The sequence below is a fragment of the Chelonia mydas genome, chromosome 10, assembly GCF_015237465.2.
Source record: "Chelonia mydas isolate rCheMyd1 chromosome 10, rCheMyd1.pri.v2, whole genome shotgun sequence".
Taxonomy (NCBI): Eukaryota; Metazoa; Chordata; order Testudines; family Cheloniidae; genus Chelonia; species Chelonia mydas.
Genome location: NC_051250.2, coordinates 15,224,432 through 15,346,327, shown reverse-complemented (window position 1 = coordinate 15,346,327; position 121,896 = coordinate 15,224,432). Strand labels below are relative to the sequence as shown.

Sequence of the window (121,896 nt, the reverse complement as noted above, 5' to 3'; positions counted from 1 at the left end):
GGCGCCAGGTGCCTGAGAGACTGCACCAAAGGCCACCCAATCCCTTCAGCCCGACCGTGCTCTGGGGGACAGGGACAGTGTCCCCCAGTTTGTCCCTACAGCACTGAGCACCTGCAGTAGAAGGGATAATATTGATATCTGCCCAGTGAACGAAGCCCCCCCTCATTACAAAATCCGCGAGCTGCTTTGTCTCTGACCCACCCTGACTGACTGACACGACGCTGACCCCAAAGGTCTCCATGCAGACGCCCCCTCTTCCTTCCTTCCCCTCAGGAGGCTGAGCCCCGCCTCGCACCCCCTGCTGCGGACCCAGCCTGGCCGCACGCGCGCAGCGGCCCGCGGCCGAACAGGTGGGTGCCGCGCGCGCGGGCGCGCGGGCGGCTCCTTTAAGGGCGGGTTTCCTGCGGCGGCCAGAGAGTCACCGCTGATCGCTGGCGAAGGAGGAGGGGGGAGAGTCGCGTCACGTGAGCTCAGTCTTGTGACTGGCCCGAGCGCTGGGAGCCGCCGCGGCAGCGGGCACGTTGCTGCTGCTGCTGGTCTGCCTGGCTGGGGGCGCCTGGGCTCCGTTCCCCCCGCCGATGCGCTGGGTGCGGGGGCGGCTGGCTTGGCGGAGAGCCCCTCGCTAGCGGCTCGCTTCCCCCCTCCGGCCGGGGGGCGGCACAGGGAAAGTTGGGCGTCGGGGCGCCGCCTCCTCTCCCCCCGCGGGGTCTCTGCGCTGCTCCCCCCGCCGCGCCCCAGCATGGATAACAAGCCTCTTCTGCAGGAGCGGCCCCCCGCCTACACCCCGGCCTCGCAGGGGGGCGACTTCGGACAGAGCAACTACGGGGCCATCCCCCCTCCTCAGCCGGGCTTCCAGCCTCCTCCGCCCTACCCCTACCCCAGCGCTGCCGCCGCCGCCCCTGCAGGTGGGTCGCTGTCCGGGCGAGGCCCGGAGCTGGGCGGTGGTGCCTGTTTTAAGTGTTAAGCGGCGTGCCCCTGGCTCCGGCCCGGGAAGGGTGGGGATGTGAGACGCAAAACAAACTTTGCGGAACTCTGCGAGGCGCAGTGTGCAAGCCCGGCCGCGGTGGGCTTGGTGTGTCGCCCCACTCCGGCGGGGTGTGTAGGGGGGGGTCTTTCTGGCGGCTGTTGCCGTGTGCGAGTGAAAAACTAACGTGGAAAGGGGAAATGTGTTACTAAAGGTTTGCAAGCAAATCCTCCCTCTTCCCTCCCTCTCCCCGCCAATGAAACGAGTCATGATAAGCCCGGGAATTGCCGTGCAGAAGGCAAGTCTGCAGAAGCCTCTCTCTCGTTGGCTGGACTTGCAAGTCGAACAAGCTCTTCTGTTGAAATCGAGTTAAATATCGTACATTGGCCATGCCAATAGAAGGGCTGGTTGCTAGAGACACTAGCTCTCTTGGAAAAAGTTTTGTGGCATGTCATACCAAAACCTAGCTGCTTGTGTATGAAACCATGGCATTGGGCTGCAGCAGGAGAAATTCACAGTCGCTTTGCTAAACGGTTGTGTGCCACTTCCCAGTAAAAACCGTATGTTTGCCCTCAGTGACTTGGTTAATACTCAAGCTGGAGTAGAAAACAAGTTGGTCAGGAGTGCCAGATGTTATAAAAGCTGCTCTCTTCTTCCCACTTAAGACTGATTGTAGGGCACAATGTGTGTTCTTTTTTATTTACCTAGCTGTATTTGTGTTCTGCTGTCATTAACTGCAGAGATACTGTACTGCCATTATTTTGAAGAGGGATGGAATTATCAGGATTTCGTACAAAGATGCACACATTAACACTTGGCATTTGACTTCCTCTTCCCAAAGCTACAATTTACCATGTACACATTCCCTCTGTTCCTCTGATTAAATGTGGTGTTTTCTAATGTAAATCTCCCTGGAACTGAGTGTAACCCCTTCTGTTGACTATGAAATTAGCATGACTTGGATCAAGTTAAAGAAACAAAACTAGACTACAGTATTGGCAATTTCTCAGTGGAAATTCTCCCTATCCCCACCCCTCAACATTTTGAGGAAAAACTAGTGCGTCAAGTAGGTACTTAACCCCAGGTCCTGTAAAGACTCAAGCATATACTTCATGCATTGTGAGTAGTCCCAAGTGACTTCAATGGGTCTATTCACAGTGCATAAAGTTAAGTACGTGCCTTCAGGCCTGGGCCCATAGATATTTGATTACCATTTACTCAGTCACAGCACGCTCACCCACAAAAAATCCAAGAATTATTTTTGATTTTTTCTTTGTTAGTACACTTAATGAATTTCTTGTGATTCCGTAAATTAAATATGTTTTTGCCCTTATTCATTAAGAAACTCCCCAGAACATCACTACTTGGCTGGTGTAAGGCACCTCATCGTCTGATGTCATAATAGCCCAGTTTCTCTATATGGCAGGATATGTCATTGCATAGTCTCTTGCTAAACAACAAGCTTGTAATTGTTGTCGTTGCATTTCTGAGGCTTGTGTAGTAATGATTTGTAAAATAGTTTATGCTTTCTAAATATAGTTGTTAGAACACGCACAAGCTTGCTGGCTAGGTTGGGTCTTCCAAGCAATTTCATTTATCAGTTTTCAAGACTTCTCATCCATTTCCTTACCTCTACCTCTTTCTCTCCACTCCTTCTGTTGTATATTAGTCACAGTTTAACTAATGTGGAAGTTTTCAGGCTGGCAGCCAGAGAAACACTGCATCCTGTCTCCACCAGTTTGGATGCCTAAAACTAAAAATTGTGACCTTTTTGTTCAGTTAAACTGTTTTTTCATCCTCTTCTCCAGTAACATTAAAACAAAATCTTTGAAGTTAATTATTAGCCTTATGTACATTTTAGATTGTGAAATTGTATTAGGTATTCAGGCCTATGAAACAGTTTTGCAAAGACGTGCTAATTAGCATGTCCTCTTCAGAAGGATTTGTTTTAACTCTATCTCTGATTCAAGTTCTGGTATGTGTCCTCCCAAGTCCTGAGGAATACACCTTTGGGGTCACAGTCTTGTCTCATACAGTGAATTTTTTAAAGTGTCTTATTCAGATTACAGTTGTGTTGCTTTGTTTATGTTAAGCAGATCTTGGGCCATATCTAGAGACTTCTGTTGACATAGCTATGTTGGCCCCGGGATTGGGGGGTGGGAAAGAAGAGATGCTGTGCTGGTATAAACCCTTAGTGTAGGAGTGGGCAAACTTTTTGGCACGAGGGCCACATCGGGGTTGTGAAACTGTATGGAGGGCAGGGTAGGGAAGTCTGTGCCTCCCCAAACAGCCTGGCCCCTATCCACCCCCTCCCACTTCCTGACCCCTTACTGCCTCCCTCAAACCTCTGATCCATCCAACCCCGCTCCCTGTCCCCTGACTGCCCCAACCCCCCCCCCCCCCCCCCCCCAACAGGCCTCCCTGGGACTCGCACGCCTATCCAACTGCCCCCTTACCATGCTGCTCAGAGCAGCAGGAGCTTGCAGCCGCCCCGCCTGGCCGGAGCCAGCCATGGTGCCGCGCTGCCTGGCAGGAATGGCAGGCCAGACCACAGGTGGCATAGCGAGCTGAGGCTGTGGGGGGGGAACGACAGCAAGGGAGGGGCCAGGAGCTCAGGGGCCAGGCAGGACGGTCCTGGGGGCTGTAGTTTGCCCACCTCTGCCTTGTGTATGCATGGTAAAACCAGCAAAATTGTGCTTTTGCTTATATAGTTTGTTTTGTTGGGGAGGGGGTTAGTGGCTGGAATAAGCTATAAAGCACAGTTTTGCTGGTATAAGATATGTACACACCAAGAGCTCTTTGCTGGTACAGTAGAACTATAATGGTAAAGTGCTTCTACTGTAGAATTGACCCTATGATACCAAGTGTCTTTCTGTTGTGGAAAATGAAATCTACTTTCCCAAGTTACCATTGTCTAAGGAATCATTGTGTCCTTTACCTGTGTTTTTAAAAAAAAAAAAAAAAACACTTTATGACCAAAGGTTCACTTGCATTTCTCTTTGTTCTAGGATATGCTGCACCACCACCACAGCATAACTATCCTAATATGTACACCATCATTCAACAGCCAGCTACCACCACCTCCGTTGTAGTGGTTGGAGGTTGCCCTGCCTGCAGGTACAGTTCTCTCCAGTTGTTTTTCAGCGTTTTAAAATAAATTACAGATCTCTGGCCTTGAAACCACAAACATCTTGGTTTTAAATATCAAAATGAAATTAGTTGAATATTATATATAAAGTAGTGGTGGGATGTTGTCACTCATCCCATTCAGCCGTAACACTGGAATGAAACTTACTGTGTTTGGTGATGACCATAGTCCCTTTTGTCACCTACCATTGCCATAGAAAGGACTCCTACATGATATCCACATGTGGGATCGTAGTCAGCTCTGATTTTCCTTCTCTAGGTTGATGAAGAAAACCTGGGATTTTTCCTTCCTTTTTACTTACTTAAACTATGGCTGAAGTAATGGGCAGTGCTCTCTTAGCAGGGGTGGTTTCTTGTTTGTATTGGTACAATATTGATGATTCTAAGAGTGTGGAAGTCCGCTTGCTGCGGAAGAGTTGTCAGATTAAAAACATAGGGGGCTTGCAGCAAGGTGTTAATCCAAGATAGAGCGTGGGAGTCAGAGAAGATTAATTGCAAGTTCCTCCACTAATTAATAAGACCAAACGCCCTTTTATTATTATTAATTATTAAACCACTGTTACTCACTGAAGAGAAGTTAGGATGCTCTAAAGAAAAGGATAGAGAATACTGGACATATGCCACCATATACATTCATTATGCTTCCTCTCCTGGAATACCGCATTCTGTTCTGGTCAGCCCAGCTCCAAAAGAATATGAGAGGGGGCATATTCACAACAGGTGATGAGATCAGATCATTTCTGAGGTAAATCCTGGGCTTTCTTTATGATCAGTCTTAACACTTGCAGCTGTGGGGTGCTGAGCTCCTTCAACTTCCACTGAAGTGTGTGAGAGCTGTACTTACAGGATCTTGCCCAGGAGCAGCACCTTGCAGGATTGGGCCTTTATTCAGAGATCTGTGCTTAGGAGATGGACCCATCAGAATAGCACAAGTGGTATCAAGCACTGTTGTGCTAGAGTAATGCTCTAATGAGTCTCAACACAGTAATGAGATGATATGAATGAAGCATCCTCTGGCCTTTGTGGAGCGGAATTGTACTGTGAGGAGTCAGCCTGCCTTCTAAGTCTGACCTCTTCCTAGAAAGGTGGGTCCAAAAGATGGAGGCTCTTAGAATGCTGTGTAAGGGCTGATGCTGTTGAACTGCATCAGTTTAGGGTGAAATTGTAGCAGCTAGATAAATTCAGGCTAGATATTAAATGTTCATTTTTAACAGTGAAGGTAACTAACCATTGGACTGCTTAGTTGGGAACGTGGTGGATTCTTTGTTACTCCAAGTTGTTAAATCAAGATGGGAGGTCTTTTTAAAAAATGTTTTAACTTAACCAGAAAATAAAGCTTGATAGAATGTCACTTAGTAATTCCTCTGTCCTTTTCTGTATAGGAAGTCAGACAAGAATGATCATAATGGTCCCCTCATGCCTTAAAAGCTGTAAATCTGAAAGGGAATTTAACATGAAAATAGTGAATCTTCTGCACTAGATTAAAAATCTGTAAGAGGCCACTGACGTTTATACAATTCTTGTTTCTCTTTCTGTTAGTAACTCGCTCAGCATGGTATGGAGGAGTCCTTGAAAGCTTCAGATCTGAAAATGTAACCTCTAGTGGAAAATCCCTTTCTAGGCAGTGAAACTTACTTGAACACCATCCTTGTGCTGAGCATTGCTCAGACTTTTGGAGGTGTTCACTGTTTGGTCCAGATGTGTGGTATACTGGTTGGTGGTGCAAATTTGATAAAATGAAGCAGTCTGAGCCTTGCAGAAATCAGTGTTAAGTTTTCGCTTAAATAGAGTCCCTCTTCTAAAGTGCCTACTTGCCTCTCTGATGGACACATCCAGTGTTCAGCATGCTGCTTTTCCACTGACTGTTCTCTACAGAGGATAGGAGCAAGAAATTTTAGCTTAGTCTCCTCTGAGGTAGGATCCTGAGAGTCCCTTTCCCTCAACTCCTCAGGCTCTGTTTCAGCCCACAAAAATGACTGGGTTGAGAGGGAGAATATATTTACTCCAAGATACAATGATTACTCTACAGGGCTCTTTTTAGCTTCTGTAAGAGGCATACTCAATTGTAGGAAGTGAACCGTAGGGACCAGTAGCTGTATCCACAGATAGGCTGATGCCATGTCAGCACCTTCTTGGCTTTTTTTTAATGAAGTGCTTGAACTGCTATAGTGTACCTGGCACCAGAAGTGGTAAAAGCTGTGTAAGTGTCTGAAGGGGCAGTAGAATACAAAACCTTGACTACTCGTGCTTTGACTAGCTGTGGGACTGATAGTCTTGTATTGGGATCTCTCTTCAGAAAAGAGGATGGTTGTGTGCAGGGAGAAGGAATGGAAGCTCAGTCCATTCTGGGAAGCATGGAACTCCCATGTCTCCCATGAGACATAAGGGATGCTCTCTTGTCTGAATCATCTCTGCCTCTAGCTAATTTGGGAGAAGAGTTTTTAATCCTTTACTTTTCAAGGACTGTGCAGCAATGTTATTCCTAGTTCCTAGGCCTGAAAAATGTATTCATAGATGTTGTCTAAGCCAGTGGTTCTCAACTTTTCCAGACTACTGTACACCTTTCAGGAGGCTGATTTGTCTTGTGTACCCCAAATTTCACCTCCCTTAAACTACTAGCTTACAAAACAAGACCTAAAAATACAGAAGTGTCACAGCACACTTACTGAAAAATTGCTTGCTTTCTCATTTTTACCATATAATTGTAAAATCATGACACCCCCCCCCCCCCCGGTTGAGAAACACTGAGATAGCATATAGAGCAGTATAAACAAGTAATTGTCTGTCTGTATGAAATTTTAGTTTGTACGGACTTTACTAGTGCTTTTCATGTAGCCTGTTGTAAAACTAGGCAAATACCTAGATGAGTTGACATACCCCCTGGAAGACCTCTGCGTACTCCCAGGGGTATGCATACCCCTTTTTGAGAACCACTGGTCTAAGTTGATATGTCTTGGTCTTTCCTTGGTCCTTGAAGATGTTTGGCCCAGTTGCATCTTTTCGGTATCCTAAAGATGGCATAAATCAACAACAACCAAGTACTGTAGCATATGATGGGTTGGAGAAAGAACCACAAGATCATGATGCTAAGATGAACTTTGCTTTAATACCCTTGGCTGTATTGTTTGACTCAGACTCTAGACAGGAGAAACTGCCACTGATTTTGTTATGTTTAGTACTTTTAGATTTTTTCCCTATAATAGCTGAGAATCAGAGTGTAAAACTGGTGTTAGAGGAGTGTAAATGTGCTCTGATTAATCTAGTTAGGATGTGGCTTTGGATATTTCACACACTTTTGATAGTGACTTTCTTAGGAAATCTCATAGTGGGCACACTAATCTTTGTGGGGTTTCCTAGATACTGAACTGTGTGTATTGTGATACACTTGGTACACTGACTCTGCTTGTACTAGCACTACAAATTGGGTTATTGAGGCTCTAGAGACTAGCTTTAAATGCCCTCATTTTGCAAATTTAAGACCCACACTTATGCATTTTAGCTGATTGTAACTTGTCTGAATGGGAGGGGATGTTGTATCCCGTGTGTGTACATAAATTGCACTGTATAGGATGTGGGTAACTAATATAAAATGGTTTAAGGCAATTTTTTAAAAATAAACCATAAATTGTATATATAAAACCCAAACTCCACAAAGCTAGCTTTCCTTTCATGACACTAAGTTGTGTTGCCAGAAAGGTCCTGCCATGTTAAGAGACAGACAAAATTATTAATGTTTGTGGATTTGTCTTGCTTGCCGCTGGTGGGAGGGGGAACATAATTTATGATGAGGGTTCTCACTATCATGAGATGATGAATTAGCCTCTTCAGGCATAGCTGTGGGATATAACTTTTTCATCATGGTGTGGGTGTATGTGTAAATGCTGCTTATCCAAACAAAAGTTGCCCCTACCCAGAACGCTTGCACTGTCAGAAGCCAGACTTCTTCAGCAAGATCAGATACATACAGTACTTGTCTGCCGTCTGGATATATTTTGAGATCATATTCTACTTATTGCCACAAGTCTTACTATCCTGAATGATTATCATAGCATGATGCATTAGCTGCAGGAAGGAAGGACTAAAGGCTGAAATTGTGAAACATGGGTATCTAAAACTAGGCACCTCTCAATAAAAGTGCCCAGGTCTTAGAGGTGATCAACATAAGTAGTGTACCCAAGTGGCCATAATGTGGTGTGTTATACTTTTTAAAATCTGAAATACTGCCACCTTGTGATGGGGATACAGATGCTATTTCCAAACAGTGAGTTTGTACGTTTCATCTCTCTCCCTGGCATGGTAGGACATTCCTTAGTTAAATCTTCAGCAGGATCCAGTGCTTGTGAAGCAATGCAGAACCATTAGCTGCTCAGCACTGACACTGCAATGCTTATGCACGTTTCCTAATGCAATGATGGTAGTGCCTAGAGACCACCTTCCCCTTGTGTTAGGCACTGTGTAGGCATAACTGTCTCTCTTCTCCTGTCCCTCCCCACCACAACCCCAATATCTAGAACATTAATGAATACTGAGCAGCATGTGTCGTTCTTGGGAATCTGTCAATTAAATCATTTACTGCTTGCAATTGAAATAATGTTCAAGGGATACTGTCAGTCTGGTCCTGCCTTTAAACCATTTTATATCCCCAAGAACAGCTTGAACCCTTAAAGCTGCAAACTTCACAAATCTAGCTTCTTGCCATGCAGTCACTCATTTGCCCTAACTAAGAAATGCCTGTCTACATTGCTCCTTGGACAGTGTGCTTCACAGCATGGGTAGGCAGACAAGCAGTAGCTCTGTTTTGAACTAGCGCACAAAAAATAGCATTGTGGCAGTGGCAGCTTGGGCTAGCTGCCAGAGCACAAACCCACCTGATCTCCCTGGGTGTATGCTCAAGCAGCTAGCCTGGGCTGCCACCCATGTTCCTGCGATCACACTGCAATTTTTAGCGCACTAGCTCAAGCAGAGCTAGTGCGTGTCTGTCTACTTGAAGGTAGAGGTACCTTCCCAGCTGCAGTATAGACGTAGCCTTAAATACTCTTCAGTTTCTCTACTTTCTTGGTGCTGCAATGTTTGGTTGGGACAAACTGAAGGGAATTTATTTCTTTTTAAAACAAATGTTAAGAAAACCAATGCAAGTAATTTTCTTGGCCTAACGTTTGCAAATGCTTGTGTTTTTTAAATCTGGGCCAGTAGGGGATTCTCTTGGTGGCGTAGAGCTGGGGTTGCCAGCTGTAAACTGCCACCTTACATTCCTGGGTACAGTGACGGTGAAAGATGTGTGGCTAGAGTACTGCTGTACTGTGGTAATCACTCACTACCCAGTGAAATGGCCACTTGGGAGCTGTTGCAATTGGGCAAAAATTTGTGCAGCCTTGAGGGCTGCTTTAGGATTGGGGGATGAGGTAAAGTGGTATTCAAACTGTATTAATCCTCTTTTTCTCTTCTCCCCGACTCCCTGGCCTGTATAGGTTTGTCTGGACTGAAGGATATTGTCCCTTAGGTTTTGGCCTACATTTGTTGCCCCTTTCACCCAAGTGCCTCCTTCCTGAGAGAAAGAATAATGAAATTGTGAATAAACTCAAGATTCCAGGCTTTTCTGCACGTTTAACATCAGAAAGGACCCACTTTTGTGGCAAATCTAAGGAAACTCTATGAATGAAGACTGTAAATGCGTCCCTTTTTCCCCTCAGCAAAAATGCATTTATTTAGACTTAACACAGACTTTCAAAAAAGTGAAAATAGCTATTAAGTAGAAAAATAGGAGCATAAATCTTTTCTCACATCAGTCCTTTGCTCCATTTTGTGGCAAATGTGAATTTCACGTATGCAGTGACTATGACGTTGGCAATAATCATGTTATTGCACCTTGTAGGAAGTGAAGTCCCTTTGGAATTCTATTTAAGATTGATGCTGTAACCAGGAACCCAGTAGGAATAGGAGCTGGTGACAGAAGTTGCTGCAAAAACAAGATCCAAATGTGGTTGAAAACTAAGTAGCTCACTACACTGTATTGCACAGCATGCAGTAAAAATGTGCTGTGTTGTGTACACAAATTGCAGAGACAGAATTCATCCCTGTTAAGGGTTAGCAGTGGTGCTCTGCTGTAGTTTGATGGCTGGAGAGGTTAGGACAAGGAACGCGCTAAAGCGTTATGTAAGCTCAAGTAAAAAACCTTGATATGGCAAATCTAGCGGTTGCCTTAAACCTGTCATTTGGAGTTGCTGTTCGTGACGCAGTTGTCCACCTGGATATTTAAAGTCTTTCTCAATCCTCTAAGAAAACTGCACCAAACACATGCCACTGGTAGAAGCAAGCCTGCTTCCTGAGTGTAGAAAAGAATACAAGGGGGATGCTAGCGCTCAGTAGGTTCACAAAAGACAGCTGAGCACAGATATTTCCGTATTTCCTGCTAGGATATTCATCCTCCTAGGACTGTCTGGTTTGAGAGAAATAAATTTAAACAATTGGATCTCTTGCTAATAAAAATGATTTTCAGACATCTGTCTTGTTAATTGCATGAGTGCATCACTTAATAGGCATTTTATAAAATGCCTCAGAAATTTAGGTCCCAGTGTGGATGAATTCTTCCTTTGTTCAGTCTGAGCTGATGGAGAAGTTGCTGCAATACATTTTATCCAGGTGTCTAATTGGTGCAGTGTGCACAGGCTTTACCAGTGTGGTAATGGGAGCTTGTGGTAAGGAAGAACAGAGCTTTTCACCCACTGGATACGCCTATGAATCTTGCTCAGGACAAAAGTGACCAAAGATCATCCAAGTTTGATGGCTGTACACAGGCTAGGTGAAATTAATAGCTAAATCTCAGGCCTGTTCCTAGCAGGCAGGTATCCATCTTGCAAAGATTGTGCTGTCTAATTGGCCCACTTATTGGCAGTCTCTGTTATGAGGCCAAGGAGTTACAGGGGTGGGGATTGACATTATAGGGGTGGCCTATCTAGAAGGGGGCTCAGCTGTGTCAAAAATCACAATTTTGTTTTCAGTACTCAGGATATTCCCTAAAGTATGGGGAAGCCTAGGTAGCACTATCTGTTACAAACTCAGATATTTTGACTGATTAAAATATTCAGCCTAAAAGTGCCAAGTGTGTGTTAAATTGTAGTAACTTTTTTGTGTACTTGGTATCTTTGATCACGGCAGCTCTGGCTCTTACAATGTGTTTAAGATGTTAATGTTCAGAGGCTTTTCTTTCAAGCTAACATTTATCAAAAGGTTAATCATTCTCCTCAACAAGCCTTTGAAACTAAATTACTTCTCTGAACTGAATGAGCAGCTATAGTGTAGCTTAAATGTGAGACTCTGCTGTAGTATAAATCTTCCCTTTTTAGACCCTAGGAATGGTGTCGTTTTTTAAACCACATTAAAGCTGCTTATGCTGTCAGACAAAAATTACTTTTGGCTGGATTAATAAATCTTCAGATTGAGTACAGTAACTCTCTGTAACTTATCTAAGATGAAGAATAATTTACTGACTAAGGAAGGGACTAAAATAGTGGTGTTCTGTAACTCCTTTTAAAAGTAGCTTCCCCTTCTAAACGTAGTAACAGGCTAAGAAAAGACACAGTTTGCCTAGGCATGTTCCATCTCTGATTAGGAGATGACCTGAACTAATGAATGCCATGTCAAGTGTCCATGTAGTCAGGATATCACTACAGATAAGCTTCTGTTGTGGGAATTGATCCTGAAATAATAAGTGTTATGAGGAAGTCCTCGCAGCATGGTGTGCTCCAGTATGTTCCCCATGTGGTAAAGTGCCACATGCAACTGGCTTAATTTATAATCCATGTTTCTTCTTTGTCCCTGGCACTTATGTCTTGCTCTCTCACTGATTGGTTTGTCCCTGTGTCTGGCATGGATCAGTGAATGTTTCATTAATGGTAAAAGGTTGTGCTGGGCATTTTGCGCTGCCAAAAAATGCCCTCCAAATAACTCTCATGTAGGGGAGAAGGGAGCTTAAAACAACTTCTACTTACTGCATCAAGGACATCTGCTTAGTAGCAGAATTGGACTATAGGAGCTGATTCTTAAGAAGATTAATTGTAATAGCTTAGACTGCAGCCATCAACTCTGAAGTTTGTAGCTGTTTAGGGCTAACCAGAAATACCCTGATTAGTCCCGCTTATGTATTGGTTTAATCGTAGTGTCTGGTTTTTAAGGCTAGCTCAGAATTAGGCTGCTTATTCCCTTTATAATTAAAGGTAATGGCCCACAGGTCACAGAGGGGGTGGATGCATGAGTGAGGGGGATAGAGGGAGAATACATTTATAATTAGCAAAGTGTAGGGAACCAGGAAACTGAGGTTTCCTGTAATGAAACAGGAAATGCATATATACGGGATGGGGACAGTGAATGTGTGTGAAATCAAAAGATGGCATTAGTGTCATGCTAAGAATGCACAGTCAGGAAATGTCAGAACCTTAAACATAGTGTATATTAGATACTTAAATTATATTGTATAAATTTTCAAAAGTAATTTTATTTATTGACTCCTATAATGGAGCTCAACATTTTGTTCTCCAGAGGATGCATGCTTGTCCCCTAAAATTGAAGCACCCCAATGCAACAGTCTTTCTAGAAAATGTAGGGGCATATCATAGGCCATAAAGTTAGTGTGTGTGATAAGTTGCACAGTTAACCAGCAGGGAAATAATGAACAGTTGTCTGACTTCCAGAAGTCCTGAGCCAGCTGCTGTTGACTTCAGGGTTGGTGAGTGCTTAGTACTTCTATAAATCTGGTCAGATCCATGTGTAAGTACACAAATGTCTCTAACTTCAAGCACCTAGGCTTGCAGTGTTTGGCCCTCTGTTTCTGTGTTCCCTCTTTCACCTTCCCTGTAACTAAGCTTTATCCAAATAGCTGTGGGTTGCCTGTCTTAATATTTGACACATTAGCTGACTCTCCTCCCAAAAGATGTTCCTTCCAGCTTTGTGTATGTGACAATTACAACACTCTTTACTAGTTGTAATTAAGGAACTGGAACAGAATTGGATTACAGTAGTGGGAGTCAAAGGGGACTGGACCCACGGCAAAGATGTCACAGTGAAAGGGCTAACATTGTACACAGACCTTTCCTCCTGTTACGTGTCAGGAGATGGATGCTAAACTCCACTCCTCCTTCCAAGAAACATGCTGTTGAGTTCCTAATCCCTAGTCATAGCCCATTAAGCAATAAGCACATACAGTTTCTCTCAGCTGTGTCCTGTCTCATAGACACTGTTTCTTAAAGCTGACTGCTAATGGCCGTGCTAGTGTAGTCCTGATATTGGCATCTTTACTACAGCACTCCAACCTACTCACAGCCAGTCTGGCCAACGCTCAGATGTGTCAGTGTGTTGCTATTGCTAATGCTGTTGGGACTACAATGGTGGGAAATCTTAAGTCTTGTGTAGACAAGGCCCTTTATGTTTTAAAATAAACAAAAACAACCCTGCTGTGAAGTGCAGGAGGCTGCATTCTGCTGCTCTTGAGTAACACCTTCCATGACTTCAATTAGGCTGCAGCAGGCCAGTTCTATAGCACTGTGCAAGTGCAGCAGTTGCATTTGTTAATTACTCCATTTTAAACTTCCTGCTTACAATAAAAGGTCAGTCTGTCCCTTTTACTGTGCCTCTCCCCCCCCCCCCCCCATCTTGGGCGAAACCACAAAGTCTGAAGGGTTCTTTAGAGGGACTCTTTTTTTTTTTTTTTTTAGAGATGTCTGTTGTCCACCTGGAACGCACTCTTGGTGTGGATGTGCACTGGATGACTTTTTGCCCAGCAGTGTCTGTTGGGGTTGTGCCTATGCCCTAGGTATCTTCTTATCCTCCCTCTTCTCCCCACCCCCTGCTCCCCAATGGAATGAAGGGCAAAGAACAGGCCCAACCATTCCTCTGTTCCTCTGGGATTCTGTATTGGCGAAGGAGTTGGACTCAGTAGTAGTGGGGAAGAAGGCTGGGTAGTGGAATCTAAGAGCCACACTTGCTCTAAGGGAAGCCACTGTATTTACTTCCAGTGGTTGTTCACGGGGATTCCGCCCTTGCTGACTTAACAAGCAGTTGTCTGTTTGCTTGGAGGTGGATAGTAGGAGTTCTTATTTACACAACGGCTGCAGGACAGCCTTACCAAAATGGCCATCTGATCTAGAAGCCTCTACCAAAGAACAGTGTCTTGTAAGTATGTAGACTGAGCTCCACAAGCTGTCCTACTAATTTCAGAAATAGGGATATTCTCAAATTGACTACAGAGGCTGCCTGAGCTCTGATGAATGAGCTCTAACATGGCTAGGTGGCTCTAACTTGGCTAGCTCATAACATTCTTTTGATGATCTCTGTGAGAATATTGCCTGACCTTTTAACCCTATCAGCAAAGACCACAGAGGCTCGAGGTGTACTCCTGGATGATTGTGCTGTTGGTGTAGTAAGGGCACTGTCCTATTACCTTTAACTGTATGAAGTTTGGCTTCCTCTGGAGTTGAATGAGGCTTGGGGAAGAAAAACTGGGAGATGAAAAAATTGGTTAATATGGAACTTGAGGCAATAACTTAGATCAGGCCTGACAGTGAACCACTCCTTATGAAACACAGTAAAAGGGGAGCTCTCCACCTCCCCACCCCAAGGGTCTGAATCTTTATTTTTTTTAAACCTTCTAGCTGCTATAATGGCTACTAAAAAGGCAGCCTTCGTTAATGGGTGGGATAGGGAACAAGTTGCTAAGGGCTCAAAGGGCCTTTCAACCCTGTTAACACTGTACTGAGGTTCCAAGAAAGAAGGGGCTCCCAAACTGGAGAGGGGGTGGGGAAGCAAGGGACATGAATGAGTCCCTTAAAGAATCTAGCCACCGTAGGGTGAAAAAATAGTGTGGCCTGGGGTAGGTTAGTAATGTGCAGATATCCCTGCTAGATGGACCCTATAGAACTAATAAAGCCAAGATCGTTGCATAGACCAATATTGCTGCAGTTGGTGTCGAGAGACAAATGGTGCTGAGATGCCCAAACAAAAAACAGGTTTCTTTTAGCTTTGTAAGTTGGTTTCGTTGCGGCTTTCCTGCTTTAGAGCAGAAGGTTCTGAACTTCAGCTGCACAGCTTCTTTTGGTAGACTGCAGCCAGCCAGCATCCAGGCTGTCGGATGCAACAATGCTGAGACTGGGTCTAGGATCTGACTGTTCTCTGAGGTTGTTGGACAGAGTAGGCAAAGTGATCGGGGGGCTGTGTTGAGAGTTTAGCAGCCAGGACTCCCAGGGATTGCCAAGAAGTCAGAGGTTGGGAGCCTAGGCTTGCTGGAGGCCGTGGCTCACTGGGACTGGAGGGAGGATTGAGCCTTAGCTGTGTCTGTCTGTCTTTGCACCAAAGCAAGCTTCCATGCAGTGCTTCTGAGTCTGCTTGGAAAAAGAGGGGCTGATGGAGCAATGGTCAGGGATTTGCCCTTCACCTGAACAAAAAAGCACACAGCATGCCCGTTGAGGGGCATGTTGTAAATCTAGCTTCTGCCATAAAGGTGTGAGTCCTGCTACTCTGGGGTAAGGGCCGGGGCAGGATTCTAAACCTACTGACGAACTATGGAAAATAATAAAAAAAAGGAAAAATTAAAACCCAACTGGAAAACTAAATTGCTGACCCTGAGGGCAGGCTTACACCTAAAGGCCGCAGTAGCACAGCTGTAGCGCTTCAGGAAGCCGTTACCTGTGCTGACGGGAGGACTTCTGTTGGCACAGGTACTCCACCTCCACGAGAGGCAGCAGCTATGTCGACGGGACGGGAGAAGCTCTCCTGTTGGTGTAGTGCTGTCTATGCAGGGGGTGAGGTCGGTATAACTACGTTGTGGATTTTTTTCACACCTCTGAGATTTAGCTCTACAGATGTAAGTTTGCAGTGCAGACCTGGCTTGAGTTACAGAGAAGCGGGCAGATGCTGCAATGGTTTGGTCTCATTGCCATGGGCAGGAAGAAGGAACTGAGGGATTGCTGTACCTGCACTGCACTTTGTGCCCTTGGTTTAGGGCAGCCTTAGGCACTGAGGGTGCAGGTGTAGCCCCACCAGATGCTGCAGGCTAACAGATTGGCGTGGCACATGTGCCCCAAGGGTGAATCTGTGTGGGCTGCCACTTGAGGGACCACCTTTCCTTCTCACTCTGTTCCCAGGGAGGAAGTGCACTTAGGGGTGTGATGCTAGGAATGCCCCAAATAATTACTGCTAGCATTACCTCTACTGTGGAAACTTTTTTACTGTGACTAAGTCAGTCAACTCTTATGTCATGAGTGCTTTCCAGGTGCTGATGTTGAATAACTTAAATGTTCTTTTTTCAGAGTAGCAGCCATGTTAGTCTGTATCCGCAAAAAGAAAAGGAGTATTTGTGGCACCTTAGAGACTAACAAATTTATTTGAGCATAAGCTTTCGTGAGATACACCCTGATTCAGTGGAAAAACACTAAAGGCATCCGATGAAGTGAGCTGTAGCTCACGAAAGCTTATGCTCAAATAAATTTTAGTCTCTGAGGTGCCACAAGTCCTCCTTTTTTAAATGTTCTTGACATTTTAGGTGTTAGGCACATTGTGCTGCCTAAATGCCCCTGGGTTGTAATGCAGTTTGTGGTTGTGAGGTGAGGGGGATAGCTTTTTCCTAAGCTATTCAAGAAACTAAACTTCACTAGACCCTGTAGGCAACAGAAGAATTGCTTGTGGACTCTGCATTTTTTTTAGCTCCCCCTCCTCTTTCATTCCATTAGTTTAACTTATACAATAGGTGCTTGTGATTGCCCTTCATCATTAGTGAAACCACACAGTTCAGCACACTGGCTCCTTGCCTGTCAAATAATGCTTTGACACTACATCAAGGCCACTCCTTTGGCTTTCTTTGTGCAAGGGAGTCCAAGAGGACACACCTTGTTAAATCAAGTAAGTGCAGTTGCTAAACCTAGGTTATAATTTCAACCTATTTAGTGAAACTGTCCAATTTACTGTTTCCTAAATCTGAAAGTTGAAAGTTCAAGGCTCTAGCTGAGATTTTCAGAAGTGATGTTTTTTTTTTTTTTTTTTTTTTTTTGGATGCTCAGAGAGAACACTCTGTATTAAAGCCAGGCACTAGAACTGAAAATCCTTATTCTCATTCTCTCTGCTGCTGACATCAGTAGAAAACTAGCTATAGAAAGAAAAGCACTAAACCAAAGACTGACTATAAACCAAAAAAGCACATCCAGTGTGGGAGAAAGTGCAACTTTAATGTGGCCCACCCAAGGGACATGCATCTGGGCTGGGTGGAAAACAGTAACAGAAAGGTCCCACCCAGGCATTCCTATGGCAAGTTGATCATGGGGATAGGAACAGGAAGCCCATTCTGAGCATCTGGATTTTTCTAATAGGTCAGCAGCAGAAACCATTGTTGTTAATCCATGCGTCTTTGAGACTTATTCCTGTAATTCATAAAGCCTGCACGTGGGTCTCTAAGATAATAGCCCTGTGTGTATTTGGGCTTTTTAATCAGCATCTCCCAAGCTGAAATGCTGCTGATGAAAAACCTAATTGATCGCACATGCAAAACTATGAATCTTTTCTTCCGTGGTAATACGTCTGTCTCTGTGTCGTCCCACAGTGGTGGTAAAGCTACATGCCAGCATTCACACCCTTTTTTTTTTTTTTTTTTGGTGGTCAGAACCCTATGTGATGTCCATAGTCTTTTTGCATATGACTTGTAATCCTCTTCTTTCTGTAGAGTGTGTGTTGTTCCACATCCTCTTCCCAGAGCAGATCTGTGACCATTTTAGGGAGTGTGCAGACAGTTACAGGAAGCAGACATACCAAAAGCTTTACAGTAGCATGAAGCAATAGCTTATTTGAATGTGGCTGGCTTCACTGCTGACTGTACTAGCAGCTATGGAGTACTGGCAGGATCATGTTGCTGTTGGGATGGGGCGATCGCTGTGTGCTCCTGCGTGCTCTCTTTCAGGGCCCAGTGAAAGACTGATCTGTGTTATGTATTGCAGGGAGACAGGACCTCTTTCTAGCTTGACTTTTCATTCAAGAAATGATGCTTGAAATCTGCCTATCTTCATTGCACTCTGGCTATTTCTGGCCTGGCTAGATAATACTAATTACATTCCTTAGTAAAATGCTCTGGGATTGATTGGATAAAATTTCCAAACATCATTTGTCCCTATTTTAAAGAGAAACTGAAGCACAGAGCCTGTGTCCAAGGTCACACTGAGTGAGTGGCAGATCTGGAAATGGAAACCAGATTTCCTGGAGGCAGGGCAGCATTCATGAGGTTGATTCCTACCAAAGAGCTATAGTAGAGGCTATTCCATAGTGCCCTTCAGGGGCAACGGAAGGCTTTGGTGTCTGGCAGTATAGATCTGAATGTCACCAGCCATGAGGGGAAATGTGTGTTGGTTTTTTTTTTTGTTTTTTTTTTTGGTTCGTTTGTTTTTTGTGTGGTGTGGCCTGAGCATTCTTGATTGCTTTCAGAGCTTCCAAACTGTGATGAGGACATCTTTATTAAACTCTGCTTTGTCTAGTGGGGATTCCATATCTCTTCTGTGAAGTAGGATGAGCTTTCATGGTGGGATAATACAGAGATTGGAGGTTGGACATAGGCAAGCTGAATTAAGTGGTTCCTAATTTGACTTGGTGTATTCTATTGTTGATTAGAACAGTCTCTTCGTTTCCTTCAGAGGTAATAAAGGCTTGTGAGAGCTCCTTCAGCCTAGCTGTCTATGTATGACTTGTGCTCTACTTTCCGGTCTTCATACTTAATCTCTGCGTCTGATCTATGGCGTGCATCTGGGAGTGGGTTAGCTCGCCACTGGATTGCAAAGCTTTAGTGGTTGTAGTGTTTAGACTGTCAAGTGTGGTGTGGTACTTTCCATAGCATCTTGCAAACTCACTTGGTCTCTGAGCTTTTGGGGATGTGCCGTCCCGGTTGGTCTAGTTTCCAAATGGGAGCAATGAACACTAATTTCTGTTGTAAAAGTTGGTTGTCTGTTTGGGACGGGGACAGATACTTGCCCGTCTCCCACTCCAAGCAGTCTAGGACCAGGATGAAGATGAATTGCAGCTGTGTGAATGGGGCTGGAGCAGGGATGGGCAAACGTTTTGGCCTGAGGGCCACATCTGGGTATGGAAATGGTATGGCAGGCCATGGACGCTCATGAAATTGAGAGTGAGGGCTGTGGCTTGGGGTGCGGGCTCTGGAGTGGGGCTGCAGATGAGGGGTTTGGGGTGCAGGAGGGTGTTCTCGCCGGGGGTTGGAGTGTGGGAGGAGGTGCAGGCTCCAGGCGGCACTTACCTCAAGCAGGTCTTGGAAGAAGCAGTATGTCTCCCCTCTGCCTTCTACCTGGAGGCATGACCAGGAACCTCTGCAAGCTGCCCCATCCACAGGCGCTGCCTCCACAGCTCCTGGATACAGTGGCATGTCCCTCGGGCTCCTACATGGAGGCGTGCTGTTGGCCAGGTGGCTCTGTGTGCTGCCCCATCTGCAGGCACCGCCCCTGCAGCTCCCATTGGCCATGGTTCCTGGCCAATGGGAGCTGCAGGGGCGGTGCTTGGGGTGGGAGCAGCATGCTACGCGCAGGACTGGAGGGGGGGATATGTCACTGCTTCCAGGAACCACGTGAAGCCATGGTACACGAAGAGCTGGGTAAGCCTCAGACCCTGCTCCCTGGCTGGAGCGCCAGAGTGGGGCAAACCCCAGAGCCCGCTCCCCAGCAGGAGCTCGAGGGCCAGATTAAAATGTCTGGCAGGTCGTAATTTGCCCACCCCTGGGCTGGAGACTACCTGAACTAACCCTATGGTTTGTGGAGTGGGTATGAGGGCTTGAGCCTGTATCGTTAATTAACCAAACAAGTATTCAGTTTTCTAGGATGATCGTTTAAGTTCTAGTTCTAGGTTGAACAGCAATACTTTAAACTATGATTGGAAGATGGAAGAGCCATTAGGTGCCTGTACAACATGGTGGATTAATGCTTAACCTTTGTCTGAAGATTGTCTTTCCTCTTTGCATTGGAAGCTGGAGGAATATGCTGTCATGGTGTAGCTGACTCTTAGGCTTGAAGTGTGCTAGGATGGGCCAAAGGAAGACTAACAATACCCAGTAACAACCCAATCCCTGTTTTTCCCCTTTGGAATTTTGCTGCAGTTTGGAAAAGTGTAAATGCATTGGAAGGAAGCTTGGACACTAATTCCTCTTTGTGCCATTGGAAAATCTTCCCCTAAAGGAATTATGTACAATACAACTGTTAATTTAAGAAAAATGACTTCAGTACTGCTTCTAACTGTGATATCTCCTTGTCATTTGACTTTCCTCCAGGCTGGAAGATCACATGTCTTAAATGGCAAATTTAGATTTGTGTTTTTGCAAAACCAAAACAAATCTTGAAAAACATCCTTGTCAATCAGCTGACTACTTAGGAACTAAATACTGAAACCTCATGTGGTCATGTGCAATTTACTAAGAATATTTTCACTCGGACTGAATTGCCAGGACTGTAGGATTTGAAGAGTGGCAAGGTATAAAAATATTTAATAAAAATTTCAACAAAGTGCTTGTGTCCAGTGGCAGGATCAATTAAAAATAACTTTGATTTAAAATTTGAAAAACATTTTAAATTAGAATTGCACATTGCCAAATTGGATGTTGAGTACTCATTTCTTTAGTTTCCTGTGAGGTGGGAGGGTCCCAGAGTTCAGGCTGCAGTCCAAGCCAGAACATCTACACTGCAGTTAAACAGGCCTGAGCCTGAGTCAACTGGTACAGGCCAGCTGTGCAGTTTTAATTGCAGTGTAGACATTCCTAAGGGCACATCTGTACAGCGTCAGCTATGAAAGTTAAATTAAATCACTTAAGCCTCCTTGATAATCCCACCTTTCAGTACCTAAACAGGGGTTCAGGAGCCCAATTCTGTGCCACTATTTTTGCATATTTTATCCTGTGTATTTGGAATTGAGAAGTTCACAATAACTAATATTGAATGGTTAATATTTCATTAACACTGAAGCAACTTGCTTTTGAGGTGACAGATTTTATGCCACTAAATTTTTTTTAACAAAAGTACAATTTGTCCCTGATGTTAAACATATGTATATTTATAGCTAAGCAGGTAAATAGTCCAATTTGAAATCAGTGGAACTATTCCTGTGAGTAAAGTTACATATCTGCTTGAGGCCTCAGTGAGTCAGTAGTAAAGTTAAGAATGTATTCAAGAAGTGTTTATCGTGTCAGAACTTTTAACTAGCTACATTTTTGTTTTATGTAGAATAGTCTGGTAAATTAAAATAAGGTCCTACTAATGGTACTGGTATCTTTTTTTTTAAATTATAATGTAGATTAAAATTTATAATGAACTAAAGTTGCGATAGCACGCTTTCAAATTAACTTTACAAAGCCTCAACTTGAGTTAAAATTTAAAAAAAATATTTTAAATCACTTCACTGTTACATATGCTAAACTGATATGTTTAAGGCTTTATTTACATATGTGAACCATAAGCCTCCCTAAAACAAAGAGGGAAAGAGCATCTGACTAAGCTTTCTGATACTGTGCAATTTCATTTTTGTTTGGGAAGAGCTTTTTAGGGATGACAGCTGGACTGCTCACACTGGCCTGAAACTTCTGCATAAATTATCGTCTTGGATGTTTTTATAGCTGGTCACATAGGGTGGTGGACACTGGTGCCTTGTTAGCTATCAAAGCAACAGTTTAAAGCCAAACTCCTAATGAAACTCTGCACTGAACAAATAAACACCTGGCACAAGCTGCTTTAAAATCAACATGTTACAGCAGAATTGTTTTGATAGTATCTGCTCTAAATGAATTGTGCGCTTAGTCACATGCTGCTTTTTAATAATGCCCCTAATTATGCAAAGATTTAAGCATGTGCATAACTTTAGGCCCCACTACTCATGTGTATGTAAGTCTTTGCAGGACTGGGGCCTATACTTGTTTCTCATTTTAGTTGCCCTGCATTGATTATGATTGTTCCTGAGCAACAACTTGACCTCTTCTCGAGTATAACTGTTTACACTTTCTCTGGCTTTGTTATGGCAATGTCTAATCCATATCTTTAAATCAGTTCAGTTTAAGAGTCTGGCATGCAGGCAAGCTTCCCACCCACATTCCCACTCTACCCCACTAATGTCACTTACCTCGAATTAGCCCTCATTGATCAATTGCACTACTCTTCTTTGGGGAGGATAGAAGGTTGTGTGGCTAAGGTATTGGACTGGGACTGGCGAGATGGAAGCTCAATTCTGTGGATCTGTCATGAATTTACTGTTTGACCTGGAGCAAGTTACTTAAGGGGAGATTTTTTTCAAAGGCGCAAATGGCGGTTAAGAACATAACTACCATTTTGTGACTGAAATCTCCCCCTTAATCTCTGCCTCAGTTCCTGATCTGTAAAATAGAGATATCTGCCTTTTCCCACCCCTTGTCTGTGTATTATGAGCCCTCTGGGCAGAACTCTATATGCGTACACGGTCTGCCACAGTGAGCCCTCCCCCCCCCCCCCCCCCCCCCCCGTTAGGACATTTCTGATCAACACACGGGTCTGTTCTAGTCTTGCTTCTGAGATACGCAGCAGTAAGTGGAAAACATGTAAGAAGTACACCCTATCCTGGAAATTTGTGTGCTGCAATGCCTATGAGAATTTTCACCTAGTGATGGTTAGACTGAGGGATAGATGACAATACTTGACTCTAACAAAATCCAGATGTATGGATTTGATTGCCTCCATGCTGTTTGTCACTTACTCAAAGCTCTGTAGAGGAGAAATCGTGCCCCTTTTTATAGTTCGTAGCACTGTAGGGCCTGATCAGGTTGGCTGTTTGAGAGATGCTCCAGTAGTTTTAAAAGGAATTATTCTGGGGGAGTTCTAGGGCCTGTGTTACACAGGTCTGACTAGATGATCACAATGGTCCCTTCTGGCCTTGGAGTCCAGGAGTCTGTGGTTGGTTTATGGGCTCTGTTGCAATGTAAATATATTTAATTACACGCAAAGTATATTCAAAGAGTATTAAGGTTGCAAAGTCACGCGCTCATAAATTAGGAAATGCCAGAACTGAGGCTGCCTGTGCAAACTTAATCTGGTCTCCTTTTGTGCTCCTGCATTATGATAGATTTGTTAATTAGATGACAACTGTTTTTTCCACAGGACCCCTGCTTTATTCAGTGCAGAGGATGGACAGTGTTGAAATAATGAGCAGCTAATCAATTTTTTTTTCCCCCTCATTCAGTAGATGGCCCCATGCCTTGTTTACTGCACTGTACTCAAACCTGGCTCGGAAGACTGAATTATTAATTTCTTCATGGATTTTTTTCCATGGTGCTCGCCCCTATGTTATCCGAGTACTTCACGAACTATTTTCACAAATCTCTGTTAGATGAGGGGGTTTTATCCCCATTTTATAGATTACGGTCAAACATTTCCGGTAATTTTGGGTGAGACACCTAGAATTTGTGTGGTCATCTCCCCCCCCCCCCCCCCCCCCCCCCCCCCAAGTGTACTTAACATTATAGAGCCAGGGTTCTCAACCTTTCTTTCTGAGGCCCTCCCAACATGCTGTTAAACTCCATGGCCCACCTGTGCCCAAACTGTTTTTCTGCATATAAAAGCCAGGGCCAGCATTAGGGGGTAGCAAGCAGGGCAATTTCCCAGGGGCCCTGCAAAGTTAAGTTGATCAAGGTTTGGCTTCAGCCCCAGGTGGCAGGGCTTTGGTTTTCTGACCTGGGCCCCAGCGAGTCTAATACTGGCCATGCTTGGCAGACCCCCTGAAACCTGCTTGTGGCCCCTCAGGAGGGCCCAGACCCCTGGTTGAGAACCACTTTTATAGAGTCAGGCACAGCTCTCATTGACTTGCAGCTGTGAGTGCTCAGCGTTTCTACAATTCAGACTGTAGGCTCTGAAGGCCAGCACTGTGAAAAGTTTGGCTTAAGTGACTTGCCCAGCATCACACAGGAATGCAATGGTAGAGAGAATCCAGGTCAGCATGCAACTTTAACCATCAGAATATTCTCTCTTCTCTTCTGTGATCACCTGCCTCCTTCACTGCACACCTTCCAACTTCCTCAGTAAATGAGGCAGGGAGTCTATGGACAACCACCTCCTTTATACAACTGATACATCCCCAGAGCAATGTTTCCTGTGCACTGAAGGAGGCTGGGGTCCTGTGGAAAAAAGTGCGTTGTAATTAGACTATTACAAGGCATACTGATAGGAAGCGCAAAATACAGTTACACAAACAGAAAATGCCAGCATTAAGGTTAACTTTAAATGCTTGATTTTTTTTTAATCTTACAGTTCTTTGTATACACAACTACATTCAACTCCCTAGCTCTGAAGCAAACTGAAAAAAAACAAATTCCATTGTATTGCACCATTTTGACACGCATGGTTCATCACCAGGGTTGAAGCTTTAGATCCACCTCACAGACCTCTGCCAATTGAGCAAATGGAGTAACAGATAACAGTAGTAGCTTGTCATCTCTTTGTGGAACAGCCCTGGAGGGGGATAAGATACCTTGCCAGTGGCTTTTACAGATATTCGCTAACAGCAGAGGAATGGTAAGACTTGGGAATCTTGGCATCCATGGGGAGTGTGTTTGTAGTGGGCATAGACTCTTCTGTCCGTTTCTCCAAAGCTTGATCCCTTTTGTCCTGTCCCATCTTTTCCCCTCCTCTGGCTCCTTGTCCCAGTGTCCTTACCCATCCAGTCCAGTTTTCCCCCTGCATCCATGCTCCTTATCTGTTCTTTCCCCACCCCGTTTTCCTTCTTGGCTCTCAGTTCCACTCTCCTCTCCTTCCGTTCCCAGTCTACCATTTCCCTCCTTGGCTCCAAGCCGTGTCAGCCTCCAGTTCTCATCTCCCCCAGGTTCCTTGTCCCAGTCGTCTTCTACTTCTTCCCTCCCCCGGTCTAGCAATTGCGGGCATCCTGAAGGGCAAGGAAACAGGTGCTTAGGTCTAGGCTGGAGCATGCCCAGTGTGGACAGAATATTTGGGGACTGTCGCTGCAAAAGTCTAGCAAGTTTCTACTAAGCACGTGAAAACTGCAGGTTTTTTCCTTTTTTTTTTTTTTTTTTTCCCCTCCAAAAGTTGGTAACTTGGTCAAAATTGGGCAAATTTTCAAAAGGCTGGCAACAGGCATATCCTTAGCACAAAGGCAATCCAGTGCCAAATGTCAGGTTCCTGCTCCAAAACATGAGAATGCTATAGCTTCTCAAAGAAAAGGTCCTCCAGAATTTAACATGGGAAAACTTATTTTTCCTTGTTCACAGGAACAGCTGAACCATTTTGGCTGAAATTTCCCAGAACAATTCAACCTCAAGCAGACACCTGGCATATAAAATTTCAGCCCAGAGAGTTAATTTGGCCAATTTATAAGCAACTGAAAACACTTCTTATAAACTGCGGGAAAACTTTAACAGGAAGAGCTGCCAGCTGTGCCTACAGTGTCAGCAGGCATTTTGTGACTTAACTCTTTCTTTTTCTTTCCTCCTACAGAGTTGGTGTATTGGAGGACACCTTCACCTGTCTTGGCGTCTTGTGTGCCATCGTATTCTTTCCCATTGGAATTCTGTTTTGTCTTGCTCTGAGGCAACGAAGATGTCCTAACTGTGGGGCAACTTTTGGTTAAGGGATCAACCTGAACAGGCTTATGGAGGCCACATCTATTGTAGTACTTGTTTCTAATGTAAATGTCATGTACAATCACTTTATTTGATTATGCTTCAGACCTGTTTTGTAAAGTGTGATGAAATTATAGTCTTGCATGTGATAAACTTAATCAGTTTTATGAGCATGTGCATTGCAAAACATGAAAACCCCCCTTGTTTCCATGTTGAATGGCATCTTTAAACTTAAATAAAACTGCTTCTCTTTTTGCAATCTTCACAATTTGTGGCAAGGCTGAATCTTGTATCAACATATTCTTTCATGTCAACTGGTTCTCTGTATGCACACTTTCACCATGTACCTTTTGTTTAGTGATTAACCTTTTTTAATGTCCTTGGTGTTAATAGGCAGATTAAAAACCATTAACTTTGTATGCATACAAAATCATACTAGCTGCAGTGTTGTGAAATTCCAGAGGTTTAAAGTAAGAGAAATCTAGAAAGTAGCGATTCTAATCATAGAAGTGATCTATTGTTCTGGAGACTATTGGGGCAGCTTGGGACTGAGGACCAGCGCTGGTCAACATTTTTTCAAATTTTGAAAAGGGTGGAGGGAAAGACTAATACTCATGTCAACTTCTTGCATTTTTTGACCAACTATAAAGCTGGTCCAAACTTCTTGAAGTCTCAAATCATGTTTTTGGATTTTTGTTTGGACTAGCTCTGACCATATGCTCCACAGGATACAGAAGTACTAGAAACTTATTTCAGGAAGGGAAGATATGTAGAGAGATACTAACCTGCACAAGTTGGAAAATTCTGGGGAAGTTCAAGACCCTATTTAAAAATATGCTGTTGTATTTTCTCACTTCAAAGACCTGAAGTCTCTCGGAATACTTTACAAGAAGTAGAAAAAAGATGAGACCACAAAATAGCAACTGAAGGACTACAAAAAAGATCTGTTAGATGTGAGTAACAGAACGGATATTCACAAATATGGAGGTAGAGATAATACAGCAGTAAATAGATCCATTAAGAATGGTATGAAACTAATGGCACTACTTTTTAGAAATACATAATCTAACCTGTCTAAATCACTAAGAAGATATTGTCAAAGTTTGGTATGGTACTTTTCCACAGAGACTCATGTTGATGAAATATACCCTAAAGCATTAAAGCTAATGAACTTGCTTGTACTACGGAAATCCCCCTCCCGACATACACAGGATGAGGTGCAGTACCAGAAGACATGAAGCAAGTGTAGCAATGACTATATATATAATTTACATTTTCTAAACAGGAAAAGGGGTAACTTACCTCTTCCTTATTGCAATAGAATGCACAAAAGAAAATTGGACATGACAATGCAACCATGAAGATGTAAAAACTTGTCTGGCATGATCTGATCTATTTTAAACTCTGAAAAATGGTGGTTTGAGCCAATATCAAATGCTTTCAAGTTACAATCTTGCAATTCGCATTGGCTTGCTAAGTGAGACTGGCAGCTGGACTGAAATAGCTGGGGTAGTAAATGTAAGGTAAAGTTTAAAAAGCATCAGGTTATTTCATAACCTCATTGATATGACTGATTAAAATAAAAACTCTCGAAGTGCTTGATCCAATGTCCCTTGAAGTCCAATGGAAATGCTCCAACTAATTTCAGTAGTCATCTGAAGTTCAGTGGTGAGGAGTAAAAACAGACAGAAATAATACCAAGGAAACAAGACAGATTAGAAACATGAGTGGAAAGTAATAAATCAGATTAAATTTAAACTTGTATTTATCTCCTTTTAGGGTATGGAAGAATAATCAAACAATTAAGGGGAAGATAAAACCTGTAAAGAAATGCTGCTTTTTGCTATGATATTAAGTAGCATTGCAATTTTTGGGCTGCAGAGGCACATCATGGAGTCCCTCTGACAGCACTTTAATATTAAAAGTGTGAGTTCCTCATAGCTGAATATGCAGAGACTCATTTTAATCTTTCCTGAATGTCAGATGTACTTTGGCTGAGAAATGGGGGAAGAATTACAACTATAAAAAATAAACACATTAAGAATCTCTAATAGAGGTACTTACACAATGAGGTCTCATGTAGAGTAATGGGCTAAAATTAAACATCCCTCAACAGTTTGACAGAATAGACTGACCTCTTTCAGGTGCAGGTAGAGGACACAGCAACTCTGGACGCTAAGCTAATGGGCTCTCACAGCCCAGCAAAGAACTAGAGCTACACCAAAATCTTCTAGACCCTTGTCTCAGGGCACAAATTTATTTGAACACAACTCAAAGTAATGTACAAGAAAGCTACTTCTCTGACCAAACCAGCTGCAGGGTCTCTGAGGCTTTCCCCTTGCACCTCTCTGCCATGGAAAAAGGAGGATTCGCCCTTTGCTTTAAACCTCTGCTGAATCATCTGACAGGCACACCGTAACCCTTTCCTGGTTGTTTCTTCCTGTCAGACACTGAACACCAGAGTTCACAATATTCTTGAAAGTAACTACAGAAAAATCTTGCATTAGTGGGAAAGGAGGTAATGGACCAGATATTAATAGGAGTCTTCTACAGTGATGTATTTTCCAAGGCAGCGGTGCTAATGTCTGAGTGTACTTCATCAAGCTGACTATATGATAGAGCAACTAAAGCTACCCCTATTGTGTTGCTACTTGATAAATATGTAAGCTATTTTAAAAAGGGTAGTGGCTAATCAGTATTGTATTTTATTTGGTGTCTGAAATCAGTAAGCCCTGCAGGAGGCACATTCTCTTGCTTATTAACATACTGTCATTGTTCAGGCCCATGAAATATACTGTTGCATCCATAACTTTTTAAGACCACCAACTGAGTATTAAAACAGATCAGTGAAGATTACTTCCATTAAATTGTTTGTTTTTTTTCCTTTTCTTATAGAATTTAACCATTTCTGAGAAACTGACACTGGGAATAGACATGTTCACTATTTACAAAACTATACTTTATAAAAAGTACTCTGTACTCCATGAATTCCAAAGTGTTTCATAATTAACTAGAATCTGGTGGCAGTGATTATGCAAGATCAAACAGTGTGTTAATGCTAGCAGAGATGGCCTTTGCCAATATTCTGAGAGGCAGAGTGGGAGCATTGGTCAGGACATCCACGTTAGTCCCTTCTTTTTTAAAAATTACAGAAGCTATAACTACCGATGGACAGCCACCAGAGATGATGCAGGGCCATCTTTGTACAAAAATACATTCAGTGTTTGGCAAGAGCTTGATTCTTGCCTTCTAGGTCACCTAGCAACCTTCTAGGTCACAGGTGAGTGTCACAGATAAAAGGATAAGGCTGCTTATTAACAAAGCTTTAAAAGGTTCATGTGGGCCAATGGTTTTTCAAGTGCTATGACATAAGTGGATTACCATATGCTTAGGAAGTCAGAATCTATGGTCTAATATTGCAGAATTTGGTGCAGTACAGCATCTTTACATCTGCTGAAATATTTGCCAGTTGGCTACTATCCAACACGGTAATTAACTTGAACAGACTGACCACTGATCCAGTTCAGTATGGCAGTTTGTGTTCTTCGTTTTACCTTTCTGCCTGTTCCCCTCAGACTTTTCAAATGATCATTACCTATTTGTTTCACAGTTAGATGGCTTTTTATACAAATCTCTTTCCAGATCACTGTATCTGACCTTTTCAAAGTAGAGCTGTTATAACTATAAAGGGAAAGGTAACCACCTTTCTGTATACAGTGCTATAAAATCCCTCCTGGCCAGAGGCAACATCCTGTTACCTGTAAAGGGTTAAGAAGCTCAGCTAACCTGGCTGGCACCTGACCCAAAGGATCAATAAGAGAACAAGATACTTTCAAAACCTGGGGGGAAGGGAGAAGGCTTTTGTTTGTGCTCTTTGTTTATGTGTGTGTTCTCTCTTGGGATTGAAAGTGGCCAGAGAGAAATCCATCTTCTCCAACCCATCCTAATCCAAGTCTCCAATATTGCAACCAGTAGAGGTAAGCCAGGCAAGGCGGATGAGTTTATCTTTTGTTTTATGTGAATTTTCCCTGTGTTAAGAGGGAGGTTTATTCCTGTTTTCTGTAACTTTAAGGTTTTGCCCAGAAGGGGATCCTCTGTGTTTTGAATCTGAATACTTGTAAAGTATTTTCCATCCTAATTTTACAGAGGTGATTCTTTTACCTTTTCTTTAATTACAATTCTTTTAAAAACCTGATTGATTTTTCATTGTTCTTAAGATCCAAGGGTTTGGGTCTGTGTTCACCTGTACAAATTGGTGAGGATTATTATCAAGCCTTCTCCAGGAAAGGGGGTGTAGGCCTTGGGGGGATATTTTGGGGAAAGACATCTCCAAGTGGTCTCTCTCCCTGTTCTTTGTTTAAAACGCTTGGTGGTGGCAGTATACTGTTCAAGGACAAGGCAAAGTTTGTTCCTTGGGGAAGTTTTTAACCTAAGATGGTAAGAATAAGCTTAGGGGGTCTTTCATGCTAGTCCCCACATCTGTACCCTAGAGTTCAGAGTGGGGAAGGAACCTTGACGAGCCAATATCCATGAGTACATATTCACAATCTTACATTTCTATAGGGCTTTTAATGCTTAAGGATTGCAAAGCACTTTACAAACTAGATACAAGAATTACTTTACCTAACTCTGAAATTTTGGCTATTTACAGCATACAGAAACAATATATACCAATTTCTCCAAGGGGGTGACTAAACATGGTAGCCAAGTGATACAACAAGACTAACATAGGAACACAAAGCAAAATGTAGTAAGTTTGAATTGGACCAGTACTCTCATGCAGATTTCCCTACTCTTGCAAAACATACAATGGGATTTTAATGACCAAAAATAGTCAAATCTATGTTTTACTTATCTGGGAAATGGCACCTTGACAGTATGGTGCTGCTTAGAACTGTGGTGGATCACTGGGTCAAAAGAGTTACAGTGAAACAGACCACTCAGTAGGTGGCTACTGACCTTTCAGCACCAGGGTTTTTCCTTGGTCATTATTTACCAGAAATGAGAAGGCCCAACTCTGCCTCTTTTAGGAGATTAGACTTTGGAGCAGTAGGGTGAAAGGCACAGATGAGGATTTAGGGGTTCAAAGTATCAGTATCATCATGATTAGAACTCAGTTTTCTGTGGTCAGACCACCAAGCCTGTAGCATTATTAAATATAGCCATATAATAATACCCCTTTAAATACAATGTTCAGAACAATCCTGCAGTTGCAGGGGAATGGACAAGATAACTAAATTTCTTCCATTTTGAATTTCTGTGACTTGAAGGTGCACTGTCTATTTAGGTGTAGGCAACAAAATGTTTACTTATATTACTAGGATAGTACCATACTGCAAATGGGTGTTTTTTTTCACACTTTAAATAGTTATTTCATGAGAACAATAATACTCCTTTTTCAGAGTAGAACATTACTGAACTAAAAGTCAGACTCTGTATAATTTTAGTAGCTTTATACTGATACTTCAGATAAATAATTTGCATTTTAACATCAAGCAAAGCATACTACATTTGTGTAAGCTCTTAGAGGATAAATATTTATTTTTTTTATAACCTAAGGCATCTATCTTAAACAAAACAATGCAATACATAATCATTTTATACAGTCAAACTTCTACTCTTATTATTAAGGCAACAGTTGCATTGTTCCTTTTATATAAAAGAAAAAACTGCATTTTTTTAATATCTACTAAACCATATATGCAGACTTAAACACACTTATCTGTGGTATTTTCCATAAGACAGATAGAGAGCATTTTGATAAAATATTAAGTATGCAGGTAATTACAGTATTCAAACTTCCCCCAGTCTTTTACAACTTTCTTCCTAAAAAAGCATGTAGTGTAAAATCAAGCCAAAGTTCTCAAACATTTTAACCCAGAGCAATTATCTCATTTAGAATGCAGATGGATTGTTTTAAAATCAGAAATCCACTTCAATATTCTCCTAATGTACACTAGTTACATTTAAATAAACAACCTTTGTAAATCATATTGCTAAACATAGTGTTTACAGGGAGTAAAAATATTTTCATGAATGATATTCATCGAATTATTGGTGCTGATCTGTCATTTGTTACTGTTGGTCGGAGTTTCACAGTGGTAAAAGGATTTTCTCCGCTGTGAAAAGAAATATGAAATTACTACAGCTGTGAGGTATATGAGTAGCATGACTAAAAAGTAACTCTCATAAGCTACCATTCAGTAAAACACTTAAGTATGTACTTGTGCTTATGTGTTTTACTGAACAGGGATGGATTTAAGTATATGCTTGAGTACTTGGTTGAATGGAGGCTATCGTATGCATGCACTTGTTTCAGGGAGTTATTTGGATTTTTTCCCCAAGGTTGAATTTTTAGAAAACATTTCTTTCTATTCAAAATACACTAGGAATTAAATGCTGCAGTAAAATGGTATTGTGCAACAATTTAAGACTAAAATTTACATTTCCTTCTCTGCACTGACCCTTACGTGAAGAATAAAATGAGTGTTTCAACTCCAAGACACTTTACAATTATTTTTAACTTAACTAGAATGAAAAATATTTTTATGGGTTCAATTTGAGGGCTCTTAACAGAGCAAACTCTTTTTCATCTGTGTAGCCCAAGAAGCTTTCACTTTCCATATTTGGGACTTTCTTAAAACTGGTTGAAGCAGGAGTGATGTTCTCATTGTTTTTTCTTTCCAATCTTTTGTTTCCTCTGTTTAACCCCAAACTAGGAGCTTGACCCTGCTACCTTTCATGTAAGGGGAAAAATCCCATTTGCTTCACTGGGGCTAATTCCCCACAGAAGGACCAACCCCCTGTGCTGGGGGGGCGGGGGGTAATATGGCTACACTGCAAAGATTCTCAGGGTATGTCTACACTACCATTAAAAACCTGTGGCTGGCCTGTGCCAGCTGATGCAGGCTTGTGCTAAGGTGCTGTTTAATTGCAGTGCAGATGTTCAGACTTGTGCTGGAGCCCGGGCTCGAGGACCCTGTTATGTGGGAGGACCCCACAGTGTTTTTAATTGCAGTGTAGACTTGCCCTCCGAAGGGATCATCAGCCAGCTCCTAAGTGAAAGCCTGATTTGTAATGTGTGCAATGCTATTTTACTGCTGCCCAGGAGGGGAAACTGCAAAATGGACATCTATTTTCCTTTTAAGATAACAACCAACTACTACTGCATTAGCCTGTTATTTTAACATTTGTTTTATTTAATTAAATTATAAGCTGAACAAAACATACCTTAGGAAAGGTGGTTTTATAATGCCATTTATAACCGGTTTCTGCAAAGGAAAAGAGAGGCTATTATCTGTGTTATACAATTTACCACATCAATTCTGAAAATTGTTTAGAAAGATAAGCTACCTGCTTGCAGTTGTTTGATAGTCAATAATTTTATATTTAAACAAATTAAGTATTCCCAACATTCACCATTCCACATTATTTGGCTGCACAATGAAATACTCAGCCAACAGAAAGGGACAATAGCAGTTCAAATGCAGAGGGGTATGGAGAAGAAAAAACAGTAAGACCAATGCTTGAATATCAAACTTAGAACATTAAATAAAAAAGTCAAATACATAATGGAGACCCGCAGAGATCTTCACCCTATTACCTTTCTATTGTTTTCAAATGTAAGGTCTGCATGGGTTACCTGCATATTATAGATCAAATCAGGAGTTATAAAAACACATTGGAACAAAAACAATTAACCAAGTAAAAGAAGAACCTAAAATAGGTTGGGAGAAATCTACTGATCTGACAGGTTAAGAATCCCAAGATGCTATATCTACCTATTGCAGCATATTACAATTCATTCCTCTAAATTTATGAGCCTCATTACTTGCAGCAGTCATTAACATAACACAATTTGTAAAATGCTAGTGATTTCAATAGGACACCAATGCATGAATGGCTGGTCTGGACATGCTCAGTTGTAAGAATGCAAATGCATATTTTAAATGTTATTTCTATAAACAGGATGTAATCGATATATCTGCTTGATACATTGTGAAATCATGTAAAACATAAAGACATCACCCAATTTAATTGCAGGTTTGAAATTAAAAACAGTAGGGCACCGATTCTGATCTGTTTTATACTAGTTGCACTCTAGTCTATCTGCATTTACTTCAGTGTAGCTACTGCAGAGTTACAATGGATTGAGTTCAAAATCAGACCCTTCCATTACACTTTTGCACTGAAAAAAAATATAATTTTTACATGGATCTGTGCTTTCTCCACTATCTGTAGTAGTGTGATACAATAAAAAGGAATAGCCATATCTTTACCATTTCATTACTATTCATGGTCACATATTTAAATATGAGACAAAAATATTACTGTATGGCTAAAATTATTATCTGGTACTGTACATTACTTTTCCTCCCGAAATCCATATTCAGTTGTGAAGTTCAGATAATTACCCAAAAGATGGCAGTGTTGCACTGCCATAATGTTACTACAATAGTCAGTTTTACAGCTGAGATAAGGAAAGCTATCATAGCAGTGACATTTCAGACACAAATCTGCTATGTTTTCTTGAGGCCATTAAACTCGTTCCCCTTTATACTGCCTATTAGGGAGAAAAATTATACTAAATCAACTGTATAAGTCAATGCATAAATCAGTTCAATAAATTTATACTGTAGAATAAACAATCATGTTGCTTTTAACAGTTGTCAACAGAAGAATGAAAGCAGTTCAAAGATGATGAAAAACTGCCGTTACTAATATGAAAAATTACTGTTTTATATTTGAATATACACACACACTTGAATAAAATTATAGGAATACAGGATTGTCAACCAGTCCTCATTTGGTTTACACTAAGCATTTCCTTTGCATGGCTATTCTAGGTGTTTAATTTTTTAAGTATACAACAGTTAGAAAGAAAATTGGTTTGGTAAACAAGGGTCTATAAAACCTTAAACAGTTGTATCAACATAGTTAAATCTAGATGTATGGGTTCTGATTTCACCAGTATGGGTGAAAAGGTATTTAGGGATCCATACTCATTTAGGCCCCAATTCAGCAAGGTACTTAGGCATGTAACTAACTTTATGTGCATGAGCAGTCCCATTGAAGTCAATGCGATTGCTCACACCCTTGAAGTGTTTAAATACCTTGGTGTATCATAGCCTGAATCATGGGTTGCTTGTTATGAAACAAACACGCCATGCCTCCCCTCCCATCAAAATGAAGTATTTTTAAAACCTGAACTGCTATACTAATCCTTTTAAATGTAATTGTTCTGTAAGGAATCTTTCTGCCCCATGAAGTGAAATATCAGAGGGGTAGCCGTGTTAGTCTGCATCCACAAAAACAATGAGAAGTCTGGTGGCACCTTAAAGACTAACAGATTTATTTGGGCATAAGCTTTCGTGGGTAAAAAAACCCACTTCTTCAGATGCATGCAGTGAAAATTACAGATGCAGGCATAAATATACTGACACATGAGGAGAAGGGAGTTACCTTACAACTGGAGAACCAGTGCTGACAAGGCCAATTCAGTCAGGGTGGATGTGGTCCATTCCCAATAACTGAATAGGAGGTGTCAATACCAAGAGAGGGAAAATTGCTTTTGTAGTGAGCTAGCCACTCCCAGTCCCTATTCAAGCCCAAATTAATGGTGTTAAATTTGCAAATGAATTGTAGCTCTGCAGTTTCTCTTTGAAGTCTGTTTTTGAATTTTTTTTGTTGTTGAAGTATGGCTACTTTTAAATCTGTTATAGAATGTCCAGGGAGATGGAAGTGTTCTCCTACTGGCTTTTGTATGTTACCATTCCTGATGTCTGATTTGTGTCCATTTATTTTTTTACATAGAGACTGTCCGTTTTAGCCAATATACATGGCAGAGGGGCATTGCTGGCACATGATGGCATATATCACATTAGCAGATGTTCGGTGAACGAGCCCCTGATGGTTTGGCTTGTGGTTGGGTCCTCTGATGGTGTCACTAGAGTAGATTTGGAGACAGAGTAGGCAACGGGTTTGTTACAGGGATTGGTTCTTGGGTTAGTGTTTCTGTGGTGTGGTGTGTAGTTGCTGGTGAGTAGTTGCTTCAGGTTGGGGGGCTGTCTGTAAGCGAGGACTGGCTTGCCTCCCAAGGTCTGTGAGAGTTTTCATGAAGTGAAAGTAACTTTCATTGCCTCAGCTTTCAACCAAGAACACAGAAGCAAAATCCCAATACTTAAGCCACTAAGCTATCCACTCTTTGTAAGTCAAAATACTTCAATGAGTTAAACTGTGCTTCAGTATAAATTGCATACCGTTGTATATTGTTCCATTTGAACACTAACTGAATATTGCGGAACATTCTAGATCAGCCTGGTGTTACATGGAACCAGTTTCTATGGCTTCACAGGGAAAGGGGTTTAAAAAAAAAACTGCCACAGAAGTGGGAGGGACAGGCAGTAAGTGCTCTCCTTTTCCCTGAATATGTGCAAGCTCCTCAGTGTGAGCTCCACTTGGTCTGAGTTTTGTGGGTTCTTTTAAGGGAAAGAGTTGGAGTAGGCAAGGGGTATAGAGCAGGCATGACTCTCCACAGCTGGCTTCCCTTCTAATGTAAGTGGCGGTGATTTCTCTCTACAACTCTATCCCTTCTGGAGTAGAAAAGGTTGGGGGCAGCAATTGGGCATTGCAGAAATGTTGCTGCCAGGCCTTAGGGGCACCCCAGATAGAAGTGATGAAGCCCACATCCTCAGGAACTGTGGAACTCACTTTTCCCTATGTACATTTAGTATCCACAGAGCTTGCCTGTAGTGCCCCTCTCTCCTTTCTAAGAGGCTATAAACCCATCTTTTCCTCTGAGGGGAGCATGCAGCTCTAACTACCCAAGGGGAACATGCCAGAATTTTACAGGTGATTTTTCTCTTCCTCTGGGTTTTTCCATGCAATGACAGCACGGGGGACACTATCATTATGTTTATTAATTTTTTTTAAAAAATCACCTAAAATGAATGGTCTCTAAAAGTCACCAGAGGTAAATTAACCATATGAAAAACTACACAGCACAATGCTGCTGAGACAACTTTACTGATGCAATAATTTAACAGAACTACAGTAAGTCACCTCTTTCCCTGTCATGGCAAAGAACTCACTGTACTGCTTGCTTAGCAACTTCCCCTGGGCTAATAAATCTTTAAACTATTGCAAACGTGATTATCGTCAAAGGACACGTTGATCTAGCAGGACTCACCAGTTAGCCACAGAATAAATGAACCAATATATAATTCTGACATTATATAATTGTTAAGGCTCATTTATTCTTTATCCAAAAATGAAAACTGCAAATGTTTCATAATGTCGATGCTTTGTTCACATCATCATTTTGGAAGTTCCTAGATACTTTGTCAAATCTTTTTTTAAAACTTTCCCAGTATTTTTTTTAACACAGTACTGTACCATATTTGCTCTTTTTTGGGTCTCTGGTGCTTCCTGATTGCATATTTCCAGTTCCAAATGAGGTGTGTGTTGGTTGATCAATTCATAATTCTGAGGTTCTACTGTAGTTGATTTACAAATTCACCCAAAGCTAGAATATAAATCTTATTTTTTTGGAAATCCATTTTATGGAGCGTAAGAAGTTTTATTCTCACGGGAGCAAGTTACCCTAGAAACCCTGCATGGTAGTAAGGTCATACAGTTCTATGCAACAGAACTAATTACTTATCATTGTAAGTAAGTAAAACCACTTATTGAAGTTTGGCTTCAAACGTAGCTTAGAAAATGGTTTGCTCAGAGCACTCAATGAACAATCTGGATGTACTCTTTTAGTAAGAAGGCGTCAAGTATGTATGGGCCATAGAATTTATGAATGACTTTTCCGCCTTGAAATATATAGCAGCTAGTCACATCTTCCGTTCCAAATAAAGAAAACATCTGGCAGGTCAGCAACAACCAGCAGTGCAAGTATGCCGGTATGCTCTGGTACACCGTACCAGCAAGCTATTTATAGCTGGTATGGAGTACTGGAAAGACACAGCAGCAGCCCCGCTGGAGAAGAGGGCTGGGGGACAGGGCTGGGAGTTCTGCTCCTTTCCCCGCTGGGAGGGGCAGCAGTGGGGAAAGGAGTAGAACGCCGGCAGCTGCTCCGGCGGCTATACCGCCCGCCCCCAGCCTCGCCTCCCCAGCACTGTCCTCTGGTGGGGCTGCTGCTGAGCCTGTAGTACACAGATGGAGACACAGCTCCGTGGAAGGGCAGGGGGTGGGGTTAGGGGTTCTGCTCCTTTCCCCGCTGTGGTTCCTGGGAGAGCCCTGCCCCGGAGTCTCCAGTGCAGCAGCAGGACAGGTAACATGGGATGGATCATGGGGAGGGGACGGGGAAAGCATGGGGGCCCTGGGCTGGGGGTGGGCCGGTGATCACACAGAGGGTCACATGGGGAGGTCACACGCCCTCCTTAGTTGGTGACCCCACCCCGTACCAGTAAGAAATGGATTTTACTTGCACCACTGGCAACAACAGCTGTTTACCACATCTAATAATAAATCCAAAAGCAAACAAAGTAATAGCATAACTGTCTACAGAGTTTAACAACAAATGCACTATGGCTGTTGGAAGAACATTTACATGTACAATGTTCAGAGCTGTAGCCATGCTCCAGTGTATAAATTGTTGTTATGCTCGTTGAAGCAGTGGCATGGGAACAATTTATAGTGGGAATACTGAAAGCCACTGAAGAAAACTAAACCCTGTATATGATGGAAACCACTTCGAACCTGGGGGGTGCTGTAGCACCGCCATCACTGCTGCATTGAAGGAATGATCATGCACCCCCAAAAAAGCAATGTTCAACCCTAAAGGAATATGTAAGCCAGGAGAAAGAAGTAATATTTTGATTTTTTTTTTAAATAACTAATTCTGTTTCCCAGTCTGAAAATATTTTTGAAATGTAAACATTAAGATTACACTTAAATGCCTTGTGAGAAGTGACATATAAGCAAACAGATAATATGTTCAATTACTGTTTTCTATTTAAGGTTGTAGTTCTGGTGGATAGACCAGGATCTGTCCCCTATTTTATACGCACATAACAAATTAACATTTGAAAATTAATAAATACATAGGTAGGAGAGTCATGCACAAGTGGATATATATCGCATTTTAAAATATTTTATATATAGGCTTTAAAATTCCCTTTTATTAATTGCATATCATAGGCCAGTATTTTAATGTCAAGATCAGTTTCAGTATGTGTACTGTAATGAGGCACCATTTGTTTTACATTTTTCCCTTTATAAATCCATAAATACCATAAAAAGGTGCTTATTCCAAGCTCTAGGCATCTTTGATACATAAAACACAAACCACATCAGAAAAACAAAACCAGCAGCAAATGCCACCATGTACTGGCAATAATCAGTTAGCCCTTTAACAGCAATTTAAAAAAAAAAATCCGTACTCTCAAAAAAAGCACTATTTTAGACCAAAGACTCCGCTGCTGCTACCGTGACTACACTGCTATCTCGCTGAGAGCTAGCGCAAGAATGCATACGCAACCGGGGGAATCACTCCCCAGCTCATAGCATAGCCTTTGCAAGAGTCAGACATTTACTTTTCATGGGAAGTATTGAATTATTTATCAAACATTCTCATTTGGTAGGAAATCTTTTGAGTTTCTGCATCTGCAAGTGATATATATTTTGGCTTGTCACTACAAGTAATTCTTCTTGTGCATGTATGGATATTCTTTTGGAACTCCAAAACAAGACAACAGAGGATCAAAGGGAAGCTCACTGCATTGGAAACTATATGCAGTAAGAGAGGACATTTCCAGGAGACCTAGCTAGCTGAACTTCTGGCAGATCTTTAGATTCTTTAAAGGAATCAGTCATATACTGTAGGTCATGTGTTTTATTTAAAAAAAAATTATCAAAATTTGGATTAGCATGTTATGACAATTAATTCTTCAAAGAAATATTGTTTCTTCCTCAAGGAGAATTCAGATAAATTTTTCCCCTTCTGGGCATGTCAAACTTCATTATTTCATATGTAAATGCTCCCTCCTTTATTTTATTTTTAAAGGAAATAACCCAACTTTCAGATACGTCATCATAACTTGTATTTATAACTGGTTAACGTGTTTTATTTAAATCTTTTTGCCTGAGTTCATATCTTCAAAATAACGCTATAACATTTACTTATTGTTTATTAAATCATTATTAAAACTAGCATTTACTAGTTCCTAAATCTCCAGAAATATTGCTCATTCTCTACGTTTTTGAGATACACATGGACAGAGAACCACAAATATACATATGCAGACACAAATATATAGGCTAATCTATTTTGTCCAATCTAAAAAGGTGCCTACCACCATTATATCTAAGGACTTGCACATATCTAATTATATTAACAGATTAATTAAAAAAGGAGAGAGAGAGAGAGACCTCTTTGATAAAGATTATAGTTTTCTGATGCCACCTGAAAGTCACTGCTCTCAAGTACTATCATATACATATTATTGATCACTAACTGAATATTTTAATATTAATCAAAAAGATGTAACAAACTTTCAGTTTCTGCTTTTCACTTTCCCAGCAGGATGTTCTGAGACTTCCATATTTCACATTGCCACAGTATGAGATTTACAAGGGCTTTCTCATTACTACTATATATGCCAACAGATCACTTAGCAAGCACAAACATGACACCTACAGTGCTAATTAAATTTACTATAGTTATAAAATATTTAATTCAGTCCTACTAGTTTTTTGTTTATTTCTGGTGCAGTAACTACATGTGAATTCTGTTTAGTTAGTCGTCTGTGACAGAATGGTATGCAATATGGAATTTAAAGAAACTCACTCTGGAATTATACACTTATCAAGTCTGGCATCTTACTGTGGTACAGCATCTCAGTTTTAGCAGAGTTTCAACTACTGCCTTATGGACTGTTATATTAAAGCAGATTTTTTCCCCCCAAAGCATGTATTCTGTTTCAGGAATTTTGGAAACAATCTGCGCAAAATCATTTATCAGAGTTAGGTATACAGCAATCAACATGCATCATTTGTATTCAGATTTAACGGCTAAACTACCAGGCTTACAAATGAATAGGTAAAAAATGCAGTCCATTCAGTCGTGCGTGTTTGCAGGGTATGGGACTTAATGTGTGTGTCTAAATACTCCCCCTGGCCAGTGTAGGATTATTTTATAGACTATGAGCTATATTCTGCTGTCAGTTATACCCACCCAATACCATTTACTTATATGGGGTGGCACAGATTTTTCTGAAGGCAGAATGCGGCTCATTACTCTCAATTGCTTGGACTATTATAATTTTAAAATGGCGTAAGTGATGAGTTTTCCATCACCTTCCCTGAGATTTTATTCAAGTGTTTAATATCTTCCAGTGCTGGGAAGTTTTCTCAACATTCAGCCTCAATTTCACTTCCAAAAAATCATCATATTATTCCTAGGTATGCGCCTAAACAATTCCTCTCCCTTCTTAACGTTAGCTGAAAGACAAGGACTGAAATGGAAAAAAAGTGGTGTTTCCTAAAAAGGCTTGATCCAGTGTCAACAGAACTCAAAAGAAAGCCTCCAACTGACTTCAGTGGCCATTGGATCAGGCCCCCAAGGACACACATTAACTTTGGCATTGTTATTTTTAGGCTTGTCTGCAATTGATTAGCAATTAAAATAAGATGTCAGTTTTTAATGTTTATTACATTGTTATTTTTTGAATGTATTAAAAACAATGGGTCTGTCTGTCTGTCTAATCTATCTATCCTTTTTACACATGCTAAGAAGCATCTCCACTTTCTGAAGTGAAATAACAACACAGAATTGTTTACATTAAATGCTTATTTTGTATTAGCGAGAATCTAAATAAAGAGTAACCAATTCGATAAAATGACAGGGATGCATGACAAAGAGAAACTGGGTATTTCTGTTTTAGAGAAAAGTAGATGAACTTGTAAATGTAGATTAGAGGAGGTATTGTATAACAACAGTGAGAAGTAAAAATTACTTGAGGTGGTTAAAGGTAGTTTAATAAGTAGTAGCCTAAGCTTCCAAAGGAAAATGTTTAAATTAGACTTCAGGAAAAATAATTCTTACAGTTTGGCAAAAAAAAAAAACTGGGGACAGTTTGGCAAAAAAAAAAAAAAATTTTGTTGAGAGCAAATTGCTGAGACTTTGACACCAGGGGTGTGTGATGGGGGCAGAAGTTGTTAATGTAAGCTGTGGGCTCAATCAGCCTCACCCGGCTACACCTGCAGTGTGCGTGTGGTGTGGGGGGAAATTAAAAAGGCTGAACCTGGCAGATCTCTGGCTTTCTCAACAAGAGAAGCCTGGCTGGAGTCAGGGAGCTGAGTGGGACTGCTGACAGACAGAGCCTCCGTTAAGGAAGGTAGGGCTGCTGCTGGGAGTCCAAGGCTCTTGGGATGGAAAGTGGAAGGAAGGAAGGAAGTCTGCCCAGGATTCTTGGTACTGGTGAAGAGGCCTGCAGGGAGCAGGAAGACTCCTGCTGGGATAGGGATTGCCCTGTCAGGGGGGTGGAGCAAACTCTCCTGCAGCAGAACCAGTTGGATGACAGAAAGTTCTAACAAGCTCTGCAGTGAGCCTGTGGAAGAGATTTGGAGAGGGAGAAGCTGATACACTTTGATCCTGGGAAGAAGCTATGGCAAAGGCTCTCAACAGGGGAAGAAGGTAGGAAGTGGTCTAGGGATGGAGCAACGGGTCTGTGTAGTCAGACTGTGACTGTTTATTAAAAGGCACAGGACTGGAACCCAGGGGAGAAGGAGGGAGGGAGGGAGTGGGACTGTTGTCCCCACTACTAGCCTACTGAAGAAGGTGCACAGGTCAGGACTACTGAAACTTCTGGATACCAGTGGTCAGGGCTAGTGAGTCCAGAGTTGGACTGAAGGCCCAGTGTAAGGCCGATGGACTATTGCTTGTTGGACTATTGGTTTATCCCATAAGGCGTGGAAATGTCTGTGATCTGGCTGGAGGGCTGAGTTGCAAGAAGTACCCCACCAAGGGCCTGCAATGGCTGTCAGCAGGGGGCGCTAAAGGAGGAGTGCTTGCTACATCCCGCCCGGACAAAAAGGGTTTGCTGGCTGATGAGGCACGTGCATACATGGTGTTCAAGAGTGAACAAGAGTAAACAGTACAGTGAGCCTGTGAGGAGTTCAGTCAGATGGCCAGACAAATGATAAGGATGGAAAAGAACAGTTGGACCCATATAATTGATTAAATGTAGTGCCATTTTACTCACAGGAGTTGTGCTTTCTGGTCTGGCCACAGTAGTACCTTTGGAAGAATCTACTCTCATATCTGAAGTTGTGCCTGTTTGCAATGATCCCAGATAATCTGGTGGGGGGAGGACAACACCACCTTTATCTGCTATATTTATAGAACTGATACTTCTGATTGGTGCAGCGCTAAAAGGAAAAAAAAAAAAGCACATAATAGCTTAATTAAAACAACAACTGATACTGGTTTGGGCCCCAGTCCAGCAAAGAACATAAAAACATGTGCCTAGTTTTTAACACGAGTCATTCCATTAACTTCGGTGGGACTACTTGCGCTTAAAGTGTTTTAATAGATATGGGTCTTTGGTGAAAGAAGATGGTGTGTAATCAAGGCATATGAGAAAGAACATATAATGTTCGAAAATATTTATAGTATAGATCATATTACTGAACAATAAAACTCTAGGAGAAATTAATTTAAGAAGAAAAAAAGTTTATTAGAAACTGTGAACACCTCAACAGAATGTGGTGGGTCTTTGTCTAGCCAGCAGAAAAAAGCAGAAGAGACTCATTTAATGGTTCCTACTGCATTTGGATTATGAGAGAGGAGAAAGGAGGATGGATTTAACTGAGTGGAGCCCAGGGGGAGAACAGGAAGTGACCAGAATAGACCAACCCATCATGTGCACCAGGGAGGAGAGGGTGGGGAAGACAGGAGGATTTACACCGAGTGCATTCTGGAAGGATTTCTCTCTCTTTCATCAGTTGCCGACAAGCAGCACCCACCCTTCCACCTCTGGGAACAGAGCAGGACTAGGTAACTGGCTGTGTGCATCACTAGGACAAAGAGTTTCTGTAAAGTTTAAAGATCTTTAAGCAGTTCAACAAACCCCATAATATTACCTTCGCACTGGAACATGTACTGTTTCATCACTTGGTTCTTCTAGTAGCTTTGTGTATGATGATGGGAACCATCCTTTCCTGTAAAAAGGGAAAAAATGGACAACTTGATATATTTACTTGAGTATTTATACTTTTAAATTGATAGCACTGTATGGAAGAGCAGGCTCAACAAGGCTGGATGAAGATTTAGCTTTTATGTCTGGCTTTTGGTGATATTGTTTTCAGGGGATTTTGTATATATACTACTTTTCGTATGACAGATTTGCCTCCACAGTAACACTTTCCTGATTGCTGAACACTTCTCTCAGAATTCCCAATCAATGACAGTGAGCAGGGAAGCAAAAAACTACTTGACAATTTAAATAGACAAAATAGAATAAAATGCATGTGTCCCTCTAATGCTGGAATCAGGTAATACATTGATTGACTTACACTTTAGTAAAGTCATGTTCCCCATAAAGCCATCCATCCTTTTCTTCAGCTATAAGAAGTGTGATGACATCTCCCTGTGCAAAGCTAAGTAATGTCTTGTTAGTTCCAGCAGTATGCGGAAAGATAGTTTTTACTTTCTGCCTTGTCATTATGTTCAGTCCTGTGGCAACAGAAGTTGAATGTGATAAACTGGCATCATCTGAATTATCTGTTAAAAAAAATCAATGTAACAATAACCACAGGGTAACAGAGTGAAACAGGTACCTAAAAAGAGAAAAACAGCAGCACCAAAATTTCCACCAAACAGCACTTCCAAACTATCTATTGTCCTGTTACAGTAAAATCTTCACAACTGCCATTTGCAAATAATTAACATTACCACAATATTCCTTCTGCTAAGTATAGGAAATACTATGGCTAGTGCAATAACTCTAAATTAGTAAATGTAAAACATGTACAGAATGTAATGACCATGACTGGTTTCCTCTAGTGACTGGATATTGCTAAAGTATACATTGATGAGAAACCTTACATGCTATCATTTCCGGTTCCAGAAGATTTTAACTGTGTTCAGAAACTAAAGGCCTATAAAATCTGACTTTTCAGATGTAACAAGAACTCAGCTTCAGTTGAAGTCAGTGAAAGATGCAGGTGTTTGACACCACTGAAAAATCAGGCCATTAATGTGATGACAGGGATGTCTCAAATCTTTGTCAATGACATAACTACTACACATAATAAATGGTTTGTGTGTGTTTGAGCAGAAGAGCCAAGCATTATTTTGATTATCTTGGAGAATTTTGTGCATTCCTTAACTTATGATCTTGCCCTAGGTTTTTTTCTAACAAGCAGAATATAATCTGGAGGTAATGTTTTAACACCACTACAACATATCCTAATCTTGATGGGATTTCCCAAATCTTAATGGGACTTTCCATTTGAGCAGTGAGAAGCAATGAAATAGTAGACCCATTTCCCCCTCACACTTGTTTTTCAAAACTACTTTTGGCACCCTTTTTAAACAATGCAATATTTGTTCATTTTTACTACTTGGATGCACTGAAATAATCACTCAGATTAAGAGAGAACAAGCTAAATTAGAATGCTAGCAATTTTCATTTGGCTTTACAAAATGGCACACCAATATGCCAAAAATGCAAAGTGACAGTCATGTGACTGACCAAATACTGTAGTTCATGAGGATGATATTAAAATTTATCACACTTTCATCGGAGAACTCAAGAGTTTTACAGCACTGCACTACTATTTTTCACCATTTTATAGTTGGGGAAGTTAAGGCAAAGGAAGGTTAAAGGTGGGATTTCAAAAGACTCTGTTAGCCTAAATCTACTCCCACTGAAGTGAAACATTAAGTGCTTTTGAAAATCCCACTTTGAGTCTTGATCACAATAAATCAGGAAGTAATTGGCAGAGATTGATAGAGCCCTACAAATCTGCGGATATCCACTTTATATCCGCAGATATCTGTATCCAGACCATGTTTGTGGATCATGGATCGGATGCGGATACATCTGTGCATGGCTCTAGAGAGTACAACAGAATCTAGATCTCTTGACTTGCGCTTTTACCACAAAACATTCTTCCCCCTTCAGTATTTTAATTTTTCTTATTAGACAGCTACCTACTGCAATATCTTTTTACCAAGAATATCACTAACATTTTGGAAAGACAATTTTTCCTTCCCCTAGGATTTTCCTGCTGGAACTCCAAAGATATATCATATAGTGACTACTTTGGACAGCAAGAGAGCAACACTAATTTTTGATAGATAGCACAGTATGTCATTTGTATTTATTGTATATCAGTAGCAAAACAAAAGTGAAGCTCATTTTCTATACTAAAATAACATTTCAACAAGTAAAAACTCACCTGCTGAATTACTTAATCTTTCCGAAGGAACCTTTGGAACTGCTGGTGGATTGTTAAACATGTCAACTAAAGGACTAGTAAATGCTCTAACTGTAGGAGCAGGGGGCACTCGTCCAACCTACAGACACAAAGTTTTATTAAGATAATGTTATCATAGTAACAAAATGACAGGGACCTCTTAGATTACTTGCAGCACTGAATTCTAAAAGGTAATAGCCAAATATTCTTAAATTATACAAGCTTCAAATTTTGGAAGGTCCTTAGCTGCCCAACTTCTTTGATTGGAAAAAAATAAACTTGAAAGAGTCCTCTGCCACTGGACCCACATGGGTGCAAGGACCTTTCCCCACAGAACCAGTTGCAGGACTGGGGCCTAGTTTCTAACGTAAGTATTCCATTCAGTTACATTCTGGTTGCTATATATTTCCATCAGATATATAATCACTATTATCTTTTCAATCATTTGAAAATAGAAACTTAGGTTTCTTTTTAATTCAGAAAAAATACTCTCAAAGTAAATTATAGTACACATAAGTGTCCTCTGTTCCAAGTATATTATGACCGTTGTTTGCTACCAATTTAGTTGAGTTTCATTCAGAAACTCAAGTGTTTCCAAAAATTATTTTCCCCACAAATAGGGGTCTGAACATGAGAGCCTATGGCTTCTTTTTCCTGGCAACCCAGAATTCACTGGAGTCAATGGGGCTTTGTGAAGATACAAGAATCTACCTGATGCATCTATTTACTGGACTGGGGTTCCAATTTGTAACTCATTTCAGAATCATAATTCAGGTTGTTTGTTATGGCTTTTGAGTCCAAATATTTTTGTACATGAAGAGATCAGGGAAATCAATCCAACCTTGAGAACTTGTAACCAATGCATACCATACTATTTCTCTCTGTCACTGGTGAAGGTTGTGGAGTTCCTGAGATTGGAGTGGAACCAGGCGTCTTCATATCTTCTATCATATTCATAACTTTTTCTGGCACTTTTGTGGCATCACTACACATTTCCTGCCATCCAGGCAACTTGGAGTTAAGTAAATCTGCACACTGTAACCAATAAAAAAAGTTACATAATATGTATGTCTTTTTTGGTTAAAACATTTGAATTGTAAAGGGGCACATTCTGCCTTTAATTACATTAGTGCAAACTCATTGAAGTATATGGGGTTGTACGTGTCTCAGCCTAATATAAATAGTCTCTTAGCCTAATATAAATACTCTTGTTAGGGAGTCTTTAGATACAAATTTAAAGTAACGCTATGTGATAGAAATAACTGCCCTACTTCAAGACTGAGATATTGGAATATTTATTCTGTCAATCCATAGATCTTTCAATAATATTTGGTTTCCGGTCATAATTTATTACTACAAGAAGTAATGGATTACTAACCGAAAATACTACATTGAAAACATTTTTCTATTAAATAAATAAAATTTTCATGAGCTACATAATGTATTTTATATTATCTTTATCATTTATGGACCTCATCATACACTAAGGAGATGAGTTTTGTCTCACCTCATTATGCTCTGAGTTTTACCTCATCTGATTAGGCCCTATGACTGTTTGCATTCATGCTACCTAGATTTCGAGCCACACTGACCTGTTTATGATAGAAGTGCATGTGCTGAGTTAAACTGCAGTGCTTGTCAACCAGAAAACAAAATCTTCTTTTTTCTTCAAGTAGAGCTTCTCTGCAACCTTCAGCAATAAATCTTTGAATATCACTCTGTCGAGAACTCACAGTTTTCAAATACTAAATAATAATAATTAATAAATTAATAATGAATTATGCATAGGCTACTCATGAGCTTGACTTTTCTTACACAACTCTACTTATCTAAGCATATCTTGTTCCTTTGTGGAATTATTTTAAGAAATCTAGTAACCTAAATTCCTGTATGTAAAGGAACATGAAACTTTTGCTTTAAACATCTTTTACATTTCAGATAATTATTTATCCTTACTATGCCCACCAAAGTAGACAAAATTGACTGTTTGCCAGTAATCCTCCACATATTAGAAGGCAAAAAAACCAAAATTCATACAGTGCAGTAGCAAAGGGAAAGAACTTCTAGCCTCCACACAGAATTGAAATAGGTCATCAGATTACTTCAGAGTAGCAGAAAGCGAGCAGAACAAATCAATTTGTGTATTTTTTTTTTTAAACTTCAGATGTTATCTATTATCTGACTTTTTTTTTTTTTAAATCCCACAGGTCCTGTCTTTGGGCTCCCATCACTATAGTCCATCAGTGTTTCACAAATATTAACAAACTTATCCTCATAAAACCACTGTGAAGTATGGAACTATCACTACGTCAATTTATGGCTGGGGAACTGAGTCACAGACAGATTGAGACCTGACCAAGGTAATCAAGGAAGTCTATGTTGGAGGCGGGAATTAAACTTTGATCTTCTGAATCCCAGTCTAGTACCTTAACCACAAGACAATCCTTCCTCTACTGAATGTAGGTTATTGTACAAATAACTAGAAGCTGTAGCTAAACATTATGTTCAATATACTTGGCTAAAATTTCAACTATTTTATAAAGAAAAAACATTGAAAATAGGAGATAAAGAAAAAAATTAAAAGAATAAGTAACATGAAATGAAGACTGCAGTAAGGAAGTTCAAAGAAAACTGCAAATAAACAAGTATTTGTGTATATCTTTTACATACAAAACATTTACATTAAAATTTGTACCATTATTTGAAGCAACAGCACAATCTACGTGTTTACTTTAACAATGTTATTATTTTTTATTTTGCATCAAAATGGCAAGGCTTTTTATAGGATCGTAGGACAGGTACTACTAAGTAATAATATATTATGTTTAGTGTAATACCTTTCAGAATAAAGGTTTTCAAAGCACTTCAAAAACTCCAACTGATAGACCAACTACACACAGGTCTAACTTCACCCACTACTGTTACTACAGGCAACTGTTTTGGTACACAAAGGAGTTACAAAGTTTATCTTTTACAAAGATTACCAGGTGATCTTTAATGAACACAAATAGTCAATCCTAAGTTTTACATCTCCCCTCGAAGATGGCAGCACGATGTCCCCCAGTAGCATACTGGAACCTCCTGCACCTACTCTGCCACTTGCTGACACCACCTGCTCCATTGGAACTTGTGTAAAGGGGGTGGGGATTGGAGATAGAATGGCAGAGAGGGAGTTTGTCAGTGGAAAGAAGGGGAGGGGTGTGCGATGAAGTGAGGCGCCACTAGTCCTGATTCTCTGTTGGTAGATGGTCTTCTGCCAACAGCATCACTTAAAGCTGTCCCCCTGCAGCTTTATGTTATGCCAAGGCCAGGCAGAACAGAAGAACGGCCATTCTGGATCAGATCAATGGTCCATTTAGCCCAGTATCCTGTCTTTCGACAGTGGTCAATGCCAGATGCCCCAGAGGGAATGAACAGGTGATCACCAAGTGATCCATCCTGTCGCCCATTCACAGCTTCTGGAACAGAATCAGGGAGCTGTGACTGGCCCCCTGTCAACCCTCCCTGCACCCACCCAGCCCCTCAGTGTGTCTGAACTTGCTTTGGCAGAGTGAAGAATTCACCCTTGTATGTACTGGAATACATAATAAGTCACAATTAATTGTGGCCACAGGTAATAGTATTCAGATGTCCTACTATTTGAGGCTGATTATAAATCCAGTAGTCAGAAATCCAAATGCCATTACTACAACCCATAATTAATTGCTAGTACAAAAACAGAAGCTGCTACGTTAAAAACAAAATCCAGGGCTTGATCCTACAAAAGCGTAATGCAATCAGTGGGACTCCATGTAAGGAGTATAGGATTGGACCATAAACCTCAATGTCATTTTTTTTTATTACATATGCTAGTAATCTCCTTAACCCAAAATAACTTGGGAAAAATCAAAAGCAACAATAACTGCTTTGAAGTTCTTCTGTCTAACTGCTGCCAAATAACTAATATAGGAATTATTCTATATGACAGAGGTGGGCAAATTACGGTCTATTGGCCACATCCGGCCCACGGGACCCTCCTGCCCAGCCCCATAGCTCCTGGCCAGGGAGGCTAGTCGCCGGCCCCTCCCCTGCTGTTCCTCCCTCCCCCACAGCCTCAGTTCACTGTGCCGCCAGCGCAATGCTCTGGGCGGCGGGGCTGTGAGCTCTTGCCAGGCAGTGCAGCTACAGAGCCTCGGCCTGACCCGGTGCTCTGTGCTGTGCGGTGGAGTGCCTGGCTCCAGCCAGGCGGCACAGCTACCTGTCCTGGTGCTCTGGGCGGTGCGGCTGTAGCACCGCCAGCCACCGGTGCTCCAGGAAGTGCAGTAAGGGGGCAGGGAGCGGTGGGGGGTTGAATAGAGGGCAGGGGAGATCGGGGTGGTGGTCAGGGGGTGGGGGTGTGGATAGGGGTTGGGGCGGTCAGAGGGTGGGCAACAGGGGGGTTGAATGGGGGCAGGGGTCCCGGTGGGGCAGTCAGGAAGGAGGGGGTTGTTGGATGGGGCGACAGGGGGCCGTCATGGGCGGGGGTTCTGGGGGCGCTCAGGGAACAGTGGGGGTTGGATGGGGCAGGAGTCCCGGGGGGGGCCGTCAGGGGGCGAGAAGCAGGGGGGGTTGGATAGGGGGTGGGGGCCGGGCCTGGCTGTTTAGGGAGGCACCAACCGGCCCTCCATACAATTTCGGAAACCCAATGTGGCCCTCAGGCCAAAATGCTTGCCCGCCCCTGCTATATGATAACTACATATATTGCAGGCTTAGAAATCAAGGTCAGTTTGCACTAAAGTGGATTCAGGAAAACTTGAACTAACAGCTGTAAGTTTTCTATTGTTGACCAGTTTCCCTAATCTGGATAGAAGAGAAAAGCCAATAAGTAAGAGAAGTGAGTACACTAACCTCAAATTCTTTATTCTCATATTTCATTGCGTTTCTTCCACCTTGACTTTTCCTTTTGATTTTTTTCAGCTCAGCCTGAGATTTTTCCAATGAATCTAACTTGCTTCTGTGTTCTGTTTGGTATCGCTTTAAAGTTGCCTGCAATCAAAGCATTGAAGTATCTTGCAGTGCATGCAACAGTACAACTATCAGAGCACTAATGCGGGCAGCTAAGAAATCCACTGTATTGTTATGATGATTAACATTAAAGCTACAAATGTATCAATTATTTTTCTTCATGTTGGAGAATCTAGTTCAAAACAAAATTCCACTGTTAATTTACTCTCAGGTTTTTCATTTACAATTAAAATAAATGAAAAATGTTACAGAATTTTTTTTAAAATTTAGGATTTAGATAATATTCTCTAATATATAGTTGTACATTACAAAATAACTTCTAAAATAAACCAAAGAAGTTGAAAACGTCCCTCAGTAGTTAAAGATCAAATTCTATGTATGCTCCTTTTGTAAATTATCATTTTAAAAAGGCACAAACAGTTGCTATGGCTACACACAATGCAAATAAATATATGATCTTTTCTGGTATTTAATTCAGTGTACTTACATTCATATATTTTACATCCAGTTCTGTTTTCTTCTCCAGTTCAGATATAATCTCTTTATGAAATTTTTTGAACTTTAAAAGTAAGCAAGTGATAATAGGGTTATTTAAAATTAAAGTAAAACTGTTTTTTTATTTCAAAAAGGTTAGATAGAGTAAAAAATACTTACACTTTCCTCTAGGCTGTCATTAAGTATCTTGTTTGTGCTTGAAATCTCTATAAGAACGTGTCCTGTGGATAAACAAACACCCCTTTTTCTTGTTTCTTTACAGATGTTTGAAGTTGTCAACACACAGTAGATGTGGGATGATACTTTTATAACTAAGATTATAAAGTGAACTAAGAATTTAAGCAGCGAACCTTCTTGCAATTGTTAATCATAGCAATCTTATCCTGAACAAAATAATTTTATCTGGCCACAGTTTTACCAAGCAGCTTACACACACGACTTGAATAATCAATAATCTATTATCTATGTGAAAGCAACACTGAACCTGTCTTCATGTTTTCTTGCCTACTGCCCTATATGCATGGAACTCCCTCCTTGGACTAGTCAGCAAAGCCACTGTCCTTTCTTCCTTCCTCCTTTAGACCCACTTCTATAACTGCTGTAACTACATGAAATCAGCCAACCAGGGCAAAATCCACAAAGGCATTCAAGAGAAAACAATCCCTCCCAAAAGAAAACAAACATACAAACAACCCCCTCCCACAACAACACCCGAAACAAAACAAACCTTTCTCCCCAGACTACATTTAAGGGATCTGGAACCATCAAGCTGCAGACATAGCTAGCCTATGTAAGTGTGTGAATGTATTGTTCATATCCCTATCTCCCTATCCTCCCTTCCTTATTGTTTGCCATGCTCAATTTACGTCTGTCTTAAATCAGGCTGAAGTAGAAACCATGTCTTTTCGGTTTGTAAAGCACTTTGCACACGGACCACAATGGAACCGGTGCTAAATAATGTAAAATATGGGGTGTACAATCTTTTCAGGGAGAAAGATGTGCATCTCCCCCTATTTCTTGGACTGCCCATGTCTTCCCCATCCCACCCAGTCTCCATCCGCTGCACGGATTGCTTCATGGGATTTGGAAAAAGGAGAGAGAAGAATGCTATGGAGACAGCTGAGCTCCAGTCCTTCTGGAAGGAAAGAGATCTCCAGTTGGAGGATCCCCTTTGTGCCCAGATCTTGTGGGTGGGAGAGCTGGGCTATCGTTAAGGGGATTTTCATGTATCTGTTTTTCTGGGTCATTACATCCACCTGACAGAATGCTGTGATTGTTTCTCTGGGTATTCTCTGTTTGTAGTTAATACAGCGTGCAGGGGTAAATACCATGTGAAGTGAGAGTTGCTATAGTAACTGGTTATTTATATGCAATAGAAAAAGTAAATACAGTGCAGTTGCATAAAAACACTTGTCCGGTAAGTAGATGGCATGAGCAAGTGAGTCTGTTATTTTAGGACTTCAGAAGTGGATACACTCTCTTGTAGTATTCCTGTTAACAGAACTCCATCATCACAAAGATATTGTAAATGTTAGACTGGTAATCCCAAACAAAAAACTAGATTAAATTGGAGAAAGCCTGTAGACATTTATCAATAACTTAAAGGGAAAAGAATATTGCTAAAAGAAACTTAAAAACAAGAAATTCAAATTTAAGGTTACACTTAAAACTAAACCTAAATGTTTGAAAACATATAAATGAAAGGGGTGGGGGAAAAAAGAACTGACAGTACATTTACTTTAAAGGGCATTTAAACTTGCCTGTGCTAACTTTTTTTAGGAACTTAATTCCACTCTCTTGGATAGCATGTGAATTTGCTGCCACAGCTAATGGCTGGTGGCGTTGTAAAGATTAATGCAGTAGACCTTGGAGCTCCAAGTACTGACAGCTATCCAACAACACTGGGTGCTGGCTCACTCTCTCATCACCCTTTTACACTCCCATCCTCTGGGTTTCCCCTCCCACCACAGTGTAAATGCTTAGTAAAACAACCCTTTCACCTGGTGCGTCAAGAATGGAAAACCTGACATGTGAATGTTGTTTTTCTTGTCTGAAACAGCACTCAGGCTGACTGTAAGCCCTCAGTTCTAGGGTCTGAATACTTAGTTAGAAACACATTTTTTCACTCTTATTACAACATGTATCTTGCCAAAATTTATCTTGAAATAAAAAATATTTTAAAAATTACATGTTAATTTAAAAGTTTGCACTAGTTTAGTTTACAAATTTATTTTCTTCATATTTGTATCGGTTACAAAATACACGAGTACATTTTTAAATTAATATTTTTAAAGATTAGTGTCCATCTGTTGCATAACATTTTTTCCTCTTTTAAGCAAATTCAACCAAAGCAAATCCTTGTATTCTTCACTCCAGATATAAAACCAGTTTTCATGCTAGAATCCCCTCATTGCTTCCAGTAATCCAGCATCACTCATATGTATTGGCTCACCCATTTCATTTCCTGTTTTGAGTCAACATTTGGAGCAAAAACCCATAGTAAGTGCACTGTGATCTAAGAAGATGCGTGGCCAAATTATAGGCCAAAATCTACCTCAGATATAAATCTGGAGTACTTCCACTAACTTCAGAACTTGGCCCTGTGTTTTTAAAGGGTACTTTAAAAAGAATTTGGCATACTTTTAGATTAAAAACAATATAGATTAAAATAATTTGAAAGTCAATGGGAATTAGGTTCCTAAGTGCCTAAGTAACTTTTGATGTCTTTGAGCAAAGCAGCACCTCAATACCTTTAAAAATTTAGGATTTATGGATATTTACATGGGGAAAAAATATGGACTCAAACTGCTCACTGCTCACATGTAGTTGCCCCATTTTCTTAGTATTGCAGATGAAAATTGGTAAAGTTAAAAGCCATTATATTTACAGAGCATGTGCCGAGTGCTCCACAGGAGACAGAGGAAGACATAATCCCTACCTCAAAAAACGTACAACAGTACCTTTTACCAGAGTATTTCAAACTGTTTCACAAAAAGGAAACAATCTTTTCCCCATTTTATAGGTGGGGGAACTGAGCCACCAAATGTAGTTATACTCTGAAAATTGACAAGTCAGAATGGCACTACCGTGCTAATTTGTGAATCGTATGTGCTTGATGTACAATTATTTCTGATAACTCATCTCGGCTTTTAAGAATCAAGTTGGCCTCTTTCCATCTCATTCCCTTAGTAACACCTGTGCAATCCCATTCCCATCACATGGGTTTACAGAAGTGCAGTGAATCGGAACTCAGTAAACAATTCTCTTGATGAAACACAAAATGGAATAGAATCCCATTAACTTAATCTTAGCTGTGTTGGTTCTGCAAAGCTAGCATGAAAAACACTTATTTATTTCAGTAAAGCAAACAGATATGACTCTATGCACAAAAAGAAAAAAAATCTGAATCATTTGTACTTCGTTTTCAGAGTAGGTCTGCACTTTAAAGAAACTTTTAGAAGAGACAGATGGAGCCTCACCTTAAGAGCCTATGGATAAACACACTCCTCTTTAGGGCTGGTCTACACAGTTTTTGTACCATTAAACAAGCTGATTTAGTTAAAATGCAATCCCCTGGTGTGGTCATACATATTGATTTAAAAGTTTGTATATGATATTAGCTTATGTTAATTGTTCTTAATATGAGAATTAGTTTGACTGAAAGACAAAAATGGAACATTTTTAATACTAAAGAGCCTACCTATAAACAAATACTCACTCATATTATGCAAACTATGTAAGCCACTTGAACACGCTTTGAAAATGTCCAATGCCTACACCAGAATTAATAAACACATTATATATGTTACTTGCTGAGGAGAACACTTAAGTATTATTTCTATTAAAGGCAGATTGTTCTGGAAACACCATTCTGGAAACACATATTTTCCAATATGTTGGAAGTACCTAAATTATTTCACTCATCCATCTCCTGTTGTTTCATCCATGGCACTTCTAGTGCCTTAAATATGAAGCACCTCACCATTTTTATTTCATTAGGCTTGTGAAGAAGAGGCTGTATCTAAGTCATAGGCTACAATGGGAGACAACAAAGTTAAGAAGTATTTTTAGGTCCCATTTATATTAGGATCAGTCCCTTCTATAAATTACTCGTTGTCCAAGAGGAAGAATTTTATTGTGAAAGAAAGCTTGAAAGTAAAGTCCTTTGAAGCCATTAGTCCCCCAAAATGTGGATAGGATAATAGGGTGCATCAAAGAAATATAACTAAACAAACAAATGTTATTACTAACTGTGTTAAGTTTGTCACCCTTTCAAAGGAAAGATTTATTGCATGAAGATGGTGTGACCAAAAGGACCACTGTATTCACATCCCACACACTAGTATAGCCACACACACACACACACACACTAGTATAGTATAGTATACAGTATATAGTATATAATAGTATAATAGACTCAACTGGAATTAATTTGCAAACTAGATACCATCAGATTAGGCCTGAATAAAGACTGGGAGTGGTTGGGTCATTACAAAATCTAAACTTCATTTCCTCATACTAATTTCTCCCTACTGTTACTCACACCTTCTTGTCAACTGTCTGTAATGGGCCACTCTCTTACCACTTCAAAAGTTACTTCTCCTCCCTTGGTATCCTGCTGTTAATTGATTTATCTTGTTAGACTGACCTAACACTTGGTAAAGCAACCTGCATCCTTCCATGTATTTATACCTGCTCCTGTATCTTTTACTTCATACATCTGATGAAGTGCGTTCTAGCCCACGAAAGCTTATGCCCAAATAATTGGTTAAGTCTCTAAGGTGCCACAAGGACTCCTTGTTTTTTTCCCTTTATTTAAAGATTATATTATGTGATGAAATCTCCAGAAATACTTCCAACCAAAATTAGCAACCCTAAATCCCATGTGCCCAAGGGGAGACCCACTGAAGCAACAGAGTACATGTTAACAGACTCTACGGCAGAATGAGGGCCATAGTTTAGTTTATAATGGTGCCTGTCACAAGGGAGATGGCTCCTTAAGGGGAAATGGGCCCTTGTCATTCCCCCCCCCCAAACCTATTTGCCTCTACAGGTGGAGGAAATGAATTAATCATGTGACATATGGTCATGTGACAAAACCAGGCCTCTAGGGGTTAGAAAAAGAGAGGCTTGAGGCTGTAGATGATCAAAAGCAAGACAGGCAGAGAGCTAGAACAGAGGAGTGACTCCTTGTGAAGGAGGGGCTAGTCCAGGCTAACCCTAGTTGGAAACTGGTACAAAGAAAGCTGCAGGGAGCAGCAAGGCTCTTGCAGAGACCCTGAAAAACCAAGAGAGCGCCTGAAGACAAGGTTTGCCCCATGACCTCTTTGAACCACAGAGAGTTGGAAAGGCAGGCAAAGACTGGTGGAAGAATTCCAGGTAGGAGTGCCTAGGAATGGCTGCTTGAATTATTTTGGGACTTTGAGAATGGTCTGAATTGTTTTCAACTTTAATAAATCAGACCCCAAGAAGGAAAGTACTTACTAGACTTATGAAAGCTTTTTGTGAGCTCTTGATGAATCCAAGAGAGCAGAGGAAGGGAGGCTTCTGCAGAGCCATGGGGTTGAGGCAGGGGGGCACTCTAGAAATGACCAACCCTCTTACAGTGTCATTTTCATAATCAACAAAGTTTTGATTTTTATCAAAGTAAACTTAATAATGTGCTGAAGCACTTTCAGGAATTGCCCTTTAAGTCTCTTCAATGTTGGCAAAATTACAGTAAATTAAAATGGAGTCAAATACACAAGCCTTACTATCCTTTTCATTCAATGCAAACTGGTATAAAAATCCTATTCTATTGTAGCACAGGTTGTCTGGTTTGTTTGCAGTTGAACACATAATACAAGTAGGTGGCCTTTCTTTTTTAAAGAATGCTGCAGTAATTATTGGTTTAAAATATAAATCTCAGAATCCTGAAAGCATCCCTTTAACTGTAGAAGAGCTCTGTATTGAGCTGGTTCACAAATAATTTTCTCAAAATTTGCTCTCAAGTTACATTAGCCACCATGTTTCAAATAAGTATTTCTAAATTGAATTGTTTAAGAAGTTATTAAGACTCAGACAATTAATCTCCTTTAAAAATGTCTGAATTTATCCCTAGTTCAATTTCATATACACTCTCTGATTTTTGAATTACTTTAATCAGTTGTGGGTTGCTTTAGTAAGGTAATTATTTTATTACAAAAAAAATTTAAAATATTTGGAAATCTCATTGAATTTGGTTCAGAAGACAAGATCCATAAGGCCCTGGAAGCTGCCTAGGACTAAGCATATTGGCTCAATGTCCAGACAAAGCTACAGTATTCAACAGCAAGTCAAGCAGAATTGTAACAGCTACTGTTACTAATTTTGTGGGTAGGGCTCCAGTGTTATTTGGAGGTGACGAGCTCCTGCTGCTATTCTTTTCTCTTTCTACAGAGCTTCATTCTTGATTGAGATAAGTAAAAGGCTGATCCTCCATATTAAACCCCTCCCCCCCACTAATAATTCTTCTAGCAAAAGGGAGTAGTAACCTCTTTGTGCACACATACACCCCTTTTGATATGCCCGATTTGACCAAACTCTCAATATCTCGTACAAAAACAGAAGTACAACTGTTTTTACAATTCTTTATTTCTATTTTTGCTGTCTTGAGGAATTTTTACACCTCTAAGAGTAGGTCTACACTGCAATTAACAACCCACAGCTGGCTCGTGCCAGTTGGGTCAGGCTCATGAAGCTTGGGCTAACAGGCTGTTTAACTGAGATGTAGACATTCAGGCTTGAGCTCCAGCCTCAGCTCTGGGATCCTCCCACTGCGCAGGGTCCTAGAGCCTGAACATCTACACCACAATTAAACAGCCCCTTAGCCTGAGCCCTGCAAGCCTGATGCAGCTGACATAGGCCAGCCAGGAGTGTCTAATGGCAATGTAGACCTACCTTAAAAGACTGAAGGGGACTAGACTAAGGATATGTCTTCACTGCAAAATTGACTTACCTATACTCTAGTTACTTCTCTTGAGGTAGCCTAGCTTGAGTAAGAGTGGCCACACAGCAAAATAACACTGGAGTTGCTGTGACTTCACTCGTACCACACAGGTCTGATTGACTATACTGATTCTAACCACTACTCCTAGCAATTAGATTACACATTGCTCTAAGAGTTATGAATGCAGCCAAGGATTCCTGATACCCCAAATTCTTCTGCTGTCTCTCAAATTGTTGTGACACACACTTTGCCAGTGGGCTACACATCTACTCTAAAGCCTGATCCCAACAGGGGACTACAACCTACTTCTACCAGTTACTCCTGTAGTTCAAGTGGAAGTGGCTGTAGATTTGAAGGTCCTGTGTACAAACCCTGATGACCATGTGGTGGTGGCTGGGGAACAGTATACAATGACCGAGTATCCTAATGTATCTGCCTAAAAGGGCAGAATTAAAGTTGCATAACTAACCTTAATTCTGGCTTTTCTTTAGTTCTGCGTGCTTTGACTTTAACTTTAATGTTCTCAACATTTAAGAGTATGACTACACAGCTGCTGGGAGCAAGTCCTGCAGCCTGGGTTGACAAGCTTTTGTTTGCAGGGTTTATGCTTGTGTAACACTGACAGACCCTGGTCGTCAGTGGGCAGGATTGAATCTGGGACCTCTGGAGCTTAGTACATGAGCCTCTACTGCATGAGCTAAAAGCCAACTGGCTGTTACCTTAGCTTGTAGAGCAGACTCATTAATCTCTCTCTTTATGTGGTCTCAGATGTGAGATGTCACTAGATGTGACAGAACACCACACCCAGGAAGTGTGTAGGTTACACTAGCATGCTAAAAATAACAATGTAGATGTTCTGACTCAGGCTGTAAAACATAGGGAGGAATGTGGGGTTCAGAGTCCAAGTTCCAGCCTGAACATCAAAACTACCTCTGCAAAGTTATTTCTAACACGCTAGCCTGAAATCTGCTAACATAAGTCCATCTACCTGGGCTGTGAGACTCACTCCCAGCAGCTGTGTTGACATACTCTAAATGGCCCAAGGAGTTGCTCATGACTTACCACCCGGGGAAGCTTATAGGGGGCTTAATACAGCTACATGTAACTAATAAAACTCAGTTGGTACTACATGACAGATCAATCAGAATATTTTACATAAGTTACAGATGAAAATTAATGCTGAAGAAAGGGTTGAATGTGCATTTTATGGATTTTTCTGTCTAACTTCATTAGGCCTGACCTACTAAGTGGTTTAAATAAAGAAACTGAAAGTTCTTAACTAATATGCTTTACATACAATATAATCATGATGAACTGCTTACAAATAGTCACTCCCACACAACTACTCACAAGAGAAATAAAATATTTATAATGAAGACTTTACTAAACTTTCCATTTATCCAATTTAAGAACACCGTCCCCAAACCAATCTTACTATTTTTAAATATCAGTGAAAGATACTTGTTAACGTATAACATTCTGAAAAGGAAATGTGTTTTTATTTCCTTCTGTCAATTTTCTGTTAACTCAGCTTTTTGCCACTATGGTTTGATCTCTCAATCATTATTCAGACAAACTGCTCGATGGACTAACCACGCAGCAAGAACAGTAAGACCAGGCCTATGTTAGGTTCCACAGTATGTCTTTTAAAAAAAAATCAGTTTTACACTAAAATACTTTTTATCTAATGTTAATCAACCAGATGTAAATGAACATTAAACTTCATCTTGTTTTAAACAATTGGTAAGTTTGCATTAATTTTAATGTTAAAAAAAACCAAACAAAGCAGGTGCACTATAAATAATGGATGAAAAATGGCAAACTTGTTTTTTCCACCTGTCACACCATTGCTAATAACTTTAAAGACTGCTACAGGCATATTTTTGATCAAAGTGTACAGGAAATAGTTTACATTAATACATGTGTATATAAAAGACTGACCTTTTATAAGACCCTGAAAACATCGTATGTAATGGCTTTGTTGAGCAATGTCTGAGCTCTAATCTTGTTGTGGCTGTAATGATTACACAAATCAGGCACAAATAGAAAATAAAGTTACAGCACAACTATAGGCCTGAACATGCCTGCATGAAGCCATGCTGTTCTTTAGGCAGATAGTAAAGGAATACTACACATGTGAGTTGGTCTTTACTCTTGCAAGAAGACCAGAACAGGCAAAACATAGTTAATAGCTGGAACTGAAGGTTTCTGGTGCTTAAAAAATAAATAAAACAGAAGTGGTACCTATAAGCTATAATGTGGTTCTGTTCTGGGTGGTCTGGTCCAATTTTTAATATTGGAGCTCTCTGCATATTTTATCAGTTTCTCATTCCCAGCATTGTCAGAAACCTCTAACTCTAAAATGAAGAAATTAATGAAACACAAATGATATTGTAAAATTAAATCTCAACTGATAGAGTCCTAAAGAAGTTGCCTTCTCTTAGTAATGGCTGACATCCACAATTTCTTGATTAGATCATATATTTCTCAGGCAAGAACAGTCTATATTTTGTCTTGTATAGGCCTTAAAATATTGTCATCTCTTTATTAATAAAATATGGACAGTCTCATACATATATTCAGTGACCTTCTCCAGGGCTGGTGTTAGGGTTGCCCACCCTTCAGGATTGTCCTGGAGTCTCCAGGAATTAAAGATCACCTTTAATTAAAGATTATGTAATGTGATGAAACCTCCAGGAATACATCCAGCCAAAATTGGCAACCCTAGTTGGTGTCATCTAGGTCTTCTATTTTTACCCTATTACTCTCCCCTGCAAGACAAGCTTCAATAGCACACAAATATAATGAAAGCTCAAATGTCATTCTATATGCACATGCAATTAGTTGCTTACTCCCTTGTGCATTAGCAGAATAATGCTGGAAGGAAACACATACTATCAGATATAGCCAACGATGGGCATATGTACAGATCTGTGGGAGTGGCCTACCCCAATCTAAATATGTGACCACACCCCATTTGGACAAGCCTCACAGTTCAAAGAGCTGCCAGAGGGAACAGAAGCCACAATGTAAAAACCTGCATCTAAATATACTAGATCCGGGCACTGGCCAGTCAGTGTGTTGTACATATATGCAAGCAAGGAACGCACCAAAAGTTTGTTTGGCTCCTATGGATTAGATGCCAATCAAACAAGATGCCTACAAGACTAACATACATAACACAATTATCCAGCACAGCCAGACACATTACAAGACAGCACCCCTTCAGTGTCTTTGCTGTTACTCACAAATCATGCCCAAGGCATCAGATTAATACACACCATTGCAGGTGTGTTGAGGTTTTTTGTTGTTGGTTTTTTACCTTCATGGAGTCTTCACACATATGGTTACAGATGCATTGTACTGTGGTCTGTACAGTCAGGGTTCATACGTGAGTGCGTGTACAGTAGGTGCTTGGATGTGGTGTGTATAAAAATGAGTCAAAAGGGGTGAATATGCTAACTAGTACAGCCTAAGAAATCCGCATATCTTTAAATTAACCACCCTGACACTAAACAAAGGACAGTATACGGTGAGGCTACTTGTTACCCCACAGCTCTCTCGCTGGGGCCATGAAAGCCTACTTTAGAGTGTGGGTTGTAGGGGCTCTTAAGAAGTTGTTCAAGCTAGCACATTTTTCCAGTTATCTGTTTAACATTATAGAATAAAATCTTTAGCAGTCCATTACATGCCTTCTCATATTGAGTAGCAGTGCCAATTTCATTCTGTGTTCTCTGCTATTAATACTCTCTTCCCTAACGTCAGTGTCCCTGGAGTTGGTCTCAGTGGGCTGTCTTGAAGGACACAGTCTATCCCTTGGCTTTTAGTTTTTTTTTCTCATGGCTGTAGGAGTTACCAACATTATAAAATTCAAGTTTCATAACGGAAGTTTTAAAACTGAAGTTAAAACAATGCAGCTGTGTATGGAACAAACATAATTCTCCTGTAACCTTAGAAGAACCAGCTGTAGCAGCAGAAGCTTCTAAGCATGTGCACCCCTTGAAGTGCCCTCCCCACTATCACTTGGTGCCCATATTGCAGAACTTCTTGTGCTCTGTGTTTTAGGAAGGGAAGGATTACATAATCTGAAGGAAGAAGAGGGGTACTTTGGGCTTAAATTAGTGGTGGTTTGTCCTGCTTCGCTGCGGATGTTAGCCTGGAACATGAGGGCTGATGCTATTTCCTAGCTTCCAGTGCTAACTGCAGTGTATGATTCGCTGACTATTCACTGGCTGTATTCTATTACTTGTGATCTCTTCCTGCTAGCAATGATTGTATGCAATGAGGGATCATGCATTTCTCTTGCTTTCTGGTCATTATTTGGTTGGAACGTTCCTAGGCTATCTATGCAGCAATTTTGGAGGATACTTCTGAAATCTGAGAAATTGGCTGCTAGGATTTGAATAGTAGGCTCCTTGGGCCATCATCAGAGGATACACATGGGCACCATCTGCAGGCTCCTTTTGGGTGTGCTATCTTTAGTTGACAGAAATGTACACAGCTGCCTCTCTGTCTAAAGAGAAACATTACAGTTCTGCGGTGGCATATAATATAGGGACCTGTTAAGATTCTTACAAAGCACATGCCTCATGTGAGCAATACAAAGCTTCAGCTCCTCTAGACAGCTAATCTTAAATAACTTTCTCTCAACCCTGTTCATGGATTTAATTTAAGTACATAAATCTGGTTAGTTGCTGAAATACAATCTGTCTGACTTTTTCCAGAGTTCCTGAATATGTATTGCTCCCACTAGGTGCTCAACATCTCTAAAACTCAGGGCAATGATTAGGTGACTAAATATGGACTTATTTGCTTACGTTTAAAGATCCAGGTTTGAAAATTCTGCACATAACCCCTACGGCTATGCAAACTTCCATCAATTTGTTACGTACAAAATAGAAAAGGAGGAAGGAAAAGGCTCCAAGCAAAAATACCTATACTACTTTTTTGCCAGAATTAGTGTGTGTATTAGGGCTGTCGATTAATCGCAGTTAACTCACATGATTAACTCAAATTAATCGTGATTTTACAAAATTAATCAGTTTTAATCACACTGTTAAACAGAATACCAATTGAAATGTATTGAATATTTTTGGAGGTTTTTCTACATTTTCAAATATTTTGATTTCAATTACAACACAGAATACAAAGTGTACAATGCCCACTTCATATTTTATTACAAATAGTTGCACTATAAAAATGAGAAAGAAAGGAAATAGTATTTTTCAATTCACCTCATACAATACTGTAATGCAATCTCTTTATCATGAAAGTGTAACTTACAAATGTAGATTTTGTTGTTACATAACTGCACTCAAAAACAAAAGGTTGATTTTCTTTTTTGGTGGTTCGGGTTCTGTAGGTTTCACATCAGAGTGTTGCTCTTTTAAGACTTCTGAAAGCATGCTCCACACCTCATCCCTCTAAGAGTTTGGAAGGCACTTCAGATTCTTAAACCTTCGGTTGAGTGCTTAGCTATCTTTTGAAATTTCACATTGGTATCTTCTCTGCGTTTTGTCAAATCTGCAGTGAAAGTGTTCTTAAAATAAACATGTGCTGGGTCATCATCTGAGACTGCTATAACATGAAATATATAGCAGAATGCAGGTAAAATAGCAGGAGACATGCTATTCTCTTCCAAGGAATTCAGTCACAAATTTAATTAACACATTTTTTTAACGTGCGTCATCAGCATGGAAACATGTCCTCTAGAATGGTGGCTGAAGCATGAAGGGACATATGAATCTAAGACATCTGGCACCTAAATATCTTGTGACGTCGGCTACAACAGTGCCATGTGAACACCTGTTCTCACTTTCAGGTGACATTGTAAACAATAAGTGGGCAGCATTATCTCCTGCAAATGTAAACAAACTTGTTTGTCTCAGTGACCGACTGAACAAGTAGTAGGACTGAGTGGACTTGTAGGCTCTAAAGTTTTACATTGTTTTGTTTTTGAATGGAGTTATTTCTTGTACATACATTCTACATTTGTAAGTTCAACTTTCATGATAAAGAGATTGTATTACAGTACTTATATGAGCTGAATTGAAAAATACTATTTTTATAGCACATTTGTAATCAAAAATAAATATAAAGTGAGCACTGTACACTTTGTGTTCTGTGTTGTAACTGAAATCAATATATTTGGAAAACATCCCAAAATTTTAAATAATGGTATTCTATTGTTTAACAGTGCGATTAATCACATGATTAATTTTTTAATCGCTTGACAGCCCTATTTATCAAAAAAAATTTGTTTTTTTACCTTCTGAATGACCAAGTAAAGTAGAACCCCCAAAAGGAAAAGAGAAAAAACCAAGCTGTGTTTCCATGCGCGGAAGACAAGATCTAGGAAGCCTACAACTCTTCCCCCCCCCCCCCCCCCCGCCACTTGCATTATCTGCTATGGATTGGCAGTTAAAAGATGATACAGTACGATAACAGATCAGTCATGACAAGAGTGTTTTAAGTACAAAATGAAGAGCTTATCCTTACAGAAACAGAGGTCAGCCATGCAATGATGATGAGGTGGGATATCTAACTGGTAGGTGGTGTATGGACACATACTTGTCTGGATGAAGTGTTTTTCTCTCTCTCTCTCTCCCTACACCTGCGCGCGCACACACACACACTATTGTTTGGCCAAAAATCTGACAACATTTGAGCCAAATAACCATAGAGGAATAAAAATCTCTTGAAAACCCAGTAATTCATTCTCCATAATATGCCACTTATATCAACACATTTTTCTTTCTAAAGAAAATAATTATCCATAGCACAGTTTGTTTTTTGAAAAAACAGAGAACCAACACAGTACAAATATTGGGTGACTCATATTAATGAGTCACCAATAGGGAATTAATTGACAATTATTTATCACAATTTAATACAAAATGACACAATTTTTGGACTTTAAGATGAGTGCAAATGTATAAACACAGTTGGTTTAACTTAATAAAAAAACATTTTAGAACTTGCTGTACAACCACTTTGAAACTCCAATTTCAAACACTTTGACAGTAAAGCTTATTCTTTCAGACCCACTTTGTATCTCGTTTTCAAGATAGCTTCCTGTGTACTTAATTTTTTTTTAATTAAGAAAAATGTTAGTGGCTAGTTTAAATTTAACTTGAGTTAGGAGTGTTCCTTAATCTCTGTTTTACTAATCCTTTTTAAAAGAGCTGGTCCTATATAGTAACTCGTGCTACAGCAGCAGGTAGACTTTTTTGATTTTTTTTTTCCAGAAATTTCAATTGACTGAGGTGCCAGAGTGGTTCAGTTTTTGTTGGCATCACTTCATTTGCCTGTCTGTCCACAACTCATTTATTTCAAATAGTAAAATGCTTGTCATTATACAACAGAAGACAGTCCTGTGCTGGCAGGGTGATGAGGCCAGATAACCTATAGGCTTTTCTTTAGAGTCAATGAGCTAATAAAGAAAAGGGCACTCCGTGTTTAGCTTTCTAAGGCAGGTGAAACAGGATTACAGTTCAAAGGGTCTAATTATACCCTGGCTTAATGAGGCACAACTCCAGTAAAATCAATGAAGAAGCACCTACTTAAGCCAGTGCTGAATTTGGCCCAAATTGTGTAAGCAAACTGTTCTTTTTCTGCTTGGCTCTCTCAGTAATGAGTGATACCTAAGCAGTGTATTCTGGTAGGTGTGGAGATAGCTAGCTCTCCAGCTTTTTAGGTTAGTGCTCAAGTAACTGTCTTGCTTATCACTCAGGAAAGGAAAAAAGTAGTCATCTGTATGATGGAAATAATGGCAAGATAACATTTTGGGTAAATGTTTCAAGAAGCTAATGCCCTCCATTAAAGGTGTAAAATGGGAATTTTTCAAAGATAAACTTCATACTTTGTTTTACCTAAGGATACCCCCTTTAGTAAAAAAACAAAACCTGACAACTTATTTTCTAGTTTGTACTATTTCTAAAATTGTTCGATAGGAATTGCTTCTCTACATGCGCAAGATTCCTTGTAAGTAAAGTTCCTGATGGCTACAAGCGATGAGGCAGAACAAAGCCTACATGTCAAATAATTGACATGTATTTGGATTTTCAATAACATTCCTTTCAGTGTATCATTTTCATGTCTGACGTCACAACAGACTATAATAAAAGTTTGAATTTACAATATTAGCAAATACAATCCTATTCTATTTTGAAAGATTAGTGAAACTATCAGAATCACACAAAATCTTCATTCACTAATGATAAACACTTGTAGTGCTGTTTAACATCCCAGATTAGTTAGAGCTGAGAAGAGATTTTTAAAAAAGAAAAGATTGTAATCTGGATTTCACAGAGAAGTATCCAACTCACACTTTTTTTAAACTATCTTACTAAAAATATTATTGCTTCTATTTCAACTGAAAATTATTGCAATAGTTATAATAAGCCAGAGGATCAAATAGTTCTATTTTTTTAAAAAAACTCACTTGAATCAAACTAAGCTTCACTCTAAATATAAAAGCACCATATCTTTTCATCAATTTTTATACAAAACTTTCATTGGCTCAATGTGGGTTCTAGTCATGTAACAATGGAAGGTTATAGCCCATAATGCGAGCAGCCAAACTCTGAGGGAACTACAACTTGGAGATTGTAGAAGGCCAAGGAGTCTGAGGAATGTTCATTTAAATCATAAGTGTAAACAAGTATGTAATTTAATAACAAAGTTCCAGAATCGTTCATTGCTTCTTATAGTACTTTGCACAATTACCCCCAGGAAACAGTTTTAGCACACATAAGATATGCAAAGAGTTTGTTTTTAGTAAAATATTAAATACGTGTCCCTCAGTATATCCACACACTTAACACTAATACAAATTACTATATAAAACTGTCAATTCCAGGCAATATTCTTTATTAACCAGCCCAAATATTTACTATACCAAGCTTGAATACTGAAGTATTTGGTTTTAAAAAACTAAAATGCAGCACAGTTGTGTAAAGGATAATTTCATGGTCTGAACAAGAGACCTGTCAGAGAAACAGCTGTTAAGTTTCAGGAACAGAATGAACGAATGCTGCTTTTTTTTTTTTCTTTTTTTTTAAATACAGGTTTCAATTCTCAAAGCTTTCTCTAAGTACTTGTAAAGTCACAATTTGAAGAGTTCATGTGACTTTTTTGTTTAATTCAATATTGCTTTCAAGAGTTGGTTCCTTTCTTCATCTTACAGTATACCTTGAGGTATACTGGATATAGGTACAAATTCAGGTTAAATTTGCAAAAACTGCAGGATCTGGTCCATACTGATCACCTTTAAGGCCTTGGTAATTAAACTGTAAAGTAAGAAGGCAGTGCATACTATTCTGTTGTTTCACTTCAACTGTTCTGAAGCAAATGAATCTGAGAGCTTCATATTGACTTGAGAAGTGCTAAGATATTCAGTATGAAGCCTCTATACCTTCTGTCCAGCTTTTCCCCAGATTCCGTATCGTTTTGTTCTCTCATCCCAAGAAAACAGCTGTTTTCTACCTCCAAGTTTGATTTCACTTATATTCTGTCTTTTTGTTCTCATTTAGGGGAGGACAATACACACAGAGAAGTTGCTCTTTTCTTCCCTGAATCTTCTGTAGTTTTGGTTATACCCTCAATGTCACTAAATTTCTTTACTGTATACCCTTTACTGTAAGTCCAGTCTTCTGCATCATTCCAGGGAGCCTAACATTTTTCAGCTCAATGTGCAGTAATGGTCAAAAAGGCTAACGGGAACTATTGGAAAAGGGACAGATACTAAGACAGCAAATATCATAATACCATTATGTAAATCCATGGTCCACCCACACCTAAAATAGAGTATCCAGTTCTGGTTGCCCCATATCAAAATGGATATAGCAGAACTACAAAAGCCCATTTTATAACCATTTAGAACATTATCTGAAAGGCTTATCTGCCAGTGCTTGAGTTTAGAATTCTATTTTATTCCTACATCATCTGATGACATTACTATCCCTTTAGGTGCTAGATGATGCCATAACCACAGAAGAAAAGCAAAACCACCTCCTCCCCCTCTGGAAGTAAACTTCCATTTACTAAGACTTGGTAGTAGGACCAGGGCTGTTTCTTTATGACATGGGATCTTAAAAACATCCTTTTACGTTCAAATACAAAATTTCAGTAACTTTGGCCAAGATTTTTAGTAGTGACTAATTTTGAGTGTTTCAATATTTGGGTGCCCTACTGAAGACATTTTTATAAGTTTCTGATATTTTTGTTTAGAAAGCCCTGAGCACCTACCCTCTGAAAATCTGGCCCCTTTAAGGAACCAAGTTGGGCTTCTGTACAGAGGCACCTAAAACCAAAATTTTAGAAGTGACTAAAGTTATTTTTATCCTATCTATTGGTGGTGAATGAGGCATATTTTGATAAATGTTATTTATGTTGAAGACCAGCTCAAACAGAAATAAGTGGGAATTTTGCCATTCTCTAAGTAGACAGAGAAGGCCCTACAGTATTTCCTTTAACACTTGAAAGTAAAATGTGCTGAATACCTCTCAAGCTGACATTTGGATGTAGCCAGCACATGCTGATAAAGTTACTGGAATTTTTTCCTTTACCTTTGCAGGTCACCTTTAGAACAGCTTTATTTGTTTGTTTAATAAACCACGCCAGTTCACCTCTAATCAAGTGAAACAAATTCTGAGAAACCAGTTCACAAACAGACCTGCACGTTACCAAACCACAACACAATTAGTCACAATTGGCTTTCCTTGCCCGTGGAAGAAGACAAAAGTTGTATGGTAGAGGTCCTGCAGGTCAAGAATAGAGTGTATTGGCAAATCTGTGAGGAAGCTCACAAGAGGCCTGGTTCTTCTCTGTATTACATCAGTGTAAGCCCAGAGTAGCTACTAAAATTGTGGAGTTGCACAACTTTTTTTTTTTTTTTTTTTTTTACAAAAGGTAGATTACAGCAGAATTTGAGCTCACTTTTATATATTTGATTCTACTCAGCATTCATGTTCTCATATTTGCAATTATTGAAGAATGTGTCTAAGTTTCTATGAGGCTTTAAGCTAAGATACCACATCACCTGAGACCCGCTTAAAAAAAGTATACTCCTTTGTCTCTGAAAGGGTTGAGTGTTGTTTATAGGGCTTTTTAATAATGTGAGAACTATTTTTTTTCAGACTTCCTAAAAGTATTACAGTACTTCTTCCAATGTTCTGACCTTTTGTATTCTACAACATGTACTTTATCAGACTTGAATTTTTTCCAGTTTGACTTCTATCTTCTCGATGAAAATAAAGATGATGTTGTATACCAACTATAAAGTGTTTGTGTGCAGTGTTCGGGGTTTGAATCTAGTGACAGTCAGAATGAACTTCTTAAACCCTACTTCCAATACACACCTTTCATAATTACTTGGGGGGAACAGGCTATTAGTCCAACGATTAACATAATTTCAGCGTCAATAAGGAGCGCTCCAAACTCAGATCTTTTGTAGACTCTCCTCCACTAAAGAAAGGACTGCGAATAAATTTTGTAGTTAGCCCTAGAATACCTAGCAATGATATTTTTAAAAGGAGGAAAAGCCATTTGAAGTTCTGTAAAGAGGCACACTTTCTGTGCCTTCTAATCAGTTCTTTAAAAGGAATAAAGTTAGCAAAGGCATAACTAAGATTTTTTTATTAGCTACTGTCTTTTATATGCCTTTTTTACACAATTAATAGCATTTTAAAATTCTTGTGGTTTTGTACTATAGCACAGAAACTACAACAACTAGACTTACTTACAAAGCAAATAAAGAAAATGACTATATCAGGAACTGTTTGCTTTTTACTGTTTGCTGTTCTGCCACTCCCTCAGTTTGAACATACAATGTGAAGAGTCACACAATGGTGGCTTCAGAACAAGTCAAGAAAATATGAGTGAGCAAACAAAGAAACCAACATTCACTTCTCAAGAACAGCTTAACTCTTACCATCTTAGACCATAGAAATATTACAAAAAAAAATTCAGTTCCTCTCACCAGTTGGATCCTTGTACTAACAAGTAAAATCACAGGAGAAAGAGCTATGAGTTCCCTGTTTGTCTTCTATATATAGAACTTTAGAGAAGGAGACTCTTATTACAGCATAGTTTAAAAAAACAGACCATCAATTCTGTCACTAGTTTTCTGTATTTCTTAAAGGATATTGAGGTATCATAGTGCTTCTCTCTTACCACACACCTTCTCTGGCTTGATTCTGCAATGAAGTCATAATCCTTTGTTGAAAACAAACAGTTGTCATAGAAATATTTGTGGTGATGTATTTGTAGAATTAGTATTATGACTTCACTGCTAGCAGAACAAGGAGAACACTGATAGGGTGTTTGGAATTTTAGCTCAAATGGCAGGAATCTTATGAAACGTATAATAATGTAAAAGTAATTATACTACCACAGATTTTAATATTTCCTGGAGTTTTAGGTCTCTTTCAAAGGCTGAACTTCAAAAAGAATATTGTTAATATCTGTATAAGATTATGGAAGAAAGCTTAAAGTAGGGTTTAGATTTTCAAATATATGTGCTCAGATGACTATCAAATCTTGTTCTTAACGTATCATGTGCTAACACACCCCCAATTTTCTGTTATACAAAATCCAACATACATATCTAATATGAAATTAATTTTTTTTCCCGTTGCTATGTAACAGAGTACTACAAACTTTGAAAAATACATTTATGCACAACTATAGGTACACAAGACCATGAACTATGTGACATTTATAAAAACATATCTTTGGAGTTTAAAATTTAACACCTCTTTAAACAAATATCATTTGCTAAGGTACTAAGTAAAAAAATAGTATATCTAAAATTTAAATACAATTCTCAAGTCTATGTAGACCCTTCCTTCTACCCATCATATGCAATAAGATTAATGTATTGTGGCTTCAACCCTTTAGTTAATCTTGATTTCCCTTATAAAATAAGTGAATACTCTTGGGGATTTCCTCCACTTTTTTTAAATTTAATTTTTCCTTACTGGCAATCTTTGTCCGTCATCCCTAATTCATTTCCTCCTGCTTCTGAACATTTTTTTTTTTTAAGTTGCTCCTGTATAAGATATAGAGTCAGATAACAGCATGACCTAACCTAGAAACAGACTTGGGAGGAACACTGAAATCTTCAACAATTTTTGGGTGACTAATCAAGTGACTCATAGGGAATTCATGTATCACAATACAGTAAAATTCTGGGATTTGTTCAGTCCTCTGATGTAATAAAAATCAGAGGGTCCTACAAAAGTCTTCCTGGTTAGCCTGATGTCAACTCTTTCAGGGGTGTATGTGCCTGCAAAAAGCAAGAGTGAAGAACTAGAGAAGGTAGTTTTTGTTTTCCCAGTTAAACTCATCATAACCAAGGAGGGAGGCAACGTGAGTTGGCAAAAAAATTTAAGTGCACTTCCTTCAAAGAGTTATACTGAATTTAGCAACACAGAAAAGTGTTCAGCTTATGAAATTTGAAATGGGACTGTGTGAAGACATTGAGGTGGATGGGCATTTTTCCTAGGACTGAAACTACCTGACACTGGTACAATCTAGTGCAGCAGTTTTCAAACTGTGGGTCGTGACCCCCTCTTAATGGGGTCACCAAGGCTGGCTTAGACTTGCTGGGGTCCAGGGCCAAGGGATAAAGCTCATGTTACAGGCCCCCCTGCCTGGGGCTGAAGCCCTTTGGCTTCAGCTTTGACTCCACCTGGAGCAGTGGGGCTCAGGCTTTGGCACCCCAACCCCAAGCAATGGGGCTTGGGACAGCTCAGGCTTTGGTCCCCCCTCTCATGGGGTTGTGTAGTAATTTTTGTTGTCGGAAGGGGGTTGCAGTGCAATGAAGTTTGAGAACCCCTGATCTAGTGCATTCCAGAGATACGTTTTGCTCTTCAGAAGTATTTTTGTGAGCCCATCTGATAAGTCTCTGAGAGGGGTAATTTAGCAGTATCAAGGTGAAGGATCCTAGGCAGAGCAGTCACCCCAACTCTCCCTTCAGTAAGAGGCTTCCACAAGCTCCCTCATCCCAGCAGCTCCTTCCAGTGCCTAACTGTTAAAATCTAATTAATTCGGTGAGCCCCCCAGCTGGGAAGGAAAAGTATCCTAAGCTGTAATTTAATGAAATGTGATATACAGTTTTACTTACCCAATTCTTTAGAAACTGGAGATGCAGTTGCTATTTCTCCAATCTTTGCAACACCATCATAATATGCTCTTCCAGCCAGTATCATAGCTATAGGGAAAACAACAAGAGTACTCAGCTTGTGTGGCATTTAAAAAATTGAGTAAATTATGAATTACCATCCACCAGGAAAGGGTGGATATTTTCACAGTGCCTGCCTGGGGTTCAAACGGGGTGCACAAACTTGGCTTTCTAACTTTTGGGAATTATTCTAGGGTATTCTCCGAGTCCAGTCCAACGCCTGTTGACGTCAATGGAAAAATTCTGACTTCAACAGAGGCGGGATCAGCCCCCAGTAACAGTAAATGACTCACATCTATTAATAGGATATAGAATTCCCAAAAAGCATATTATGTGTTTTTAAATGACATAACATACCTGTACAACCAAAAAACACATGCCCTTTCTGTCTTTCTTTAGATTCATATGCCCTCTTAGTTCTTATTAATATTAATGGACACATGGAAAAATTATAGTCCATTGATTGGATTATTCAACTTGAAGTGAAATGGATTTTAAAGTCTTATGAGTATGGAGCATTACAGCTGACTGGCCTCATCACTCAGTAAATAGCAAAGCATGTTACTACACAGAAAACCTGCATTTAAAAGCAGTTATGCGGCTCTTGAACTTCAGGCTAGGAAAGAATTATAAAGTTTGAAAATATGACATACCAAGAGAGCGAAGATAATTTTTAACTGCTCCCTTGCAACTCCTAATGAGGAGGTAGTTTTAGAGGTCAAAAGCTATAACAAAATACTTGAAACTACATGGGAGAAGGCCTGTGATATTCCAGGTAAAGTACTTTTAAAGAAGTACAAAATGAAATTGAGTGGGGTGAAAGATCCTATAGAAGCCAACTCCAGTCCACAGACAGTACTTTCAGATGTTGTTGTTTAATATGATTTTTAACAGCTAGAAATAAGAACCACCAGCAACTCATGATCAGCAAGTTCTCTGAGGACCACAATTTGAAATACTCTTGTGGATGTGAGTTTAGTACAGGGTAAATCTTCCCCCCCCCCCCCATTTCTGTATTAAACTCTTGCATATTAAGATCATGATAAACCCCTCTCAAGTCTTTGATTCTGGCATACTGGCCACAAAGTAGATTTTAAAAGGATAGAAGTTCAAGAATGAAAATCTCTATGAATCAAGCAGGAAAAGAGTCTATATCCACACTTTATACTAGATTGCCATAGACTGTACTTGTTGTGCCATTATTCTACTTTAATGGGATATGTTTTGGCTAAAAGGTGAGTGAGTGTGGCAAATTCCCAGTACATAACTATATTTGGCCTTTCCAGTTCTGTGTAAAATCTTAAAAAAAAAAAAAAAAAAAAAAAAAAAAAAAGCTTCACTAGATAACCATCTCAAGTGAGAGAATGGAATGAGCTAATTTGAAAACATCTTTCTGTAACTTCTCAATGTTTTAGAAAGACTTCCAAAAATTGTATCAAAAGGGAGAAAAAGGCCTTCTCTTCATTTCTTAAGTGAAGAGCAGCTACGTAGATTCAGATATACCTGTCCCTTCTAAGATTCGACAGAAAAGCTTAACCATCACCTATCAAAAAATCAAACACTGTATCAGCTGGAAATACATAAAATTCATAGGGAAACAAAAGATCAGCATGAATTAAATCAGTAAACAAGGTGACCAATAATAGCTTTTCTTACTGACAACTCACAATGTGGTGCAATACTTTGAAGATGACACAACTGGTCTTCTAGGAACAAATTATGCCCCGCCCCCCAATCTCCTTCTCCATGGCTGCAGAAGTTTCCAGATGTAGTGAAGATCTGCTGTGAAAGCTTTAGGGAAATCTACAAGAAAGCTATAATCCTGGAGTGCCAGAGTGTTGGGGAAAAGCTGATAGATCTGCTGCTGTGTGTTTTCAACAGCCAGTGATGCCCTGTGAAGTGGCATCACAAGCGTGACCAGGCACATGGAAGGATTACTTCTCCTCTTACCCTCACAGAACCTCCCTATAACTAAACCTGGCTACCCAGAGTTGCTATTTAGGAATGGAGAATAAAATGCAGTTACCTTAAACAGAAAGTTATTATGTGAATTATTCCAGACACCTAAATCGCTGTCACAGAATAGCAAAATCAATACTGGTGATTCCCAAAAAACAGATCACAGTAAAAGCAAGGCACTCTTCTTAAAAGAACTAATCCCATATAATTTAAATCAGTGCCAAGAGAGGTCTGTAATTGCCCTATGATAAGTGAGCATGAATTACAAACTACCAGTGGAAAACGTTTACCATTTCACTGCTAGTCAGTACGTCTGAAGCATCCAACTAACGTGTTTATCAAGAGTAGCTGAATGAACCAAACCATCCATCCTAAACATTTTACTCATTTGAAGGGAGGTTCCATAGATACAATTCTGCACATTTTTAATACACAAATAATGAAACACCATCAGATAATCTCTTGTAATTTGTGCTCAGAGGACTTTCTTCAACCAGTTCTCTAAGTAGGATTTTCACGGAAAACCATTGTTTTACATATGGACTATTATGAAATCACATCAAGGTTATTGTTCTATTAACAGGCAATACAATGGCACCCTTAACTTCCAACAGTACTGACTACCAATATTAATGACAAGTGTAGTTGTGCCATTCCCCAGGATACAATCTGGAATGTTGGACAGCTGTGTCCCCTCAGTTCTCCAACCTGGGGTGCCTTTTACACTGTTTCGCTGTGAGAGCAACCACTCCTAGCCTGCTCACACAGCCTCCAACATGTGAACTACCCCCAGGTATGCTGCAAGAGTGCTTCAGCCAGCCACCCTTGAATTATACTGCAGAGTGACACCAGCAAATTCCCAATCCCAGACTTCCCCCAGAAATGTGTATCTTGTACTGTCCAGCTCTTTCCTTCTGAACAATACAAGCTCATATAAAGTCCGTCATTTCGTTAACAGAAAATGTTATCCATAAATCTTATCTCAAATAAAGTTTCCCAAACACTTCAATGCAAACACACACTAGTTTAAATAAAAAGTTTAACTATAGAAAGATTTTAAGTGATTACAAGTAATGAAACATAAAAGTCCAAATTGGTTACAAAGAAATAAAGGTAAAACACCAACTAATACTTGACAAGTTAAATGAATTCAAAGCAAAAGTCTCTCTCAACCCATGTTCATTTGCAGACTTCCTGGTGGGATGCTTTCCAGCCAGGACCCATCCCCCAGTCCAGTGCTCCTTTCCTTGTCCTTCAGGCATTGTGGATGTCGTGGGCAGAGAGAAAGGAAGGTGAGAGGTGATTTGGGGCCCCTGTTCCTCATTTTTTATATCTTTTTCTCCTCTTTGATAATCGTCTCCAGCTGGGGTTCAGCAGATCTGGGGAGATGGGAACTTCCAGCTGTTCCATTGCCAAGCTGTAAATTTCTTGCTCACATCCTTCTTCCTGCCAGTGTGTCCACTTAACCAGGTGCCAGTCCATTTGATTATGTTGACATTCCATTTGGTTATGCTGATTATGCCAAGGCATCAGTTTGCCTATTGTCTCTAAGGAACTGGTTTGTGCCTGCTTTTCTAGACATGGAACATATCTCAGAAATATCATACATAGAATCTTATAACTTTATGTACAATGTTGTCACATTTTTCCAGGACAATGGTGTTGAGCAGTCTGAGTTTTCAAATGATACCCCACAGGCATACTTTGTACAAAATTTATCATCCTCTTGTAAAAAGGATGAACATAAGGGTGCAGACTGTCACAACAATCGGCTATACCTTTATATCTTACTCTTAATTTTTCTGTAGCACATGGACTGGTACTCATAGAGATTAATATATTACAAATATTAACCTGCAATCATCACATACTTCCAGCTCATATAATGTCACTAAGCATTTAGAAAACGTCTGAAGGATTCTCTAGGGCCAGAATAATAATTAGGTTACCAAATATAGTTCCAGAACTATAATGCCACTGATGTTTTTCATTTTAACTGGTAAGGCATTCTGGAGTCTTTAAATTATATGACTTGAAAAATCTTTCAAGAACTTAATCTTTCAGGTTAAGGAGATTTATGCTACTTAGAGTTGGAATGCTAGATCATCTTTATTTTCAACTAGTGACACTAACACTTCTGAGACAATAAGTAAGATGCCTGAATTAGCCATACAGCATAATATCTACCAACATTTCAAGTTAATATTTCCACTTCCTTGGACAGATCTGAGGAAGATTTGTATGAAGTATTGTCTGCGTACAATTTGTCAATCAAGGATTTTGTCATTTAGAGAATTAGTTTGTCTCCAAAAAAATACCTATATCTATATGTGTTTAGATCTTATTTTACTCATGAACACACAAAAACTAGATGGAACTAAGGTTCACTTGAAACTAGACTGAGAATATCAACTCATATCATACAGGTTACCCAACAGCTATTGGCTGCTAATTAGGTCCTTTTTAAAAACAGGAAACTCTACAAATCTACAGTATCCTATGGAAGAATGTGTCAAGTGATGGCCTGTTTGAACATCTATGTGATTACAACACTGTCTCATTATTGACTCTAGATGCCACAATGACTCTTTCTTTCTTCATATGTAAATTCTCCTACACAGGAGTATGATGAGCCAGGAGGTCCCTACCAGTCCCAAGTCCGGTCCCCTACTATTGCAGGCAACTCCATCACATAATCCTGTTCACAAACTTATCATGCTTCATTTTAAAACTAATCAGTTTGTTTGCCAAACCAGTCCTATTAGAAGCCTGTTCAAGAACCTCACTTCTCTGATAGTTAAAATCTTTCTTCCAATTTCTGGTCTAAATTTTATTCATGGCTGGTTTTTACATGTGTTCTTGTGCTGTCATTGTCCTTTAGCTTAATTAGGTCTTCTCCTATCTTGATTTTTACCCCCATTACGTATTTATAAAGAGCAATCATATCCCCTCTGACCCTTCGTTTGCTAGTCTAAACAAGGCAAGCTCCTTGAAAACTCCTCTCCTTTGCAACTTGCTATGGAAAATGTAGATTCCCAGGACAAAGCATATCAGGATGCAACAGCACCCTGAAAGTGAGCATATGCTATAAATTCTTCCAGGTTTGCAGTACTTACGGTGCACTAAAGCTGGACTCAAACCATTTCAATTCAGCTAGAGGGCTGTTATTGATATTTAGTAAGTTCTGTCAATTAACATTTCTCACCTTTTCTTGGTCAGTGAATTCACAACTCCAAAACAAACTGCATCCTGCATGTTTGACATGATCACACTTGTTAGGCAACAGGCATTATAGAAATTTAAAAGGCAAAGCTGGAAAACTTTCATTGCTGTAAGACACAAGGACTGACCTAATGTACAAGAAAGAACTCCTGTTCTCTGAGAAGATGTGACAAAGTTTTAACTGTCTTGATTTTAAGACAATGTTTTGACTACTTTTATTGCATATTGGCTGGAAACAACATAACTGAGTTCAGGTTTTTCAGGAAACATTAAGCATAATAATAAAGTCACAGTGGTTTCAATTATTTCCTGTTAATGATTTCCATGTTAATATGTGCATTTGATTTAAATGGTAGGGCCAGTTTTGCCAGATTGAACACTGAAGCAGCAAGATTCAGACTGGAGAAGGGCTAGCAGTGAACAACTGCTTACACATGTAGAAGTAGTTTATAACATACAAATCTGATTTCCCTGCACCTACAGGGCTTCTGGATCAGACTTTTATGTCATGAGGTTAAGAAATAATGGCAAGAATTGGTCAGATATTCTTACAAGTGGAAATGATGCATATGCTTTGAGGAGTAGTTTGTTTCTGAAGGAGACAGAAAGTCGTCTTCCTTTTATCTTTTTGTTGTAGTAAGCTTTTCATCCCCCAAGTACGATCCAAGCAGGCCATCTCCTTTGACCTCAGAATACTCTTGTTGGGGACACCAGGGAGAAGACACAGAGCAGTGAACCAGCCAGCCAATTATAATTTTACTGCCAAAGGTACGGTTGCCAATTTTGGTTGGACGTATTCCTGGAAGTTTCATCACCTCACATTTAATTAATCTTTAATTCCTGGATACTCCAGGACAATTCTGGAGGGATGGCAACCCTAGCTAAAAGTGAGGTCATTGCCTATCCCATAGTACATCAAGTTGTACTTACATTGGCTAGTTGTCCTTGAGCCAAGCCCTGAAGGGGTTACAGGATCCCCTTCAGTTCCTGGTCTCACTCCCCTACACTACAACTTAATTTTTGATAGGTAATGCCCATTACTTTCCAACTCTTGATGGAGTTGATCAGTATTTTTCACAGTCTGGGTCTGAGCCAATTTTCTTGCCCCACTACCAATCTCTTTATTTATGGCTTTCCATGTAAGCAAAACTATCCTGAGGGCTAGATTTGAGTCAACTGGACATATTGCAAGCTGTGCTAAGCTCTGACCAGCTATAGATTCAACTTCTTTTCACCACATGGACTAGTCAGGCACTGGATCATCAAGCATCCTGAGGGCATGGGCTACAGAAGTAGCCCTGAGGCAAAAGTTTCCCGCTTCTTGCATGAAAATGAGAAACTTCTCACTGTGGTCCAGGTCCCTGCAGTCTCTTACTCCTTTCTAGGCCATCTTTCACAGCGGTTTAGTATTCAAACTTTCTGACTAGATGCTGCCAAATTAGCCTCACTGACTGGATTACAGGATACAGAAGTCCAAGAGATCAGTATGGTGCTCGATCTAAATCCAATATTCTCAGGCTGGAAGCCACAATTCTGTTTTCGAGCAATAACTTAAAATTTCTCCACCACTTTCTCCAGATATGATTGAATGATTTGGAGCAGACTGAGCATGTGAACAGGAGTTTGCCTTTTGTTAAATTATATCCCAATACAGGCAATCTAAATTATTTAATGTTCCTTTTTAAAAGTAAGGTTTTTCTGTGCTTGTTACAGCTGGGTTGTTTTTAATGAGAAAACATACTATATAATCTCTTCACCTGTTTAATGACTGGTAACTTGTAATTCAGAAAAGGGAGACTTATGTAACCCCACAGTATCCACAAAAACGGTAATGAAACATTCTGTGTGTCGATTTAAAGTTTTACTCTTTGTCCGTTTAATTCTGATTTATGTGAGAAGTCATGATACATTTTACTGCGTAGGAACAGAATATTTACTCCTTGTTACAGCTCCATTTAAACCATTTACGGCTTACATAAAACAACAATTATCAGATCTCTATTGTTGGCTCCCATAATGTGCTGGTTGCTCATCAGTTGTTGTGATTAAACATTAATTCAAATTAAATTGAGGATACATACAAGACCTGGTACATCAATCTGCTCTTAAGAACACATTTCCTGGTACACAGTACATAACAGCATTGTACTTCTCCAGTTCTGCTGTACAAACCAGGTACATTTTATACCACTGTTACAAACAGATATTTTGTTAAAATGGACACTGGTAGAATTTGGCAGCAGTAAGAGTTTGAGCTGCATTTTCAAAGTGTTAGTGAGCAGTACACAATGAATCAAAATAGCAAGTACGAAAACCTTTTCAAAATGTTTAAATATTGTTGTCATATATGGTACTGCCTTCATTCAAGAAACTGCATAACCGACATAAAGCATTAGTTGACATGTTCATGAAGTCTAGCACTGTGACAAATGAAAAGGACAAGCAATAGACACCTTCAGCCTCTTGAATCAGGTCATATTATATAGGGGGTCCCCAGCTCTCTAATATGGTATCAAATTGTTCCATAGGTCCACGTAAAAGAAGTGGAGCAAACCACAAAGGGTCCCTCTAAGCAAACTCGCAGGGTCAAGAGAACACTCTTGTAAACCAATTCTTTTACACATAGTTCCACTAAAGTCAGTGGATATATGTCACTTGAGAAAAAGTTTGAGATAGGGTCCAAGGACACTAATTCACTTATTTCAATTTTAACTAGATTTTAAAAGTGACACTGTCTAATTTTTTAAAATCTAGTCCAATCCTGCAAACCTTACTCATGCAAGTAGTTCCACTGAACTCATGGGGCTATTTGCATGGGTAATGAATACTTATGTTATGAATAAGAGTTGGCAGGAATAGGTCGTTTTTCCATGTATTTCTAAAGACACTTAAAATATCAAAAAAATCTAATTTTTTTAATCTTGATATTATTTTTACATTTCCACTAAGCCTGGATAATGAAAATTGATTAGTCTGTTTCACTTTATTTTTCATGCAGTAGTACTCTGGTAAAATGTTTGGGATGCAAACACTGCAGCCAAAATCTTATTTTCACTGATTTAAAGAAAAATACAAAATCTAAAATTAATAGAAATTATGATTTAAACATGCAAAATTGAATTTAGGCTTATATATAGTTTCTAATATCTTAAAATAGCATATAAATTTAAATAAAAAGTTATTAAAGTTATAATTGAATTTAAAAATGAGCAAGACTTACCATTAACAGCTTTTTCATAATTTTTCCCCAGGTTTATTACATTCCGTAGCCCAGGATTGAACTGTTCCATAACATTCTGATGATCAGAAAAAAAGCCATATTATAACAAAGAAAACTCAGTGCTGGCAATAAGTACACAGAAAAGCTGATTTGAATCACCACAGCATAAGCCAGCACTTGTCTACATTGCAAATAAAAACCTGTGGCTGGCCCGTGTCAGCTGAATTGAGCTTGTGGGACTTGGGCTAGGGGGCTATTCAACTGCAATGTAGACATTCAGGCTTGGGCTGGAGTCCGAACTCTGGGACCCTGAGAGAGAAGAGCGTCACAGAGTTTGGGCGCTAGCCAGAGCCTGAACAGCTATACTGCAATTAAACAACCTCCCTGGCCCTGGCCCTGGCCCTGTGAGCCCAAGACAGCTGATGCAGGCCAGTTGTGGGTTTTTAATTGCAGTGTAGACATACAGGTCCAGATTTTAATCTCAGATGCAAGGCAGATATTGAAAATCTGCTATTGTGGATGTTAGATTAGGATATCGGTGCAAAATTACCTCTGGACTAAGCAGTGTAACACTTCCAATTTCAATGTATTTGTGCTCACTTAAAACAGAGATGAATCTGACCTTTTCTCTAACCTTGGTAAGAGTGCTCATATATTCAAGACTAAAGTTTACACAGATCCTTCTTTAATGAGAGAGAGGGAGAAATAGGAGAGAAGGGAAATCCCTTTTCTCCACTACTACCTAAATATTTTAAGACAAGGAAAAAATACTGGCTACTATTCAGAATTTGGATATTCCTTCAAAAAGAAAAAATACTTTTGAGTTTTCTGACTAGACAAGTGACTTGGATGACTTAACACCTTCCAATCAATAACAATATAGTGATGGGCCTGCTGAAAGGTTGTTCTTTGTGCGTGCGTGTGTTGCAGCATGGTATTTTGAAAGACCAGCTGACACATTCAATTTGAAAACTCAATATATTGTATGGTGTCAGCCCAATTGGAGCATTAGTACTTCCACCGAAAAGTAAAATGAGAATTACTGGCTTCCTTCATGAGCGTTAGTACTTCCACCGAAAAGTAAAATGAGAATTACTGGCTTCCTTCAAGGCAAAATGAAACAAAAAAACTCCCACTACAGCTGCTTTTGAATATTGTTACAATTATCTTGGCTGGAGCAACTAAGACTAGAAATCCAAAAATCACATAACATGTCTGCCTTCATAACCACCAAATTCTATAACAGGTGAAGTGGCAGAGATTGTGAAACTGTCATTCACAATTCAGGAAAATAGCTGCATTGGTCCAATTTAGAAAAAGTAACCATCCATTGAGATCCAGTTTTAAACACTCCAAATTTTAGAAATACCTCCCCTCTGTCGAAAAGTGGAAGGAGACAGCAGCATTTTCCTTCAGACCAAGATATTCAAAAGTGGCCACTGATTTTTCAGTTTCAAAAGCTGAGACACCTTGAAGAGGCCTGATTTTCAGAACATCCATCCTTGGAAAATCTGGCCCTTTTAAAAGTGTCTCAAATTGGGTAATAAAATGCATGCAATATTACTAATTACTTTTGAAAAAGTTGGCTACGGTGTTTAGCTACTTGGTAGGTTGCTTGAACGGTAGCCCTATGGATTTATGTGGTTGTGGTTTAGCTGTAATTCAGATAATTACCCCATTTATGTTTAAAAAGAAAAGGTAAAGAAGCAAAAAGAGGAGTGGGTTGATCTTGCATTCCTTACTCTTGCTAAACTTCCACTGATGTAAACAGGACTATGCCTGAGCAAACAACACAGGACTGGCTACATTTATCATATTACTGGTCATTTTAAGCTAAGTAGCTTCAATATTATGACTGTTTTCCCCTTGTATGTTAAATACAATTCCCCTTTTAAAGGATTTTTCTCTTGATATCCACAAATACTGAGCAATTAATCTTCACAATATATACTTTTATTTGGAAAATATATAAGTATAAATATATATATAATGCTAAATTATTTTGTGAATCACTGAGATTTTGCAATGTTTATAATTTCAAATTACCTCAAGCACTCTACAAGCACTTATTATGCCAAAGCAATGCTAGAATTCAAGTATCAAAGGTGAAGGAAAATGAAATGGAGAGAAATATAAAATTATATTGTATTCTGCACTATCAAATTTAAATTGAACAGTTTTTTAAAATGTAAGCAGTTTCAATGTAAAATCTCCCATCTTTTTCAGATTTTTTTGTTCTGTGATGGCTTGTACAGGAAACCCAGAAGCTGGAAGCAGGGGCCGGGGGTGGGTGGGTGGGTGGGAAATGTTATACTGGCAACAAATTCTATTAATTGTGTTTTAACTTCAATTTATATATATGTTACTGAAATCTGTTCTGCAAGTCCATTCTTTTCTGTATATAATCAACCTTTCCATTTTCTGACATATTTCCGTATATGGTACATTAAATACAAAAATAATAGAGGCTTTTACAAAAATAAGTATTACGGGTTCTGAGAGAACCTAGAAAAAAAGACCTTCTAATAAACTCTGAAATCTGCAAAGTAAATCTACAAATCCCACAGTGCTACATTACAAACCACCAGACACAAACAAGGATCATTACATATCTGAGAACTTGCATAGTAATTGAATAAAGGAGTTTGACCTGAAGCACTGGCATCTTTTTAGATGTTATTCAAATAGATTTACTTTGAAAATCAAGGTGTTCAAAATAAACACCTTCTGTTTAACAAAGACCAGATGGCAATGAAAAAGTCTTAATCTTTTGTGTGCTGTACTGGTAATATACTGGCAAACGTATGTCTATTTAGTATATGCATGGACCAAGAGAATGTGATAAGAACATTTTAAAATGTAAAAAATGTGGGAAGAAAAAAACCCAAATTGTCATCTTAAGGCTATTCAGACAACATAAAGAAAAAAAAGAAGCCTTTTTTACAAAGCATCAATCAACAATGAAACCTAGTCAATTTATGAAGTGAAGAATGAGTTAAAATTGGTTTCAAGTACAACCATCACTTCTGTTTTCCTTTTTCTAAAAGTGGAAGGAGAACAGCAGCATTTTCCTTCAGACCAAGATATTCTGTGCCACTGTAGTGCTTTAGTGAAGACACTACTATGCTGACGGGAGCGCTTCTCCTGTTACTACAGTTAAGCAACCTCTGTGAGAGGCAGTAGCTATGTCGACGGGAGAAGCTCTCCTGTTGACACAGTGCTGTCTAGACCAGGATTTAGGTCAGTATAACTACATCGCTCGGGGTGTGGATTTTTCACACCCCTGAGCAACATAGTTATATCAATATGTTTGAAGTGTAGATGTGGCCTTAGTTGGCACCAGCGGGAGTGTAAATTCTAATGTGCACCAGCGCATCACACACTAAATGGCTTATGTGGACCCTCTGGCATGCACTAAAAATCCTCCAATGAAATGGGACTGCATTTAACATGCAAACAGTACTACCTTAATGTGCACTATAGATCTTTTAGTGATTGGTCCATGGGCCAGTTAGCGTGCAACATGCACAAAGGATGGGAAAGGAAACAAATGAAGTGAAAAAACCCATGTAGGCCACGTCTACACTACCTGCTGGATCGACGGGTAGTGCTCAATCTATTGGGGATCGATTTATCTCATCTAGCGTAGATGCAATAAATCGATCCCCGATCGCTCTGCCGTCGACTCCGGAAGTCCACCACTACAAGAGGCGGAAGCGGAGTCGACGGGGGAGCCGTGGCCGTCAATCCCGCGCCACGAGGACGCAAAGTAAATGATTCTAAGTCTATCTAAGATACGTCGACTTCAGCTATGCTATTCTCATAGCTGAAGTTGCGTATCTTAGATCGATCCCCACCCCCAGTGTAGACCAGGCCCTAGTCTCCTACGTGCTAGTCTAGTGCCCTATGCTCTGGTACCACAATGCCTCTTATCTATTCATAAAAATACTTAACTAGAAGAGAACAACAGGCATATAATCATCTCATACAGCTCTCTGATCTTTACGATGAATGGAAATTAAGAGGAAACACCTATTCAAAACAGCCATCAGGAAACATCTTTTTATGCAAAGTACAGCAAAAAGGTAAAATGACCTGCCATGAAAGAGTTTGAGAGAAATATATTGTGGTCATTCATGAAACAATTATATGGAGTTGTAATAGAGTCCACTGCTGGGCGCCTTCAACTCCTATTGAAGTTAATGGGAGCTGAATGTGCTTAGGACACTCCAGAATTAAAAAGGAACGAACCTTGCATTTCCACATGTGCGCTCTCTCTCTCTCTCTCTCTCTCTCTCTCTCTGTAATATAAAACACTCACTCACTCCTCAATTCCTGCTACTATTATAAACAGTTTTAACCTTCAAAACAAATGAGACCCATTGTGGGAGTTCTTTCCTGTAAATGCTCAGCTTTGCTTTTTATTTTGAGATGCACCTATTCAAAACAATAGCTCAGCAGGTATGAACACAGCTAAACAATACCCAGAGTCCCTGTAGCTTCAGGTTTACATCCTGCTGACACTTTAACCAACAAAAAAATCAATAGATTATACACAAACACACATGCTGTATATTTAGTAAACCTTACTATTCATATTATTACAGTGTTAGATATTCAGTCATAGCAAGACTGAGCCATACCTTAGTAGTTATTAAACATTTATATTGGGCTGATTACATGTGCTATTTCATATTTAAAATAACTGCAAATTACATTTAGAAGAATCCTTTAATATAACAATTTTGTTTGGAAATCCCCTTGAGATTTCTTTAATTGACTCAAATAGGAGTCATATATAAACATACATAAAACAAATCATAGTGTACTGGGCTCAAAACATTTTTTTTTTTTTTTGCATGATCATACTATATCTCTAAAACAAATAAAGTTAGGCCTCTTCTCATCTTCATTAAGAGTCTCAACCTGTTCCATTGAAGGCAATGGGAGCTTTACCACTGATGTCAATGGGTGCAGAATCGAGTCCTAAACCCATTTTATACTGGTGTAATTCCACTCTAATTAACAGAATTGCAGTGGTGTAAAACAAAATTAACAAAGTGAAAAAATTAAGATCCAAGTGTTTATTCAAACCAGGTGAGATCTTATGATTATCAGTCAGTTTGCCAAACATTTACCATTTAAAGGAGAAACACATTAAAGCGTCGTCCATCAGTATGTTTCAAATATAAATTATTTTTCAGGAGGTTATGAACATGTGACCCAGGATGAAATCTAGGTCCAAATGAAGCATTAAGTAGGCACAACTCCATTGTGGTCAATACAGATACATATTTTACACTTAGGTGGAATTTGGCTCTTGGCACTTCAGATCTCAACCTGGGAGTGTCTTTTACCTTTTTAAACACATTTTTAAATAAATTTACTTTAGGTTTCAGTAGTACAAGACAATTGTTTTGATGAAACACATTTAAGGTTCTTAAATTGATTTTAATTTGTTTTTTAAAATGAATATGGCAGGCAGTCCATAATCTAATCACTGGTCCTTTTTTTTTTTTTTTAAAGGAATTTAAAGTAACTATTGTCAAGATTCTTAACTATGCATATATAATTACATATTTACATGACAAACCATTACTGTCTACAAGAAAGTATTATTTAGTAATTCCATACATTACCAGAAGAACCTAACACTTCCTGAAGTAAACAGGATATTTTAAAAACTGCCTAATATGCACTTAGAATTATTGCTATAGCGTTCAGGACAGTTATATACAGTTTTAAATCAAGGCTTAAAAACAAACACCATTGAACTATAGGAACTATCACCCCATCAAGAGTTCTGGAAACCTCGTACACCACAAGAGCACATCGTGAGTGTCTTGTGCAGTCACAAGAACATAGAAATGGAATTATAACTTTCTAATTCAATGTTTTCTTGGTTATCATTTTGCATAGTATGCAATCAGATGATTCACGGGCAGTTTTTCTCTATACTGCTGCTAGCATGAAGTCACATTGACTGTAGTGGCCTTCCAACAAGTGAATGGCCTAGCAGTCTACCTGGGGTCACACAGTATCTACTCTCGCTGTAGAGCCTCCTGATTCATAGGTACAACATCATTCCAGTAAATTATTAGGGTTGTGTGCTCTGAGGAAGGTTGTGACTGCCTTTAAATCATGAACTTCCACACCCTCAAGTTTCATCCTGCATGTGCCAGTGTATCATATACTCAAAAGCTATGTAATATGTAAAGAATAAGAGGGCAAGATTGTGTCAATCTTAACTCTGAAATTCTTTGCTTTTGTTGATTTGTGGCTTTAGGGTGGCGGTGTAATAACAATATTGATTAGTTTTGGGGTGTTCACTTTTTCTTTTTATATTGCTAAATAGCACACAAATAATACCCCAAAGAAACATGAATTTACAGTCTACCTTGTCAACTCCTCTTTTAGCCAATCTGATTATTTGGGTAAATATGTGTAAGAACTTCAAACAGAGTGAATAAATATGTATTTAAAGGGCATCCAATAGCATGGATAGTACTATTAACGCACTACAAGGGAGGCAAGGTGGGAAACAGACAAGCAAGAGCACCTTTAATTTTCCTTTTCTTTTCCAATCTCTTTCAGTTCCCCTTCAAGCTAGGATTTTTTTTTTTTAAGATGAAAGCCAATAACTGGTCCTGCTAGCCCTATGTCCCACCACTCCTCAGTTCCTGTAATCTTGTCACAATCCAGCATTTGTAACATTACAATTAACTTTCAGAGAGCTTCCTCCTGCAAACTTACTCAAGAAAATTATCCTATTAGCAATAGGCATACTTGTGTGAGTAAAGGGTTTGCTGATTTAGGGCCCGTATTGGTAACTGTGATATCACAAATATTAGAGATTATGTAAGAGACAGGACAAGATAGAGTGTAGAGGAGAGAGCTTTTATTTATACATGAAGAACCTAATCTTCCTTCCAACAAAGTCAATGGTAATTTTGCCCAAATTTGGTATTTCTAAGCCCTCTAGTCATAGGTGCTGGAACTAGGGGTGCTGGGGGGTCCGGTAGTACCCCCTGTCTGACTTGAAGTGGTTTCCCTCATAAAAAGGGTTTACAGTTTAGTTCAATGGCTCCCAGCACCCCCACTATACAAATTGTTCCAGCACTCCTGCCCCTAGTGATCAAACAGAAAACACAACATGATTCCAACACAACTGGACTAATTGCAAGAATAAAAGGTTGTAGGATCAGCCTGAAGTGTGAGAGTAACAAAACAAATGCGGCGGGGGAGCCGGGGGGTGGGGGGGAAGAACCTTACAGAAACAGTTTGAGGGATTATAAACAGTCAATTTTTAAAATTTTGTTTTATGAAAACATACCTTGACAATGTCTTATTATTATTATGTATTATCTTGTATGAAAAAGACTAGAAATCCTTCATTTGGGCTCAAAGCTGCAAATGCACACATGTAACTTGATTCACAAGTGTTTTTTGCAAGTCTGAGCACTTTGTCTGGTAAAAGATAGTATGCAAAACTAAGATTATGGGCCAAATACTGCACTCATCTCTCAGCCAAAATTCTGATTTTAAAGAGAGTTTTTCCTGAGTAAGGATTACAGGATTTGACTCAGTATGATTAAATTCAGTGTGTTTAAATAAAGACACATGCAGAAATTCTAAGTATAGAGACTTTTAATATAGGTAGTTGCTGAATTTGGAGAAGACAGTTTCAAAATAAGTATGTACAGCTAATGTAGAGAAATAAAACATTCTGCAACTAGCAATACACAGGTGTGTGTGATTTTTTTTTTTTTTTTTAAATTAAGAGTTGGACTGTCACTCATAGTTCATATACTTCTGCATGAGGCTCATTTGTGGTTGTGTGTACACATTTTCACAAAATGGATTTTGTATCTTATAGATGTTGATTTATTACAAGCTTTAGCATATACTTATGATGTAAGTAAAATTTTTAAAAATTTTTAAAGAAAAATTTCACACCCCATACATGAATTTATACATAACTAATCAGCATCCAGACCTACAATTAAGCATGGCCCCATTTATGAAATTAGATCCACAAAGATGGACTCCTCTGCTGATTTGTAGCCTGGCTGGGGCTCAGGATCACCGCATGTGTGGACCTGTGTGAATCCGATTGCCAGACTGGGGCCCATGCCAATAACTTTACTCAAGTGCTTAAACATTTTTAGGCTTCAGCCCAGAGTGAGAATCACTATTCATAAAACACCAGCAGTAAAATACCCTATTATCAAAATGAGCTATATGAATTACTGGTCACTTAAAGTTATTGATTCTGCTAAAGAAAAAATAAATCTTAAACTCTTTACGGCAAAAGAGCTTTAAGGCATTGTGGATTATATTGCAATACAGTGTTATGTGTATAAGCATACATATAAACACACTTGCCATAAACTGGGTTAACAGTAGTCATATTGGGGTATGTATACCCCACAACCATTACCTTTTCATAGATTTAATAACAAAAGCAAAACCCAAAACAATGCAAGAGTCATAAGCTTAGCTGAAAAAAGTGAACACTTATGGCACAAAATATTTTAATTAATGCTATACTGTTCTCCATGTGAAACTACAAGGAGTCAAACAAATATCCTTAGTGTTACCATAAAAGTTTTTGGAAATTTTTTGTTTTATTTAAACTGCCCCCCCCACACACACACACACTCTCTTCTTTTTGTGGCATGTGTAAACATGTGTATTGTGGCATGTGTAAACATCTCATTGGAAAAAACTTGCTTAGTAGCAGCCTGCTCAAGGTAAAAGATCCTGACAGTTTGGGAGTAGCATATGAAAGGACTATAATCACTATCCTGGGTATGCTGAGTTCTCCTATATTGTTTAGAAAGGAAGAATAATGCAAGTACGCTGTACATCAGTGGCTTTCAACCTTTCCAGACTACTGTACCCCTTTCAGGAGTCTGATTTGTCTTGTGTACCCCTAAGTTTCACTTCACTTAAAAACTACTTGCTTACAAAACCAGACATAAAAATACAAAAGTGTCACAGCACACTCTTATTGAAAAATTGCTTACTTTGTTATTTTTACCATAGAATTATAAAATACATTGATTGGAATATAAATATTGTACTCACATTTCAGTGTATAGTATATAGAGCAATATAAACCCATCATTGTCTGTATGCAATTTTAGTTTGTGCTGACTCTGCTAGTGCTTTTTATGTAGCCTGTTGTAAAGCTAGGCAAATATCTAGATGAGTGGCTGTACCCCCTGGAAGACTTCTACATACCCCCAGGGGTAAGTGTACCACTGACTGAGAACCAGTCAGTTTTATACTGATGTGTTTCTGAAGGGTGACCTTTACTGTGCCAGCTGTCCTCTCCCCTGAGGGAGGGGAGTACGTGTGTGCCCACGCAGGGATGCCCCAGCTGTCCTCTCCCCTGAGGGAGGGGAGTACGTGTGCGCCCAGGCAGGGATGCCCCAGCTGCTCTCTCCCCTGAGGGACGGGAGTATGTGTGCGCCCAGGCAGGGGTGCCCCCGCTGCCCTCTCCCCGAGCGAGGAGGGGTACGTGTGCGCCCAGGCAGGGGTGCCCCAGCTGCCCTCTCCCCCAAGGGAGGTGGGGTACGTGTGCGCCCAGGCAGGGGTGCCCCAGCTGCCCTGGGAGGGGATTGCCCCTTGGACTGGGTTATGTCGCGGACTCCCTGAGCGCCCCCTTTCGCCGCGGCCCGGCCCGGCCCTACTCACCTTGTAGGTGCTCTCTGTCAGCTTGTTCACCTCTCCGGGATCCCGAGACATCGTGCCCCCGGACGCGGCGGCAGCGCCTCAGGCAGGAGAGAAGGGGAAGGGGGCGGTGGCGGCGGCTCTGGAGAATCCGGCAGAGAGGCCGAGGGGGCCGGCGGGAAAAACTTTCTCCTCAGGGAGCTGCTCCGCTGCCCCTCACTCAGGCCGGTGGGGGGGCAGCGCTCTCCGCCCGGCCGCCGCCCCAGAAAAGTCCCGCCAGAGACAGCTCCGCTGCCACCTTCGCCCAAACTGTCAAACTTGCAGAACCAGCCAGCCCAGCCCGGCAGCGCTCCCGGGGCGGAGCCAGCGAGGTGGGGCCGTCTGACGCGGCAGGGCCCGCTGGCCGGGCGGGGCGAGGCCTCCCGGGAGCGGCGGCGGGTAGGGTAGGCGGCTCCGCGCTCTCACCTGAGCCGCAGCCTATCCCCTCATGCTGGGCGAGCTTTGAGCTGCTGTATGGTGCCGTGAGACAAGGGAAAGTCGCCTCAGGGCACGACGGGCACCACGCCAGCGAAGGGCTACGAACAACTCTGCCAGGCGAGCTCCCCTCGGGGGGACACGACACGGCAGGGCCACTCACTCGCGTCGCTGCAGTAATTGAGCACCTCAGGAAGGTTAATGGGCTTATCCTCACAGCACTTGGGCGGTAGGGAAGGGTTATAGCCCCTGCCCGTGGTACTGAGGCACAACGAGAGTGAGTTGCTGGCTCATAGTCACTCAGGCCGGGCATCAAACCCAGATCTCCTGAGTCCCAGTCCAGTACCTTACCAGCAGGACCACGCCCCCCACGTCCCTGAGACCGGAGTTAAGTTTAGGGCTGTGCAAAGACTGCAATGGTACATGATACCCTCCTCCACCCATAGCTAAGGAGAAGGGCTCAGGAGTGGCAGCAATAAAGGGAGCTTTTTCAAAACAGAAAGGGGTGAGAGGGTTGGGGGTTTATTGCAGAAGCTTTCTGCAGAGTGAATGGGATTAAGACACTGGCATCCACTTCAGGCACATTTCTTCTTTAAACAGTTAAGCCTCACTCTCCACCCTGAGGTTATTCTTGAGGGCTAACTTGGGGGAAGAAGGTTTAGAACAGTCTACAAATATTTGCAGTGTGTAAACGTCAAGGATGTTAGAAGAATATTAGAATCATAAAAAGTAATTGGCAGTTGTGAGATGAAATTAAGGTTAGGGCAGTACCAGGAAAATCTTCCTGATAGAGCAATGTAAACTGTCTCAAAAGAGAAGTGACATAAACCCCATAGCCTTGGACATTTAAAACTAGACTATATGAAACTGTAGTAAATGTACAATAGGGAACAAGGCAGCATTGGCAAGAAATTGGACTGAATAACTTAATACTTCTATTTCTAGAATTTCTGGTCAGCTGGTTCCAATCAGCATAGCTCCACTGAAGTCAAACAAGATATGCCAATTTACACCAGTGGAAAAGCTGACACTATTATTCTCTTTTTCCTTCTTCTTATCATTACATTAACACAATGGCAGACTCCCCAGTCCTACTTTATATTCAGGATTCTTGCATATTAGAGGTCATATGAATTGGGGGTGGTGGGGCTCATTGGTCTCAAGAGTGATTTTCATGTCCCTGAAACTTGCTCTGACCCTCTATAGTCTAGATTGCAGACTCAGTCCCATTACAAGCCTCTCTTCCTACAAATGACTTTCTAAAAATGATATTGTCAATTAGAAAGAGTTTGTCTTCAAGCTTAACAGCTTGTTTTAATTAAGGAAAACTTGTTAATTCCCCCCCACACACACTTCTATCTCTTTAAATGTTGGGCTTCCCCATCTGGTATTGTCTCCTAGTTTTTCATGCCACCTTGTTGCTGTGGTGAGATCACAAGAGGCAAACAACAAGACTTGGACTTAGAACAGAAAGGCAAATGGACTCTGATGTGGGAGGAGACTGTTAGCTTTCAGGAGTTGTAAAACAAATTGTTCTCAAGGTGTTTATGCCTTTAATTCTTTAATTCTTCCTGCTGGGGAACAGTGAGCTGTGAGAGCATTATCATGACTACAACTAACATGGCAGGAACAGAGGCAGGTTTATGGGGCATTTCCCACCCTTACAAACAAAGTCTTCTCAAGCCTTTGGAATTTATTGTATTGATAGCATTTCTGTAACATACAGTTTACAATACTGTCCTGTTAACTGTTCTTAATAATTTTGGGTCCAATTCTGCAACCTTTACTCACACTGAGTGGTACAAGCAGTACATACAAGAAGTTCAATTAAAGTAACCTTTAATTTATGTGAATTTGTGTGAATAAGGGTGAAGAATCAGACCATTTATTTCTATACCTTTTTATAGCATCTTTCAGCCTGTTGTATTTCAAAATGCTTTGCAACTGGAGAACCACATTCTGCCTAACTGCTCCAGGGGTGTTCAAATCAGGTGCACGGATGAAAGGGTGCAGAGAAACCCCCCATCTTGCATCCTGGCACAGCAGCCAGGGGGTGCAAGTCACTGCAAAGGAGATGGAGAAGAGGTCATGGTTCCCTTTCCTTATATTGCATCAGCCATTGGAACTGGTATGTACATGGGAGGAAATATGCTGTATCCCCTAAAAGCGTGTACCAGTGATTCCACTATCCTGGTACACTGGGGAGCTCCAGGAGGCTCTCTACAGTCAATGTGAGTCTGTACCTAATTAGCATCATAGCATGAGAGAGCCCTGGTATATAAATTAGCTGTACACATAGGTCCTGATTCTCATTTACACTTAAGGCCCCTTTATACCACTCTGGCAGTGTAACGGGGACTTGAAACCTTTTGTGTAAATGAGAATCTGGCTCGCAGGGTTTACTTCACGTACTACTCAAGTGCAATCACTTTTAGGTTACATCTACATTCCAGCAGCAGATATGATTTTCAGGTCATATAGATATACCCATACTAGCTGTAATCTAGCCAGCTTGCTAAAAATAGAAGTGAGGATGGGCAGGTATGGGCTTCAGCATTGGTTGCACAAGTGAGCAAATACCAGGGGGGGATCAAGCAAGCAGACTTCTGAAGCCCTTGTTGAAGCCCAAACTCATGTCTGTTTTTAGCGAGGTAGCAGATTACAGCTAGCGAAAGTACATCTAGCTGCAAATCACAGCTGGGGCTGCAGTGTAGATGTACCCTTAGAGCGATAGACAGCAATAACATACAGCCACATTACACAACAACTTAAGGCATGAAGTACAGAATACTATGTCCAAAGTCCCCCCCCCCCCGCAAAACCCTGTAGGAGGGATTTAGATTGGAAGTATTAGAATAATAACATTAATTTATTTATATATGTTTACATTCAGTATGGGATTTTAAAATTTTATGATTCTCAGCACAACCTCATTAAATTCACTGGAGGATGAAGGCATTGCTATCTAGGACCAGAGCAATCAATTCTGGAAAGGCTTCTCTTGTGGTCCTTGTTGTGCTTACCCTCAACATTCATCAGTAGGTTGCATTGTTGTCCACTGATAAAAATGTCTCTGCATGTCACAGAGAATAAAGGGATAGTTTTGGGGAGCTGCACCCAAACTTCAGATGTTTATATGCGTACTTCTAAAAGATCCCTTTGCATTTTAAAAAGTTGTAAATTTTTTCAAGGTTTTATTGAAGACCATCTTTCTCATTTTCTTCCGTCAACATGGACAGTACTCTATTTTTAGCTTCTCCAGTCTTCAGATAACATATTTTTGCACTTGAATTTATAGTAAGAGAAGGTGCAAAATTTTACGTATTTTCTTTATTAAATATTTCAGAAATGTACAGAAGGAGGTAACTAAAGACTTAAATGTATTAGCAAATCAAATTGCAGGGTGAACAGGTCAAAAAGGATCAAAAACATTTTAAAGATAAGGAATGCCACAAAGGGAATTGTAGATGGCAAGGGAGAATCTTTTAATTGGGGAAAACAATGTTGGTATTCGTCCATCAAATAATTATACAACATAATGAAAGAATGAAAATAAACAGTTGAAACAGATAAAAATATAAAATATACTGAAAGTTAAATTTTGCAAGTCTGATTTATACTTCAAAGATAGAAACACAAAATGTTTCCTCCAATGTCTTGGAATCTTTGTCGAAGGCGTAGTAATTTACAGAATCAATATGTTGAAATGTTACCTTTTTATTGGGAAAAAAAGATGTGTACATTTTCACATTAGATGTTAAAATAAAAATGGCAAATGTGGAAAAATATTTTCTCTTTCTTTTATGGAAGTTTGTTTTTCATGGTGGTGAATATTACTACTTCAGATCTAGTTAACGTTATTTGTACATGCAGCATTTGGAAAAGTTTACAATATACCTCTTGTTCTGTTATTTGAGATTTTTAAATATCTACTGCCCTGCATAATAAATGGTAGTATTGTTCAGATTTAGTTTACCATAATTGTGTTTTAGCAAACAACATAAAAACCCGTACTTGAAATGTGGAAGTATGGTCTAATAGCATATTTACAAATTCCCGAACATTGCTGGGTCAGAAAGTCCCACATTCACATGGAAGGCTCCTGATAGAAATAACAGTATCAGCTGAACTTGACAGCAAAGTTTCATTATAGTACAAACTTCTGTATTTTGATCTTTTATTATAGAGATATAGAGCCTTTGATCTCATACTGGTTTTACATCATTGTAACTCCATTGACTAATTGGGTTACTCCTGATTTTAACTTGAGTGGGTGAGATCAGAATTGGTGAAATAAGTCTCCTTCAGCAAGTTACTTAAGCATGCTCTTAAATTTAAGCACCTGAGTAGTCCCATGGGACTTAAAATTAGGCATGTGCTTAAGCGTTTTTGCCAAATCAAGTAGAATGCTCATTGCCTTGCAGATTCAAGCTCTTAATGTCTACATTTTGCTTTGTACTCTGTTGCCTATATACAAATATCAAAATCCATCATACTGTTTTGAACATTCTGTCCCATATCTTTGTTTATTTAGGGTCGTGGTTCTCAACCTGGAGTACACATACCCCTGGGAGTACGCAGAGGTCTTCTGGGGGGTATGCCAACTCATGTAGATAGTTGCTTAGTTTTACAAGAGGCTATATAAAAAGCACTAGGAAAGTAAGTACAAACTAAAATGTCACACAATGACTTGTTTATACTGCTCTATATACTATACAGTGAAATGTAAGTACAATATTTTTATTCCAATTGATTTATTTTATAATTATATGTGGTAAAAATGAGAAAGTAAGCAATTTTTCAGTAAGAGTGTGCTGTGACACTTCTGTATTTTTATGTCTGATTTTGTAAGGAAGTAGTTTTTAAGTGAGGTTACGCAAGACAAATCAGACTCCTGAAAGGGGTACAGTTGTCTAGAAAGTTTGAGAGCCACTGATTTAGGGAACATTTTTCAAAAGTGGTCTCTGATTTTGGGTGCTACAGTTTTTGATCTAGCAACTCCACACACATCTTGGGTTTAATTTTTAGATGTTTGGAGTACACATGACTCTTATCGACTTTGAGTTAGGGGAATTAAGCCATTTTGAAACTCAGGCCCAAGGTGTCACCTAGAAACAGAAAAAGATGACATCCAAAATCAGAAGACTTTTTGAAAACTTTGTTTTGCTGAAATGCAGTATTCAGAATCTTTGTGTTATGTCATGAATATACTTACAATATGTTTTTACTATACAGTTATAACATCAGAGGTATTAGAAGGAAAGAAGCTACACCTCACTGTCTTAAAAATCTAACAATGTCTAATGCAGGTGCCTGTCTACTCTAGAGATGAGGACAGGTGGCATCACTAACCAAAAGAACACTTCATTTCAATCTTGTACCTTCAGCTTCTTTTTTAAATTACACCCACCTGCAACACAGCTAAGGGAAGAAGGGAAGCCCATCACATTATCTGAAAGATATCTCAGAGACATTACTTTATTTTGTTTGAATGAAGTCTCCTCCATAATGTGCCTAATCTTTGATGAATGCAAACTATGGTCCAGAATCTCTGGTTGGTTCAATGTGGGCAAAGAGGACACACACACAGATCCAACTGTAGAATTGGGACCAAAGGACTGAACCAAAATGAACTGGGATATTCACTCCCCTCACGAGCCCAATCCCTCTTTTTATTATTTTAAATACATTTAGAAAAGTTCCCTGGAAATTGTAAATTTGAACAGACTTGCTACTGAAATACTGTATCCACAGAACCGGTATAGCTTGAGCAGCAATTGTGAAAGCTTTGTTGTGAATTTGTCAGCTTGTCACGGTTTTTAAGTGAAAGGGGGAAGTGTTAGAATTCATGTCTATTGAAAAAAATAAAATGTATCCTATTAAGGAAAAAATAAAATGTATAATGGAATTCCTAAGAATTAATTGAATTTAATACTTATGTTTTCTGAAAATGTCCTACGTCACTAACAAACAAATATACCTTTAAAAACTATTTAAGCATATTGTGATCTATTCATTTCAGCTCATCATTAAATCTTCAACGTGTGTTTTACACAGATAAATACAACAGTTAGTGATTATACAAATTGCTGTTAAGCAGTCGTGGCATATGCATGGTAGAGCCAGCTGTGGCTTATTTCATTCCCTATGGTCATTAGCAGGCATTTAGCTTAATTAAGAAAAAATGTACACAGCACTTTAATTTGTAATATGAAGTGATATTCAAAGTCTACAACCAGAATAACATTTTCCAATCTAGAATGTAAAGGGACTCTGTCAACCTCATTGTTTTAAATATTGACTAGTTTAAAAAAAAGTTCTCTTTCCAACCTTTTGAACATTATATTTTGAATTTTGAAAAAAGCTTAAAAAGGTTTTCTCCTCCTCTGTTGACGCTTACAAGCATCTTTTCAGATAGTTTCTCCTCTACTGGCTGTACAGGGAAACAATGAAACTGACTATGTTCAAACTGCTGTTAAATGAACAAAGTAAATACACTTTTTGTAGGACTCACTGAGCATAATGAGTCTGATTCTACTCTCACATTAGTTTTATACCTTAGTTCAGAGGAGTTACTCCATTTTTAAACTGATACAGATGTGGGCAAAATTAGCCCCCATACGTCCCCTGATGTCATTCCCATGAGTGGGATTTTCATGGTGAGTGGAACATGGGGCAGTCTAACTGTGACCTACAGCTCAAGCCTGCAAGGTGTTGAGCAACATGGCCCTGATCCAGTAAAGCATTTAAACACAGGCTTAACTTCAAGCATATAGGTAGTCTCATTGGCTTCTTGGGAAAAGGAGAATTTCAAGCAGTTGCAGAATGCTTTTTATAATCACAGGTAATAGTGCTTCTTCTTCCCACATACCCTTTAAATGGGGACATGCTGTCATGACTTTGTAGCCTAGAAAGCTACATTTTTGTTCAGGTAAGACTCTTTGGTATATTTTTAGTCAGTTTTTGGATATCTGTGTTGTTGATATCTTAGTGGTCTTCCATAGCAAATTACTATGGCAATATAAAGAGGAATGGTAACCTACTGATTTCTCCATTATATCATTTCTCCATTATATCATTTTTTTCAGATTGGAAATGTGTTATCCTGAACATTGAGTGTGAGTTTTTCTCTAAGAGATATTTGTTGTACTTGCACAAGATACTTCAAGTTATTTAACTTGCCCAGGATTGAGGAACTTTGACAGGCCAAACTGGTGGCTGCTGCCACTAGCACTGCAGATCCTGAGCAGATCTGCTGGTAACTGAAAGTCTTACTTTTCCAGAAGTGTTAAACCAATACCTTGTACAAGCACTGATTTCTTATCAATAGATGGATAGATTTTTGCTTCCTTTATTTTATCAGCTGTAACCACTAGATGGCAAACATGCTATACATAACAGAACCAAATACGATTTTTATATAATGCTCAAAGTGCTTTACAAAATAAGAAGGTAGATACTTGTAGTAAGCAAATGGAGCAGCCATTATGTTGCTCACACACAGCCTTGGACTTTTTTCCTTGAGAGAGGAAACTTTGTTAGGATGCTGATGTTATCACTTGTGTCTAAAAAGTGCCTTGGGATTTTTAACTTTCCCCTGGAGGTCAATCTTGGATAGCAAGTCCAAGTTCTGGTTAGGGACTTGACCTTCCAGACTTTTAGTCTATTGACATTGTGAATGCTGCCGTATAGGCCATGCCAATAACATACTATTTAGAATAAGTATATATTCATTTTTCCCTTTTGTAATCTATCAGATGGAGGATTAGCTATCCAACAACATGTTCTTTGTTCCAAAGGGATTAACTGTTGTTGCCTGAAGGAAAATGTAGAATGTTACAGATAAAGATAGGATACACATTATGCTGCTCTTACTACTTTTAACTGTTTGGCTATTAAATTAGAGATATTAATTTATTAATTGTTTTGAAATGTAGTATGTTATAGGCTCCAATTAGGGATTGATTCCCCTATTATTCTAAGCACTGTACACACACACACTGAAAAGACAGTACCTTGTAGTTATCTTCAAAGGACTCCACATGCATTTGGGCTCTATTAATCTTAACTCTTATTTTAAAGTGGTATCAAAAAACAATGAATATCAAGGTATTTGTTCTAGCATTTTCTACTTATAAAAGTAGCAAATCCTGTAAAACCTTTTTTTTTGGGGGGGGGGGTGGGGTTATCAAATACTTTTCACAGTAAATGTATCACCTTGGTTTCACTTCAATAACAAAGCCTCCAAGGAACCATTCAATGTCACTTTTTACAATCAATGGGTCTGAAATGAGCCCTATCCGAAGTACTTTGGTGGACAGAAGTTTGAGTTTTAAAGTTCATTCAGAAAAGCCATGTGAAAAGATAAAAGCAAGGACTATCCTCATCCGAAAACATGCAGGCACAACATAGGATGCTGATGTGCACACACTTCAAACAGCTACACTAGCACCGGTGTCCCCAGCCAGAGGAACCCTGGAGTAGGGACATGGGAGCTTCAGCTCCACAGACAGCACAGCTAAGTGAAGCCTGCTCAGGACCAATACTGGGGCCCAGTGCTTTGCGGCCTTTAGTAAGCGGGATCCCAAGGTGCCTTGGGCATGCAAACCCCTCGGTAGTGGGGCCAACTCAACAGGATGTGGTTACCCAGAGGGTTTGGCCACAGCCTACAGGGAGATGCTGCAGCTCCAGCTCTTCTGGGAACCTCTCCTCTGTGCCAAGAGAAGGGGCTGAACAAAGTAGCAGGAATGGCTGTGGAGCATGCTGTGGAGCATCCAGGTCCCTCTGGAGCCCACCAGGCTATCCCAGGCACTGCCTAAACAAATTACATCTCATAACACAGAATATAATATATGAACACTGGATAGACTGAACATATTATATTATGATAGGTATTTTGTTTGGGCAGTGCCCACTAAATTTTTAAACCTAAAAGTACATTTAGCAACTTTGATAAATCTCCTAACTTACTCACCTTACTCCCATTAACATTTATGGGAGTTACATGTATGTTTCAAAAGGGAAATATAAAATGAATTCTGATAAATATCTACCAGTACAAGGTATGAATTCCAGTGACTAGATGGATTTAACATCTACTCTGCAAGTGTGTTTAGTGTTAAAATACTCTGGACCAAATTTTGCCATCAATGTTCAGGCAACAGTTCCCATTGCCTTAACTGGGGCTACACATGTTCATCAAGATACAGGATTTGGCCCTGTGAAAAAAGTGAATGCTTTAGCTCTCGGTGAACTTTTAGGCTACACTCTGCCCACTGCTACATCCTTGCAACCTCATTGAAGTCAGTGGCAATAACCGAGGGCAGAATTTAACCCTTAATTTTTAATAGGACTTATTCTGTATATTAACCATTAACTATCACTTTTCAAACATGAACTAATTAATCATCACAACACCCCCTCCTGTGATGTGAATAAGTATTACTTTAAAAAGACCATTTAAGTTGGAAAGCATCCAAGCATCCAAAAGTTAGCAAATGCCAGAATGAAGGTCAATCATACAACTTTACTTTGTCTCCCTTGGCCATGTATATTATGATACAGTCTGTAATTACGTGACCCACGCCACAGGCCCCCCAGGACTGCACACTGTAGTCATGGAAAGATGTTCCTGAGCAAGGTTGTCCCTGGGTTTTAGTGGTACCAGGATCTGGGTGGGTAACTTCCATCCTGTGCTCCCTCAAGATGAACGTGGCTTTTCTGAGTGTCTATGAGAAGTCCCTGTCAAAACTTCACCTGATTTTTATCTACTATATCAAACAATAAGGCTACTTAAATAAGAACTGGCTCAAATTTGACTATGGAGTACATAGTGATCCCACACGATCTGTACATTTTTTCTTTTCATATTTCTTAAATCCTGCTCAGATGCTACCACTTGCTTCTGATTTATTCAGAAATGTTTTAGAAACAGCAGATGGACCCTTGGTAAGCCCCAGACAGATCATCCCAAAAGGCTTTTTCTGAGAACATATTTTGTTGTTGAGCTCTACTAGCCAGGTTCTTGTTGCATTACACAATACCCAGTGAAGCTACTTACTGAAAATGTTATGATCTCCTTCTGCATGTGGAAAGCAATGGAACAGGTTTCTACACCCTGCAAACAATACACTGAAACTTGTTTTGCTTCAGTCTTCAGAGGACAGCAGATAGCCAGGTCCCGCATTTATCTTTTGTTCCTGTTATTTCTCTCTTAACACAAAATGTTGGAGAGTAAGAAACACGAAGTGTTAGGGCTAATTCTGCTCTCAGTTACATCAGTGCTAATCAGGAACAATTCCACTCAAGTCACTTTGAGTTCCTTTGGATTTGCAGGAGCATTACTAAAAAAATTTGAGCCTAGTGCACCATGTTTTTTGCTTTTCCCTTTGAAACTGATCAGCTCTCTGAAGAATACTGTGGTCAAGCCTATCAGAAGAGAATGAAGATTACTTCTGTAAATCCTAGGAGCTGAATTCTTCCCTTGCATAACTTGTCTGAAATCGTGAGAGTTACATCGTGGATGAAATTGTCCCTCTGTGTTTTGAGGAGACCCAGCTTGCTGTTTTCCCGTGTTGTCCATATAGAGACAATGATCGATACTACCATTTCAGTTAAAGGGATGGCTTAGAGGGCTATTCAAAATAACTAGACACCCTGGAACTCTATGTTCAAATCCAGCTTTTGGATCCAACTGCAGGAGGTATGTTGACTTCCATGCAGTTTACTAGGGCTCTGATCCCCAAAGCTCACTGAAGCGAATAGGAAGACTGCAATGGGCTTTGGAATAGACCCTCTATGTGGATCTTCTGGATGACAGTATAAATACTGAAACTCTTTTACATGTACTGTATAAGATTCATATCATCCACCACAACTGGGATAGAATGTAGCATCCATAATGGTGGATTTTCGCTTAAATATCATTATACATGAAAGTCAGGGCTGTTCTGTACATTCAAGGGAAACTCAGTGAGTGCCTTATTCTTTTAATTTGTCTTGAGCTTTCAATAACATCAAAAGCTATTTTAAGGGAAAACAAGTATTCAGAACTCTCTGCTACACTAATGGAACAGTATTCAGAGAACATCAATTGACATATATGTTTGCCTCCACTCATTCTGAAATGTCAACAGGCAGGTATTGAACATTCCACATTTTCATTACCTACTGAACATCAGTCAGTTGAGTATACTGTGTGGATAGATGGGATCTTTTTGTAAAGTCATTTTCCATTAGCATCAAACAAGGTACATATTTTTCCAGCTTAGATCATACATAAAGTCTTAAAAAGAACAGGAGGACTTGTGGCACCTTAGAGACTAACAAATTTATTTGAGCATAAGCTTTTGTGAGCTACAGCTCACTTCATTGGATGCATTCAGTGGAAAAACACTGAATGCATCCGATGAAGTGAGCTGTAGCTCACAAAAGCTTATGCTCAAATAAATTTGTTAGTCTCTAAGGTGCCACAAGTACTCCTGTTCTTTTTGTGAATACAGACTAACACAGCTGCTACTCTGAAACCTGACATAAAGTCATAGGAATTGTTCCCTGCCCACATCATTACTATTATAGTGCTACCTAGCAACTAAAAGTAAAAAAGCATCTTATAGGGAAGAGTTGGGCCTGAGCTGCTAAATTCAGGTTTGAATTTGGATCTGAATTTTCCCAGAGTTCAGGGTTGTTTGGATGTGAAATTTTTGGTTTCAGAGTCATCTCTTCTCACATTATTTTACTAACAGAGCCAACTACAAATTGTGGATACTCTGTATACAACATTCACAGAATAAAGCGACACTCAAAACAGAGGATGCTGTAAATGGAACAAAGTGTTACCATATTTATCCACTGAATGTAAAAATGAAGGTCCAGGGCTTCCCCTTGGTGAGAAGACCAACAGGGGGAGTGAAAATGTAATGTCCCCAATGTAGAGAGTTTCTTTTGATCAACCTACTTGAGGGCACCCTCCCCCTGCAAAATTAACACCTCCTAAAACTTGTGACTCCTCCAAAATCATTTTCACCTCTTTTCTGGGATTGCAGTGACCTTGCAGAAATGTAACATGACCTGAATAACTCAAATTCAATTATACATGATAATCCAGATTCAAAAATAGAGCACATAATTGTGTAGCTCTTACTTTTCTTAAATTGTGTGAAAATGTGCGTTTCAAGCTGCATGAACAGCAGAATAGGGCAGTTAGGTCTCCACAACGCTTAACACACCTATGGTACATACAATGGGGTGAAATAAGCCTGAGGTAGCATCTTTCCCACTACTGTCTCTTGTTTTTATTTATTTAAGTCAGGCTCTTATGGTACTAGTCTCATTTTGATGCCTGCAGATTTATTCATATAACTAGTTCCACATGCATCAACATGAGAATAAAATATGTTCACTCTAGAGAAAATAATTAAATGAATCACTAAAGCATAAAATGCCCAAGTTAAAATGCTTAAATATTCCATTTGATGCAGCTATATATGACAATGTAATTTTCATCAGCCCAAAATAAGGATTCAGAATCCTCTTAGTCAGGCTGCTCTGATTTTCATTGCCATTAAGAGCAATTGCACTGAAGAGAAGATACCAATGCAGTATTAATGCTACTGTCTGGGATGCTGCAATGTCCACTAGGTTTCTGAACATGCCCATGTAGTTGAGAGAAGGTGTTATCCTTATAAAATTACTAATAATTACCCTGGTCAGTGAAGTAGCACTGTTGTGGCATGCACACCTTTCTGTAGAAATTGTACTGCCTTTTTATAAGGTATCTGCAGTAGGATAGGATCTTTAAATTATTGGCTGACCAGGTATCAGAGCAAAAACTTATTGAAAGATGTAGCTATGACAACCCAGCATAAGTACACTTGTTGGCAAAGAAGGAGATGAGCTAATAGCCAAGTACAAGCAGTTGTGAAGCAATTCATACACTTTTCATGTTCTATATGAATATGACAGCTACTGTGGGACTGAAAACTGTTTTTCTTTCCTCTAACACAGTGATTCTCAAACTGTGGGTTGGACCCCAAAGTGGGGCATGGCTTCATTTTAATGGGGTCGCCAGGGCTGGCATTAGACTTGCTGGGGTCTTGGGCCAAAGCCCCACTGCTGGGGACCAAAGCCGAAGCCCTTGGGCTTCAGCCCAGGCTGACAGGTCTCAGGTTACAGGCCCCCTGCCTGGGGCTGAATTGCTTGGGCTTGGGCTTGGGCTTTGGCTTTGTCCCTCCCTCCCCCCAGGGTGGTGGGATTCTGGCAGGCTCAGGCTTCGGTCCCCGCTCCTGGGGTCATGTAGTAATTTTTATTGTTAGAAGGTGGTCGCGATGCAATGAAGTTTGAGAACCCCTGCTCTAACAGAAGGAACCGGCTTGAGAATGAGATGCCAAAAGACCTAAGCCCCAGAGGCATATGGCATTGTGGTACTAGGGTGACCAGATAGCAACTGTGAAAAAATGGGACGGGGGTGGGGGGTAATAGGAGCCTATATAAGAAAAAGTCTCCAAAAACAGGACTGCCCCTATAAAAATGGTACATCTGGTCACCCTATGTGGTACCCACCTCTTCAGACCCATATGCCTCTTTGTGTCCCTTCCTCCCACTTCTCAAAAACCTAATGGTGACATTTTGAAAATATGCTCCTTAACCTCTCTGTGCCTAAATTTAACCGTGTAAAAATGGGTACAGTAATATTTATTACATAGTTGGCTGGGTGCTGCGAGGTTCATTAATTATTAAATGTGAAGTGCTTTGATATCCTCTAATAAGAGGTGCTACATAAGAGTAAAAGATTATTCTGATGCCAAGAAATTCAAAGAGAAAACTGGGACTCCTTTCTTAAGCCTACAACTTTGTACTGAAGATGGTTTTTGAAGCATCAGTTTGAATCTGAGTCACAACCTTAATATTATTTAAATAAATACATTTTTTCTATTTATAATAGAATAAGTCAAAGGATTCTGGGGTCCTCATTGTCCTAATATTCAAAGTTCTCCCTGGAACTGGCCATGACTGAGAGATCACCAACTATGATCAAAATCTACGGTGACAGCTGTGTCCAACTGGAATTGCAACACTGTCCACAAAAGCAGGGAGACCGAGAGCTGGATCAGGACCTAAATGCAAAACTTATCTCTTTGAATTAACTTTCCTTTATGAACACAACGAACCAAAACATAAAATACACACAAATCATGTATCTTACTACTGCTAACTGGGAAGGAAGGGAGAGAGATTGTTATATCTTTCTAATTGTTAGGAGGCATTCACATACTATGGTGGTGGGAGTCAGAGAAAAATTTAAAAATGTGACCGAGTTAACGTAATGTTTATATCTATTCTGACAAGCTGGATTTTTATGCTTTGGCTCAAAGAGGAAAATGATAAATAGATTAAGCTACAGCACATTGTTGATTCACACTTCCTCTTATACCAGTTCTCTATATAATAGAGATTTTGAACAGATTCTACACTCCTTCAGTTTCACAGCTAGAATCAGTTTAGCAGATCCACACAAAGTGTGAGAAACTAATAAGCTTTTTTCATCTTTAAAGTAGCTTTTGCGTCATTCTGTCCATTTCCCACCCAAAAAATTTCTCACCTTGACGCAAACGACGGGCTTTAGGTTAGAGAAATCTAATGTTAATTAACATTTGTTGTCATGGTGAATTGTGCAAATGTAACTTTAATACTGAAGAAAATTGATATGCCAACATTGATCTAAAATATAGAAGATAAAGGCTTATTTGAAGGATATCTTTTCCTTCAGAAAGAGGAAATCCTTTGATTTAACCTAGAAGTAAAATAAATGGACCTTTTTGCACCCAGAAAAGATAATCTTTATTTTTAAGTGTATAATAAAGGAAATAACAATGGATATAATTTGAACATAAATTGAAAAATGTATTTCAATACTTGTTGTAGGTTGGTAATATTTTCATATAACTAAAGATGTGTTGTAATAATAAAAAGTGGCAAAAGGAATGATTTCCCAGCCCTTTCCCAAGATGAAAACAATAGACAGATTACACTCCATCTAACTGTGAGGTGCTTTGACTTATGCACATACTTAATGTAATGCTCCTCAGGACGTGTTCAGGAGAATACCTGCACAGAACCTGCAAAATCAGGCAGAGTGGTAGAGTGTGGTAGAGTGTCAAGCTCTAGACTACATCATCTCCTACTCTTCACATTATTTAAGTATAGTTTTTATTTCCTCTTTTTTTTTACAGGGGAAAAAATGTAATAAGATCTTTGAAATTTCTAAAACAAGTATTTCTTTAATCTGGAAAAAATATTCCAAGACTACTAACATTTTTTGTTTAGTTACTTATTTATTCTTGCAGACATAGTCTTTTTATTGCTATGGTTGTATTCCAGGATTAGACGGATGGAGCATAGTGTGAATTCAGTGCAGTAGTCAGTTGAGGGTAGCCATAAAGTCAGCACAAATACAAGGACACAGATGGCTACTTAAAGTATGGGCAAAGGGTACAATCCAGACTAATGATCAGCTGTGTCACCTCTGCCCTAATTGTAAAGGGTGGCCTTTACAATGCTTTGCTGCTATAGCCTCCAACCAGACAGCTCACAAACAACTTCTAGCATGCAAGTCACTCACTCCCAGCTATGTCTGTGTGTGTGCAGCAGCCAGCCAGCCATACCTTGGCTCTTACCAGCTTTGGTTATACGGCAGGTTGATCCCAGTATACTCCCACTCTTAGATTTTCTCTCCAGAAATAAATGTCCTGTATTGCCCAGCCCTTTCCTGGATAGTACAAGTTTATATGACATCTGTTATCTATGTGGAAGTTATCTATCTGCTTCTGTTTTCTCACCTCTTTGAGCTTCCTTTGTCTCCTCTTCCTGCTTGATGATTCTGTTTACTGCTTAAATGCAAATTAAGCAGAGCACATATTCCTTTGTTTAGGACAGACCTGTTTGCCAACCTCAGTTTCGAACATGTGTTAATAACACCATACAGTGGAATCTTTATCAGGGAGATACTGATCATCAAATTATGAGTTTTCAAAAGATACTTTACAAGGCATACTTTGTACAAAGATTATTACAGTAGTGTGCAGGGTGTGACTACAGGGGTATGTTCTGTCACGCTCAGATCCTGAAAACACTTACATACACATTCAGCTTTACTACCGACTATTTAAGGTAGTAAATTTAAGCACATACATATATATTTGCAGGATTTGGGACAAAGTGCAAAGTTCAGACCAACAATGAGAGGCAGCAATTCAAAGTGTAAGCAGCACAAGAAAAATAAAGAATAAATAGGGTGACCAGATGTCCCGATTTTATAGGGACAGTCCCAGTTTTGGGGTCTTTTTCTTATATAAGCTCCTATTACCCCTCACCCCTATCCCGATTTTTCACATTTGCTGTCTGGTCACCCTAAGAATAAATGAAGTGTGCAGTAGATAGTAACAAGAATATGTACAATATGTTTATTTCCACTGTAAATGTTTATTTGTATGATTATTTTCTTGCTCTGCTTCTTCAGGTCTTCTTCTTGCTCTCATCTTTGCACTTTGTTTATTCTATAAGCAGCAACCTGTGTGAATATGTATTATTATTACTCCGGTTGTGTGAATTAAGCAGGGCTAGATTAAGCAGGGCTAGATTTGGGAAGGGGTTTACAAACTGAACCTACAAGTTGGTGGGGTAGAATTGGAAATGAGCACACCTTGGAGATTTAAAGGCTTGAAAGACAACGGAAAACCTCTCCTTCCTCACATTAAGGCCAAGCACCCCCTCCAACCTTGGATGACATAAGGGAAGTTGGCTTTGAACTGAGCGAACAACCTCAGGCCAGCTTTACCAGTCTTCCTCCAGAATGGGCTGAACTTCAGAAATCTACTCAACCATGAAGAACCCTACACTCAGTTTAAGTGGGTCTGAAGTTCAGTGTGAATATTTTATCCAGCTCCAGTTACTGGATATCAGGAATTTAAGAATATAACCTTTAGCATAGAGCAGAACTATACAAGTTCTCTTTTTTACATATTCTAATTACATAATACTAGATAGCTTATATAGCATCTGTCAACCTGATATCCGGATGAATCACTTTCTAAACAGGCTCCTGTAATGTTTATGGGTTTTTGCTGGGTTAATGCTTTTCATTGTTGTTGACCAGAGTGTAGGCATCTGTGCCACATCATGAAAGAATATTACCTATTCTGTGGGGCATATTTTGTCTAGGAAAATGGTATTTTGTATCACCATAGCTATTGGAAGCTTCAGTAAACATGTTTTAAAATGTGCTACCTATGTACAGAAGAGATGATTTAATGGTTCATTATTTTTTATAAATTCTGAAATGTATATTCTTCCTTTAATAAGATGCAAAGGTTCTGCACCACAACCAGCGTGTAGGTAGTTAACTCACTACTAATCCAGTCTGTTTCCCACACATGAACATACAGGCCTATTTGGACACTTTTCTAGGCCTCCTGATTGAGTGAAAAGAGCCCCCACCTGTGTACAATTATTAGATAATGGTATGATCTGAATCCGGAAGCTTTATAAAGGAGTTTCCTCTGCAGTCAGTAGATGGTAGTTGTACCAAAAAAATAATAATAATAAAAAAAATGAAATCTGTAGCTCTGTTGACCTTCAGGCACAGGCTAAAAGAAGAATTTAGTCCCATGTCAGATGAAATATCTAAATGAATGATTTATTTGAGAGTGATTTTTTTGTATTTCAATTAATATAAGAAACATCTCAAAACAAAAATGTGCCTGCTGACTGAGAGAATGTCTTATAAAGGAAGTAAAAATCTATTATATAAATATAGCTGTTCTCCAGTCTAGTGCTATTATAGCTCCTGGTGAGAGTCATTTACTCTAGATTATTATAATTCTCTCTTTCAGATGAGAGACTTATCCAGTGTCATTGCAGTTTGTGGGATAACTTGGCTCATCATCCATTTATTCATATTAACTTAGAAACACTGCAATAGTAACAATGGAAATGATAAAATAATTCTTTGTGCTTCACAGTGCCTTTTATCCAATGATATTAAAGCTCTTAATGAAAACCTTAGTCTCACAATGCTTTTATTAGATAGGAAAATATTATATTGTTTTTCATGTAGGTATACTGAGGAAGAGAGAGAGAGTAAGCAACTTATGCAACAAGCTGGTGCTAAGACAGGAATGGAATCTGTAAGTCCTGACTCCTTGTCCTACGCTCTAACCACTGGAAACACTATTGCATACTTTGTTATGGTAGAATGCCTGACTCACCAAAGGAAATACTCTTATGATAATATATAGGTTAGGAAAAAGTGCATATATTTCAAAAGTTACAATATTTCTGCCAAGAATTAGTGTAATTTCTTTCTTTATTATCCTGCAGTCCCTTTTTGTTTTTCTCAAACCCTCTAACTACTGGCAGAATAAATGAGCATGTTATATATAGTGTTATTCAAAGCTTGCTGCTGAACTGCTAGTACTTTTGTCCTGCCCAAGCTGATAGTTTTTCAACAAGATTTTTTACAGTATGGTATAATATGTTTATTGGCTCTGGCTCTGCAAATGAATAGTTGTTCTTGATGTTTAAGACTCTGTAGCAGCACTATTAATGTTCATTAGAGTTAAAGTGCTTATCAGTAATCTCAGTGACAACTACACCAGTGATATCCTCTTAGAGATTTTTTCATAATGATACAACTTGTTTTCTAGCTTGTAGCACTTTCGGAAATGTTAAGAAAAATTTGTCATTTATTAGGTTATTTAAAAACTTATTAATTAAAAGTGGCAATAGAGGCCAAATTCTGCTCTCACTTAAACAGTGTAATTCCAGAGTAGCTTCACTGGAATGGAACAAAGAACCAAAATTTAGAATTTAAGGTCAGAAGGGAACACCAGATTATGTAATGTGACCTGAAAATCACAAGCAACCAACACCACCCGACATCTGCACACTAAACCCAATAACTGAAATTAGACCAAGTTATTTCAGCCCTCAGGAGATAAAACTATTATGTGCCACAGACAGATAAAAGGAAGGACTTAGGGTCACCGAAGACTGCAGTGGCAGGGAATTGATTAATTGAAATATGTGTCTTTGCCTTATAGTTTTTTGGTTGCTTATATAACAACCCCACCATGGGTTGTCATCAGAGATTGAATTTATTACATTCAGCATCAAAAACTGAAACTTAAAGGAGTTACTCCATTCAGAGAGCGATATTACCTATTATATAGATCAGCCACTAGAGGGGGACATAACACATTTAGGATCTGACGCTGACAACACCTGTGCATGTTCTTAACTTTCTGCACCATGAGTAGTCCTACTGACTTCCCCACAACCAATATGCAGGGAGTTAATTCCCTACTTATCCATTCTATTTCATTGGAGCTACTCACCATGTGTAAAGCTGAGCACATGAGTAGGTCTTTGTGGGATCTACTCCTTAGCCAGTGTGGTACCCTAAGACACACATATCATTCTCCTACACTGCATGTAACACTTGTTTTGACAAGCATGAATCACAATTTGTACAGAATTACATTTGTGGTTCTTGGCTTATTGCAGGTAGAGAGAGAAGGAGAGTTTAGTCACTAATTTTATTTACTTAGAGCTGGTATGAAATGGTTGAAAATTTTCAGAACAGTGTTTCCCTTTTTTTGATTAATTCTAATTTTACTAAAGAAACAGAATTGTTGACAGTCCATATTTTCTTACATAAGCACTAAAAGACACATTTTAAATAGATATTTTAGCTGGCGGCAACTTGAAGGGAAAAAAGTAAGAACTTAAAATGCGTGGCCTAGGGGTTCTCACAACAAAATTTTTTGTGGCCTCAGAGTGCGGCCACTAACTCTTGCTGGTGGCTGCTCTAACAAATTTTCCTAAAATACTTAATTAACTTTAGGAAAAACAAATAAATATGCACATCCAAATCACTGTAATTTATTTATATAAGTTTTTTTTGCAGACTCAATAATAAAAATAATGTACAGTTGTATGTTGGTCCTCCTGGTCCCCGCTGCCTCCTGGGCCCTGCTGCTTCCCCCCTCATTGTCCTGAGCTCCCTTCCATAGCCTTGCAGCCCAGGCTTACCCCGCTCCTTGCCTCTTGACTACAGCGCCGGGTAAAGCTGGCATCGCTGAAACCCAGCTGCCCTGGGCTGAAGCCCAGAGCCCCACGGCTGGAGCCGGGGGGGCTGAAGCCCAGAGTCTGCCACCAGAGCCCCAAGGCCAAAGTGGGGGAATGGGGTTAAACCTGCCCCAGAGCCCCTGGGTTCTGCAGGGAGGAGCCGCTGCTTTGCCTCTCCCCCATCTCTGCTCAGGAGACTGTTGTGGTTGCAGGAAACCCCCCGGTGGCTGCATGAGGCCATAGTGGCCATATTTGAGAAACATTGGCCTAGATCATACTCCCTGCCCCCATTAAACCATCAAGAGGGGTGAAATAATCCTCATGAAGATCCTATCACAGAGACTTCTGCACTAAGACGATAGAGCACTAAGGGGGTCTTCTCCCTCCTGAAAAAGGCCACAGGGCTCACCCTAAAAGCTGGCAGATTACCAGGGATTCATGAGACTCCACAGCAACCTGTGCATAAGTTGTGTGCCTCCATATTGCCTCTGGCACTCTCCCTTCCCTCCCAGTTCCCTGGCAGTTCTGATTCAGTGGCTGGGACAATGGAGGGGACAGAGGACTCACTGGTAAAGATAATAATGTATAGCTATAGGCTGACTTATCCATTCCAGGGAATCAGCTCTCAACAGGGCTAGAGAGGGCCAATGTGTACTTCCTTCAGTCTAATCCTGATCTCTGCCCAAACACTTTTTCCCCATAGGCTGTCCAGTATCCACCCCATCTCCTGGTACTGATCTGACAGCTGTAGAGGGCCATCTGTGAGGTCCATAGCAGGAGAAAATCTACAGAGGTAGCTGATCTCCCTTTTAATGTAGGGCAGGGTAGACCAGTGTGTGGAAAGACACAGATTTCAGGGGCACAATCTGGGCCTATGGAAGCATCATGGAGATTATTACCTTACTGGAAAGCATACATACCCCTGTTGCCGGCACCCAGTGCTGAGAGGCTAAACAACAGCTGGAGTTGGTTCGCTACCCGGTGTGCTACACCCAATAATCACAACGGGGTGGAGAAGCAGAAAAGTTTATTTGCAGCTGCAAAAAGGTACAGGGAGAATAGAATCTCAAATCCTGTACGCAGAGCAGGAAGTTACACAGGCTTTTATACATCCTTTTTCCCAGCATACTTATCCAATAGCAAGCTGCCCTAAGTATCCATATAGCCAGCCAATCCAGTTCCCAGCTAGTTCCCTTGTTCTCTGTATCATTTGTTAAACCATACATAAAGCTGCTTTATTCAGCATTTTTCTTCCATATCTGCCCTGTTTGGCCTTGCTTAGTTTCAGGCAGTCTGACTCTGCAACATATTGTTGCAGATCCTCAGCATAACTGCTCTGAGTGCCTCCAGGCGGGGGGGGGGGGCCAAGGACACTTGGGCCTAGTACGCAGAGCTGCTGCGAGTGCCTCCAGGCGGGATGGGGGGGCCAAGGACACCTGGGCCTAGTGCGAGGGGGCTTCATCGACACTTGTGGTCTTCCATCCCCTTGAGTTACCTAGTGGCCATGCCCCAGTGTCCCCAACACCCCGAAACAAAACGTCGGAAAGATTAAGGTAAATGGCATGGTAGAAGAGCTTATTCACACCAAAAAGTATCTTTAAAAAAATGGAAATCCAGCCCAAGCACTTCTAACTGAATGGATTGTAAACTTTGATAAAATATCCAATGGAAATTAGGAGAGCTAACAAGAAGTTAAGAGCAATTTGTTAACAAATTATCTTTGTATGCACATAAGAATCAGAAGACCTTTAGGAGAGTTGGAAGTCCACAATCAAAGAAGTTAAAGCCATGGCAGAAGAGCTAAATGCCCCCTTTCCCAATCAGCTTTCTCTAGAGAGGATAATAGTTACATGGTGGGTTACTCTTCAGGTAGTGAGTTTGAGACAAAAGAAGTGAGAAACTAAGTGAAGAAATTAAATTGCAATAAATCCCCAAAAGCAGTTGGTGTTTTTGGGGAGTTTTAAAGAAATGAGCTATCAAAGTACTTGAACTAGCAAAAAATATATTTTATCATTAAAATTGCTACTGTACCAAAGGGCTGAAGGGGGGGAGAACTTTGTAAGTCATCTTTTAAAAAGATAATAGTGTGATCTCAGGAATTATAGAACAGTGAGCCTTAGTTCAGTACCAGGAAAATAGTTGAGAAAACCATAAGAGATAACAAAAAGGCACCTATATGTATAATAATGACGGACAAATCAGCATGGCTTCTCTAAAGGTAAATCATGTCTGTTTCACTTCTGAGAATTGTTAAGAGGTTTAACAGACTAGAGGATAAAGGAGAACTGGTTGGTATACTTTATTTAGACTTTCAAAAACCTTTTGATAAAGTCCCCCACATGAAGCTATTAGGAAACTAGATAACCACTGAGTCAGTGTGAGAGTTCTGTCATGGATTCACAGTTGATTAAGATTTTGGAAGTAGAGAGGACTAATTCTCCATTTAGAAAGAGGTCAAGAGTGGGGTGACTCAGAGTTCTGTACTGTGACTGATATGTCATTATGTTAACTATCTGGAAGAGGGTGAATAGCAGGACGTCAACATTTTTTTCATGACACAAAATTATTTAGGTTAGGCATAATTAGGAACGACTATGAGGAACTCTAGGAGAGGGTAATAGAACTAGATAATAAAATGTCAGATTAACTTCAGTTTAGACAAGTGCATGGTAATGAAAATGTAAATCACTTGTACATGCTGGATTCTAAATTAGTTCTAGGGAAAATTGCATGATACTATATTGGATTATTTGAGAAATAGTACTGTGATCATGTAATTAAAGACTGTGATAAAGCATAAGCACAAAGGGGAAAAGTTACTGTAGAATTGCATGTTCAGTCTAATTTTTTTACATTTACTGACTTTTGAGCATTCACAGTTGTGATCATGCAGGCTTTTCCCAATGAGAGAACCCCACTGGACCAATGCCACCCAATGCAGTCACAAAGGTCCACCCACAAGGAGTAGTTTGCAGGATTAGGGCCTATATTTGTAAATTTACAACTGTATAAAAATAATTTTTGTATGCTAATGTAACTTTTTTTTCAAGGGGGAAAAAAGCAGAGAAAATCCAGAGATATTAAGGTTGTGTGAGCAGATGTACAAAGCTCATTGTAAGTCCATTCAGAACTCTTAAAGTTATGCAGGAAACTGACTACCTCAAAGATAAAGCTTCAGTAAACATTTTGTTTCTGAATCAAAAATTTTTTTCTCTACAAAAATGTTTCTGCATTGAAAAATGGGCATTAGCATTTGTGGGCATTAGCAATCATGCTAACTGGGTACGATACTAACTTTTCAGAGCTCCCAACCTCAGGAAAAGTTACTTTCATGTATTCACAAAAATAAGACAATAAATACTTCTGACATAGATATTTTTTATTCTTTGCCAACAAGGAAAGGGCCTTGTAAAAATTTGCCAGCTTTAAAGTTTCAAATTGTAAAGTTGAATGAGCAGAAAATCATTTTACAAATGTACTTTGTAATGGGAAAGCATTCATTCTTCATTTTACATAATTCAAAACCAACTGAATAGGTATCAGTGAATGTTTAAAAAAATCACCTCTAGACTGAAATCAAGCATGGAAAATTTCAGTCCAAATGATGAAGAGCCATATTGTTCAACCATATTTAAGCAGAGGCCAAAGGGGCCAAAGGGAAATTCTGCTGAAAATAGTTGGCAGAATATGGGTTGACAATTTCAGAAAGCTGTGTGTCGTAATGAAAATCCTGAGGTTACTTCACTTATAGTGGGTGATATCATGAATCTACTAAAATACTAGTTGGAGGGTCTTATTTTCATTTACACTAAGAATGTTTTCCAAACTTAGTGTAATTGTACATTTGACCCTATGTTTTGTGTGAGCACTCTCCTAGTACATAGCAAAGCTCCTCTGAGAAACAGGTCCAAGAATGCAGTTTAAAATACATTCATAATCTTTTCTATGGAATTATATTAGCTTTTTACAAACATACTATAAACAGATCTATATATAATGTAGATTTATGTTTACTCATACATTATACCTGTAGGTATTTACAACTTAAGACATTTTGTGAAATAATTTTTTTTTGCTTAAATGAACTAGTAGATAAATTAGACTAGGTTATTTTCTACCCTCAAACTGCATGCAGAATTCCCAGTAGTATATGCAGGAGTTCATGAATGAATCAAAACAGTATATGGTGAAATATTATTTAAATGTTACTTGGATAGATCTAAGTTTTAAAATATCCTTAAATATGGAGGAGAGTTGAAGAATTTGAAAATCTACCACAGACAAACATAAATAATGAAATGATATAAGCTAGTTGAAAAAAGTCATACAGTTGTTTATGTATACCCTTTGATTTCTCATTTGCAGTTGCTGGGATATAGGACTTCTCTATTGTTGTGTTCTACCTGCCATTTATTTATATGAAAACAGCCAATAAGCTTAAAAATTTAAAGCTTTGCCATTCTTGCCTGATGACCCCTACATTTATGTCTTCCTCTTATTTTCAATAAATCTAACCTACTAATATAAAATATAAATACTATAGGGATGAGTACTATAGAGTTACTAAAAATAATAACTATAAGGGCAGTCACATTTAGGATTGAATGGTGTTTATCCTGCAGTAATTTCAGCAGGCTTTGGGCTATCCAGATAATTTTAAAAAAATCTTTGAGTGTGAGACAATTATACACAATGCAGCCATCACTGAACTACTCCTGTGTGATTTTTAGAAGCTGTTTTTTTGGGTAAAATCCTTGAATCCCAGAACTCCAAAGGAAAAAATGCTTTTCAATTTGTAAGCAGAGAAGGAAGATGGCGTAAAAGGATTCACACCATCAATGCCCATGGCAAATTCATTTCCCTCTTGCTGACCTGATTCATCAACAGATGACACAGGACAGCAGACAAAGTGAGGAAAAATAATAATGATACTATTAAGTACTAAGATACAAAAAACAGAGGCATAAAAGAGGAAAGACCATTGGTGTGTCTGCACTGAAAGAAGAGGTGATAGACTGGAGAAAAATTACCAATACAAAATCACAATGATCACAATTACAGAGAGGAATTCATAAAAATTTAGAGATAACTTTTGTTATTAAGTGTTGTGTAGAGGTGAGGAATTTTTAAAAAAATATTCTCCTTTGAGTGATTGCGTATGTATCTTTTCCACAGCAGGTCTATGTGTTCCCAACACACTCAAGTTGAAGACTTTTACCAGCAGTACCACTGGGCAGCACATGCGTCCCTGCCGTTTTTGAGTTTTCAGGTGAGCCTTTACAATGTCTCTTCAGATGATCTGAAGTCCCTCTATCAATAAGGAAACTGCTGATGAGTCACTTGCAGTGGAATGTGTATGTACACAATCACAAAGGAGAAAAAAGCAGGACTTAGCTGTACCTTTACTGTTTTTTCTTCCAGATGTGTTGTGCACATATACATTCCATGACCCTCCCACCTTCCCTGCTACTTCAGACATTACATACAGCAGTCTGAAGGAACAGAGAGGGAGGTGGCAGACATGCTGTGATGGGGTATACAAACCCTATACTGGTGAAGAAAGGTTAAGGAGCAACTGTGTGCCCAGCCAACCCTTACTAGGCATGCTCACAGTGGAGGCTGAGCTCAAAAAGGAGCAGCTTAGCTCAGTCAGGGTGGATGGAGCAGGCTCCTGCTGAGAAGCCGCTGAGGCACCATGTGGCATGGCCCAGGTCTCGCTGTCAAACCATCCCAGGCCTTTCAGTTGCACAAGTCAAGGACAGTGAGATGTGACTGTGAGAGGAAGACCCTTTGCACGAACAGAGAGGTCTCCAGGACAGCCCAGAAGTAAAACTGTGACACCAACAGAGGAACAGAAGCTGGGGTGGAAGTGGCGCAGGGAGCAGGCATGGGGCGCCCACCTCCATAGGCTGCACATTTTGAATTATTGTTTCATTGGGCCATGGGTTGGAACCCAGTGGAGAAGGGGTTCTCCTACCTCTGGCCATTGATGTTAGCCGCTAGGAAAGACGGCCATTGACTCTCGTCATTGGGCAATACAGCACTGGGCGATTTAGCCATCGGCTCTCGATGCTGGGCAAGGCAGCCAAAGACCCTTGCCACTGGGCAGCATAACCCAGAGTATACCGCCAGGCAGTGCTGCCAGTACCTGAGCTAACCCGCCCCCCCCCAACACATGACCTTGTATTCCCCCATCTGGGAGCATGAGGAGAACAAGGGTTCATGGGCCACCTAGTAGTACTGCTGACAAAAGTCTCCAACTTGAGTGCATTGGGAGCACATACGTCTGCAGTGGAATGTATATGTGCACAACACATCTTGAAGAACAACAGTTACTATATAAGTAAGTAACCATTTTTCAAATTTAGGAACTCTTTAATTCTAACTCACTTTTGGCCTTGGGCAAGCAATTTAACTTCCAACTCAGTTTTACCATCTCATGTGATGGTTATTGTGCTAATATATAGTGCATACCATAGCGCTTTTCATCTTAAAATCACTATTAATAAGTGCTAGGTATAGTATGACCAACCTCAAGTGTTTGAAAATCAAGAGTCGGTTCTTCCAAAATCATGGGATTAAAAGAAAAATTATGTGCGGTTCTTTTAATTTACTCTCTGTCTTTTTAGCCTTTAGATTACAATTGATCACATTTTCAAGCTTTTCATTGCAACCATGAAGGCAAACTTAAAAAAAAAAAAAAAAGGTGTGATTCTCATGTAATTCCAAAACTCTTGGAGGTGGAGCTTTAAGAAAACCATAAAATATTGTGAGATTTGTATTAAAAATATGAGATGTAGTATTATTTTTAATTATTTAAAAAAAGTTAATGTTCAAAACTATACATACTACACGTCAGATTTTTGTTCACATATTTCCAGGTCAAGCTTAAATACCGGTTAGTGTACAATGTGCAATACCCTTTGTGGCAGGGTGCATGAGTATTATCTGCTCCCCTGGAAACAAAGGTTAACTTCAGCTGATCTTCTCTCTCCCCTTGCACAGCTGCTTGTGGAGAAGAATTATTAATTGGTTGCTTGGGAGACAGAAATGGGAGGATATCTTTGGGAAACCTGAGATCCAAGCACAGGGTCATAGGATTTGGCAAAATCATTTCTTTAATTTAACTGTATATCAGTAAGAACTTCACTCATGGACACAACACATTCTTTCACTGAGAAGCAAAGAAAAGCATAAATAAGAAAACAAAGATAGGGTTGAGTACTGAATTTCAGTTCTGGAATCTTACCTGAATCTAAACTACTACACTGGATGATGTGTGAAGTTGGTATTTGGGTTTGCCTTATTTTAGAGACTGGCACAAATGGCAAAGTTCGGATCTAGGCCTGGTTCAGGCTCATCTGTAGACCTACAAAACATTTTTTAAAAGAGTCTTTGTGTGATTTGTACCATACATTTTATTTGTAAATTTGTTGTGGAACACTCAATATATTCTTTGAGAATTTCTTTTTATGGATTTCATTTGTCTGATGTTTTACTTAGTGCACAAGATCTTCCTTCTTTTGAAACAACAGGATATATTTGGTCTGAATGTGCACGAAGAATAACAAAACTGAGCCCCCTCCCCCCCAAGATACTGATGGTCTTAAAATGGAAGACTCAAATATCTGATTATATACAAATAGTGGGGATTATTAAATACTCTCTGTATATAATTGTCCTTCTCCTATACAATTTACAATTTGTCCACACCTTAGTTAAGATGTAAGGAGGCAGTTTTGTGGGAAAACACACTGTAGGGTAATACCCTAATTAGGTTGGTTTATTTCAACAATTATATGGATGTCATATAAATAGATTATACTACAGTGCATAAGAAGAGAAAGTAGAAAAGAAATAAAGATGGGTCTTTTGTTCTGGAACACAGTCAGACAGGAGAGCACACTGCTCGCTAAATGCCCAATGTTTTGCACTGCACTACACCAGTTGTACCTTCTCATGCCAACTCTTCACGTCCCTTGTGGCAGAAGTCAGAAGAAAAGCAGTATTATCTGGATTTTGTTTATGAACTCCAAAGGCGATCTTTGCCAAAACAGCAGATTATGCAGGAAAGGAATGTGTTCATCTCAGAAAACACATGTAAGCCCTGTGGCGTGAAGCTTTAGAACAGTGACACTTAGACTGTGGCTCTCAAGCTGCAAGTGACTCTTTAATGTGTGTCCTGTGGCTCTTTGCAGAACATGATATTAAAACACTGTGTGAGTATTAACCAATCAGGATGATTTTACTATGTTATTAACCAACTAAGTTATCAACTTACTAAGTTATTAATTTATTTGCTGGGCAAGTAATTTAACTAAATATATAAAACTAAATATTTCCACTGTCATTCACACTACTGTGGCTCTTTTGAAGAATGTTGATCACTAATTTGGCTTCTGAACCACTGAGGTCTGAGTATCACTGCTTTAGAGGGTAGGGGGCTTGCTACTACCATCTGTTGGTGAATAGGGGAAAGAGCAATCAACACCATCTTCATAAGCTGTTTACCTAGAACTTGAGACAGGCAGAAGTTTCAAAGGGAAAGAAGCTCTCTGCTACCACCTGTTCATGAATGAGGAAAGAACAGCTACAGGGAGGGATTCCTCTGCGTAAACATTCTACCCAGAAATCTTTCAAGTAACATTTGGGGAGCCACCAGAACTGAAGCAAAACTCTGAACTGGTGGTATAGTGGCACAGAACTGGGAAGGGATGAGGGAGGCGGAGGTTTCTACCTTGTAGCAAGCACTCTGCGCAGGAGTCAGATATGCCATTGATTCACCCGCCGCTGTAGACCTTGTGTAGAGGAGACTTTGTGGTGAAAGCAGCACTTACAGATTCATAGGCTTTAAGGCCAGAAGGCACCATCATGATCTGGTCTGACCTCCTGCACATTGCAGTCCACAGAAGCTGAGGTGGCTCTTCACTGAAGCCACAAATGGCAGCAGCAGAGTTGAGCCTTTCTACCCATCACCAAGAAAACTGAAATCAGTAAAGTGGGGTTAGGTGGTGGCACCTTAGGACTAGACCAGCAGGACTTCCCCAAAGGGCTGGAGACAGGCCGGTCTGACGGTATTCCTGGACTCTGGGACTGCACTAACCACTGACATCAATCCATGAGTGGGGAGTAGCAAAGGTGGGAAATGACAAGTTACAGGGACATTTGTCTCTCAGAGGTTCATGCTAGTGGACTGGGAACTAAGTTAAAGGACTGCTGCCGAAGATACCATGGGGGTGGAAATTTTACTTATTGTTTGTGTATCTATATTGTTGATTTATTATGTTTTCCCAAGCTGATACTATGTTCTGTTGTCCCCCAGTAAAGTTTCCCCTTGTTTAATACAGAGAGTCAGTGCTTGTGAGTGGGAAATATTGCCCATTAAAGGTGCCCAGGAAAGGTATTTAGTTTTTTCCAGGTTTCTGGGTGGGGGCTTGAGCCAGTAGTGTTTGTTAATTTTAAGAGGAACACCGAGATATTTGAACCCAGCCCTTGTTGCTGCTGACAACACCTGTCAGAAGGATTACACATTTACCAAAAAAAGCCCAAAAGTCATATGTTGCTCTTTCCTTTTCTTTTAAATGAAGACAAGATAATGCTGTGGTAAGACATGGCATGGATTATCCTGACGCCAAGCCATTACAGCAATACAGAACAGGCAGGAAAGGAGTCTCTTTCATACTACATAACTTATTTTTCTGTGATTGGCTGGGAAATGGAGCTCAGTTTGTATCCAAACTAATTCCAGGGTGTCTTATATCAAGTCAAGTTGCCAACTCAGTAAGCATATTCTTTGGCTGCTGTTTAGAAACACATACTCGTGCCATTCTTTTTTCCACATACTTCTTAACCTTGTGCAATGTTTATTTCCCGCTTAAAAAAAATTTGCCAGAACATTATAAGAATAAGGGTGTAGGTATCAAGTTAGAAGCATGGGACTGATTGAGCTGAAGAGGAGATGTTATGTTAGTATGGGAGTGACTATGCTAAGATCTCTGTTAAGCCTCTGAGCATGCCCGGTGTGATGTTTCTGAGCAGTATCTGGCTGAGCTGAATGCTTATGCAGTTAATAAAAGTGCTTTTTCTGTCCTGACTGCCTTGAGTGCTTATTATACGTTACATATTTTATTTTAAGCTTGAGGTTTTCCAAATGTTGGAAACTCCAGGCCCAGAATAAAGGAACTGAAAGTATGTTGTTGAATATAAGATAGAAAGGGAACTTACTCTTCATGTTGCCAGGCCTTAAGATAACATGGGCAATTTAGTAGCAATGTTTTCCCTTTTTAAGATAGGCAATTAAGAATACATATTGAGGACAATTTCAGTTTATGCCAAACTCACCTATCAGATATTGCACTCTTAGTTCAGTTTTCTCCAAAGGTGAAATGTAGCTGCTATAACTTTCGTTAGAATAGAAGTACTTATATGGCCCTATTTTGCA

General features: G+C 39.7%; 2 protein-coding genes and 1 long non-coding RNA gene across 3 annotated transcripts; 2 read left to right on the top strand and 1 right to left on the bottom strand.

The window, feature by feature from the left end:
* The first annotated feature begins 417 nt into the window (after positions 1-417).
* Positions 418-25,980, top strand: BRI3 (brain protein I3). Its single transcript, XM_007065373.4, has 3 exons — positions 418-905; positions 3,973-4,081; positions 25,591-25,980. The coding sequence occupies exons 1-3, from the start codon at positions 740-742 to the stop codon at positions 25,721-25,723; spliced, it is 408 nt and encodes a 135-aa protein (XP_007065435.3). The 5' UTR covers positions 418-739; the 3' UTR covers positions 25,724-25,980.
* Positions 25,981-31,397: 5,417 nt separating this feature from the next.
* BAIAP2L1 (BAR/IMD domain containing adaptor protein 2 like 1) lies at positions 31,398-91,217 on the bottom strand. The gene is made up of 14 exons (XM_007065372.4): positions 90,882-91,217; positions 81,180-81,255; positions 72,722-72,808; positions 51,786-51,847; positions 51,619-51,690; positions 51,015-51,152; positions 47,741-47,893; positions 47,016-47,183; positions 46,131-46,248; positions 44,241-44,448; positions 43,809-43,886; positions 42,929-43,094; positions 32,946-32,986; positions 31,398-31,834 (listed from the first exon to the last, which is right to left on the bottom strand). The coding sequence occupies exons 1-14, from the start codon at positions 90,930-90,932 to the stop codon at positions 31,759-31,761; spliced, it is 1,494 nt and encodes a 497-aa protein (XP_007065434.1). The 5' UTR covers positions 90,933-91,217; the 3' UTR covers positions 31,398-31,758.
* Positions 91,218-92,732: 1,515 nt separating this feature from the next.
* On the top strand, positions 92,733-97,255 carry LOC122461956. Its single transcript, XR_006284239.1, has 4 exons — positions 92,733-92,872; positions 93,239-93,459; positions 95,866-95,990; positions 96,641-97,255. It is a non-coding gene; the product is annotated as an uncharacterized LOC122461956 (long non-coding RNA).
* Positions 97,256-121,896: the final 24,641 nt, after the last annotated feature.

Bases quoted from the DNA above. Each gene is read 5' to 3' on its own strand.
- BRI3 (XM_007065373.4), top strand. From the start codon at position 740: ATGGATAACAAGCCTCTTCTGCAGGAGCGGCCCCCCGCCTACACCCCG. The intron at 906-3,972 runs GTGGGTCGCTGT...TCTTTGTTCTAG, and splicing joins TGCCGCCGCCGCCCCTGCAG to GATATGCTGCACCACCACCA. The intron at 4,082-25,590 runs GTACAGTTCTCT...TTCCTCCTACAG, and splicing joins GGAGGTTGCCCTGCCTGCAG to AGTTGGTGTATTGGAGGACA.
- BAIAP2L1 (XM_007065372.4), bottom strand. From the start codon at position 90,932: ATGTCTCGGGATCCCGGAGAGGTGAACAAGCTGACAGAGAGCACCTAC. The intron at 72,809-81,179 runs GTAAGTCTTGCT...TTTTCCCTATAG, and splicing joins TTATGAAAAAGCTGTTAATG to CTATGATACTGGCTGGAAGA. The intron at 32,987-42,928 runs GTGAGTAAAATG...TTTCCTTTGCAG, and splicing joins GACCAGAAAGCACAACTCCT to AAACCGGTTATAAATGGCAT.